General features: G+C 52.8%; 1 protein-coding gene across 13 annotated transcripts; it reads right to left on the reverse strand.

Annotated features, from left to right (window-relative positions):
* Nucleotides 1–5,309: 5,309 nt before the first annotated feature.
* PTPRF (protein tyrosine phosphatase receptor type F) lies at nt 5,310–100,043 on the reverse strand. 13 transcript variants are annotated; one of them, XM_017881903.1, is made up of 38 exons: nt 99,887–99,932; nt 92,753–92,832; nt 90,835–90,978; nt 85,591–85,726; nt 76,790–76,935; nt 76,485–76,626; nt 60,741–60,929; nt 54,543–54,560; nt 51,548–51,658; nt 41,406–41,675; nt 38,931–39,244; nt 36,558–36,825; nt 36,163–36,299; nt 35,491–35,635; nt 29,971–30,276; nt 29,111–29,304; nt 25,909–25,935; nt 24,474–24,591; nt 23,818–24,396; nt 23,009–23,106; nt 22,573–22,826; nt 22,394–22,487; nt 21,555–21,773; nt 21,038–21,192; nt 18,528–18,643; nt 15,244–15,276; nt 14,355–14,452; nt 10,571–10,694; nt 10,227–10,402; nt 9,385–9,504; nt 8,924–9,078; nt 8,557–8,842; nt 8,271–8,449; nt 7,909–8,035; nt 7,550–7,675; nt 7,149–7,303; nt 6,909–7,044; nt 5,310–6,226 (listed from the first exon to the last, which is right to left on the reverse strand). In XM_017881903.1, the coding sequence occupies exons 4-38, from the start codon at nt 85,679–85,681 to the stop codon at nt 6,158–6,160; spliced, it is 5,775 nt and encodes a 1,924-aa protein (XP_017737392.1). In that variant the 5' UTR covers nt 85,682–85,726; nt 90,835–90,978; nt 92,753–92,832; nt 99,887–99,932; the 3' UTR covers nt 5,310–6,157. The 13 variants fall into 13 exon arrangements, with proteins under 13 accessions (XP_017737392.1, XP_017737391.1, XP_017737394.1 ...); XM_017881902.1 differs by lacking the exon at nt 90,835–90,978 and having other exon boundaries at nt 99,887–100,043; XM_017881905.1 differs by lacking the exons at nt 54,543–54,560; nt 90,835–90,978 and having other exon boundaries at nt 99,887–100,043.
* Nucleotides 100,044–140,624: the final 40,581 nt, after the last annotated feature.

Genomic DNA, 140,624 nt, shown 5'->3' on the forward strand with positions numbered 1-140,624 from the left:
TTTTTTTGAGACGGAGTCTCACTCTGTCGCCCAGGCTGGAGTGCAGTGGCCGGATCTCAGCTCACTGCAAGCTCCGCCTCCCAGGTTTACGCCATTCTCTCGCCTCAGCCTCCCGAGTAGCTGGGACTACAGGCGTCCGCCATCTCGCCCGGCTAATTTTTTGTATTTTTTTTAGTAAAGACGGGGTTTCACTGTGTTAGCCAGGATGGTCTCGATCTCCTGACCTCGTGATCCGCCCGTCTCGGCCTCCCAAAGTGCTGGGATTACAGGCTTGAGCCACCGCGCCCGGCCAAATATTTTTTTCTTAATGCATCTGATGATTTCTAGCTTTAGGCAGGTAGCAGTGTGAGAAGAGCCCTGGAGTTAAGCAGAGCTGGGAGTGATACCAACTCCACCAAATTCCAGTTGGGACCCCTGAGTAGAGTGCTTAACTCTTCGGTCCAACCTTCCCCAGCTCAACAAATCGTAACTGTATCCTCCCAGCTGCTCAGGCCAGAACTGTGGGGTCAACCTTGACTCCTCTCTCTCATCGAGTCCATCAGCAAATTCTATCAGGTCTGCCTTAAGATATAACCACAATCTGGTCACTTCTCTCCACCACTGGATTTCTGCAGTCTTCTCAGTGGCCAAGGAGCTGACCCCACTTCCTCTCTAACCTCATCCCCTGCTACCCTCTTGCACCCCCATCCACCAGGCACATTCCCACCCAGGGCCTTTGCTGTAGCTGCTCCCTCCGCCTGGATGCTCATCTTGAAGATACGTATGCAAAACTCCTCACCAGATTCAAATCTTTCCTCAAGTCCCATCTTTTCAATGATGTGTCCTCTGACCACCCTAAATCAATCAATCAAACCTTCCCTCACATGCCCAATCCCTTTTTTTTTTTGACAGTCTTGCTCTGGAGTGCAGTGGTGTGATTTCAGCTCACTGCAGCCTCTGCCTCCTGAGTAGTTGGGATTACAGGCGTGCGCCACCACGTTCAGCTAGTTTTTGTACTTTTTAGTAGAGACAAGGTTTCACCCTGTTGTCCAGGCTGGTCTCGAACACCTGGCCTCAGAGGTGATCCACCCACCTTGGCCTCCCACAGTACTGGGATTACAGGCGTGAGCCACCGTGCCCGGCCCTCGATCCTTCTTATTGTACTCCCCACTAATTAGGCTTACCACGTTTTAACAAACTATAAACACATTGGTTTATTTCTTGTATGTATCATCTGCTTCCTGATACTAGAGGATGAATGCCACAAAGGCAAAGTGTGTTCCATTCACTGATGTATTCCAAGCACTTGGGATAATGACTACCACACAGCAAATGCTCATTAAATATTTGCTGAAGGAGTGGATGAGGCCAAATTTTCTCATCGATAAAATGGGTTTCATACATTGTTGAGAATTACATGAAATACTATATTTCAAATAACTTGCATAGCAGTCACCTAGCCTCATTTAGGACAGTTAAGGATGGCTTCTGAAGAAATATTTTCAGGGGAGGGCTAAACAATGAGGGGTTAGCCAGGCGGAAGTGGGGGAGAACGTTCCAGAAGAACAGCTTGTGGGAAGGTCTGGAGCTGAGAGAGAATGGTGAGGCAGGGCCAGGCACAGTGGCTCACGCCTGTAATCCCAGCACTTTGGGAGGCTGAGGCGGGCGGATCACCTGAGGTCAGGATTTCAAGACCTGCCTGACCAACATGGTGAAACCCCATCTCTACTAAAGATACAAAAATGAGCCAGGCATGGTAGCCCAGGCCTGTAATCCCAGCTACTCTGTAATCCCAGCTACTTGGGAGACTGAGGCAGGAGAATCACTTGAACCTAGGAGGCAGAGGTTGCAATGAGCTGAGATCGCACTACTGCACTCCAGACTGGGTGACAGAGTGAGACTCTTATCTTAAAACAAAACAAAACAAAACCAAAAAAGGTGAGGCAGGCACGACACTTTTAAAGAATTGACTTTGTGACGGCTGGAGGGCAGGGGGCGAGAGGGGTGAAGGAAGATAAGGTCACATAGGCCAGGTTCTGCAGAGCATGGAAAACCATGGGGACTGTGAGGGCCTGCCAGGGTCTCCTCAGGACAGTGACTTGGTCATGTCTGCCCTGCAAGGCAGAATCACTCTGGCTGCTGTGCTGAGAACGGGTTGGCCCAGGCAGTGCTGGGGCAGACTGCCTCATAGGAAGCACAGAGGCAGTCCAGGCGAGAGGGAAAGCAGCCTGGGATTGGGCTGTGGAGATGCAGACAACAGGCGTGGAGGTCAAGCAGGCAGAGTGTGATGATGAGTGGACGTGGGGGTGAGCACACAAGCGATGCCTGCCTGGAATACTGGGTGCGTGGGGTGCCAAGCACTGCAATGGGGTCCCTGGAGGAGGAGCAGGTTTGCAGGGGGTAGCGAGGAGGGAGGGAAGAGGAGGAGAGGGAAGGCTGACACTGGCAATGGAAAGGGCAGGGACTCTGGAGCAGACATCAGCAAACGCGGGTCCCAGCTCTGGCGCTTACCTGCCCTGTGGCATCTGACGAGTGATTCCACATAAGCCTGTTTCCTCATCTGAGTGGAGAGAGGAGGATCATTCTGCCGGCTGCTCCAGAGGACTGGCGAGCAGGCCCATCGTGCCCTCAGCGCAGAGCCTGCCTGGGGCAGTCCTGACTGCTGGTCTTCCTCAAGTGAACACCTGGTATTTATCCCTTACTTGAAAATGTTCAATGGCTTGTTATTTAGCAAAGTTAATCAAATTTTCTACCATCAATAATCATGTAATGATGGTGCCTTTTTTCTGAATAGAAATATGCCAGGCACTGAACTAGGTGCTGGGGATACCCCGAAGAGACTTGGTGCCAGGCTTCAGTCACTCACAGCCCCCAAGGAGATGGCTGCCAATAATAGAACGCGGTGAGGGACTCAATGGAGGTGGCCCAGGGTGTTAAGAACAGAAGCACTGCACCTGCCAGGGATACCTGCATCCCTCTGACAATCACTTCAATCCCCTCAGCTGCACGATCTGGCTCCATCCGGCCCACCTTCCCAGCCACGTCTCTCTACTCCAGTCTTAATGCTCTTCCTGGAGTTTCTCGCAAAGTTGGTCTGTTACAAGCTTCCAAGCCTTTGTACATGTTCCATTGGAAAACCTTTCCCTTCCTTTAAAAACTAACTGCTACTTGGCTTGGCACAGTGGCTCATGCCTGTAACCCAGCACTTTGGGAGACCGAGGTGGGTGGATCACCTGAGGTCAGGGGTTCAAGACCAGCCTGGCCAACATGGTGAACTCCCATCTCTACTAAAAATACAAAAATTACCTGGGCATGGTGGCAGGCCCCTGTAACTCCAGCTACTCAGGAGGGTGAGGCAGGAGAATTGCTTGAACCTGGCAGGCAGAGGCTGCAGTGAGCTGAGATTGTGCCACTGCACTTCAGGCTCACAACAGAGTGAGACTCCATTTCAAAAACAAACAAAAAAACTGCTACTCATTCTACGAAACACCCTGAATGCCACCTCCTCCAGGAAGCCTTCCCTGGGTCAGGTGCTGCCTTGGTGTAGTCGTTGCTGACTTATGCCATTTCTCTTCGCACCTTGTTCTGGGTCTCCTTCATCTGTATCCCTAGAAGTTCCACAATTTGACAACCTGGTAGGACTTGTCTGCTCACCAGTGGAGCAGTTGCACAGCTCAGTGGGCAGAACAGCTGCACAGCTCAGTGGGCGATGCAGCTGCATCCACGGGCCAGGTGGACACACTGTGTTTCTTGTGTCCATTATCCACATTGCAATAATTACAGACCTCACTAACCAATTTCCATACAGTCAGTCTCTACTGCCACAGGGCCATCCCTCTCCTCCAAGGTAATGGGAGAGGAGCAGTCCCAGTGCCCCCACAGTGCAACCCACGGAGTCTTAAAGGGAAAGAGAGGCAAAAGGTATGCTCCCTGGCCTAGGGTGCTCCTCACATGCACTGGTGGCTCCGGCCTGGCTGGCTCTTGGTGGCCTGGTCTTCAGGGTTTATAACCACTCCTTTCTGAAAGTGGGTAGCCATGCCAGGAGCCTACTCTGGCACAAATACTTAGGATACCCTCCCCGTCTCCTCAGGAGCAGGGAATCTCCGGAACCCATCCTAGCTACTGATTTGGCCCAGACTCTCTGGTTCCAGAAACAGCTGAGACAGAGGCCTGGTTTGTAAGAAATCTGATTATTCAAATTTATTACCATCAAGAATTATGCAATGATGCTGTAGTTTTTCTTAACAAATAGAAAACAGACTGTGTACAACAGTGAACTCTACAGCACTAGCATCCACAAGGTAAAAATGAATGTTTCATCATCCAACATTACCAACCCTGGAATGTTGATCTTGACTTAGCCTAGCTAGGTTTGGGGACGTCGGCACCACGTCCCTCAGCTAAAACAGCTATGCACCCTTCCCCGCCCCCACTTACCTATCTAGATAGCTCTGCCCAGAGGAAGAGGCTCTCTCCCTGCCCCTCAGCAAGCTGGGATAATAAGGACTGATTGGAGGACCATTGATAGAAGTCCAGTAGTCTTGCCACATTGGTTTAGGAGGGCATCTTGGAGTGGAAAAGAGCGATACGCGGGGGCTTTGAAAACAGCTGCAAACCAGGGAGGAAAATCATCTGGCCCCTGCTCTTGAGGACAGACATGTGCTACCAGGCTCACTGGCCTGGACCTGAAAGGCCAGCCACGCCCCCCGCTTGGCCCTGAGGTACATGGGGTGTGGCACACACCCTGACCTGTGCTATTCACCTTGGCCACACAGCCAGACCCCACAGCCTACAAACACCACGCCATACTGCAATGCTGGGGACCAAAGCCAGGCTCTGCGGGCCCAGGTCAGCCAGCAGCTCCCTTGGGAACCCCAGGCACATGGAGTTGCTTCCCCTCTTGAGGGTTTGAAGCAGAAGCCAAGGGCTGATTCTCTTTTTTTCTTGGGTTTTTTGTTTTTTTTTTTGTTTTTTTTTTTTGTGGTTTTTTGTTTTTGTTTTAACCTTTGCAAACACGATGGTGATGAGGAATGCCTTGCCAGGCTCTCCCAGACACGTCTGTGGTTCTGGGCTGTGAATGTTAAACACACACTGGGACAGACGACCAGGGATGAGTGTTCCCTATCTTCTCCCCGCCCACCACTGTCGATGTGGCCTAAAAAAAGGCTTTTAAGGGAAAACAAAACTTAAAAAAAAATTGAGTTTCCCTGCATTTAGCTGAAACAGGATCTCGTCTGAAGGGCTGGAGGAGCAGCCGGATCAGCGCCACCTCCCAGCCCACGGCCGAGCCTCCGCTCAGGCTGGCAGCCCCAGCTCTGCATGGGGAAGGNGTGGTTTTTTGTTTTGTTTTAACCTTTGCAAACACGATGGTGATGAGGAATGCCTTGCCAGGCTCTCCCAGACACGTCTGTGGTTCTGGGCTGTGAATGTTAAACACACACTGGGACAGACGACCAGGGATGAGTGTTCCCTATCTTCTCCCCGCCCACCACTGTCGATGTGGCCTAAAAAAAGGCTTTTAAGGGAAAACAAAACTTAAAAAAAAATTGAGTTTCCCTGCATTTAGCTGAAACAGGATCTCGTCTGAAGGGCTGGAGGAGCAGCCGGATCAGCGCCACCTCCCAGCCCACGGCCGAGCCTCCGCTCAGGCTGGCAGCCCCAGCTCTGCATGGGGAAGGCAATGTTCTGTCCTTCAGCAGAAGTCATACAAAATAAGGATCCGAAGTGAACTCAAAATAAACAAAATAAACCCCAACCCCTACAGTGCCCCACTTTGCAGATATGGATTCGCAAAAGGAAAAATCAGAGGGAAGAGGCTAGAATCCCTCAGTCTACCCCACTTAATGTATTAAAAAGGAGGCTTTGCCCCAACCCCACCCCATGAGAAGAAGCATGAGAAACGCAGCAGCGCAACAGAGAGCTTGCAGCGGGCTCCAGGTGGGCCTGGTGGACAGAAGGGCCACAGTGCCTGCCTGCTGGGCCACCCACTTGCCCAGGGATGTTCTAGGCTCTCTGATTGGTGTGGCAACGTTCCTGAAACGCTGTGATCCCCGTGGGCTGCGCTCTGCCAGTGACAGCATCTGCGTAGGAGGGCTGGACGATGGTCGGTATGGCTCAGAGGAGCTGGGTCCCCTCCGGAGCCCCACGGCGGGGGTGGCGGAGGAGAGGGGAGCGGTAGTTACGTTGCATAGTGGTCAAAGCTGCCGAGGTACTCCAGGGCCGCACGGTAGCACAACTGGTACTGGTCCTGCCAGGACAGGGGCTTGGTCAGTGTGGGTCGCGCCAGTGGGCACCCCCACCACACAGCTGACACTCAACACTGCAGCCATGGAGTCAGCCTCTGCTGGCCAAGAACAGGTGCTGGGCCCTGGCAGCTACGTCAGGCAGTGTGCGGGGGAGCCTGAAAGAGCCTCTGAAGGCTCATCTCTCTCCTGTCACTCTCCCAGGCCCCCACATCTACCTGCCTTCCATCTGCCATCCCCATCATGTTTCTCTGCTCCTGACTGGGCACCCCGTAAGGACTGCTATGTGCAACCCTGCCCAGAGCCAGGCACACCACTGGGGCTAGCAGAGAGCTACTGAATGAAAGAACACATCTTACTCATCCCTGAGCCCCCCAGCAGCAAAGGCAATGTTGCAGCATTTTTGTTTTGTTTTCAGCAACAGGGTCTTGCTCTGTCACCCAGGCTGGAGTGCCGTGGCATAACCACAGCTCACTGCAGCCTCGAACTTCTGACCTCAAGTGATCCTCCCACCTTGACCTCCCAAGTAGGTAGGACCATAAGCACACACCACCATGCCTATTGCAGGCCATGTAAAAGGTTGGCAGCATGATCGCACATGCCTGTGTGCACAAACTGCAGCTGAAGCCTAGGGTTCCCAGCAGGGCTGCTGCCAAGGCCCTGGCCCTGCAGGCTGGTCTGCTTTACCTCTGTCTGCACCATGGCAGGACGCTGCGTACGCAGGGTCTTCACGGTCTGAAACATGTCGACCACGCCCTCGTAGCGCATGCGCTCCAGGACAATGCTCAGAGTGATGAACACGCCGGTGCGGCCCACGCCAGCACTGCTCAGAAACACAGGTGGGTCAGAAGTCCTGCTTGCCTCACGCAGCAGGTCTGCCAGGCCTTCAGGCCCACCCGCCCCAGCCCTCCACGGGGCCAGTCCCACCTGCAGTGCACCGTGATAGGCCCATCCTGTCCAAACTGCTCCTTGGTCTTGTGCACCTGCCCGATGAAGTCAATGAAGCCCTCGCCTGTCTTGGGCACACCCTGCTCTGGCCAGTCTGTGAACTGGAACTGCCGGATTGTCCTTGACTGCCCATCCTGGGAAAGGTGGGTGGGGGACATGATTAGGATTTTTGCCTTAGACTGTCCAGCCCTCTGGACCAGACCAGGGTAGTACCATGACACAGGCATGCATCTGTGCCACTGCACCTGAGGCCACTGGGGGAGATGTGCTCACACCCTAATACCCCACCCCCGCCTCAGATTCCTGAAGCTTGAGCTACGGCAGCCACCCGCCCCACATGTGGACAGGCAGCGTTACGGACACTCAGCGTACTCACTCACCCGGGCATCCGTGACCTTGAACTCACGCAGGATATACTGGGGCATGTTGTACTCAGCCATTGGGTCAACAACAAAGTACTGGTAGCGAGCAGAGCGCTCTGCTGGCCAGTACTGGTGGCATTTTTCCTGTGGACAGACGGCCGGGCCTCCGTGATCAGGTGAGAAGGAATGGGGGAGGGGTGCCAGGCTTCACAGGATTCTGGGACAAATGCCTCAGGTGGTAATAACGGGGGCCTGAGGCTATGCTGACGCAGCAGCTGGGGTGTGAAAGGAGACAGTAACATAGGTGGCAGCTCCCCCAAGGGTGGCTGGTGTTCTCCCAGGTATGACAGGGGCCCTGGGGTAAACGGTGGGCTCACCCTTCCCATCTCCCGAAGCTTGGTCAGCATGACGATGATGGTGGAATTGTGCTCCCACAGCATGCGCCAGAAGTCCTCGGTGCTCTCTGCCAAAGGCCCCTGTGTAGCTATGTAGGCCTTCTGCTGTCTGGGGTGGACATAAGACTGGACATGCTGGAGGTGCTGCTGCCCCCAGAGTCTCCCCTTAGGCTGCCTAGCCCCTTGGGGCCTGCTCTGATCACCCCTCCTCCAGGAAGTCCTCATTGTTCTACCCAGCCCTCTCTGGTCTTCTAGGCTGGCCCTACTCTGCTGCCCACCCCCACCAGCCAGGCACAGGCCTAGCCCCCTGTAGGTCATGGTGGGGCAGTGACAAGCACGCTGACCTATAACCATCCAGGAAGCTGGCATTGATGTAGTCAGAGCCCTCCACGCCACGGATGGGCTGCAGACACACACGCGTCAATTCATAGGGCATGATGTTCACCAGCCGGTTCTTGAACTTGTTGCAGGGCAGGTTGGCGCTGATGAAGCGGGACGTGTGGGCCTTGGAGCTGGCCAACAACTATTGAGAGAGAGGGGTTGGTCAGGCCAGGCTTCCTGTGGGGGTGGGGGTCATCCGCATGTCTCAGTCTAGGCCCTGGAGCCAAGCAGGCCCGCCGCGAGCCCCACCTTGAACTCAAGCTCCATGGCGGTCACACTCTCCCCTGGAGGCACTTGGCCCAGCTTCTGGATGTGGGCATAGAGGTTTCGGGCAGGCACCTCTGTGTGGCCGCACGTGGCAGCCTCCAGCAGTGCCTCGTGGATGAACACATACTGGTCCTCCGTCTGTACCATATAGTTCCTCTGTGATCGCATGCAGGTCACATGGCCATAGATGTCCACCGTCTTCTCGTGCTTCATCCGCTCCAGCATGGCATCAATCACGATGAAGCAGCCGGTGCGGCCCACGCCCGCACTGCAGGACACAGGCTCAGTTTGAGGCACAGGTGCCCCCACCTCCCACCCCACCCCTCTGGGTGGCACTGTACCCTCTCACCTGCAGTGCACCACCATGGGCCCTGCGTCTAGGGGGTTGCAGGCCTTGACCCGTCGCAGGAAGGCCAGGATGGGAGTTGGGTACTCAGGAACTCCATGGTCTGGCCAGGCCATGAACTGGAACTGACGCAGCTCACGCTTCTCACTGGAGCCACTCTGGGGGACAAAGTGGGGACATACTGGCAACTAGGAGCCTGCCTGCCAGACTCAGGACAGAATGACCTGACGCTGAGGCCAGACCCGCCACTCCCTGATGGGGCTCAGAAGCCACAGAGAGTAGCCTGAAGGAGCTCTTAGCACTGTTCCTGTAACATGGATCATCACACCACACTCACACACCTGAGCCTCTGACCCTCCAACACCCAGGCTCCGGTTCTCCCCCAACCCAGCACACCACATCCACACCAGGCTACTGTCCTCATCGTGTCTGGGTAAGAGAGAAGCACTGGGGAAGGGCCATACCTTGTGGAGTGCGAAGGTGCGCACAGTATATGTGGCCAGCTCCACTGTGTCCAACAGGGTCACCTGAATAAGGCCATAGGTTTCGGTGCCACGGGCGGGCCAGTACTGATCACATTTTACCTGCAGGGGGATGAGCAGGGCAGGCTGAAGGAAGCCCACAGGCTCAGATGGGCAGAAGCAGGGTGGAGGCTGGTCTACTCCCTGGCTGTAGCCTTTCTGGCTACAAAGGCTCCCTAGCCCTGAGCTCTCAGATCCATTGCCCCCTGTCCTCCACAAGTCACATCAGGTCCTCAAGCTATGTCACCACCCTGCCCTAGCTAGTGGAATAAGGGCCATAATTGAAAATTATTTATTCAAGGCCAGATCGCACCAGGCACATTTTCTGCCAAATTTACCCATAACGTTTATGTGCCATTTTCAAGCTCTGTAAATTTTACGTTCCAGTCAATGCTTTGCAGTCCAAAAACAGATAACAGCAGCTCTTTCCACTAATTAACTTAGGAGATGTGTTAATACCCCAGGAACACTCCAACATCTGGGGAACATGTGAACACCCCGGGAGCGTGCCAGCAACTGGGGAACACATTAACATTCTCAGAAAATGGCAGCATTTGGTGAAACATACTAGCATCTTAAGGAACCCACGAGCATCTGGGGAACAGGCTCTATCCCAGAAACACCCCAGTATCTGCGGAGCATAATACCCCCAGAAACATAATAGCATCTGGGGATCCTTTGAGCGACTTCCTCCACAGAAGAACGCGGCACAGAAGAAGGTGCCCTGTATCACCTTGTGGTTCGGCATTTCCCATCCACCTCCTGGCAGGGCCCTGCAGCCTCACCCGGGACTTCTCCTCCAGCCGTGTCATCATGACCACAGTGGCTGTGCGCTGTTCCCACACCATTCTCCAGAAATCGCCCATGGTCTCGGGCAGGGGGCCCTGTGTGGCGATGTAGGCATTCTGCTTGCGGTAGCCATCGATGTAGTTGGCATTGATGTAGTCACTCCCGGGGACACCTGCGGATAAGAAAGAAGGTGGGAAGGCATTACTGCAGGGTCCCCAGCACAGCCCACCATGCCGCAGTACACCCCTGAGACTCATGAACATCCTCTGTAGAATGACATGTTGCCCTAGCTAGCAAGGGAGGAGAGCAAGGGGACGGGAGGGGCACCCCCTTGACTCACCATCGATAGAGGTAAGGATGACTCGAGAGTGGTCGTAGGCGATGACATTTGCATAGCGGTTCTTGGGCTTGTTCACCTCCAGGTTTGAATTCTCCCAAGTGAACTGCTGTCCAGGGTCGATGGACTGTAGACAGTGGAGAAAGCAGGTGGGGCAGGGTAAGAGCCGAGGTTGACCTGCTTCTCCTGCAGGGGACCCAGCCTTCCCGGTGATGCTCACATCCTGCCTTCACTCCACAGGCCACAGCCAGGCCCTCTATCTCGTGGTGCCAGCCATGGAGCTCACAGGTTGCCACATGACTTATCAGAAAAGTGATGGGCTAGGGACTCCTCTGACCATGGTACCAAATCCCCTTGTCTGGTAGAGTGGTCTGAGCTGGGTTGGGGCAGGGGAAGCCCTGCATTCAGCTAATGAAATGAGCTAGGACAGGTGGTGGCCCCCTCTCAGGCAGTCCCGACACTGCTGAGGACTCTGAATACCCAGAGTCCCTCCCCAAGGCCTACATTCACTAATGAAATGAGCCAGGACAGATGGAAGGGATGGTGACCCCTCTCAGGTAGTCCAGGAACCCTCCCTGCTCCGCTCTCTTCCTTTCTGGCTGCTCCTTCTGTTTCCTCTCTCTCCCCTGCCCTTCCCATGGGCAGGAGGACAGAGCTCCTCCAGGGTTCCTTCCAGGCCCTCTTCTCTTTCTACAACCTTTCCTGGGTGACCTCATTTGCTCACCTGATTCTTACACCATATGCTAGAGCTGCCCATAACCCCTGCAGCAGCACAGAGCTCTCCCCACAGTACCCAGCAGCCTCTTTGACTCCTCCACCAGGAAGTCCTTCAACCTCAGTCCTTTCAAAGCTGAGTTCATCAGCTTCCCCTCCAAACCTGGTGCTGCTGCTGGGACTCCACCTTAGCGAAAGGCACCCTCACCCCTCAGTGCCAGGCCAGAACCTACAAGTCAACCTCAAAATTCCTCCGCGCCCCACCCCGCCTGTCACCAGGTTCTGGTGCTCCCCCACCCCCTCAGCTCTCTCCAACCTGCTGCCACTGCCCTGGGCCAGGCCACCCCAACTGAGGCTCAGCCTCTTCCTGCCTCTTTCCTCTTGCCCCACTCTGACCCACTCAGCCCCACAGCCAGAATAATCCTTCCAAAATGCAGATGTGAATATCAGTTTCCTGCTTAAAGGCCTTCTGTGGCTCTTCATCACCTCAGAGAGCAATAATGATAATAGCGAAGCATTAGTGAGGACCCGTGGTGTGCCTGGCACCGCTGTGAGCACTTTGCATGTATTCCCTCCTCAAATTCTCTTATGAGATAGGTTCCATTATTATCTTCACATTTTCCAGATGGATACGATCTGAAGTTTTCAGCATAGCACGCAATGTCCTCCATATGTTGTTCCCAGCCTCATTACTCTCCACAGGACTGCGTCACTGCTTCCGTGAGACCCTGGAGCACACCCCACCCCGGGGCTGCTCTGGTGCTGTCAGCCCACCTTTTGCACGCCTGTCGGTCCTATTCAACATGAGGTCATGCTGTCAGAGTCACATATTCAATGCTGATTATCTGTCTGCACGTGCCATGCTCCCCATGACTGGGTTCCCTGAGGGCATGTGTCTCCATACCCCCAGCACGGGGACTGGCACATGGAAAATGTGTGATCAATGACTGACTGAACGGAAGACAACACAGCAGGCCTGGCGTGGTGGCTCATGCCTGTAATCCCAGCACTTTGGGAGGCTGAGGCGGGCGGATCACGAGGTCAGGAGATCCAGACCATCCTGGCTAACACGGTGAAACCCCACCTCTACTAAAAATACAAAGAATTAGCCGGGCATGGTGGTGGGCGCCTGTAGTCCCAGCTACTCGGGAGGCTGAGACAGGAGAATGGCGTGAACTCAGGAGGCCGAGATTGCGTCACTACACTCCAGCCTGGGCGACAGAGCCAGACTCCGTCTCAAAAAGAAAAAAAAAAAAGACAACAGAGCTATGGGGTCCTGGCTAAGGGAGAGCCCACAGCAGCCTTGGGGAGCCTGAGAAGGCTTCCTGGAGGAGGAGGGTCTTGTAAGGAAAGCTCTGATCAGAGGAGGGAAGCAGATAGAAGCTGGAAGGGGACCACTGTGAGCAGAGGCCCCATGAGTCCACATGGGGAAGCAGGGCTGCGCTGGAAGGAAGGGCAGGTGTGGGACATGGTACAGATGAGTGTGGGTGGAGGCCATGGGAGGCAGGGAGCCCACCTTACAGGCTCCGAGACCCAAAGCCCAGCCTTGTGTGGAGCAGGGCCCCGGGGGGGGCCCATAGGCAGAGGCTTGCCGTGCCGCAGACATATTCATCCATCTGCCTGCCAAGCCCAGCTTCCTCTTCAGAAACCTGGCCCACAGCCCTTGGAGGGGCAATCTTTGAACCCCAGCCAAGGGTGGACATCAGAAGGGGCACAAACTCACAGGTTAGGCTGAGCCAACCCCCCAACTGCCTATCCACCAACCATCCACTGAGGTCAGTGCCAGGTGCCGAGGAAACAGCCATGGACAAGGCAGAAAGACAAGCACAGGCTGCTTCTTCGAGGAGGTGGAAGAGGGGGAGGTCTCTCTCTCTCTCTCTCTGTTTTTTTTTTTTTTGGTTAGGGGTCTCTTAGTTTTTTATTTTATATTTTTTTGAGAGGGAGTCTCACTCTGTCGCCCAGGCTGGAGTGCAGTGCCATGATCTTGGCTCAATGCAACCTCCGCCTCCTGGGTTCAAACGACTCTCCTGTCTCAGCCTCCCAAGTAGCCAGGACTAAGGCATGCACCACCACACTTGGCTAATCTTTGTATTTATAGTAGAGACAGGGTTTTGCCATGGTGGCCAGGCTGGTCTCAAACTCCCGACCTCAGGTGATCCACCTGCCTCGGCCTCCCAAAGAGGCGTGAGCCACTGCACCTGGCCAGGAGTCTCTTCTTTAAATCGCCCCCTTCTCTAGCAAATCCTCTTCCTAGATGGGCAGCCTGGGGATGCTCAGAGTCACCCCAACACCATCTGTGGGTGGGAAATCCTCAGACTCTTGAAGGCTGAGCCCCCAGCAGGCTCCCAGGAGTTAAGTCCTGGGAGTTAAGAGTCCTAAGTTAAGAGTAAGGTGAATGTGTGGAGGTCTCTGAGCAGGACTTGTGCAGCCTGAGCAGCCAGTCTTGAGGCCCTGACTCCCACTCTGTGAGCTGCGGCATCCTGAGAATACACGTGAGCACATGGATGTGCAGAGCATAGGGCAGCAGGCAAGCCTGGGTTTGAATCCTGGTGCCACTACTCATCAGCTGTTTGACTCGGGCAAGTCACTTCCCCTCTCTGAGCCCCTGCTTCCTCATCTGGAAGATGGGATACTAACAGTCCCCGTTTCAGAAGACTTGAGGGGGACTGAAAGAGATAATGTATGCCAAGTGCCCAGCCCGGTGCTGGTCTGCAGGAGGCTCTTGATAGATGCCAGCTACTGTAGCTGTTGTCACTGATCTATGTCTGTATGCCTGTGGCCTTGTGTCTGCCTGTGAGCACTTGGGCACGTGTCTGAGTGTCCAGACCCTGGCGTCACTCACAGCCTTTTGAAGCCATCTCCTAAGGGTGACTCCAGGAAGGTGCTGGGCCAGGCTATGGCCAGACCCAGCATCTGAGGCTGACCCTTGCCACTGCCGACCCTCCTTCTCTGTGCTCCTGGAAAACCTGGACCCCACCTCCCTCACCTACCACAGCTGGGACCTAGGACAGGACAGGAGTTGGTTTGGGGTAGGCCTGGGCCAGGCACATGGTAGGGGGCAGGAACGTCTTACCTCATACTCCTGGGAGAACTTGAGGCCATCGTTGGCTTTGAGTCGTTCGATGTTGTCCGCCAGGTCGGTGATGGGGATGGGTGGATGGTCTCGCATACCTGGGGGAGGTAGGGCACACACAGGCAGTGTTAGTGAGAGGCTTGAGCAGGGTGGCAGAGAAAGCCCCAACGCATGTATGTGCACATGTGAACAAGTGTGACCATGGAGCACTCGGCACTGGTGGCATGGAGACAGCAGCACATGCGGCGACAGGGATGGCGGAGGGTGGGAGAGGACAGAAGGCAGTGTTGTGCCATGAGCATGTGGAGCCTGTCTTGGTGGCAGGGTGCTGAGTGGGGGCACTAGGGCCTGCCTGGCAGGTCTCTCAAGAGGGAGGAGAGGCTTTCTTCCTCCCAGGAGGGGTGAGATGCCCAGGTCGGTGGCAGCAGACGTGATGGGAGCTGGGCTCCATTGCACCTACTGGCGGCAGTCGCCATGGGAGACTCACGGCCATCGTCATCCCGGGCACCAAGTGTGCAGATGGAGTGGTCACGAAGTACAGACACAATGGCAGAGGAACACAGAGGAACCCAGAGAGAGAAGCAGAGATCAGGAGGGAGGTGGGAGACAGAGGCACGCATAAGGAAGGGTGTCAGGCTGGGACTGGAGGCCAGAGAGGCAGGAACAGAGATGGGGCTAGTGGGAGAGAAAACAGGCCTAGAGGAAGCAAGGTGGGCAGAGGGGAGGGTGGGGAAGGAAAAAGGTCAGGGGGCAGCGGGACTGGGGGAGAAGAGAGGGAAGGGGAGAGAATTCAAGGAAGGACGGAGGTGATGGGGTAAACAAAAGTAAGGAGTAGAAAAAGACACAGAAGCCAAAGTATCCCCCAAACATGGGAACTTTGAAAACTAACTTGAGGTATTCGGGCAACTGGGGACACTGGAACCTGCAGAGAAAAAAACAAAAAAAACATCGGGGCAAGAAAAGAGAGCCCGTTAACTTTTTCTGCTTACAGCACTGTCACACGCAATGGAGGTGCCAAACGGGCTTGTGAGGGGCTGGCGGAGAAGAGGACAGGGTGGAGAGGGGCGGGGCTGCGGACAAGTTCCGTCAAGACTCCTTGCATCTCCCAGTGAATACAGACGGGGCGTCCCACCCCCAGAGGCGAGCACTTCTAAGCCCTGGCGGCCTCGGCAGTCTCGGGGGGCTCTATGACTAAATGCTTAAGTCCAAACAAGCCCTGCCCCTTTTGGTACCAAAATTTGGCCTTGGTGATTTTCAGACGAGTTCCATGTTGGAAAAAAGAGTCCTCCTTCTCAGATCCCACACCCTCTCCTCTCCCACTGCGCCCTGTCCATTGCCTCCTTCCCAGGTATCTTCCCAGCGTCTTTGAAAGGGGTTTCTCACTTTCTCATCCCCCGCCTGCCATGCTGCTCCCGAAACACTTCTGCCCACAGGACGTGGCCACCACCCTCTCTTCAAGGCCCCATCTGCCAAAGCCAATGCCAGCGGTCCTCCCACTGGGTGTCCTCCCACTGGGTGTTCCCACTACCCTATCTCACTAAGTCCTCTTGTCCCTTGCACAACTTCTCCCACCCTGGCATCAGGGACACTGTGCTCCTGCTCTCCTCTCGCTGTGTCTGCTCCTTCTCAATCTCTCTAGCTGCTCTCCATCCATCTTTCCTTAATACTGCACCATCTTCCCTACCCTGGGTTCCTTTTTGGTCCAGGTCTCCTTCTGGCCCTCACCCTGGGAGAGCCCATTTATTCTCAGGCTTTGACTACCACATGCTCCTTGGCCCCTCCCACAGGGCTTCAGCCCTGATGTCAGCTCAGAAGTCCTCAGACCCACAGACCTGCTGGCCCAGGACACCCCTAAGCCCTGCTGACTCAGCCAGCGACTGCAGAGCCACCCTCACCTCTCCCCACGTGGACTCTGCTGCTCAGACTCTGCTGCTCTCACCTCCTTCACGTCTCCCAAGTCTGTCCCCTCTGTTCCCACTGCCACCTTTCACTTTGTTGGTGGCCTTTTAAATGGTCTCCCTGCCTCAGTTTCTCCTCTCTAATCCAGTCACCTCAAGGAGCCAGAGTGACATTTCTAAAGCATGGTTCTGACCATCTGGCTCCCCTGCTGAAAACCTTTAATACCTCCCTGGCATCCTCAAGAGGAAGTCTAAGCCCCTTAGCCGGACATTCAAGGTCCTTTTGACTAGACCTCTGCCTAGTCCTCCAGTCTTCTCTTGGCTCAGTATTCCCCCAGCCGCTATGCTGCAGAAACCCTCAGGTGCTCATAATTTGATGCACATGCAATCCGCCCAAGCTTCTGCACATGCTTCCACTGGGGAGCTCTCTCCCACCCTTCTTTTCTAGACCAATGCCCACATGGCTCAGCATCCCATTCCCGAAGAGGCTTCTCTGCACTCCAGGTCCCAGCATCCTGGTGCTTGATTCTTCAGAGATCTAATCATGTTAGCTTGCAACAGCCTGCTAGGTCTGCCTGGCACACTCTCCAGATGTGCTCACAAAACTCAGTCACCATGTTATGAGGAAGCCCAGGTCACCTGAAGAGGCCTCATATGGGTGTCCCAGCTGACAGCCACAGCAAGGCTCAGAGCTGGCTCATCAACCACCCGTCACACGGATGAAAGAGGCTTTAGAATCCAGGGGTTGGCAAACTTGTATCCGCAACAGGCCAGAGCGTAAACAGTTTAGGCTTTGTGGACATCTAGTATCCGTTGCATCTATTTAATTGTGCCTTTATAGCGTGAAAGCAACCATAGATAGGTATTATATAAATAAATGGGTGTGGCTGTTACAGTAAAATTTTGTTTGTTTGCTATTTTTGAGACTGGGTTTTGCTCTTGTCGTCCAGCTGGAGTGCGACGGTGCGATCTTGGCTCACGCAACCTCCACCTCCTGGGTTCAAGCGATTCTCCTGCCTCAGCCTCCCGAGTAGCTGGGATGACAGGCACCACCACGCCCGGCTAATTTTTGTATTTTTAGTAGAGATGGGGTTTCACTAGCTGGACTCGAACTCCTGATGTCAGGTGATCCACCTGGCTCAGCCTCCCAAAGTGCTGGGATTACAGGCATGAGCCACCGCGCCCGGCCAGTAAAAATTTATTTACAAAAACAGGTGGTGGGCTGTACGTGGCCATGGGCCATAGTCTGCCAACCCCTGCTTTAAATGACTCTAGCTCCCAGCCTTCAAGTCTTCCGGCTGAGGGCCCAGACTTTCTGGAATAAAGACAAGCTGTTCCTGCTGTGCCCCTGTCTGAATTCCTGCCTCACAAAAACCATGACAGATAATACATAATTATTGTTGTTTTAAGCCACTAAGTTTTGGGGTAATTTGATATGCAGTAATAACCAACTCATACATACACAAACCCTGTGTGTATGCATTAGTTCACTCATTCCTTCATTTGTCTGTGGGTTCATTTCACAGGCATTCAACAAGAACCCATCGTGTGCTGAATACAAGGGATGGGGGATGACAAGACACAGTTCCTGGCACCACAGAGCTCAGAAACTGTCACTGAGGCAATCCCACCTCACTGTGAGAGGCGTCAAAAGGAAGAAGGAGGGAAGTTCCTGGAGCCAAGGAGAGACACCTAACCCTGTGGGGGTGTGGGAAGGAGGAGAGGTCTGAGCTGCATCTGCTGGGTGTTGGGAGGAGTGACACTTCAGGTAGAAGGAAGAGCTGGACAGCCCCGTGAGAGTGGCTAGGAGAAGGGGCAGGTATGTGGTATGGTAAACCTGGGGTCGGCCTCCAGGAAGGCTCAGGTGCATGCACTTCATCTCCTCACGAGTGTCTGGTGAGGCATCTCCCACTGCTAACACGTCCCTCTTTCATGTGGAGGGGCCAGAGTGCCGGCCAGACACTGGCCACCCTGCGGCAGAGATGTGGGCTCTGGGAGGTCCTTAGCCCATATTCAGAGGCCTTGACTGAAGACGAGGCAGGGGCTAAGTGGCTTTTGCACCTGGGGGGGTCCCGGCCTGGGGCACCTGTCCAGCTGCAGGATATGGGGGTTCCTCAGTCATTCCAACCAAAATGGATGAGCACAGGGAGAAGGGCAGAAAGGAAGAAAAGGAGCAGGAACAAGTGCATGTGGCCCAGGAACTTCAGTGGAGACCCTGAGACCTGCAGAACGGAGCCACTGGGCTAGGGACACACAGGCCATGGGAGTGCCCTACCTGGGGTCTGGTAGTTGAGCCTCCGCATCTCCACAGGGTCGGAGGAGTGGGCCAGCAAGGAGTCCTTCAGTCCGATCGACTGCTCATCCTTAGAGGACGGGGAGTGGGTCCTTTTCCTAGAGAGACAGAAGGGAGGCTGGTGAGAACCTGACATCCAGGCTGAGACAGTGACACATGGCATGGCTGGCTGCCAAGGAGCCCCCTGCCACCATGTCCACGGCTCTGTCCTCCTACTGCCCCACCTCTTCCCAGGATCTCTGAGTGTGCAGGAGCCAGGGCCAGAGCAGCCTTGACATGAGAGAACACAGGGCAGGGAAGGGGTAGGGACAGCACGAGTGTGGCATGAGCAGAGGGGCAGTGCAGGAGGGAGGAAGGGGTCGCAGGGGAGGGCAGCTCCTTTGGATAGAAGGTAGGTCACTGCAGGACAGTGGCTGCTATCCCCAAGGCTACCCAGCTGAGTAGCAGGAACCACCAGGAATAAACATGCAAATGACACATAAAATACACAAACAGCACATGGGACAGGGCCCCAGCTTTCCGGCCCTCAGAGTATCAGGGTAAATGCCCAGGGCAGCAGGGGAGGGACGGGGAAGGCGTCACCCTAGCTGGGCAGAGTCCTCTCTTACTGGCCTCAGTTTTCCCATCTGCAAGGACAGGTCAGAGACAGACCATGGGGTTCAGCTGCCAACAAATAGCCAGAGGCTACTTGTGGTCTGCAGACGCGTGTGCTTGGGGAAGAAGAATTTGAGTGCGTGTGCTCGGGTGTGTACCAGGACACGCCTCTCCGCACAGTGAGTGCTCTTTGCACATAGGCGAGACTGTCTCCTGCAGCACTTTGGCAACTTCTCAGAGAACGGGGAGCCGGGTGACAGTTCTGAAGAGCTCTGTATGCTCAAGGAAAGCAATGAAGTCTGTACTATGCGTGTGCCCCAAAGAAGGAGCAACCTCTGCAGAGTTGAACTGGCAAGAGTGAGACAGAACCTGCCTCCTCACACCAATGAGGACTCAGTCCTGAACCGGGGAGCCTGCTGAGCTGACTGGACAGTTTGCTGCTTAAAGCCATAGGCCAGGGGACTTCCGGTCAAAGCGTCATCCCTCCCTGCTGGCCCAAGATGTGCACAAGGATTAGAAGTAGAGGGCGAGTTGTGTGAAGAGAGAAGGAACAACTCCTACCTTTCTTGTTTACTAGGTCCCGAAAGACAAGCAAGGACAGAAGAAAGCAATGGTCACAGTTTCCACCAAGCACTCAGCCCTCTAATGACATGGGGACCCTGCAGGCCCCTTATATGGCACACATGACATTCACAGGGAGGGGGTCCACCTCTCTGGACAGACCCAAAATGCAGGTGGAAGTGGGAAGGATTAGTGCGTTTGTGGGACACTCCTCAGGGACCCGCCCACAGGTCCATCCACCCTGGGAGGAAGGAGTGGGCTCTTTAGGACAGAGCAGTGGGTCCAGGGTAGGGGCACAGGATATAGGCACTCCTCCATGGTGCAGAGATGTGCTCAGACACACAGAGTAGCGTTATCTTCATGTGCCAGGTGCTCACTGACATGCCTGTGGGCTCAGCCCAGTGCTGGGGGCTGAAGGCTTGGCACACAGGACCAGCTGCATTTGCAGTGGAGCATCACAGGGGACAGATGTGGGGCTGTGCAAGGAAGGGGTAGGGGCCAGGCAAGGTCTTGCAGGCAGCAGAGCATGGACTTGAGTCCTGAACGATGAGGTTGCTGCTGCCAGGTGGGCAGGGGGAGGGAGATCCGCAGAGGGCACACTCTGTGTGGGCCTGAGCACTGAATGAGTTCAGTGTCAGTGTCAGGAGTGTGGCGGGGTCAGATTAGCCAGGTGTTTGGCTGTCAGGCTAAAGAGGCTGGGCTTTATGTGGGGAGCCACCAAAAGGTTTCAAACTGAGAGTGACAAAGTTAAATCTCTGGAAATCCCTTTCAGGCTGGAAGGTGCACGGATAGGAAGGGAGACTCCTAGGGCAGGTGGCTGCCACTTCGGATAGAACTGAGTGGGAAAGATACACTGAGGCTGAGGCCGCTGCGGATGGCACGGGCACAGCAAGCCATCAGTCATGTCTGTTAATGAGCATCCATGATTGACCTCTCTAGGCCTAAGCGGGAGAGCGGGGCTGGGGAATCATCCAGGAATGGTGGCAGAAGGAAAGGACTCGAGGTAGGAGCTCAGGAGACGGCAGTGTCTCAAAACTGAAGAGGAGACGGACGCACTGTTATCCACAGAAACACAGACAGACAGACATGCCAGGGATGCACATGGGACAACCCTCTGAGGCTTTAGGTCATCACGCCCAGGCTGACACAGAAGCTGCCTCACCTGACAGATGCAGGCAGGCACACATACTGCTCCTGCCCTTCCTGCCTTCCTGCTGAGCCTGAGGCCCAGGGTCCAGGATGCAAGGCTGCACATTCTCCACAGGCACAACACGCAGAGAGGGCCTGAAAGGCGAGGGGCAGGTGGCCGTTCCCGGAGCCCTGAGGGCAGTGCTTACCTTTTGAACAGGAGGATGGCGATGACAATGAGGATGATGAGGATGACTGCCAGCACGGGACCCGTCACCCACAGCATCTCCGGCTCCTCCTGCTGCTGGGCTGGTGTCACCTGGACCACGATCTCATCCGAGTAGGGGCTGGATGCATAGCGCTTCTGTGGCCCGGTGGAGAACAGCAGGCAGTGAGCTCAGCGTGAGACCCCCCCAACCCTCTGCCTATCAATCCTGGAGAAAGGGCTCTGGGTCTGGGTTACACTGGGCCTGGTCTCCCAGACCCTACAAGGTGGACCTGGCAGGACTGGGTCCCTGGAGCCATATCAGGTCTGGCCTCTGGGTCCCAGGGCCACGTCCCAGGATCCCTGGGACAGGTCTTGGGTCTTTAGTGCTGCCCCAGGCCAGGGATCTTGAAGCCCACAGACTGATAAAGACCTGGGGTCTTGTGGTGTTTGAGACTGGCCTAGTCTCAGGCCAGGCCAGGGGGATCAGGGTGCTGAGAGCCAAGCCAGCTCAGGCAGACCTGGTCCATGGGTTCCTTCAAGGAGGCAAGCACAAAGCATTGGTAGCTCAGGTCCGGAGACAGGGGCCGGTTGTAGAAGCCCCAGTAGTTCTTCTTGTCCCCCAAGGTGAAGGTCTTGGGGAGCACATCCAGTTGAGCAGCCACATATGGCTTCAGACGCTCTGCCTGCCGCCGCCGCCGCCGCTGCTCCTCTCCGCCCTGCTCGATGGCTTCCAGAAGCTGGCAGAGCAGAGCACGGGGGTCACGCGGGGCCTTGGAGCATGCCGGCCGGCCCAGGGGCTGTGGCCTGGGATGTCAGCTCTCTGGGCTGAGATGAAGGCTCACCTACCGTGTAAGAGTCCATACCTGCCCAACGCACTGCCCCTACAGAGTAAGAGATACCACGAAGCCACTCCTCCCCACCAGCCCATGAGAAGAAGCCCTGTGGGTAAGTTGCTCCACCCTAACCAGGCTATTTCCACACTGGCTGAGAAAGGACTAAAGGATTTCAAAATTTCAGGGACTCCTGGCTCTCGGGCTCACTGAGCCCTCCATGGCTTCTAGATCAGTGAGGCTCTGCAGTGTCTACAGGGCTTGCCATTCTCTAGACCTGCACAGGCATCTCCACGACGTCCCACCCCAGGGATTCTTCATAAGCCCTCTGGGAGTTCTGTGAATATTCCCAGTTTCCTCAAAGTCCCTCTCTCCAGAGAGGGGCAGGCTGCCAGCCAGAGCAGCCAGGAGAGAGATTTCCATGTGGGGAGTGAATCTGAGAGTCACTGGGACAGTGCTCAGGGCAGGAAGGCCACAGTCGACCACTGCAATGGGGCTGTCAGTGTCCCCATCCCCTCCCCAGGTACCTCGTCCAGCTCCAGTTCCTCGGGTGTGCTCCACCTTGGCGCCAGCATGCTCCCGCCCACACGGTCAATGGGTACCACCACGATATAGAACCACCTGGGTGGGCAGGGCAGGTATCATGACTGTCACTGCCGGTCACCTCCAGCCCTGCCCTGCCTCCCCCAACACCTCGTGTGCATACCTGACAAGTGAGGGGTCCTGCACATGGGGCATGGAGAGGGCAAAACGGCCGTCCTCTATGTAGGCAGAGGCGGGCAGCGGCTTGTGTGGCAGGAGGTCGGGGGCCGTGCGGATTGACACCAGGTGCTGCAGCCCCCCTGCGCTGCTGCCACGGTTCATCAGCACAAACGAGTACTCCGTGTTGGGCTGCAGGTCTGCGATCAGCTTTCGCATCGAGTGCCCGTCCACCTCCACACTCTGCCCGTTGTACAGAATCTGTGGGGGATGGGAAGGGCAATGCCTGTGGGTGAGGTTCCCTACCACGGGCTGCAAGGCACAGTGCACAGATACAAAACCAGTCCTGCTCCACAGCCGGACGCACATGGGTTAGGACTGGAAAGACAGTGCCCAGCGGCCTGTGTGTGTGCCAGGCTCTGCTGGCTGTGGCCCTTACTCACCTTAAAGGGCACAGCTGACTTATAGGAGTCGGGGACCTCCCAGCTGAGCAGCACAGATGTCTTCATTGCAGCCGCCACCCGGAAGTTCTTGGCAAACACTGCAGAGGCATAAAGAGAGAGTCAGCTCCACTGGGTATGAGGAGGGGTGAATGGGCTGGAAGGGTGGAAGGCGAATGGCCAGGATGAGATACTGGCTGGGGAACGGGGGGTTGAAGGATGGCTGCAGAGTACCAAGCGCCCCACTCCCAGCCAGCTTCAAACGGCACAGTTGAACTCCCAGCCCAAGCTCTTCCACAGTGAGCACCAAACAGGGTGGGGGATGCCACGGCAACCAGGGTCAGGATTTCCAGAAACACGAGTGTAAAAACTTGAGCTGATGGACACCAGGCCAGAGTGATCAGAGGTCAGTGGGTTTCGGTCATGAGGCCATGTGGCCACACACCAGAGCGTGGTGGAGCATGTTCACTAGAGGTCAGGGGTTCATGGCCCCAAGAGATTAGTGTCACACAACAAAGGTCAGGAGGCTGCACACCCAAGAACAGTGGCACAGTCAAAAGAGATCAGTGGGTCAAGGTCATGAGAGATCAGAAGGTCACACAGCAGAGGTCAGTAGGTCAAAGACAGCAGAGATCAGGCATCAACAATGTGGTGCCCATTCACTAGAGGTTAGTGGTCACGGTCATGAGAGATTGGAGGTCACACACCAGAGGCTGGTGGATCACAGTCGCCAGAGGTCAGTGGCTCAAGGAGAGCAGAGACCCCCAGATGCAGCCATGCTTGGGAAGGGCTGCCATGTCCACAGCACACACCTTGCTCCACTGGCATGGTCCGGGACTGGATGCTGGGGCTGAGTGGGCCAGAGCCTTTGCTGGTCCATGCGCGGACCTTGATGTCGTAAGTGGTGTCTGGCTTGAGGCCAGAAAGGGTAAAGTGGGTGTCTGTCGTGATGTTCTGCAGCTCCTGCTGGCTGTTGATGTCTCGGAACACCACAGTGTAGCTGGTGATGCGTCCATTCCTCTCTGCCAGCACTGGCGGGTCCCAGGCCAGTTCTGTGGTAGATGTGGTCAGTCCTGTCACACGCAGGTTTTGGGGAAAGCCGCTGGGTAGGTCCTCGGGGGTCCTGATCTCCTTCTGGAACTCCTCACCCAGGCCAGCCCGGTTCCTGGCAGCAAGCCGGAAGATGTAGGTGGTCCCCTTGTGCAGGCCGGTGACTGTGAAGTGCTGGTCATCCTTGCCGAAATCGATAGTGTTGGGCCGCGCCTCGTCAGCCCGGCAGTACTGCAGCCGGTAGCCCAGCAGCTCGCCAGGCAGCTCCTTGGGTGGGTGCCACTGGAGCAGCGCAGTGTTCATGGCCGTGGTGCTGACCATCACAGTGGGCCGGCCTGGGACTGAAGGACCACAGGCTGGGCTCTGGCGCTGCCCTCCCGCTGCCCCACCCTCAGGTCTGTCCTGACCCTTCACTCACCTGCACCCGTTGTAGTAACAATTTTAGGCTTGCTGCGGGCACCATCCCCCTTGGTGGTATAGGCAGCGACAGTAATGGAGTAGGTGGTCTCTGGGGTCAGGCCGCTGATAGTGGTTTCCTGAGGGAGGAGGAGGGGTCCGTTCCCATCACAAGAATGCAGGGAGAGGCCAGACCTTGTCAGGGACCTCAGGACCCTAGCCTGAGGGAAGCCCCTGGGCACACAAGGCCAGGGGTTGTGGAAGGTGGGGCTGTACAATGGTGGCTTCTGCTGGAGGGGAAGCAGGTAGGTAGGATGCAGGCCTGGGAGGACCCCGCCCATCCCAGAAGCTGCCCGCCTGGGGCAGACAGCTCATCATTGCTTTCAGACAAGAACAAAGGGCCAGACTGTTTCCCTCACTCCATTGTGCTGTGAACGTAGACTGAGGATGTAAACAGGGCATAGGCTCGCACACACCCAGCGCCTTGCATGGCTCCTGACACCCACACACACACAGCCTACAGCTCCTGTGTAAGCAGGCGTAAGGTTGCGTGTGGACACCAGTGCATGCATGCACACACACAGCAAGGTGGTGGGGTGGGTTAAGGTGCTATCCTATAGGACCCAGTCAGGACTCTGCTGCCGCCATATAGGCCACTAACTCTGAGAATGTCTATACCCTGCAATGTCTCTTGAGAAAGGCGGGGGAGGGGCCAGGAGAATAAGAACACCTCCACACCTGGGGAACTGGTTTCCACGTTTGTTCCCAGTGATGCCTGAGATAGCAGCCAGGGCAATGTCCTCCCACCTTGGCAGACCCTGCCCATATACCCATCTGCAGCAAAGGCATCATCTCTGGACATGCGGAGAAACACCATGGGAGGTCAAGCCACACCACACAGAGAGAAGAGTGGGAAGCAGGGCAGGGACCAACGTGCAGTGGGAACAGTGCCGTCACCAACCCTGGTATCCCTCCAGCTCTAGCCTTGAGTGGGGCCCCTGCAGCTGCCACCACCCCCTCATGGGCCCCGCCTGCCCCAGCTGGAGGGTCTCCCAGGGCTGGGGCTCCAGAATGCACCAATGCCAGAACCCGACTCTCCAGACCGCCCTCCCAGCCTGGGCCCTAAAGCAGGTGATTTTTCACTCAGGGATCAATAAGGCCTAATGATCAGAATCGGATTTAACTCCATCCCTGTCTGGCCCGAGCAGGGGCCGGGCCCTGGTCGATCATGAACACTGGCCTCAAATTGCTGCTCGACAGGCAAGAAGTAAGGATTAGAGGAAATGCCAATCGCTGCTCAGCTCAGTGCTCGTGTCTAAACGCCAATTTTCTCCGGATGTGGCTGGAGCCCCATGGATCTTGGCAGCGCAGGCTGGCAGGAAAGGAGGGAGAGGGGGAGTGTCCCACGAGCCCAGCTTGACCCATGTCTTGTCCGCGTTCGCACACCTGTTACTTACATAGTCCTCGGACTCCTCCGGCCGCCACTGACCGCGGGAGAGGGAGAGAAAGGGAGACAGGATGGTGAAGGACTCTGACCTGGAGGGGGCCTTGGTCTGGAAGGGACCTGGCCCAGGGAGGACAGAGGGAGGGCTTTTGGGCCTCGAAGTACCCATGGGGGTAGAACCCCAGGACAACTCCCGGTTCAAAGATTTGAATACCTGCCTCACTGAGCACCAACTGTGTGCGCCAGGGCGGGACTGAGGAGGGTAGGGAGACTGCGAGGGCAGGCAGCCTGCAGGGAGAGGACCTGCTGACAGAGGGGCCTAAGAACACAAAGCAGTTACAGATGCTTTGACAATTTTGGGCTTGCTGGGAGGGAGAGGCTGCCAGACAAGGAGGGTGGGTTCAACAGCTCAGGCCGAGGGGAAGGAAGACACTGAAGGGTGAATGGGGTGCCCGTATGCCCTGGTTTGCCTCGGACAGTCCTGGCCTGTGCTTGTTGCCATGGAATGACTACTCAGTGTCTCGTTCCACCCCTCAAGGCATCCCAGATGTAATCATACATTATACAATCACCCCAGGCATGAGAAGCATCCCACAACAGTAAGAGCTGGGGGTGAACAGGGCACATGGCTAGGGTGAGCCCAAAGGCAAGCCAGTCAGCAAGACTATGAAGGCTGCAAGTGACAAGCTCAGAGCCTGGGCTGTAGCCCACAGGCACGGGAAGCCACCTATACCTGTTCCTTCCTCAGAGTGTCTGAGAATCAAGGTAGGAAGGAATGTTTCAAGGCTGGCAGTGTTGTGGGCCTTTGGTGCACGTAGATATTCTAGATGGACAGGTGGAGGGACTGTGAGGTCTCCATTCCGAGGCCCCATGAAACATCACAGGGAGATGGTCCAGGACGTCTCCAAGCCAGAGGGTTGGGTCCTCCAGCCCAAGCACCCCCACAGTGCCGGTCTGGCCTCTGTCCACTGGCCTCCATGCTAGGTGGCCTAAGTTCCTCCTGTCCTGGGACACTCTGTTGGAAAGTCCTTGCAAGAAGCATGGAACAGAATATGAGAGGAGGCTCTGGACAGGTCCCTAGTGCATGGCCACTTTATAGGGTGTGGCTGGGCCCACTTCCATTCCAATCTCCTTGCCTGGGGGGAGACCTGGGCTGTCCCAACCAAGCCTTGGTGTGGAGGTTCTCACATGGACGCTGTCCTGCGCTGCAGGCAGACCAAGAAAGAAGGGAAAGGCAGAGGATGAAATCAAGCAGAGATGAAGGGAAGGAGTCAGAGGAAAGGCAGGGGGAGGAGGGAAGGAAGGAGAAGAGAGAACAGAATGAGCAAGACAAAAAACAGAGACTCCAAGAAGGAGAGAGAAATGAAGGCCATGAGAGGGGAAAAAGGGAGGCAGGGAGATGCTATCAGACATAAAGGGAGACGGGTCTGGCTCCACACTTCCGGGGTGGGGGTGGGAACACGCACCACATAGTTCTTTCAGGCCTGATGGGGCCCCTGAGCTGAGCAGATGGTGCTGTTGGGTGTAGGACAGAATGTGGTGCCCTTGACAGAAGCGCAGGGACAACTGGGCCCTGTGGCCAGGCTCGGGACCAGGCCCCATCTGCTCTCCCACTGGTGAGGAACAGAATGACCCAGTCCCGAGAGGGCTACAGGGGCAGGCCTCCATCTTCAGGGTCCTCCGGGAGCCCAGACTTGGGTTACCTCCCACTATGGGATGTCTGAGGCTTTTAGCCTCAGCGTCCCTGAGCCTCTGGCCCAGTTCCCTTCTGAACCTCTTGGGACCAGAAGAGGGTACTTGAAGTGGCTTCTCTGGAACCCCACTGGCCCCTCACAGAGGAGGGGGGAAACCCATTCCTGGGATGTTTCTGGGTAGGTGTGTTCACTGAGGCTCCACAAGGAGCCCTCAGCCTGCCCCAGGAATGCAGGTGGGTGCACATGCCTGCCTCCTCTACCCCGGATGCCTTAGCACTGGGCAGGCTAAGAGGGGGAAGAGAGCACCCTTTGGGCAGAAAGAATTTTGCTTCAGAAGGCTGAACCCTGCTGGAGGGGTGAGCCTCCAATCTGTCTGTGTGGGTGACACCCCTCTGCACAGCGTGTACAGCATCGAGTGATACATGCACCCCTGCTCTCCGCCCAGGCAGGGGTAAGAGGCTGGACAGGGATGGGTGTGTGGGTCCCTCCCAGGCCCTGCTCCTGGACGGGGAGACCTCAAGAGCACCACACCAGGTGCTGTCACTCTCCAGCAGGGTCTTTTGGGAGGGGGCTCATGATAGCAACTGCAGCCCTTTCCTAGGGTTCCACAGACATGGCTTCTTATCCAAGTGTAGCCACCTACTTGCTGAATAATTCCATACCACTCTCATAACCTCCCAGCATTCCAAGTTCTTCATCTGAATAGCAACCAGTGTTCAGAATACCCAGGGCCTGTGGTAGGGAAAGGAAGGCCCCAGGGAGCTCACCCCAAGCTCAAGAGCAGGACCATCCTCCCAGGAAGACAGACGTGCACAGAGGAAGGTGTGAGGCTGGCCAACAGGCCTAGCCCTTGAGGGTGAACATCAGGGGCTGAACCATTCCCTGTGGGGCCAGGAGCAGGGCAACACTGTGCTTGGCTACTCACAGAGCTCGGTAGCAGCCACAGACCCGTAGCTGCCAGTGGGGTAAGACAGCCCCGGAGCACTCTCTTTACCCTTTTTGTGGGAGGAGTGGATGCCAGTCCAGCACTGTCTAGGGAGAAGGCATATCTCAAAATCCTGGCCTGGTGGGGCAGGGTGGCTCACACCTGTAATCTCAGCACTTTGGGAGACTGAGGCAGACGGATCACCTGAGGTCAGGAGTTCGAGACCAGCCTGGCCAACATGGTGAAACCCTGTCTCTACTAAAAGCACAAAAATTAGCCGGGCGTGGTGGCAGGCACCTGTAATCCTAGCTATTCAGGAGGCTGAGGCAGGAGAATTGCTTGAACCCGGGAGGCACTCCAGAGGTGACAAGAGTGAAGCTCCATCACACACACATACACACACACACACACACGCACCAAAAAACCCCCAGCCTAATCCCTGATGCTGCAAAGCATCTCGGGTCTCACAACCAACAAAAGGCAGTCATAGCACTGCTGAGGGCGAGCAGGGGAAGAGGGTATCTGGGCCCCAAATGGGAGCTTGTGCATGCTGGTCTGTGCTCACTCTGCCACCCCACCACCACCCAATGCTGCACCTGGGCCTCGGCTAGCATGACGTCTTGGATGATGGGGAGTCCACGGGGCTCGCCATTCTCCAGCCGCACGTAGGTGACCTGGTAGCCACGGATCTGGCCATGCTGCTTGCTGGGGACAGGCAGCTTCCAGTAGACATGCACAGCAGTAGAGTTCAGTGGCTCCACCTCCACCTTCCGCGGAGGCCCGCTGGGCACTGGGGGTCAGGTAGAGAAGGAAGTCAGGCCTGGAGGTATCGACCCTGGCACAGGTGGGCACAGCAAACTCGAGGGTCCTGCCTCAGCACCCCACTCCCCCAGGAAAGGCCCTAATATAGTTTCCTTAGATCATCTGTCCCTGGTGAGGCACAAGGAAGGCTCCCTCTGCTTGCTGCGGGTAAGAGCCCAGGACTGGCCCTGACCACCCCTCTGGCCCAGGCCTGTCACTTGGTGGGTAGGGTCAACATGGGGGAACAGGTAGAGGTGGGACACCAGGTCTTTGACCACCCCCAGTCAGCACAACCTGTCCTGACTCTTCCCAGGCCTCAAATCATGCCAATGTCCAGCCAACGTGGAGTCTTGCTGATTCTACTTTGAGTATCTTTTGCACCAATCTTCCCAATCTTGACCTTTCAAATCTTAGACAGGGCTGCATCTCCCATCTTAGCCTGTGAAGACTTCAGCTCCTTTGGAGACAGCCCCAAAGGCTGGGATTTGGGCCTAAGTTATCCCATAAGTGACATCCCCCCACTCTGGGCCACTAAGCCTGAACGAGAAAGATGAATTGACCTGGGTCTGTGATAGGGAAAGGAAAGCCCTGGGGTGCTTGGCGGGTGGTGTCTGAGGCAGAACTCCTCCCCTCCCGCCCCAGTGGCACTGCCTACCGTCCTCATCGGTGCGCACCAGCACCGGGCTGCTCTCGGGGCCGGGGCCCACATCTGTGTGTGCCCGCACCCACACCCGATACTCCGTCCACTTCTCCAGGCCCACCAGGTCCCAGCTGGAGTGCTCGCGGCTGATGCCATCCACCACATGCCGCCTGCGGTCCTCGCCGTCCACCGCCTCGTAGGCCACGGAGTACTGGGTGATAACGCCGTTGCGGCTGTCGGCAGGTGGCGGGACCCAACTTACCCGGACCGTGGTGGAGCCCGTGCTCACACACATCACCTTCTGGGGAGGGGCGGAGGGGGCTGGGGAAGACAAATGGGGGGGGAAGCAAGCAGATGGAGGGTGGGGATCACAGGCACAATGACTGAGTCACAGTGGACTGGAGACTCACCCGGGCAGGCTACCCCTCAGGTGCTGAAATGACCATCCCAGGGTCCCTCTAGGCAGGCTGCTGCCACTCTCGCCAAGGACGCCTGACTCCCTCTGACCTGCCTCCCTCTCTCCCACACGCACGGTGATACACACACAGTATCACACACACTGACTCTCACACAGCCTCACATACACACAGTCTCTGTGCCTCTCCACAGTGTCCCTCACAGTCTCAGTGCTTCACACACGCCTCTCACACAGTCACACACAGGGTGTCTCATGCATATACTTGGTGTCTCAGTGTCTCACACACACAATGTCTTGGAGTATCAGTGTGTGTCACACAGACTCACACATACACAGAGTATCACACACCCTTAGCACCTTGGTGTCTCACACACGGCATCTGCCACACAGTCTCTCACACAATGTCTTCTAGTTCCGACGCAGCTTCGAGTTCTCTCACACGAGGTCTCTCCCACACATATGCCGCCTTACACAAAACATACACGATATCAGATACACACAAGCACGTGGCCATCCCACCACCACCCACACACACAGTCACATATGGAGAACTGCTTCATGCCCACTGTGCCGCACAGTTCTGCTCTTCTGAGGAAGAGTGGCCCCAGTGGCCCTTTTGGCATAAGGCAGCCTTCACCTGTGCCTGCCTGGAAATGGTCTCTTAGCCAGTGCCACAGGGAATCTCCAACTGGAGACTGGACATGAAGGCCAATGCCCCCTGGGGTTTGGAGAAAAAGTACCCAACAGAGGTGCCCTCACTCAACAGCTTCCTTGGGAATTAGGAGGCAGACATGTGTCTCCTTGTGTCCAGTGATGCGTCCAGACTCCACGCCCACCGAGGACTCTGCTGAAATGCACAGGTTTCCTCTTCAAGTTCTGTCACCACCCCCTGCCATGAGGACTTCAGCAGCCCCCTGACCCACTGGCCCCAGAGCCCCTCATCTCCAGACTTTCTCCTCCCCTACACAGCTGTGGTTATGCCCTGGAGGCTGCTAGTACTGGGGATGGCCCTCCCTCCAGAATCATGGGCTCTAACATCCTCTCGCAGACCCTACCCCTTGTCCTTGCTCAGTCACTCCAGGTCCTGGGCACTGCGCCTGCTCGCCAGCTCCTCGGGATGCCTGTCCGTCAACCTTGTCCTTCCCACTCTCCATGTTCAGCTTCCACAGTCCACCACCTACCACACTCTCACTAATATCGCAAAGTCCCTCACCTCCTGATCTTTCCATGCTCCTTCCTGGCCTGTGCCAAGCGCTAGATGAATCCAACTCTCCCCCGCCTTCTCTACAGCAGCACTGGGGCAGGATGGCATCCTATGCACATGTCCCCAGAGGCCTCATCCTCCAGGACCTTTTATGTTACCTATTTCTGCTTCCTGCCTGGCTCGCTCTGGCACCTCACACGAAACACAGTCACCCTCCTCCACGCTCCGCAGACCTCCAGCTCCCTTTTCCTGCACATGACTATGTCTCCCACTCCGCAGAGAAGACTGGACTTTCGCAGCAGCTCTCTCCATCTCTTGCTACAACCCCCGACTCTACTTGCATCTGCAGTGATTCTCTCCTTTCCACCCATGAGAATGGAGAGTTGAGCCACCCTGTCCAAGGCTAAGCTCTCCCACCACCAATGCTGTGCCCCTTCTCTCCACCTCCCGAGGCTCCACCAGTTATCCTCTTATCCATGGCTTCTTTTTTTCCTATTGACTGTTTCCAATAGCATTTAAATATGCTTGAGATTTTCCCATCTTAAAAGAAAAATCCCAGGCCGGGTGCGGTGGCTCACACCTGTAATCCCAGCACTTTGGGAGGCCAAGGCAGATGGATCACCTGAGGTCAGAAGTTCATATTCCTAGGCCGGTCAACATGGTGAAACCCCGTCTCTACTAAAAATACAAAAATTAGCTGGGCATGGTACAATCTCAGCTACTTGGGAGGCTGAGGCAGGAGAATCACCTGAATCCGGGAGGTGGACGGAGGTTGCAATGAGCCAAGATCGTGCCATTGCACTCCAGCCTGGGAGACAGAGTGACACTTTGTACTTTGTCTCATAAAAGAAAGAAAGAAAAGGAAGGGAAGGGAAGGGAAGGGAAGGGAAGGGAAGGACAAGGACAAGGACAAGGACAAGGACAAGGACAAGGACAAGGACAAGGACAGGAAAAGAAAGAAGAAAAGAAAGAAAAGAAAGAAAAGAAAGAAAAGAAAGAAAAGAAAGAAAAGAAAGAAAGATCCCACCCTCAGCCCCACAGCCCTCTCTAGCCATAATGGTCCCCTCGTTCAGAGCTACACTTTCTGGCAACGTCTGGGCTTGCTGCCTCCACATCCTCAGCACCCACACAGGCCTCATGAAACACGCACCAGCTTTTGTCCTACCATGCACCAAACTTCGTCTCCAGGGCCACTCTTCTATGTTGCTCGGTCCAACAGGTACTCCTGACCACTCAGCAGCATCTCGTCTACTTCTTGAAACTTTCTCTCCTTCCAAGCTCCAAGTCGCTCCCCTCCCCTGATTTCCTCTCATCTGCAGTCTTTCTTCTCAGGGTCCTTCGGCTCCGGCCCAGCCCTGGATTCCCACAGCATGCCAAACTCTGCCATGTGGATGGCACACGGCATCTTGAACTTGGGTGTCTGAGACCAGCTGCAGTCTTCACACCTGCCTCTGCCCCATTTCCCATCCCGCGCCAGCACCACCCGCCTCCCAGGTTAACACACCAGAAACAAGATTCACCTCCATTTCCCTCCCCTCTGGGCCCCTATTCATAACCCATCACCAAGTCTGATCAGCCAGCATGCCTGACAGTTCTCAGATCCACCACCATCATCTCACCTGGGCCACCATCTTTTCCCCGGACCGCTTCAAAGCCTCCTAACTGGTCTCTGCCTCCTCGCAGGCTGCCCTGTCCATTCTCACAGAGCAGTCAGAGTCAGCCCTCCTGCCTACCCTGTATCCCCAAGGCCCTGCCATAGCTCCGGCAGCTACTGCAACCACACTGGCCTGCTGCTTACCCAGTGACCATAACCACGAGCCTTGCAGCTGGAGGGCCTTCAGGCCTGCAGACTCTCCCCAAGGCCTGTGTGCTCCCTGCTCCTGTTCATTTACTAGTTGGCTCCCACTCTTCCTTCAGGCCTTGGGGAAGTGTCACTTCCCCAAGGCAACCCTTTTTGACCCCTCAGGTCAAAGGAGGTCTCATCATCTCTCCAACCTGCCTCTTCCATCCTACCTTTTTTTTTTTTGAGATGGATTTTCACTCTTGCTGCCCAGGCTGGAGTGCAATGGTGCAATCTCGGCTCACCACAACCTCCCCCTCCCAGCTCAAGCAATTCTCCTGCCTCAGCCTCCTGAGTAGCTGGGATTACAGTCATGTGGCACCACGCCCAGCTAATTTTGTATTTTTTAGTAGAGACGGAGCCTCTCTGTGTTGGTCAGGCTGGTATCGAACTCCCGACCTCAGATGATCTGCCCTCCTCGGACTTCCAAAGTGCCAGGATTACAGACGTGAGCCACCACGCCCGGCTCTTCCATCCTACTTTACACAAATGTCATTAAAAGCTCATTTGGAGGTCAGGTGCGGTGGCTCATGCCTATAATGCTGGTACTTTGGGAGCACTTTGCGGAGGCCGAGGTGGGTGGATCACCTGAGGTCAGGAGTTAGAGACCAGCCTGGCCAACATGGTGAAATTGTCTTTACTAAAAATACAAAAATTAGCCAGGCGTGGTAGTGGTCGCCTGCAATCCCACCTACTCGGGAGGCTATGGCAGGAGAATCATTTTACCCCAGCAGGCAGAGGTTACAGTGAGCCAAGATGGTGCCATTGTTCTCCAGCCTGGGTGACAAGAGCAAAACTCCATCTCAAAAAATAAAATAAAAAAGCTCATCTGGGTAATTACAGGTGCAATGTCTGTCTGCCCTGCTGGAATGCGGGATCCCCATGGGCAGACACCATGTGTCTGGTTATGCTGCCAGCCCTGTACTGTGCATGGGGCCTGGCCCCCAGCTGGAGCACAGCAGGTGCTTCTGGAATGAATCCACAAACACAAGGTCACACACAGCCTCTTGACATCACTGGTACATGCACATGGTCCCACTTCATAAGGACCACTTCAGACACCACCATGCTTATGGTCATCACATGGCCACATCAGATGTGGTCACCATCTCAATTCCACAATGCTACCCAGTCACAGTCACATTCGTGACACCCTATCACAGAGAGTCTCACACAGCAGCTGACTGTGGCTGTGTGACCACACATAGGCCACCCAGCAGCAACCACAGAGTCACACACATACTCAGTCTACTCTGTGGGGACTACCGAGACCCACAAACACGGTCACAGGGTCAGGCCACAGAGTTACCCACAAAGACAAGGGTCATGCCCAAGATCCACCGACACACATACACAGGTGCTGCACAGCCAGCTGGTCAGGTATGGTCACACTCACATTCATGGGCAGTGCCACTCCCACAGCTGCAGCATCAGAGTCTCACACACGCTGAATATAGTAACACACAATACCAGAGTCATCACACAGACAGCCTTGCAGACAGTCCCCTGCAAGGCCACATGGTTACAATTCAATGCCCACGTGGGCAGGCTGGGTCACATGGCCGCATTTTCAGACCTGTCCCCGAGTGCAGTCAGCTGAAGGTGATCACATGACGCCCAGGTAACTTTTATCGGGGGTATGAGGAAGGGAATGTGGGTGATGGGGAGATGAGACACGGGGCCATGGGGAGGAGAAACAGCCACCAAAGCAGGTCTGGGACGCAGCAGACCCACCGAGGACGGCCCATCAGCTAATGTGACCAGCACAGAGTGGGGATGGAGATGAGGCACAGACACAAAACTTACCTGGGCAGCATGTGGGGCATGGGCGGGAGGAGGGGCAGGAGGCTGGGTAGGGAGCAGGGAGGGCAGCAGCCGCCTGGACTGGACAGATTGGGAGGCACTTACCTGGCCCTCTCCCGAGGCCCAAAATCAGAGCCCAGGCCAGAGTCCGTTTGGCTAGCAGACCTGACCACCCCACCCGCCTGGTTGAGGGGGAAGGATGTGTGTGTGTGTGTGTGTGTGTGTCCCCCAACCCAGGTGAAACAGGCAGTGGACTCGGGAGACACTTACTGGACTGTGCTGTGCGGGCCTCAATGGTGGGGGTGAAGACGCCCACCCCCATATCTGAGCGCGCAGCCAGCTGGAAGCGGTAGAGTGTGTCGGGCTTCAGGTCCTCTAGTGTGTAGGAGGAGGTTGGGTCGAAGGTCACCTTGTGCTGGAAGAGCAGGGAGCACTCACTGACAGCTCTGAGCTCAAAGGTCACTCAGAGGTTGTTCCCAACATGGGCTGCAATGTGACACCTCTGGACCCACCATGGCTCCAGGACTGGCTCCACACCATAAGGCCACATGGACCACACAAGCAACTCAGGGCTTAGCCCATGCCACAGGAGCCTCACAGACCACATGGGCCACGGGAGCCACCTGGAACACATGGCTTCTGGGGAACCTTTAGGGTTCTGCCAGTCATGTGAGCCACAGAGCCTAGCAAATTCAAGGCAGACCCTGGGGTCTGCCTTGACTCTCGGCCCCCAGCAAAGAGTCATACAGCCTGTATGACTCCAGAATCATACAGGCTGTGCAGGCCACATGGCACGCATGCGCCACCAAGCCTCCAGCAGAAACCTTACAGGCTGTGCCCACACAAGCCACAGAATCCAGAAAACACCCTCCTGGGGTTAAACCCATTGCAGATCCTCAGGGACCAGGAGACCCCCTCAGCACTTCTCTGCCCGCTGCACACCTGTTGGTCTTCGTCCTCTGCCACCCAGTACACCAGCTCATACATGATGATTCGCTCCTGAGGGGGCAGCAGCCACGAGAGCTGGATCCTGGTGTCCGACTCCACCTCGGCCTGGAAGTCCGCGGGCTGGGCAGGCACTGCAACACCCCACACCACGCAGGTCAGCCTCACCTGCGTGAGGTCAGGAGCGCCCAGGGAAGAGGGGGCCGAGGAACGCAGACCCTAATCTCACACCCTTATCCTACATCCCAACTGACCATACATCTATGGAATATGGCACCTTGATCCTCCCAACAGCCCCCAACCTCACAGCCGAGGGAAGGGGAGAGGTGCCGCCACAACCTCAGCCTCCCCTTCTCTGCTGTCGGCTGCCCAGCCAGCGTGCCCCCACCTACCTCCCTGCTGCGTCTTGACCTGGATGGTGGGGCTGGGAGGGCCGTCGCCCACAGCGGTGAAGGCAAGCACGCGCAAGCTGTAGGTGATGCCAGGCAGCAGGCTGCCCACGGTGGTGAGGAGCCCCGCGTCGGTGTTGTGCTTGTGCCAGGCACTCGGGGGGCGGCGGGAGTCCGGAGTATAGTAGACGCGGTATCCTCGCACCAGGCCGTTGGGCTCCTCAGGAGGCTCCCACTGCACCAGCATTGTGCTGGCACTCAGCATGCGTGCCTGCACGCGGCNGTTACCCACAAAGACAAGGGTCATGCCCAAGATCCACCGACACACATACACAGGTGCTGCACAGCCAGCTGGTCAGGTATGGTCACACTCACATTCATGGGCAGTGCCACTCCCACAGCTGCAGCATCAGAGTCTCACACACGCTGAATATAGTAACACACAATACCAGAGTCATCACACAGACAGCCTTGCAGACAGTCCCCTGCAAGGCCACATGGTTACAATTCAATGCCCACGTGGGCAGGCTGGGTCACATGGCCGCATTTTCAGACCTGTCCCCGAGTGCAGTCAGCTGAAGGTGATCACATGACGCCCAGGTAACTTTTATCGGGGTATGAGGAAGGGAATGTGGGTGATGGGGAGATGAGACACGGGGCCATGGGGAGGAGAAACAGCCACCAAAGCAGGTCTGGGACGCAGCAGACCCACCGAGGACGGCCCATCAGCTAATGTGACCAGCACAGAGTGGGGATGGAGATGAGGCACAGACACAAAACTTACCTGGGCAGCATGTGGGGCATGGGCGGGAGGAGGGGCAGGAGGCTGGGTAGGGAGCAGGGAGGGCAGCAGCCGCCTGGACTGGACAGATTGGGAGGCACTTACCTGGCCCTCTCCCGAGGCCCAAAATCAGAGCCCAGGCCAGAGTCCGTTTGGCTAGCAGACCTGACCACCCCACCCGCCTGGTTGAGGGGAAGGATGTGTGTGTGTGTGTGTGTGTGTGTCCCCAACCCAGGTGAAACAGGCAGTGGACTCGGGAGACACTTACTGGACTGTGCTGTGCGGGCCTCAATGGTGGGGTGAAGACGCCCACCCCATATCTGAGCGCGCAGCCAGCTGGAAGCGGTAGAGTGTGTCGGGCTTCAGGTCCTCTAGTGTGTAGGAGGAGGTTGGGTCGAAGGTCACCTTGTGCTGGAAGAGCAGGGAGCACTCACTGACAGCTCTGAGCTCAAAGGTCACTCAGAGGTTGTTCCCAACATGGGCTGCAATGTGACACCTCTGGACCCACCATGGCTCCAGGACTGGCTCCACACCATAAGGCCACATGGACCACACAAGCAACTCAGGGCTTAGCCCATGCCACAGGAGCCTCACAGACCACATGGGCCACGGGAGCCACCTGGAACACATGGCTTCTGGGGAACCTTTAGGGTTCTGCCAGTCATGTGAGCCACAGAGCCTAGCAAATTCAAGGCAGACCCTGGGGTCTGCCTTGACTCTCGGCCCCAGCAAAGAGTCATACAGCCTGTATGACTCCAGAATCATACAGGCTGTGCAGGCCACATGGCACGCATGCGCCACCAAGCCTCCAGCAGAAACCTTACAGGCTGTGCCCACACAAGCCACAGAATCCAGAAAACACCCTCCTGGGGTTAAACCCATTGCAGATCCTCAGGGACCAGGAGACCCCTCAGCACTTCTCTGCCCGCTGCACACCTGTTGGTCTTCGTCCTCTGCCACCCAGTACACCAGCTCATACATGATGATTCGCTCCTGAGGGGCAGCAGCCACGAGAGCTGGATCCTGGTGTCCGACTCCACCTCGGCCTGGAAGTCCGCGGGCTGGGCAGGCACTGCAACACCCCACACCACGCAGGTCAGCCTCACCTGCGTGAGGTCAGGAGCGCCCAGGGAAGAGGGGCCGAGGAACGCAGACCCTAATCTCACACCCTTATCCTACATCCCAACTGACCATACATCTATGGAATATGGCACCTTGATCCTCCCAACAGCCCCAACCTCACAGCCGAGGGAAGGGGAGAGGTGCCGCCACAACCTCAGCCTCCCCTTCTCTGCTGTCGGCTGCCCAGCCAGCGTGCCCCACCTACCTCCCTGCTGCGTCTTGACCTGGATGGTGGGGCTGGGAGGGCCGTCGCCCACAGCGGTGAAGGCAAGCACGCGCAAGCTGTAGGTGATGCCAGGCAGCAGGCTGCCCACGGTGGTGAGGAGCCCCGCGTCGGTGTTGTGCTTGTGCCAGGCACTCGGGGGGCGGCGGGAGTCCGGAGTATAGTAGACGCGGTATCCTCGCACCAGGCCGTTGGGCTCCTCAGGAGGCTCCCACTGCACCAGCATTGTGCTGGCACTCAGCATGCGTGCCTGCACGCGGCGCGGTGGGCTGGAGGGCGCCTGTTCTCCCGTGCGTGCCCGCACTGCCTCGCTGGGCGGCCCTCGCCCGATGCTGTTCACCGCCAGCACGCGGAAGGCATATTCCGAGAAAGGACTGAGGCCGCCAATGCTGTAGCGGGTGGTGGCCACACCATCCACCTCCTGAAAGGGGCCCTCCGTGCCCGCTGCGCGGTACTGGATGCCATAGTAGGATATAGGCTCTGAGTTCCCAGAGTCCCAGGTGAGGGTGACACTGGTGGCAGTTGTCTCCGTCACCACAAGATCAATCGGAGGCTTCGGCAGAGCTGGAGACAAAGTGGAAGGCTCAAAGCTGCCCAAGGTCAAGATCCTTAGGAACCAACCCTATACTTGGGGATTATCCAGGATACCTGGTGGGGCCACCTGAGTGTGGCTGATACCTACAGCCTACCTTGAAAAATGTCCAGAAAAGCTTATGGTGACCTCTGAAGGCACACATGGCGGATGGTGGCCAGGTGGCCCCCGGGCCTTGGGTCATCTAGTATGTACACATATCAACTGTGGGACTCACTGGACCCTCCCATCAGTACACAAGACTCATCTAACAAACAGACCTGGAGGTAAGGTGACCCTTGCAGTCCCATATAGATGAAAGGCACCCAGACTGGGTAGCAGCTACCTGCCTCTGCAGGTCACCTGAGCTCACGTGGTGGAGAGTACATGTAATAGGCAGGGGAAGGGGAGATATTTCCTTAGGGATTGGCCCAGAATTTTAGAAAGAGTGATGGGGCTGCCGGCCCCACAGACCTTGTGGCTTGGGTCAAATTGAAGTGGGAAGGCCCTGAGTCCACAATCATTCAATAAATAATTAACAAGCACCCACTCAATGCCAGACACTGTGCTGGGGCTACAATGCCACACAGTCACATCCCTGCTCTCATGGAGTTTACACCTCAGTACGAGAGAGAATCAATTCACGAGTCGATCGTACTCATTATTCTGGCAGGTGCAAGGACAGCAAGAATCAGGGCGCTGAGGTGGAGTAAGATCCAGGGAATCTCCTTGGATAGGGTGATGAGGGAAGGAAAGCATCATCGAGCTGAGGCCTGGAGGGGTACATGGAGCCAGTGACAGAAGGGACCGGACAAGGAGCATGGCAGACGGAAAGCAGTGTGTGTCTGGGCAGCTGGCTTGTGACAGGGTGGGAAGCCAGCGGCCCTGGGAGACCACAGTGAGGATCCTGATCTGTATCCTAAACCAACGGGAAGCCACTGGAAGGTGTTTCTCCCTTTCCCAAAAGGAAGTGACTTGATCCTGAATTACATTTTTTTAAAGATCACTCAAGTTGCAAAATAGATAATGGATCAGAGGCTGTTGAGAATTGAAGCAAGGGAGACCAGGAAGGAATCTTTTTTTTTTTTTCTTTTTTTTTTTTTTTTTTTTTTGAGACGGAGTCTCGCTCTGTCGCCCAGGCTGGAGTGCAGTGGCGCAATCTCGGCTCACTGCAAGCTCCGCCTCCCGGGTTCACGCCATTCTCCTGCCTCAGCCTCCTGAGTAGCTGGGACTACAGGCGCCCGCCACCGCGCCCGGCTAATTTTTTGTATTTTTAGTAGAGAGGAATCTTTTCTTTTTTCATAGGGTCTCACTGTCACTCAGGCTGGAGTGCAGTGGTGTGATCATGGCTCACTGAATCACTGCAGCCTCATCATCCCAGGCTCAAGCGATCCTCCTGTCTCAGCCTCCCAAGTAGCTGGGCCACAGGTGTGTGCCACCATGCACAACTTTGCATTTTTTTTTTGTAGAGATGGGGTCTCACTATGTTAACTGGGCTGGTCTCAAACTCCTGAGCTCAAGCAATCCTTCCAACTTGGCCTTCCAAAGCACTAGGATTACAGGAATGGGCCACCGTGCCCGGCCAGAATCTGTTACATATATATAACATATGTGTAATACGTGTGCCTGTCCCCAGGACAGAGAGAACCCACTTCCCCTATTATTTTACCACATCCTTCTTGCTGGGAAGCTATTACACCTGAAGGTCTGGTACTATATAGTGGTTAGGAGGGAGAGTTATGGATTCAGACCACACTGGGTTTAAGTTCCTGCTCTGTCATTTATTTTTGTGTGACCCTGGGCAAGTGATATACCCTCTCTGTACCTCGGTTCCCTTATCTGAAAAATGGAAATAATAAGAGCACCTATCTCCCAGGATAAAACAGAAAAAAACAAAAGAAACTGTGCTTGCTAGCATGCTCTCTGCCACCGAGAAACTCAATATGCCTTAACTATTATCATTAAGTCGGCTAAAAATGGAAATCCCTCCCTCCCTCCCTCTAAGGGCTGGAGGACCCCAGGGCAGGGACACCCAGGAAAGGGTAAGAATCCCTCAGCCATGCCTGTGCCCATGGCAGTCAGCTCACATTCGCCCGCCACCAGGACCTCCCGGATGACAGGGAGGGTACTGGTCACAGCACCTGCCACACTCACCTTTCACTGTGACCTGGGCTGTGGCCTCGATCATGCCCAGTGAGGAGATAGCCACACAGGTGTAGTTGGCGGAGCGCACGACATTGCTGAGCTCCAGGACGTTGCGGCCGACTGGCATCTCATCCTCCTTGGTGAGCTCCTCGACCCCCATCATCCACTTCACGTAGGGCATGGGCGCACCCACTGCCACACATGTCAGGTTCACGCTGCCGCCTGGCATCACCTCCTGGCTGCTGGGTGGGATGGAGAAACGAGGAGCCACGCGGCGCACTGCAGGAGGAGGGAGAGAGGCACTCACAGGCCGGGCAGAACACACGGCTGCATGGAAGGGCAGGGGCCCCTCATCCAGGTAGCCCCTCTAGTTAGAGCCAAACCCACGCTCAGAGGGGTGGCACCACCGGACCCCAGCTCACCATCCACTCCCACCCCACCCACTGCCAGCCTAGAAGTGGCCCCCACACTCAGGGGCTGTCTGGAACACAATGTCTTACTCAATGAGAGATCTTGCAACCAATCTCCCATTTTATAGCCTAGGAAGCTGAGGCCTGTCAGGAAGCTCCTGTCTGCCCAGGGTCACACAGGGACTCAGTACAAGGTCCAGGCCTGGTCAGGACCACAACCCGGGTTGTCCTCCAGGGCCCATCTCTGCCTGCTCCTGGCTGGGGCACCAGGGAGAGAAAGCAGGCCCTAGGGTGGAGGGTCCTCTGAGCACGGCTGGGCGGGGCAGAAGGTCAGTCCAGAGGGCCACAGCCACCTGCTGTGGAGTCACTGCCTCCACCTCCAGGCCATAGCCTGAGGGGAAGAAATAAGGTTAAGTGGTGGCGCCGCCTGCCAAGGTCTCAGCCATGCTCAGGGCACAATCTGGGAACCCAAGCAAAGGGGCTGCCCTCAGGAGGGCTGGGCAGGGGTCAGGGCAGGCAGGGACGTGGTCCGCGGGCAGGATGGGCATGACGATGGCAGTAACATGATGAGGGCGCCAAACAGACGGCTTCCTGCGCCAACAAACAAGGGTCTCAAGGGGAGGGTGGCTGTGCCTGGCCACGACCTCCAGCCTTGGACTCTCCTGGCTGGAAGCTGTTCTGAGCTTCTCAGTCCAGGGTATAGCCTAGAACCACCCCCCTGAAGTTGTAAGCTTGGCAGAGACACAGGAGCATGCAGAGGGAAAGAAGGTGACGAAACCCAGCCGTGGGCAGGCATGCCTGGCATGCAGATGGGCCATGCAGCTGGTGAGCAGAGGCCAAGGTGTGCCCTACACGGGCACTCTCACACGCAGGGCCAGAGGCAGCAGGCAGCAGGCTAGTCAGTACCCAAGAGCACTGCTGAGAGCACTGGTCTCTGAGGAACCTCACTGGGGATCCCAGGCATGCAAAGACCCCACAGCACCACATCAGGAGCACCTCCACTATAAGCACCAGACAATGCTGCTCGTGTAGCCCCAAATCACAGACCAGAGCTAGAAGCAACTGCAGAGACCACCCGGTCCAACATCTGACCTCACTACACAGGGGTCAAAACTGAGACTCAGAAATTAGACATTCAGCAAGTCACCAGGTCCTGTCAACGGGGTGGCCTAATACATCTTTCGAATCCATGTATTTCTCTCCAGACGCAGAAGCAACTGCCACCACCAAAGTCCAAGCACCATCATCCTTCCCTGGGTTGCTGAAATGGGTTCTGCGTTGGTCCTCCTGCCTTGTTGTTCCCCGCTCCAATTCCTGCTCACCGGCTCTCCAGAAACAGCTGGCACAAATCTGATGCCACTCCCTGTTTAACAAGCTCCTGCATGGCTCCCAGTGACACCTCTGCCTAGCCTACAAGACCCTACCTAACTTAGCACTTGCTTCAACCCCTTCCACAACCTGCCTTACTTCGGTGCTCCAGACAGAATCCAAACCCTGGCAGTCCCAGAGGAGGCCAGGCCTGACAGGTGCTGGTGGGCTGGATCTGTGTCCCCAGGTTCACCTAGGGGATGAGAGTGTCTTGTAGACATTCAGCATTCTGCCTTCTCCTCAAATCAATCAGCACTCCCATTGTCTTTAGGGAAACCACTTCTACCCCCATTCTTGGTACATGGGGCGTGTGACCCAGATCTGACTATGTAGAAACAGCCTTTGGACTTCTGCAGAAACTATTAGAAAAGCGACCTTCTCTCTCTACTGAGGTAGCTAAGCTTAGAGCAGTTGGGGATGGCTTCTCCCAACACACAGGAAAAGCCGTTTGAGAACAAAGATGTCGACAGAGGAGAGGAGAGCCAGAAACAGACAGACAAATGCCTGGCCAACCTGTTTAAGTACCTGGATCTAGCCCTGCCCAACACCAAATCTACCACATTTTTCAGGTTTGTAACACAAGAGTTCCTTGTTTTGCTTACACTGGTATAAGTGGGTTTCTGTCATCTGTTCTAGTGCCAAGAGTCTCTACCTAAACGATGACAGCATGTCACACAGTTCTTGTGGCAGAACAGGTGGATCCCGGGGCATGGCTGGCAAGTGTCTCATGGCAACAAAGGACTCTCTGAGCATGCTCTCTAAATGGTCCAAGGTGAGAGCAGGAGGCTTAGCCAGGACTACCACCCAGCCTGGTGGTGTGTGCCCTCCCTCTGCTCTGGAGATGGGCCTCAGGGATGGGCACAGGCAGGCAGGTCTGTTTGCAGATCAAGTCCAGGCCTGCCATGGAAGCAGGGTGGGGGCAGCACAGAGGAGCAGCCTTAATGAACCAAATCTCTCCTGTCCTCTCGGCCAGTGGGTGCCCCGTCTCCTCCTCTTCATGGGAAGGGAAGCTATGCTTAAGCACCTACTAGGTGCAGGTTTCCACGCTGTAGATGCTATCACCTGCCAATTACAGTCAAGGGAACTGACTTAAAACCAAGCCGCATGACCAAGTTTATATACATAGTAGAAGTAGGTCTGTGTGATGAAAAACTGTCACCCTTCCGAGCCCTGGCTGACAGGCCTGAAAAAAAAAAAAAAACCCAGAAGGCTCTGGGGAGAAGCATCAGAATTAACAGACGCTGGCAGGAGAGGACGCTGCTCCAGCGGGCATAAGGATGGGTTTAGAAAGCCTGTGCTGGGGAGAAGTGATGACTGCAGGCTTGACCCCGGCCAGTGGTGGAATCACGGGGCCTAATCAGGTCGCTGGATACCAGGGCAAAGAGCCCCAGCAGAAGGAAGTAGGTCCTTGGCCAATAAACCCTGGGCACCAATCTAGAAACCTGACTGGACTTTACCCCCAAATAGTCCCTGGAGGACAGGGTCTTCAGGCCAAAAGGCAGACCTCATGGACCAACCCTGGAGGTCAGGCCAATGCCCTGAGCCACACCTTCTAAAGCCTCCAACTCCTGCCGCTGTCAGGAAATTGAGGCGCTTCAGGAACACAAAAGAGTTATGTTTATTTTTTCCCTCCTAGATGCAGGTGGCAGGGAGAACTCTAGGGGCTAAGGATAAGCATGAGAGGTCAGTAGTGGCCTTTAGGGTCATCTGCAACACCAAGCAAGGGCCTCAGGGCCAGAAGCTCCTGGGCGCACCACCTTCACTCTCACAAGGACACTGGGCTTCAGCCACGCAGACAATTCACTGCGACTGAGACACTTTCCATGTGAGGGAGGTCAGGGTATGTCTACAGAGGAAGGGTGGGGGAAACAGGCAAGGGAGAACCTCCTTGTATCCCAAGTGCCAACAGGGACCTGCATCCGAGACCTGCCCAGACAGCCACTCCCACGCCAACAGGCTGGAGTGGCTGGCATCTCATGCAGCAGCCCCTACCATCTTCCTTCCACTGCTGCAGGCACAAGGCCTCCAAAAAGGAGCAGGCCTCACCCTGGACAGTCTATTGACAGAAGCAACAGCAGGGAAGGAAAAGCTTGAGCTGGGAAAAATGCACTTCGGGTCTAATCTTGGGCTCCAACAATGCTGGTCTATTACCGTTCCCTGTGCATCCGTAGTGCTGACATTTTATAGACAATTTCCAAAACAGGGCCCTGCCATTTCTGGATTATATTTCAGCTGTAACTTTTAAGTCTAATTATTTGCGCTGACAACCCCCTATAATAGGGCGGTGCGGCGCCCAGAGGCATCAGCATTCAGTGGAGTGACAGCCTAATCGCAGGGGGAGGCAGCCCCGCAATCTGCATTCACTCAGAGAAATTTCTCTGATGAAAATAACGCAACATTAAGGAGGGGATGAGGGGCAGGCTCCACTGTATCAAGATAAAATAACTCTTTAATAAATAACCTTGTGGCTGCCGCAGAGCAGTAATTAAATGCCGGCAAACCCGGCATACAGTTTTAAGTAAAGCTGGAAAAATGTAAGATGCAATTATCAGCACCAAACAAATTACCAGCCCGGCAAATCCCCCTGGAATATTTAGAAACTCATTTCTGCCTTTCCGCTAAATATTTGTGCATGTGCTTATTTTTGGCGGGACCATAGGGTGGGGTAGGGGTGGGATGGGGAAAGGGAGGGGATGAGGTACCAGGAGGGTAGAGGAAGGGGCATGGAAGGAGCCACTGTGGGCTGGGCTGTCTCTGCTGATGACTGTTTTCTGAATGCCCTGGGAGATCTGCCCGGTCAGCAAAATGGTGTAACAGAAATGCCCCAGCACTCAGGAGCGCATATGGATGGATGCTCGGAGCTGACATCTGAGCCAAGGCTGTAGCCCTCCTCTCGACTGGCTCCCTCACCCTCACAGAGGAAACTCGAGCCACGGAGGATGTGGCAGAGGGAACCGGGATGGCCTGGGTCTCTTCCCTGAGGCTCAGCCTGTCCTACATTTCTGTCCTGAACCCCCAAAACCCAGTGGACAGGTGAGTCTCCTCTGACCACACAGACCAAGTGATACATGAAGGACCACTAGCCCCGGCTGCCAACCCCAGCACCATGGGTGGGGGTCTGGCTCCGGGGCGGTGGGGGGGAGCTGAAAACCAAGCCCCAAACAGGCCTGCTCGGGAATGGGCTCAAGGACAGTCTCCAGGAAACCCTTCCAAACTTGTGGCTGACTCAGGGCCACTTCCAGGCTCCCATATGGATCTTGCTAAGCTGCAGTTGACCGTTCAGTCACTCCAGGTAGAAGCAACTTGAGTCCGAATGCAAAGCACCAGGCTAAGGAATGTCAGTTAGCTGGCTGGTGGGCTAAATAAATTCCACCCTCAGACACACACGGGAGCTAGCTGGGAAGCTTGGGCAGAGGGGCCTGGGGCAGGTAGGAGGTTCTTAATTTGGATCTGGCTGGAGAAGGAAAAGACAACCTTATGGGAGACTTCCTCAGTGTGCCAAGATGACGCTACTCACCTTGTGCCATGGACACCAAGCTCCCTGAGGCAGACCAGGGCTGGTTGCCCCATTGAGCCCTGGTGGGGGACCTGAGGGCCTCGAGGACAGGGTACACACTGCAGGACTTTTGCCCTGTGCTACAGGATATTGGGAGGACAGCCTATTCTAGCCTCTTGCCTTACTGTCCCAGTGGTTTGTGCCGAGCCTGGGTCTCTAGGCGAGGAGGGGTTTGGGCCGAGCCTGGCTCTCTAGGCGAGGAGGGCTTTGGGCCGAGCCTGGCTCTCTGGGCGAGGAGGGCGGTGAAAGGTCCTACAGGTGCACATAAAGCGCTACAGCTCTTACACCTCTCTCTGACCACAGCCCCCCATAACCATTCCTGAGCACCACCTGGATCAGATAGCTGGCCTGGCCTGGGTGCAAAGGTGGGGTGCAGTTTCATGCCATGCAGCATGCCCATCCCACCACCCTTGCAGGAGAACCAGGCTAAGGGGACATGCAGACACGTGGTGCACCAGGGACCCAAGCAGCAGGAACATGCAGGTCAGGGGGCTGCCCACCCACCCCTGGTCCTGCCTGCCCGCCGGCCCAAACAAGAGACTGGCAGGCAGGCACGGCGCAGTGAGCCTGAGGGAGCTGACCGAGCCCGCTGGGCCCTACTGACAGGCGCGTCCCATTGACGGGCGAACTGTAGATGGATAAGAAGTGAAAAGGACCAACCTTCTCGCTGATCTGAGAGATGAGAGTTTGGGTTGATGGCAGAGTGCGATGAAGATGAGGAGGGAATAAAAAAAAGACAAGGAGAAACACAGAGAGAGTAAAAACAGGCCAACCTTCATCTGCCCACACAGCACGGAGACGAGACGAGACTCCTGTGCCCCCTCGCACACACACATGCACACAGGTGCACACGAACCACATCGCTCACAAAAGACTCAGGACTCATGGAGGACATGGTGGACAGAGCTGACGCCCGCCAGCAGGCGCCAGACAGGCCAAGGGTGGGGCCGGGGCAGGTGGAAATGGGGCACAGGCAGGCCCCCATGCCTCACACGCACCCCACAGCTCAGACAGACCCTGTGGACTGGGCTCTGGGGTCAAGGCCCTCCCAGCCCACAAACTTGCCAAGGTACACGAGCCACCAGAAATCACCCCCACACACACCACCAGTGTGAGGAGCACGTCTGGGCACCTGTGGGGAGAAAGGCACTGTCCCTGTTTTAGACAGCTGTGGCCCTGCAGCCAGGTCCCTGGACAGAAGGGGGAAGGCTGGTAGTCCTGGCACAGGTAGGCCAGGCTCTGAGGAGGGCAGGGCTCCACCCTGGCCCCAGCAGCTGTACACCCAGGGAGCTGTAGATGGAAGGAGAGAATGAGTCACTCAGGGAGAGTCAGGTGGTGACGGAGAAAGGCGCTGGCCCACCCAGCATGCCTGGGCCTGCTAGACTGTGGGTGGAGCTGTGGACAACTGTGAACAAAGTCAGATGTAACTGGATGACACATCCCTCCATGGTGCTATCCGGACAGCCGTAGAGGCTACTGACTAGCAAGTGATTCCTCTGTGCCTGGCAATGTGCCGGGTGCTTCACATGTATTGTCCACTAAATGTAGCAGCTGCGTGGCCTCAGAGAGACACTGGGAGCCCTGAGAACTTGGGGGACAGAAGGGAGATGTGAGGGAGATACCGAAGCCAAGTCTGATGAGGAGACGAAGACTTGCGGCCAGTGGACACAGAAGAGAGACAATGGCAGTAGGAAGCCGTCAGTAATTTCCTCCAGGTGACATGTGGCAACGTATGTTTTGACTGAGGGGTGCTACTGGCATCTAGTGAGCAAGAAATGCTGCTAAACACCCTCCAATGCACAGGATGGCCCCTCACAACTAAGAATCATCCAGACCAAAATGTCAACAGTGCTGTGGCTGAGAAACTCAGGGCTAGAGCCCACATCAACCCGACTGAGGCTCAGGAGCCTGCTATGGGAGGAAACCTCGAAGCCTCTCTGCTGGGAGATGGACAGGGTGCAGGCCAGCAAGCAGGCCAGCACTGGGGGTTCCTCCATAGCCATCCACCCACAAGCAGGGCTCAGGAGGCAGAGCTGGTGGTCAGCCTGGTACAGGCTGTCCCCAGGCCCTGAGGCTGAAGGGCCCAGGGCCCCTAGTACTGCTGAGGGCAGAAGGCAGGGGTTTTGCCAGGCATGAGATGAGGAGGGGTGGGGGCACCAGAAGCCAGGGACCCAGGGAGCAGGGCCTTTCAGGTGTGCGGAAGTCCTGTTGTTAGGACAGGAGGGCCTATCCTGGGCCTATGGGGCAGGTTGCTCTTGGCAAAGCAGAGTGGCTATAGATTCAGTTAGGGTCTAGATGAGGCAGGTCCTGGGGACAGAGCTTAGAACTGGTCCTGAGACATCAGGGCCCACAGGAACGTTGTATGTGTGTGTGAGAGAGACAACAGAAGTCAGGCTTGGCTGTTTTAGAGTCCCTGGCAAGTGGGGCTGGAACTAAAGGAAACCCCGTATTTCCTACAAAAGGCAAGTGGGGATGGAGCCAGAAGGGTAGATTCAGGAAGAGCTGGTAGGGGCAGAGGATGGGCCATGGCAGGAGCCAGTCAGGGCCCTGCCTGAGTCTACCAAGTGTAAACAGGGAGCTCCACAGACAGGGATGCCCCAAGGGACTGCACATAAAAGCTCCCCGGGCAGTGACTGAGCTGCCAGCTACAGCAGCTAAGCTCAGTCGATCTCCAAAGAGACCCATTGCTCTGCCTCCAGGGCTGGGGCCAGTGTAACAGTGACTTCAGAGAATGCTGCCTAGCCAAGAGGAAAATGTGGGCGGGCGGGAGGGGGCGTCCATCCACCTCTGGGCCTTCTGCTGCCTCAGCATTGCTTCCTGTAGCTGTGGCCTAGGAAATGTGCCCATAGCCCAAGCCCTTGCAGCTGGCTTAGGTTTACAGTGGCTCTACTGGGCCTCTCTTCTCCCTGATGCAGACAAAAGGCTTTCTTGCTGAGGCCTGGAACTGCCACTCTCTCGACCCTAGTCTTGGGAACAGAGCTCTAGACAGCACAGCATTTGGGATAGTCAGGGTGGGAGGAGGCAGACCTTTGAGAAGGGTCATTCCAGCTGCTCCTCTGCTACAGCGGACTCACCAGCCCCCCATGCCTGCCAGACACTCTGCCTGGGGCAGGGTGGGGCGAAGGCTGGGCCGCTTACAACTCTACTCCTCTAGGCCATTTGGGAAGTTTTTGGGCTCCTGTCCCTGAAAACAGATGAGCTGACCTGAGGCCTGAGCCTTGACGAGCAAGACCCCTGACAGTAAGCTAGGGGACCTCCCATCCCATGCCCCCAACTCCCATGAAGCACTTTTAATAGTCTCTGAGGCACAAGTTGCCCACCACGAATAGCTCCTCTGTAGCTCAACTGGCTACCAAATGGGTTGGCAGCCTGTGGCCTCTCCAGAACCACCCTCTCCCATGACAGACAGCAATCCCTTGATAAGTGTATTTTGGTTGACCGCCTAATTCTCTCTGCTCTGAGTAAGCAAGTCTGACCACATGGCCCCAAAGAGTGGGAGAGGCCACTGCCATCACCCGCTGAGTCCACTGGGTGGAGAGTCGACGACATCCCTCAGGAGGCTGCGCTAAGCACTTGGCATGATGGAATCATCACTGCAAGGAGCCACGTCCAGTTTCCTTCACAGATCCCCCGGGTGGAGACAGTTTAACACTTTTTTTTTTTTTTTTTGAGATGGAGTCTCCCTCTATCGCCAAGCTGGAATGCAGTGGTGCAATCTCGGCTCACTGCAACCTCTGGTTCAAGTGATTTTCCTGCCTCAGCCTCCCGAGTAGCTGGGATTACAGGCACCCGCCACCACGCCCAGCTGATTTTTGTATTTTTAGTAGAGACGGGGTTTCACCACGTTGGCCAGGATGGTCTCGATCTTCTGACCTCGTAATCCACCTGCCTCAGCCTCCCAAAGTGCTGGGATTACAGGCGTGAGCCACCATACCTGGCTGACAGTTTAACTTTTAATGACATCCATCTGTGCAGGAGGGCTAGGTGAGGGGACAGTGTGAGGGTAGAAGGGGCTCTCAGGGCCCCTCCTGGGCACATGTATACCAGACCTAGTGTGTTCTCAGGAAAGAGTAAGGTGGCCAGCTTTAGTCACCCTTAGGCTGTGAACACAGCAGAGATTGGAAACCCCAAAACAGTCCCCAGGCTCCTCTCTGCTGGGAACTTGGACTTCCAGAAAGCACACTGTCCACTCGCTTCCAGCAATGAACACCTGGAACACAGCAGGTACTCATCCGAGGCAACATAACCATAGGGGCTCACAGCTGAACACAACGGTTCTTCCAGGAAGGCCCCAAGCAGACCTGGCCAGAGGACAGGCTCACCTGGCCTGGTCCATTTCTGAGGCCTGGCTACCCCAAAGCCCAGAGCCACAGTGGTTCTGGAGCCCACCGCGCTGCGGCAGGCAGGAGGATGTACTGAAGGAAAGCCAGGCCAGGTATGCATGCATTTACACACAGAGAAGTATGCCTGTGTGTGCACACACACATGCACATACACCAAGCAGTGTGCTTGGTGGCTCCAAACTCCCATGAGGCTCTGGGCCCATGCGGCAGGACCTACAAGAGATACAAATGCTCCCAAGAGTGGCTGCTTCCCCGCGGGCCTGCAGGGAAGGAAGGCAAAGTAGTGGCAGATGCCGGGAGCTTGCCCAGTGGGAGCTGCTGCTGCTGCTATCACTGCTGCAGAAAGAAGCAGGAAGAAGAGAACGGGCCCATGGCAGTCCCTTGTGTGTCTGCACCAAGGGCTCTGGGCAGAGAGCCTGGCAGGTGCAGCACAGTTCCGTGGTGACAGGGGCCAGGTACTGCCTGCGTCCTTACCTCGTACATACAGGTTCGCAGGGGCTGAGTAACGTGTGCCTGCCGAGTTGGTCGCCACACACTCGTACTTGCCTTGGTCGGATTCCTCACTGCTCTCTATCTGCAAGGCACCTGTGGGGACACGAAGCAAGAGGTCAGGTATGGCCCATGTTGAGTGTGGCCTGGAACACGGTGAGAGGTCTCGACAGCGCCTGTGGCTGATGTTGACCAGATGTCGAAGCTCATCCAGGCCACACCCTGGCACCCCTGCTGCTTCCAGGAAGCTCTGCCTGATGAGCCCAGTGGCCTCCTGGCTAGAACCAAGGGTTGTGTTTTGGAGCACAATCTCATGCTCCCCACAATCCAGCAAGACCCGTCTTTGCTCTGTCAGGGACTGTACCCCAGCCCCCAGCTCCACTCAGTTTCCATCACACTCTTGACAGTACTGAAGCCTGTTTCCCAATCAACATCCCCGTTAGTGTTCCCGGCCCTGCAGCCCCGCTAGGCCAGTCAGAGCCAGGTGTGGGAGCAGCCTGCAGAATGGCAGGCCTGGGATTCACAAGCACACTATGCCCTCATTGGGCTGGAGCTTGAGAATTTGCCGCCCACCAGGAAAGAATGGGCTTGCCCTGGGGGCCTGATGCCCAGCAGCCTCTGCTCCCAGCACCATCTTCCCCTCCTATTCCACCCCCTCCCCACCAGCCCCACCCATTCCGGCTCCTCTCCTCAGCCTGGTCCTGCTAAAGTGCTTCGACCCACCACGGCTCCTGCATAATTCAGGAGGCTAATGGAGGTTGGAGCTCCCACTCGGGCCAGTGCCCTGAGGGGCTGCTCTGGCCGCAGACGGACAGACAGGAGCCAGGGTTGGGGTGGGTAGCAAAAGGACCCTCAGAAAAGGTGGAGGAATCTTGGGCTTGAGGCCAGTTCTGACAGGTCCCGGCGGGGAAGGCCAAGGCAGAGCGGCAGGGTGGGGGCGGATCCACTCGACTTGGCCATCCCCTGGCCCCATCAATAAACACTTGAAAAAACTGCTTGTGAAAGCACACTGGGCAAGCTGTCTGTGACAGAAACACCCCCGGGCACAGGCAGCACACCCCTCCCTGGAACAATCCAACAGACAATTACACCCACACAGGATGGTCCAACAGTTAAGAACCCCCACAGGACACAGTCTGACAAAACCACCTCCTGCACAGAACAGCCAGCCTGACCCGACAGCCCCCACCTTCCCAGGGCCCAGGTTGATGGACAATCACACCCACACAGGACACGGACAGAAGCTGCCGGGCCCCCCTTGCCTGGACTGGACAGGAGCCAGAGGAAGAGTTCCAAGTCATGCTCTCACGGCTGGGGCCCAAAGGGGGACCACCCTGGGTATGACCTATAGCCCCCTCACTGCCTGATGTCCCTCTTCCACCATCTAACCCAGGGCAGCAGGAGGGGCTGGGAACCCCCATGGGGCTGGGAGCTAGAGGTGAAGGAAGAGGGGAGGCCACCAATGCAGGACGCAGGACCAGCCTGCCTCTGTGGTGCTGGCCTCAGCCCTCCCCACCAGGTGCCAGGGAGCACCAGGGCCCAGTGCACATGCCAAATACCATCTCCTTCAAGAGCAGCCCTGAAGGGCACCCAACAGGTCATGCTGATGGGATGGATGGACACTGTTACAGAAAACGTTCATTTAAGCAGGTGCGGTTCAGGCCTGAGGGGTCGAGGCTGCCCTAAGGTCACCTCAGTGAGGCAGGGGGTGTGGGTGGGGTGGGGGAGACCTGGTGGCTGGTACCACAGGCTTAAAGCAGAAAGTGTTGCCTGGGTGGAACTTCTGACCCAGAAAACAGGAGGTTCCTCTGCAACAAGAACCTAAGAGTGGTCAGGGGGCCTAACAGAGACCGGGTGCCTATTTGCATACAGAATCCCCCAAATCTGGAACCAACACCAGGACCCAGCAGCAGGGACAGCAAAGAGTCAGCACAGGCTGAGCAGATGGGCAGGGGGATTGGGGGGCTACCAGGTGAAGCAAGAGCCAGCCTCAGGGTGATGGGCAAGATACCACCCAGGAAGGCAGCTGCTCTTCCCTGAGACCATCCTGGTCTTGAGCTCTGAAGGTCTAGATGTGCCCACAGACACTGAGAGAACTGGGGAGAAAATGATGTGAATAGACAAGCCACCATTTTACAGGTGTCTGCTCTGCGCCTGACACTACACATCCTCCTCTCCTCTAATTCTCATGACCCTGTGCGGCAGGTGGCCATGCCCCAATTTGAAGAGGAAACACACTTCTGAGAGATGAACTGAGTTTCTGAAGATCACATAGGTGGTAAGTCAGACTTGAACCCGGATCTTCCTGAGTCCAGAATCTGTGCTTTTAACTCTTAGGCTGCAGGGCCCTGCTGCATGGAGGCAGCCCAGTGGGGACTCCGAGCTGACAGGCCAGGTGATGGAGTTATGCACGAGCCTGTTTACCTCCCTGTTGTCATCCCAGCACCTACACGGAAGTCTTAAGTGAACATTCCTCCTAATCCTTGCCAGGCTGAAGGGATGATCCTCATTCTACTACAGTACAGAGCCAGGATACTAAAGGGAAAGTCAAGTAATAATTGAGGTCACCCCAAAAGAGGAGACTGTCAAGAGAAAAGGCAAGGCTTGGTCATGCTCCTCAACCTTACAGAAAGCTTTTCTGCCTAGGGAAGCCTAGGGATAGGCTAAGTTTCACAGCAGGAGCTGATGGGGTCCCTTCTGTGGGGATGGCCCGGAAGACCTGGGCAGCAGGGCTTGCCGTCCAGGACAGGGCTCGGCGAGTATCTTCACAATTCAGACTTGCAATGGATGAGTCCACAGGAGGGAATGACTGAGAGTGGATGTGTGTGGTGGCCGGTGGTGTTGGGGGTGCTGGAGCTGGAGATGAGGAGGCTGAAGAGGTTGGGATGGGGATGGGGAGGTGACACACTGGACGGGATGGAGTGGAGGTGACGGCAGTGGCAAGGCGTGGTGTGGCGAGAGGCACGGACAGCATTCTTACCTCTGATTGGTGAACCACCTGGCGAGGTAATTTGAATGCAAATAAGATCAGAGAGAAGCATTAGTACAAAAGGAAGGAAAGCCACACAAAGCCAAATCAGGTAAAATAAAACACAAGAAAAGACCTTAAATACATGGAGAAATTGAGGCCTGAGTTAGGCCGACGCGGACGATGTGTGGGCAAGCACCAGGCAGAGCCAGGTTGAGTGTGGGTGAAGCTGTGTCCCAGGTCACTGGCTCTGCTCTGGGGACGAGGAGGGGGCTCAGTGGGGCTGGGGGTGACGAGAATCAGGGAGGTGAGTCAGGACTCCTGCAGACCACACTGGCTGGGGCCAATGGAGGGGGAAGGTGAAGAAAAGAGGTAGCAACCCCACCCCACAGGGCCACCCAAATCCCACCGGTGGGTAAGATTCCAAAACAAAGCACTTACCAGAACAAAGCCTGGTGTTAAGGCAGACAGGACAGAGGCTAAAGGGAGGGCTTGCCATGGGCTACTAGCACACTGGGGCTCCCACAACATGCAGCCCAGCCCAGCGGAAAGGGCGGCAGGACTCAGCAAACTCACAGCCCAGAGGCAGAGTCCTTAGAAAGCCCACTCAACCCCACTAAAAACTGGGGGACTACTGAACTTCCCCCCTTTGGCCTGGCTGGCGAGAGGCAGAGATCAGTGCCCAACCTTTGCCTGTCTGGCACCTCATAACCCTGAGGGTTGGTAACCCTGAGGGCCAGGTGCTCACCCTCTATATCCAGGCCTATTAGGAAATCTGAGCAGGTTTCATCCCCAACAGGTACCTTCTCTGAGGCTCAAGCCCCCTGTGCAACCACTGCCTCCCCCAGAGGAGTGAGGAGCCCATAGATGGGCCCAGGTCCAGCTGTATCTACCCTGCCCTGCTGCTCGCTTCCTGCCCACATCTGGGGATTGGGAAGTGTGCAGAAAAACCAACACCAATCCCTCTTTCAGGGGACTTGACAACAGCACCTAGAGGAATTCTTCATCTATAAGTTCAAATGAGAAAACAGAGGCCGAGAGACATTCAGGGAACTACCCAAAGCCCAAGGTCACACCAGCTTCTAAGTCAAGCAGAAGGACTTGACAAGGTCCATCTAGCTCATAGCCTGCCCTCAGGATGAGGCTGCCAGTCCTGCAGATGCAGAAGCAGGGGAGAGGGCAAAGGCTGGGACCTGGGAGTGAGGGTTATGTGGGAAGAACCCACACAGTGATTCTCTCTCTCCAAGAGACCCTTTTGGGAGGTCCACAAGGTCAAAACTGTTTTCATAATACTAAGAAATTATTTGCTTTATGCACTTTCTCTCATGAACATAGAGCTTTTCAGAGGCTAATGACATGTGCCATCACAATTGACCTAACGCAGAAGTGCCTATGAAATCCAGAGGCTACATGACATGTGCCATCACAATTGACCTAATGCAGAGGTGGTTACAAAATCCAGCTGCCTTCTACTAAGCCCCAAATCAAGAGATTCGTAATAAGGGGTAAAACAATGTTGTCCCTCTTGGTAAATTTTTTTGTTTTAAAAAATATAATTATTTTCCTTAAAATGTTATTTATGCTAATATATCATGGGTTTTTATTTTTTTTAATGGATTAATAAATATTTTAAAATAATCTCAATCTTAATACCTAATAAGGTAAACATCAATAGAAATAACCCACACAACAGCTGGGCACGGAGGCTCACCCCTGTAATCCCAGCACTTTGGGAGGCCGAGGTGGGCGGATTACCTGAGGTCGGGAGTTCAAGACCAGCCTGACCAACGTGGAGAAACCCCGTCTCTACTAAAAATACAAAATTACCCAGTTGTGGTGAGTCATGCCTGTAGTCCCAGCTACTCAGGAGGCTGAGGCAGGAGAATCGCTTGAACCTGGGAGGCAGAGGTTGCAGGCAGTCGAGATCGCACCACTGCCTGGGCAACAAGAGCACAACTCCATCTCAAAAAAAAAAAAAAAGAAAAAAAAAGAACCCACACAAACAAGAGCTCTTTGAGGTTCTCTGATATTTACAAGCAGAGGTCCTGAGACCAAAAAGTTGACAATGCTGATCTCCTGTCATCCAAGTCAGGGCTTGGTCGGGGGTGGGAGCAGTGGATGTGGTCCAGGACTGGCACCCCTCACTCCTGGCCTCAGCTCTTCCAGAACCTAACCTGTTCTGAAAGAACCTAACAGTACTTTCCCCACCAAACAGAGAATCTGCCTTTTCCATTTCACAAGATGGGTGTGAGGGACTGAAGGGGCCCAGGAGTCAGCATCCCTAGGGGTGTACTCGTGCCCGAGAAGTGCCAGGGAACTCTGGGCCAAAGGGAAATTGTGAGTATGCACTGGCAGTGTGCCCTCCTGGCAGGCCCCGCAGATGGTGAGGCAGAGTGGGGTGGGGACAGGTTCTTCTAGCCAGAGCTAGGGCCAGGCAGCAGCGTGAGGGGCTGCAAGCCCTCTGTGTCCCACCCGTGAGCCTCCTCCTGCAGCCAGAGGCTGCATCACTTCTTAAGACCCTCAGGTTTTGCCTCAGAGTGCTGGGGGTGGGGAAGAGACTGCTCTCTGGATGAGCACATGGACTCAGTGAGTTAGGCTGTCCTCTATGACACAGGATGGCAGCTCATATGTTCAGTCCACAGCAGGAGTGTGGGAATCTCCTCAAGCCCTGTCCAGGCTCGGCACAGCCTGCAGGCCAACAGCTCCTCTCAGGACCCAGCAGAGGCTCTAAGACCCTGCTCACAACTCCATTTCCACTCTATAAGCTTGCTCCTGTTCCTCCTGGGCCTACCCCAGTCTCAAGTTCCAATTCTCCAGGAGGCGGTTTTGGCAGCATGTCACATCACTACAGAGAAAAGGCCTGCTGAGCAGAGCTCACATCTGGGCAGTGCACACCGTCAGCTACCTCCTGTCCAGCTCCCGCTTCGGGGAGAGGGGGTCATGCCCTGGTTAGATGTGCTGTGGCTCAGGTCGCAGGTGGTGGAAGACTTCTGGGTACTGGTCAGTGAGGGCCTGGGGTCTGGAGAATCTGGGAATGTGCAGCTCTGAAGCCCCAGCAGGGTCCAGTTGCTCCTCAGGGCCCCAGGTTTGCTATTGTGATAATAAGTCCTGGGGTGATCTCACAAGGGAGCTCCTAGGACGAGTCTTGATGCGTGACCCCAAGTGACTCCCTTAAATCAGCTGTGAAGTGGGCATGGTAATCACAGTCTGTCCTACTTCACAGGGCTGCAAGAGAATCAGCTGCAACAAAAGCGGGGAAAGCTCTGTTGTAAACTGTCGGTGATGCATAAACCGTGAAGGTCCCTGTAAACAGCTGAGTGCTCACGGGCCTGAGTCCACTCCATGAAGGCTCGTCCCTGAAAAAGGTGCATGGAATAGCCTCAGCACCCTTCTAAATGGTAGTGGGATAAGGCCAGCAACAACTGAGGCCAACGATCCCAGGCCAGGTCAGGCAGGGAGGGGAGACAGCCCAGGTATTACTGCAACGGTGGGATGGTAGAGGCCCCTTAGGTGCCATCTGGCTCCATCCCAGGAGCTGGACCCTAGGCCCATGACCCTGAGGTCACAACTTCCAGGTGGCAGAAAAAGAAACAAGGAAGTCTTCCTTGGACCTGGAAAGCAGGAGGAGGAGTGAACATTAGAGCAGATATTAGCCTACAGGGACAAGTGCCAAAGGTCAAGTTCATGAAATCATTCACTTGACAAGGGCTCAGAGAAGACCTGTCCTACAGCTGAGCTCAGCAAGACTGATCAGACCCAGGTCCTCCCTGCAAGGCCTAGCTGAGCAGAACTGGAGCCAGATGGTGACAATGTAACGCAAGGTGAGGCCTGAGGAAGCAGCCAGAGGCTGGGCAGGGTGGAGGCTTTCAAGTGGAGCAGCCGGAAGGTGGACAGAGGGCCGGACGTGGGCAAGGACCAAGGACAGGTCAGCACAGCTCAGTGTTAGGACGGTCGAGGGCATAGAAAGTAGAAAGAGCTCCATGAAGCCCTCACCAGAGGCCAGCCCACCAACTCAAGCTTTGACTGCTATTGACTCACTCACTGCTTACTGTAACTCCTTTTCAAACATGAGAAAACTAACACACGAAAAAGTTAAACAACCAACGCCAGAGAGCTGGTAAGTGGTGTAGCCAGGACCTGATGAGACACGGGCAGGCGAAGACTGAGAAGGGCCCTCCAAGCCTTGTTCGGGAGCGTCACTTGACCAGGTAGGCAAGGAGACACCACTGAGGTGGTGAGAGCACAGGAAGGATATGAGCAGCAAACCTGACCTGCAGGACGATGGATTCTCGGGAGGGCCAGGAGGCAGAGAAAGCAGCGTCTGGTGCCTAGGATAGGACTGATGCAGTAGGAGGGGAGAAGGGGGCCAATTTGAGAGCCACAAGGGTGATACATTTGAGAGCTCTCAAAACAAACCAACTTGAGACTCATGCTCCTTAGGTTGGGGGGTGCCACTTACAGAAAGAGGGTATGGCTGTCTGGCAGGAAGGTCATACTCATCACTGGTCATCACTGGTCAGGGAGACCAGAAGGCAGGTTGATTTTTGGATCCAGAGCTCAGGTAAGAGGTTTGGGCTGGAAAGACTGAAGCTAGAGTTGCAGGTGAGGAGATGGCAGTTGGAGCTTTAGGAGGGGTGAGCTCTTCCAGGGCAAGGCTGTGTCCATGGGGCAAGGGCAGGGCTCCCAGGCTCCTTGGTGGAAGGGAAGATGCTGCTGCAGGGAAGGGGTGCTAGGAAGAGGGAAGTCGCAAGAGATAGAGTCCTGGAAGGCTAGGGAAAATGGGAGTGTGGTTGGGAAGGAGGGAGGAATGTTAGCTGCTGCCGAGAGGACAAGGAGGATGGGGTCTGAGTGGCATCCAGTGGAGTGACAGGCAAGGAAGGGGTGGCCCAGGGCCGGGCACCCCAAGCACTATATAAATGCTAGCTGAACCAACGTGTGAGAGCCTTCCCAGAGCTGCTGCCAGACAAGTCCATGTGGTTCCATGGAGGGGCCCAGGCCTGCAGGGAGGAGTGTCTGGTTGCTTGGGGAGCCTGCCTGGGGGAACTGTGAGAAAACGCAGAGGAGCCGAACTGTGCTGGCCGCTGTGCTGCGCTGGGCAGCGGCCACAAACACTGCCGGCCGTTTGCTGCCTTGATTATGGCTGTTTTAATTAACTGCGCTACAGCTGCCTCCATCTTGTTGAGTTTTAATTAAATTAAATGAGCTAACACTTCGTGGGCTGTCTCAGGCGGCCGTGGCTGGGGCCAGAATCTTGCCCTGCTGGGAAGCTTGTCTCTCCCTCCTCCTGCAGGTCACCAAGGGGCTGTGAGCCTGGTGGGAATTGATGGGGAGGGGCTGGTATCCCAGGGAGTGGGAGGGCACCTCTGAAGCCTGCAGGCCCCTAAAAGGGGCAAGAGTCATGTCCTCCTTTTCAGCATTGACATCACAGCTGACAGGCAGCAGGGGCTCTGGCCGGCACTGGCCATCCTGCCCGAGGCCCACCATCCCATGGCTAGCAGGAGAGCTTCTGAAGCAAAGACTATTGGTCCAGGCTGTGCTGGCAGCAGATGCAGAATGCAGCCAAGCTGATTCTGAGACTCTTTTCCCGCCTGCTCTGTTCCCACAAAAACTGAATCAATTATCCTGGCGGGAGCCTCACAGGCAGATCGATCAATGGGGCGACACCTCCTTCCTGCACGATGGCATCCTTGCTCCCAGGGCTCCGAGCTGGCTCAACAAAGACATCCAGAGGAGACAGGTGGCTCTGGTAGTCGAGGGACAACAGCAAGTCCCCTTAGTTCCAGGCCCCTAAGGTCCAGCCTTTTGAGGCCTGATGAATCAGGCACCTTTGGCCTCTTTTCCCAGCTAAGCCCTGCCATCTGAGGAAGCAAAGAGAAGCATCATCCAGGCCCTGTCTCAGGCCAGGGAGGAGGGTGAACATCCATAGAGCACCCGTGAAAAGTCCACTACATTGGCACGTCACATGTGCTGCGAGGGGCAGAACTGGCCCAAAGTCTGGAGTCTGACAATCCCAAGAAGGTAAAGGCACAGCCAACCATGAGCTCTCTTCCCTGGGCCAGGCACACTTGCAGTAAGACCCAGCCCTCCCCACTAGGTCCCCTCCGCTCAGCCCTGGAGGCGCCCAGGCCCAAGGGGGTAGGCTGTGCTGGGATCTGGCAAGAGGCCTGTTCTGAGGTCTGAATGGTCACTTGACCCCTGCCCTCTGCTCACCTGAACGCAGCTGCTTGATGCGGCCGTTGCTCGTGGTGGGGTCTACAGGAAGGAAGTCCTTGAACCAAGAAATCTCAGGGTCTGGATTTCCGCCTGCGGCGCATAGCATGGTGGCTGTTCGTGCCTTCTCCACCACCTTCAGCTGGGGCCCCATGTCGATGGAAGGGAACCCAGGGGGCAGCTGTTCCTCTGCAGACGAAGAGCAATGCGTGTATTAGGGCTGGCTCTGCCTGCCCCCTATAACCCCTCTGGGGTAACTTCCCCAACTCCAGGTTGGCCAGGGCCCTCAAGACTCTCCTCCCCCATCCTTGACTTCTAAGCAAGAAGTGTACCCCAATTTGAGGAAACAGGGCCCCAAGTCTCTTTGGCAGGGCAGAGGCTGCAGTGGGGCCCACCCCTGCCCCTGTCAGGGAGTTTCCAGGTCTGAGAGGCAATGCCTCAGACTGAAGGCGTCAGCACTTATCTCTCCAGGCCCTGAGAAGAACAAGAATCGATGCTCTGCTGGTCACAGCAGAAAGCATTGTATGGATGCTGGGCTGCAGGGGGTGGGGGCTAGTGGGGAGCTCATGCAGCATCCAACAGCCACAGCTCAGCCTGAAGGCCTCTGTGCTATCCAGCCCCCTCTCCCCTGTCCACACACACAGTGTTCCCTCCATCTGGCCTTCAGCTCTATCACATGGCAGGGCCCCAGGTCACTGCCTGGTCTCTAGCCCTGACCCTGGGCACCCAGCCCTACCAATGATCCCCTTCTAACTCTGATCCTGACCTTGACCTATTCTCTACTACAGCCTTGACCTTGAGCTTTCTCTCTCACTCAGTCCTGACCCTGGGAGTCACAGTCAGGGCTGCGGACCATGCCCGAGCATGTGGAGGCACAGGAGATAAAAAAGCTCTAAAGACACCAAAAGTTGGTGGGGATGGGGAAACCTCCCTCCTGGCTGCCTTCTCCCAGCTTGCTAGAGGTTGACGGTACACAGAGGAGTCACTGGCATGGAGTAAGAGGAACAGATGTCAGCAGCAAACCCACTCCCACTGCACACGGGCTCCCATATCAGCCCTGAGGGGCTGTAGGGCAAGGCTATCCACTCTCCAGCCCTTGGAAGCACAAGTCCAGGACAGGCTCAGGACTAGTATAGACCAAATGGGACTCCCACCTTCACCACAAACTAGCTTTAGGGCCTGGTATGTTAGTTATTCTGTGTCTGCTTTCATCTGTACACGGGGTTCAAGTGCCCACCTCGTAAGGCCATTGTGAGGTCTGTATCTGATTGTGCATGCAAGGTGTTGCAGAGCATCTGATACGGAATTCACTTCTAATGAATATTAGCTGGTGTAACTAGTAAGGGCTGAGCCACTGGGGCAGACAGGTACTGAGACTAGAGTCAGAAGCTCCTAGGCTGGTGAGAGGCCCTTTCCACTAGGACCAAACCACCAAGCGTTTTCAAGGCCTCAGCAGAGCGTCTCTCCCATTGTGGATGCCAGGCACACCCAATGTGGGGCAAGGGGAATGTGTGTCCTTTGTCTGTCTCCTGGGGAAGAGGGGGAGGTGGGCTCATGGTGGGGGAGACCAGCACCACTCTGTACCTCCCTTCTACAAGCCCAGCACAAGATGGGTATGTGGGAACATGTGCCAAGGGAAGTCAGGCTTCTATGCCAGAGTAAAGGCACATGGCACCCTCAGACGTGAAGGTAAAGGCTGGCAGAAACCAGCTCGCCCTGGAGCCTCTTGGAGACCCGGGGGGAGCAATTGGGAGGGGGGTAGAAGAGGGAGTTGGAGGACCCCCAACAGGCAGAAGCAAGATACCTATATATCTGCTGCCAGACCCCAGGGGACGCCTCCCAAGGCTCCAGTTGCCAGGGGCATCCCAAAGTGACTGTGGCCCATGAGGAGCAGAGGTCTCAGGCTAGGGAGCAGCAGGATTCCCAGGACGGCCTTGCCACCCCACCCTTTCCTGGGACCTGGCTGCACGTTTCCCCACCTGCAGCCCTAGAAGTTCTGGATATAAACCCAGTGTCTCCTTGGCTGTAATGATCCCACAGCGCCCTTTCAGCTTTGATTTTTAAAAGTAAAATGTTCAGTAGTGGCAAGAGAAGGGAAGGAGGACAGAAATGAAGAGGACTGAGATGCCCCAGGCAGGAGATCAACCTCCTTTGGCCCAGCTGCTGCTTGCTTCCATAGGAAGGCCTGAGGGGGACCAGAGGTGCAGGGTTCACCTCCCCAATACCTGGGGACACTCACGGTGCCATCCTAGGTGCCCTCCAGAGCACCAGTCTAGTTCTTCCAAGACCTCATTCCTACCTGCTCAGTTCATGGGGAGGACATGGCCACAGCCTGCCAGAGTCAGGGCCCAGGAGTCAGGTGGCCTTCATCTCCACCCGCAGACAGGGAAGGGAAGGGAAGTACAAATGTGTGCAGCCTCGTGTCTTGCAATCTACTCTGAATTCTTTACACGGGGAAGGTCTTTGGGATTTATGCCAAATTAAGGACAATTAATTTTCCTCCCTCAATTATCACGCCCTCAGTGGCTCTGTCCTTGGCTCAGATCATCCCTCAGGCACTGCCCAGAGCCTAAAACCAGAATGTGTGGAGAGCTGTCCATAAAACAGCAGGACTCAAAAGCCAGTCCCCTGTGCCAACTAGGTTTCCAGGCAGCATGCAGAAAGCTGCCACTCTGCCACCTGGGAAGGGAAGTGGGTCTTACAGGAGGGCTCCAGCCCCTCAGGAGCAACTCACTGCTGCCTCTTCCTTCTCTCCCATCCAGGCGCATCTGAACATTCAATTCACCCAAGTACAGCAGCCCCTTCCTGATGCCCACCATGCGCCTGGCCCGGCTGAGCCACTGGGCATCCTGGTGTAAACTGACCTACCAGCCCTACTGGCACAGTTACCACCTTCCCTCACAGGCACCCGCAGGAGCTGGGTCTACTGCAGCCTCAACACTCAGGTTGAGGACCTGGGCAACTCCTCAGCTGATGTCACATGATCACTCTAAACCCATCAACAACTGGGAACACTGAGACCCAGGTATGAGGGACAGTAAGATCTATGGAGCATTTACTAGGTTCCAGGTACTACGTTAAAATGCTTTACAAAATGACTTAAATCTTTACCAAACCCTTATGAGGTATATAGGCAACCAGGGGCTTAGAGAGATCTAGACATCTAAACACCTGCCCAAGGTCACATAGCTAAATCGGAGGTGGGGCTGGGAGGAGACCGGGTGGTAGGCCCCCAGCTCCAGCACTCTAGGCATGAACACCCTGAGAGTGAGGGGCCTGGCAGCCCTCCCCCACACCACGCCTCGGCTCGGCTCCACTGCAGAGTCCCGCACAGCGCCACAGCGCCGCGGCGTTTGTGTTTACCGCAAAGCGAACCCCAGGGTCCCCCACGTGTGGACACTTGCAGGCACGCACCCACGTTCCAACCCCGGGATGCACCAGTCACGCCGAGTCCCTCAAATCGCATCCTGTTGGCGCGGAGGGGAGGAAGGGCCCCTCCCCGCTCCAGACCAGCCGGTAGCCATGGCGACGGCGGAGCGGCGGGTGCCTCGGCTGAAGGGCTGCGTGTGCCCGAGTCCGTGCAGGCGCGCTCGTCCGCTGTCCGCCCCGGCACCGCCCTTCCCGCCCCCGCCTGGGTGGAGCCTCTGCCCCCCTTCCCAGGCCCCGGCTCCCCAGCTCCAGGGAATCCACCCACTAGGCTTTCCTGCTTCACCGACGCGGCCCTTCCCTCTACCCGCAACCGGGTACCCGGCACAGTGCGGGGAGGAGCCATCTGCCTCCGCAGCCTCAGCGCCGGGGGCGTCCGCACTACGCATCTCAGGCCATCGCCTGATAAGAGGGTCCCCTGGATGGAAGGAGAAGCCCATGGGGACTTTAGGGGCCTGCAGAGGTACGCAGGAGCCCGTCTCCCCACACCATTTGCAGATTATACCTGCATGCATAGGCAGCATGCACACACATTCCCTAGGGTCTCCCCGGCTCGCGCAGATCTGTGTGCAAGGTGGGGAGTGTGCACGTGTGTGTGAATGCCTCCTGCACCTAACAGAGCTGGCCTTTAGCCACTGCAGCAATGAGACCTGTCCCCTTCTGTGAAGAGGTTTGGTTGCCCCATGGGCAGAAGACGATGACAAACCCTTGCGGGGGGAGGGTCGGGGGTCGATGGTGGGAATCTAAGGTTCAGAAGTGGGTGAGAGCTTGGCTAACCTCCCACAGCAGTGTTGGAGCTGATCGGTTTGACTCCACAGCTCACTTGCTATCTTGGTGGCTTCCTGGAGGAGGGAGATTCAAGAACAGGAAACACATGAGCATGGGAGGCAGAAAGCTTTCCAGGGAGGAGGGGAAAACTGCCTTTGTAAAGGCTGTTGGCGGGGAGGGTGGTGAGATGACAGTACCAAAGCGAGTCTAGTGGGAGCTGGGGCATGTGTTGGGGTCCTGACAGATGAGCCTAAGATGGGGGTGGAGGCTGCTGAGGCCCCCTACAAAGTACACACAGGTCTCTTTGTCCAGCTCAGCCTTGGACGCCTGAGGGGGAGTCTCTGGGCCAGAGGGAGGGGCTGCACCAGGGAAGCTGACAGATGGAGACGCCTTGCAGGGTCCCGGGGCAGGCAGCACCGTCTGTCAGTATGACCTTCTCACCCGTGTTTACCCAGCTTCGTGGCGTCTCCGTGCAAACGCAGGCACACACCCCCACACACAGACACAGGCTCCCTGGGGTGGTACCGTCTGTGAGCCTGACCGCCTCCCCTAAGCTTGAGTGTTGGGCCTGGACTCACCCTGCCTCTCAACACACAGACACCGTAGAAACATGCACAGCCAGGAACCCACAGAAATATAAATGGAGAAACAGACAGGTGTAAAAATAGAAACCTACATGTGCATGTGGAGGGGCACCTGCAGTGACAAGCACCTGTGGAAACAGACACATGCAAGCAGATCCAGAGGCGGTGCACACAGAGACACGCAAACACACATGTGGAGACATGCAGAGCCAAACGCACCTATGCCAAGACACATGCGCCTGGAGACACATGCAGGGATGAGACACATGAAGGAACCTCATAGGTGGGAAGAGTGCTGGCTCCCCCTGCCCTCCAGCTTCTTCACAGAAGCCAAGGCCACCTCCAGCAGCTCCATCCTCAGCAGGGCCAGGGCCAGATGCCCCGCAAAAGTCGAAGGCTGCCAGATCTGCATGCTCCCACACTCTCCCAGAGAGCCCAGCCCCACCCCCCAGGCTTCCAGGCAGTAAGGGGGGCCTGGGGAGCCTTGGGCCCATCTCCCTTCGCAGCTTTGAGTCTCGATTTTCAGCTGTTTTTCCAAGAGCAAACTCCCACCTCTTCCAGCACTCGGATTTCATCAAACTTGGCATCTTAAAAGCCTGTTTTGTTTTTCAATCTGAGCTGTTTGGGGCCTGTTGGCAGGCGCGGCCTCCCCCTCCCAGTCCTATCCCCCCTTCCTCGGGTTTCCCTGGCACCCCACATCACCCTACTTAACCGGGTTGAGGCCTCCCCACCACATGAACCCAGGGGCCATCCCCTGCGCATACACCCAACCCACACTGCAGCTCCAGACTCTGGTCCACACTGGACTCTCCTTCAGTGGCTCCCCAACCTCAGTCCTACTCCAGGGAGACTCTTGTCATCCATTCACTCCCTAGGTTCAGGCCCTACTTCCAATCACTCTAGACTGATAGCCTCCCTTTCACTTCTCAGCCTTGTGGACCAGCTGCACCCTGCTGTCTCCCGACACCAAGGCCAACAATGGCTCCACCGAACTAACTGCTAAGGACACATGCTGGGCCTCTCAGCAGCACCGGCCCTGCTGACCACTCCTCCTTCACACACTTTTTTCTCTTGATCTTCTTGGCCTCACACAGTCCTGGTTTCCCTCCAGTCTCTCAGGAACCTCCTCCGAACACGAAGATTCAGTTCCTGGGGCTCCTTCTGTCCTGGCTCTGGCTCCCTGAGATTTGCTATTTCTCAGCCAGCAAGATTCCAATTCCGTGTCCCCTGGAGTGCCAGGCAAATGTGTATGAGGCCTCTTTGACACCTCCCCTGGATGCCTGCGCATACCTGGCTCAACAGATTTCTAACTGGACTCACCAACTTGCCTCCTCAAACCTGGTCCTCCTCCAGTACATGAATCTTAGAAATGGCACCCCCACCTACCCAGCCCCAGAGCCAGGAACGTGGAGCCTTGCACCTCCCCAATCCTACAGGTAGCCAGGCAGGCCTCTACTCTTTTTAATCTTCTTTTTTTTTTTTTTTTTTTTTTTTTGAGATGGAGTCTTGCTTGGTCGCATAGGCTGGAGTGTAGTGGTGCCATCTCATCTCACTGCAACCTCTGCCTCCCAGGTTCAAGCAATTCTTATGCCTCAGCCTCCAGAGTAGCTGGGATTACAGGCTCCCGCCACCACACCAAGCTAATTTTTACAGTTTTAGTAGAGACGGGGTTTCACCATGTTGGCCAGGCTGGTCTTGGAACTCCTGACCTCAAGTGATCTGCCCACCTTGGCCATCCAAAGTGCTGAGATTATAGGCATGAGCCACTGTGCCCAGCCTCTTTCTAACCTTCTAGTGATCTATTCCCCTATCTTCCCCTACCCATACCCAGATTTGCACCAATGCCATCTCTCACCTGGACTGCAACAACCTGTCATTGGTTTCCTTCCAGCCCCAACTATGCACCCACACAGACCTTTCTGAAGCTTAAGTTTAATCATGTCATTCCTCTGATTAAAATTTGGCCAGGAGCGGTGCCTCATGCTTGTAATCCCAGCACTCTGGGAGGCCAAAACGGGCGAATCACTTGAGGTCAGGAGTTCAAGACCAGCCTGGCCAACATGTTTCGTGAAACCCCATCTCTACTAAGAATACAAAAAATTAGCCGGGCGTGGTGGCGCATGCCTGTAATCCCAAGCTATTTGAGAGGCTGAGACATGAGAATCACTTGAACCCAGGAGGCGGAGGTTGCAGTGAGCCGCGATCACGCCACTGCACTCCAGCCTGGGTGACAGAGCGAGACTCCATCTCAAAAAAAAAAGTCCTCTCAGGGCCAGGTGCGGTGGCTCACGCCTATAATCTCAGCACTTTGGGAGGCTGAGGTGGGTGGATCACAAGGTCAGGAGATCGAGACCATCCTGGCTAACACGGTGAAACCCCATCTCTACTAAAAATAATAAAAAATCAGCCAGGTGTGGTGGCGCATGCCGGTAGTTCCAGGTGCTCGGAAGGCTGAGGCAGAAGAATCGTCTGAACCCGGGAGGCAGAGGTTGCAGTGAGCTGAGATTGTGCCACTGCACTCCAGAGTCTGGGCGACAGAGTGAGACACCATCTTAAAAAAAAAAAAAAAAAAAAAAGTCCTCTCTCCCCAGCAAGCAAACCAGTGGGAGGGAGCACCTTACCAAGGATGGAGAACGTGCACGCACAGGGCATTTGGGCATTTGAACCTCCATCTTGGTGAGCCTGTTCCCAGAGCCACTGGCTCCACTGTGGTCATGAGGCTAGGGAACACGCACAGTAGGCCTTGCAAGTACCCATGACTATAGGGACAGGGGGTCAGGCTGGGCACAGGGGAAGTGCCCAGTGTCCACGGCTAACAGAAGAGGCAGGGGTACCACCTCCTAAACAGGAGCACCCATTCAGAAGGGAGTCCACTTGGGCACTTGAAGGCAGATCACAGTTAATAAAAACAGGAGAGTCCAGGTACCAAGAAACCCAGGGTCTGACCTTTAAGGCCCTCCCGGCAGTGCCTACTTACTTAATACCTCTCCCATCCCCATGCCTGGGGTCTAGAACCTCCAGGAAATGGTTGTAGAACCTCATGTCTGCGTGGATCTGAAATCTACTATGGTCATGGGGGTGGAAGGACAGGTCACAGAGGACCACAGCAGCTGGACCAGGGGTATATAGGTCATGCCTCAGTTGCTAAGGGAGGGGTAGAAGCTGGCTTGGGTTCCAGGTTCTGGGGCCATTTCTACATCCTCTGTGCTGGCAATCAGGTAGGTGACAGGCCCAGCTTCTGCCAAAGCAGACTGTTACCCCAGACACACATGTAGACAATAGAAAGGGATCACATCTTGCCACTTGGGAAGCCATCTTGTGCCTGCAATAGCCCTTTACCCAAACTCCCCAGCCATCAAAGTCAGGCCTGGGCCAAGTCATTCCACCATGGGTGGGAGGAATATACAGGTTTGGAGCAGGGCAGGAGGTGCAGCAGGGAGAGAGACTCCTTGAGGAAACACACATGCACCCATCTTGCAAATGTAAGCTCCCTCGCCAGCTCTGCTCCAGTTCCAGCCCAGCCCAGGATACCTCAGGACAGGGTCAAACGTCTGTCATTGGCCCTCTGTCTCCAGAGCTGTTTCCCAAAGGACTGGGCTGGGGAGTGGTCAGGGGGTATTTTAAGAGGTCCTTCATCATCCTCCGAGCCCCAAAGCCAGCCAGGTTAGAGCTCCTGCAGAACCCAGAGGTCCAAGCTCAGTACAGCACTGATTTGCCTCCACCCTGGTCACTACTTCATGTGCCTGACAGCCCTTCCCCAGAGCCTGCTCCAAGGTTGGCAACACCAGGCACTCCATCCAGATACCTGGATTCCCTGGCCCGCATGGCATATGTGGTATGGTCCTGGCCGGTGGGCACACTGAGGCCAGGTGGGAACAGACAGAAGGGATTATGGGCTTGGTGGGGTAGGAGAGGGAGAGGAAGTGTCCCAAGACCTCCTGCAGGCAGGCCTGGGCAGGATCCCTATCTGGTGCACCCCACCTCCTCGCCTGGCTACAGAGGAGATGCTGAGGGACCACCGCAGGTGCTGAGAACAGCTCAGCCAGACCATTCTGGCCACATCCAACTCTGTCCAGCTTCCTGGCTGACCAACAGGTCCAAACAGGGATCCTGCAGGGTCCCAGAGACAACGAGCCCAGACACAGCATCTCTGACCTCCTGCCAGTGCCAGACTGACCCCACCACACTTCAGTTCAGGCTGCCTGCTGCCCACTCCTGCTGCTGCCCACACAGCTTGTAAGGCACACACCACCTGCTGTTCACTCCCACCCCCCACGCTGCCCGAGGCACACCTATACACACAGCCTGCTGCATGTCACCTGCTATCCACATGGCACACACACTGCCTGCTGCACACCACCTGCTGTACACACCACACACATGCACATTGTCTGACATCCACACATACACTATGTGCTGCATGTACAGGCACACAGTCTGCTGTACACCACCTGCTGTACACACCACAGACATGCACAAGCATTGACATCCACACACATACACTATGTGCTGCATGTACAAGCACACAGTCTGCTGCACACCACCTGCTGTACACACCACCTGCTGTACACACCACACACGTGGCCTGCTGCACAAATATACTGCCTGTTGCGCATGTACACACACACACAGCCTGCTGCACACACATACACTGCCTGATGTATACACACATAGCCTGCTGCACACCACCTGCTGTACACACCACACAGCCTGCTGCATGCACACACACGCACTGCCCACTGCATACCACCTATTGTACACACACGCACACACACACACTGCCTGCTGCACATCACCTGATGTACATGCCATGCACACTGCTTGCTGTACACTCCCGCAAACTACCCACTGCACGCACACACACACACACACACAGCCTGCTACACACCACTTGCTGGACACACACACATAAATATACCGCCTGCTGCACACCACCTGCTGCACACCCCACAAACTACTCGCTGCACATAAACACGCACACACACACCACACACTGCCTGATAAAGACACTGCCTGCTGCACACCACCTGCTGTACACACACACACAGAGCCTGATACATACACACAGCCTGCTGCACACCACCTGCTGTGCACCAAACTACTCGCTGCATGCTGCACATAAACACACACCACATACTGCCTGATACATACACACACACTGCCTGCTGCACACCACCTGCTATACACACACACAGAGCGTGATACACACAGCCTGCTGCACACCACCTGCTGTACACACACACAGAGCGTGATACACACAGCCTGCTGCACACCACCTGCTGTACACACACACACTGCCTGCTGCACACCACCTGCTGTACACACACACACAGTGTGATACACACAGCCTGCTGCACACCACCTGCTGTATACCCACACACTGCCTGCTGCACAAACACAGCCTACTGCACAACACCTGTTGCACACCCTTGCTGCACATAAACACGCATACACTGCCTGATATAAACACAGGTAGCCTGCCGCACAGCACACTGCACGCATATACTGCCTGATACACACAAACACACACACTGCCTACTGCCTCCACCGCCTGATGCATATCCCTTGTATACACATAGCCCATAAGGTACTCACTACCTGCTTACATACCACACCCACGCACTGCCTGATGCACACAAGCACTGTGTGCTGCACACACTGCCCATAAGGCATGCAGTACCTCCTGCACACACTGCCCCTTCCCCACTGCCTGAAGCTCACATGTGCACCGACTACTGCACACCCCGTTCTGTGCACACAGCTTGCAAGGCAGCACCCCTGCTGTATACACTGCACCACACACTTCACACACACACTGCCTTAATCATGGAACACAGGGCACACACACCACACAAAGAGTGCAAGTTATCTGCCCTATCAATGAACCCAAGACAAACAATGCTACCTGTACTCAGACCCCAAGACAAACTAGCTACCTTGGAGCTAGGCCCCCCCCAGGACAAGTCCAAAACAGCTCATCTCTCCTCCACAGTCTCTTTCTTCTCCCCGCCTCCTTGTCCCTCCCAGAACCTACCCAAAGTCATCAGTGCCCTCCCCACACCACTAAATGTCTGGCGGCCTCCTGGGCTTTCCCAGCCAGTCCTTCCAGGCCTGAAACCCGTGGCCCCAGGTGAATCCATGACTTACAGACTGAGCTCCAAGACCTTCATTGCCCCCCATCCTCCTGGGGGGAAAGGCCAGGAATCCAGGCCTGCCTCCCTCCCCTCCCCCAGGGCTCCCCCTCCCTGGTGAGGGAAAATGTCAGATTCCCTGTCTCAGTGGCGGCAGCGGGCGGGCGGGTTGGAGGGGGAGTGATTCAGCCGCCGCCTCAAGAGTGCGGAGCGAGAAGAGCTTTTCCTGCCATTACCCGGCGAGGGAGAGGCTGGCGCGCTAATGGCTTCAATTACCACTCAGACAGGAACGCTGGGCGGCAGGCCCCACGCTCATCACAGCCAGGACGGGCTCACCCCGGCCAGCTTGTGCCGGGCACCCCCACCTCATATGCAGCCCTGGCAGGGGTGTCGAGGGGAGGCCACACTGGGAATGACAATCCTGCTCAGAAGCGGGGTGCAAAGGGCACGGCTATGGGGGATAAGTGGGGGGCACTCCCACAGGCTGTGGTGGGAGTGGCCCTGGAGCCAGAGCAGTTGGGCCTGGTGTGACATGAGGCAAAGGCAGAGGCCACAGAATAGACTGTAGGCCTGGACTCCTTTTTGGGGGCACATTGATCTTCACCTGAGCCATTTCACTCCAGACAGCCCTCAGCCACTCTCCAAGGAGCCCAGCTCACAGGCGGAGCTGTATGCAACTCAGGAAGGGGGCTGGACTCTTACTTCTCAGATCCGAACCAGCTCCATCCCCTCCCCAGCCCTCCTTGGACCCTGTGGTGGCTTCCCACGAATGGCCCTGGCTCCTGCCGGCCCCACCCCAGAGTTCCAGTCTAGCCATCCTTTCACTCAGTTCCTGCAGGCACCCAGCTTGGGGAGGGGTAGGGTGAGGCGGGGCGGGGGGCGGGTATTCACTCTCTGGCTCTCCCCCAGCACGCCTTTCTGTCAAGCCCAATGCTGGTCAAGGTTACACAGACCAACAGGATAAGTCAGCATTTTGTCTTCCTGGTGCTGTGTTTCAGAAGCAGGAGGGGCTCACTCAGGCCCACAGCTCCACACCCTTCCCTGGAACATGGACAGGGTCTGGGTACTTGCACCACCCTCTCCCCAGCCTCATCAGACACGTCTCACACCCCAGAAGCACAAACACATACTGCCCGCCCCGGTAAAGAAACCAAACAGAGACACCTCTTGCCAGTCCCTTTTTTTTTTTTTTGAGATAGCGTCTCCCGTCGCCCAGGCTGGAGAGCAGTGGTGCAATCTCAGCTCACTGCAACCTCCTCCTCCTGGGTTCAAGCAATTCTCCTGCCTCAGCCTCCCAAGTAGCTGGACTACAGATGTGCACCACCACGCCCAGTTAATTTTGTATTTTTTGGTAGAGATGGGGTTTTGCCATGTTGGCCAGGCTGGTCTCGAACTCCTGACCTCAAGTGATGTGCAGGCCTCTGCCTCCCAAAGTGCTGGGATTACAGGCGTGAGCCACCGCACCCAGCCCCTGCTGTCAGTCTGAATCAGTTCTCCTCACCCCAGGCCTGAAAGACCACCTCCATCCTCCTCAACCCTTTAAAAGATAAGGTTGCCCAGGGCAGTGACAGAGGTAAGAGGGCTCCTGACACAGGACCTGGGGCTTAGGCGCTTTTGAAGGACTTCTCTTTCAACACTAACAAGGAGGCCCTGTTCCCCAATCTGAGAGCCTGAAAAGAAGCCCTCTGGGGCATCTGGTCCTTCAGGTGCCTACCAAATGCCAGGGCAGGGCAGATGGCTCCCTGCTAGGACAGATGCCAACAGGAAGACAGGGCAGCGTTGAAATACTTGCCCCAGGTCACAAGTGGGAAAACTGAGGTCAGCAGTGGCAGGGAGGAGCCTGAGAACACTCAGCAATCAGTGATGCTGGCCCAGGACCTGTTCTCTGAGTTCCTATTGCACAGGTAAGTCCCCCCATGGGAGTAGGCAGTGGGGCTGCACCACCCGGATGATGCCAGGCAGCACGGAGGCCAACCACCTTCAGCTCACATGGTGAGGCCTCAAGATGTACAGCTTCCAGCCCCACAGCAACCACCACCACACTCCTGGGAAGTGTTTCATACAGAGCATTCAATCTTCCAAACCAGCTTGGGTGGTAGGCATTATATTCATTTACAGATGGAGCAAATGAGGCTCAGAGGCATAGTTACTAACCCAAAGACACATGGGAAGTGAGTGGTACAGAATCTTAACCACTGTCCTCCATGGATCCTCTAAGCTTGTAGAGCCCATGGACTCACACGAGACACAGATGCAAAAGAGTAACTGGCACTGGGCGTGGTAGCTCCTGTAAGCCCAACACTTTGGGAGGCCGTGGTGGGTGGATCACGAGGTCAGGAGTTCGAGACCAGCCTGGCCAACATGGTGAAACCCCATCTCTACAAAAAATACAAACATTAGCTGGGCGTGGTGGATCTGTAGTCCCAGCTACTGGAGAGGCTGAGGCAGGAGAATCACTTGAACCCAGGAGGCAGAGGTTGTAGTGAGCTGAGATCGCCACTGCACTCCAGTCTGGCAACAGAGACTCCATCTCAAAAAACAAACAAACAAACAAAAAACCAAAAATCAAACAACAACAACAACAAGAAGAGTAACCGAATGAGATGTGGGTGTGAACAGATAAAGCCACGGCCAATGTGAAAAGATGTTCAGCTGTTCTTGTAATCAAAGATATGCAAATTAAATTGAGATGCCACTTTTTGCCTATTAACTTGGCAAAAAATTTTTTGATGATCATTCCCAACACTGGGGAAGATGTGCAGGAAAGAGGCACTCTTCTGCCCTGCTTGGCAGGAGTAGGAACTGACACAATCTTCTGGAAATATGGAAAGGCTTAAAAATGCATGTGCCCTTTGACTCAGCAATTCCACTTCCATGAATCTAGAATAAGGAAATAATCAGGAAGGTGAACACATCCATCTGCAACGATGTGTATGGCACCTTATTTATAGAAACAAAAAACTGAGAATGACATATGTGTCCAACAATAAGGGAATGACTAAATAAAGTAGGGTACTTCCATGTGACAGCTTACCCATAGCCATTAAGGATAATGATACAGGCTGGACACGGTGGCTCACACCTGTAATCCCAGCTCTTTGGGAGGCCAAGGTGGGCGGATCACGAGGTCAGGAGTTCAAGACCAGCCTGACCAATATGGTGAAACCTCATCTCTACTAAAAACACAAAAATTAGCCGGGCATGGTGGTGTGCGCCTGTAGTCCCAGCTACTTGGGAGGCTGAGTCAGAAGAATCGCTTGAACCCAGGAGGCGGAGGTTGCAGTGAGCCAAGATGGCACCAATGCACTCCAGAGCGAGACTCTGCCTCAAAAAAAAAAAAAAAAAGGATTAATGATACAGAAGAATATTTAATGGCAAAAAAGATGTTAGTCATATATATATATATTTTTAAGCAGTCTACAAATCATCAGACAGTATGTGGTCCCATTTCTGTTCACACACACATATATGTATATATATGCACAGAAAATAGGCCATGAGCAAATAACCAAATGTTATTAGTAGAGGTAGAAGGAGACATTTTAATTTATCCCTCTGTGCTGTTCTATACTTTTCAATTCTTCAAAAAGGAACAGGTATCGACACCACATTTAAAAAAAAGAAAGCAACAATTGGCCAGGTGCAGTGGCTCACACCTATAATCCCAGCACTTTGGGAGGCTGAGGCAGGCGGATCGCCTGAGGTCACGAGTTGAAGACCAGCCTGACCAACATTCGAAACCCCATCTCTACTAATACTACAAAATTAGCCGGGCATGGTGGTGCATGCCTGTAATCCCAGCTACTTGGGAGCTGAGGCAGGAGAATCACTTGAACCCAGTAGGCAGAGGTTGCAGTGAGCTGAGATCGCACCATTGCACTCCAGCCTGGGCAACAAGAGTGAGACTACTTCTCAAAAAAAAAAAAAAAGAAAAAAGAACAGAAAAAGAAAAAAAAGAAAGCAACAATCGATGCTATATTTTGAAAATACAAATTCAGACCGATGAATCCGTTGTGGCTGGGGTCTGATCATGTCACCCCCGCCTTGTTTGTGGCTTCCTATGTCCGTAGGAGAGTGTTCATTTCTCAGCCAGAGCCTGTGTAATCTGCCCTCCAAACCTCTCCAGACTCATGCTGAATTGCTTTCCCCTTTTCCCTGTGCTCTCTAGCTCCCCCTCTGCCCTCCAGAAAATCCAAATTGAACTACTCAGAGCTCTCTGAAAGCTCCATTCTCTCTTGCTTCTGGGCCTGGGCACCTGCCTAGCGCCAACCGCCACCCCCAACTCCCACCTGTCCTCAAGACTTGGCTTAGACACAGCTCCCTCCTCCTCGATGCTCAGAGGACTTCAAGGTGATCCAGGGAATGCTTGTGAATGAATGGAGAAGCCACCAAGTGAGAGAAGACACTAAAATCCACAGACACAGCCCCAACCCTCAGCTCACAAGGGCAACAAGAAACACACCTGACACCTACGGCCAGGCTCCACATGGAAATCAGGTTCACTGCCACAGCTACAGCCATAACCACGTAACCCAAGGGATACACAGCTGCAGCTCCACACCTCGAGTCAGACCCCAGACCCTACCCAAGCAACGACCCAGCTCAGCAGTAGAATACAAAGGCATCATGCCCTACATGGCTGGCCTCAGCATAAGCCACACAATCCAGGTCAGATCCAATGACTATCACTGTCCACCACTGACTTTCACCAACCCCAAGGTGGCCAGTCCTCCTTTCTGCCAAATGCACATAGGCCCAGGGTAGGATCAGGGCTGGCTGGCTCTTCCCACACCTCAGCCCGGCAGCCCACTGTGCCACGTCTCCCTAGCACGTACCTTCGAGCACTGAGAGCTTGGCACTAGTGTTGATCTCACCCAGGCTGTTAGTAGCTGTACACTCATAGATGGCTTCATCTCGCTGCACCCGCAATGGCTGGATCCGAAGCACTGACCCTGCCCCATCATCAAACTCAATGACCTGTCAAGGGGACAGACATGGGGTCACAGCCTACTCAGGACACAGGAGCCTGCTCAGGGTCAGTTGTCCTCCCACCTCCAAAAGGTCCATGGGGAAGGAGACTCAAAGGAGAGAGTGTGGGCAGACCCTCAGCCCTGCCTACCCCTTCCCACCACAGACGCACCTCGAAGCGCTGGGAGCTGACTTTCTTCCCCTTCTTCATCCATGTGATGCGTGGCTTGGGTTCTCCTGTGGCTTGGCACACGAAGGAGGCTACCCCTCCTGACAGCCCAGTCTGGTCCTCAGGGACTTTAATGAAGACAGGTTTGCCTGGAAGAGATGGAGACACCAAGTCACCATGGCACAGTCACTACAGGAATGGCCAGTGAGGCAGGTGGCAGTCATGGGAGCAGAGAGAAAGACCTACAAAGAAAACACGGACACCTCACCTTTATGCAGCACTTAGTATGTGCCAGACATTGTTCAGAGAGCTTAACATTTGTTAACTCTGTTAAGCATATGAGGTGGGTGCTATAACTGTTATTATCTGTTTCTAGAGGCCCAGAGAGGTTAAGGGATTTGTCCAATATGACACAGCTGGTAAGTGGTAGAGCTAAGATCGGAATCCAGCTGTTCGGAGTCTGGAGTTCACACTACTACTGCACCCTTCTGTTGCCCTCCCCACATCAATTCCAAGCTCCAGGAAAAAGGCGTGCTGGAGAGCTTCTGGGAAGAGCTCCAGCTCTCCCCGAGAGCTGTCCCTCCCCCTGCTCTCCATCTCAGTGATGGCACCACCATCCACCCCGGGTCTCCAGCCAGGAACCGTGACTTCTCCTTCTCTCCCAGCCCCCACATACCAGCAGCAGTCCCCAAGGCCTAGACAGTCCAGTTCCTAAGTCTCTCTGGATGTCTTCCCAGGTGAATGCTTTCCTGTAAATCTGCCTCTCCCATCCCTCCCCCACTGACTTGGTTACTGCCTTCTGACAGTCTCCTCAAGGTGTCCACAGGGAGGCAGAGGGAGGAAAAGAAAGGTGGGGGCTCGGCAAGGCGCGGTGGCTCACGCCTGTAATCCCAGCACTTTGGGAGGCTGAGGTGGGCGGATCACGAGGTCAGGAGATCGAGACCATCCTGGCAAACACGGTGAAACCCCGTCTCTACTGAAAACACGAAAAAATTAGCCAGGCGTGGTGGCGGGCGCCTGTAGTCCCAGCTTCTAGGGAGGCTGAGGCAGGAGAATGGTGTTAACCCGGGAGGCGGCAGAGCTTACAGTAAGCAGAGATCGCGCCACTGCACTCCAGCCTGGGTGACAGCGTGAGACTCAAAAAAAAAAAAAAAAAAAAAAAAAGAAAGGTGGGGCCTCAGACATGGCACTGCCACACCCTCATCACCTTAGTACACATACCAGGGCCAACCCGCAGCCCCTATCCCTAAGAATTCCACCACCTAGGGTCATGAACCCAGAGAAGCCCAACCCATTTGCTACAATCTTGTAGCAATAATTTGTTAATCTTGACAGCTGATCCGTTTCCTATTAATCAGGCCAATGAACAGCTCCAAAAAGGGCCAGTGCCATGAGAAATGACCTTTCAGACCACCTGTTTGGTCCCCAGGAGCCCAGGCCCAGCCTGGTACCTGGCACAGAAATGTGTGCAATGATCACAATCCTTTGCCAAGACCCACTCTGCACCAGGTTCTTTATCTTTAGTCCTTCATTGCTATTATCCCCAGTTTACAGGCTCAGAGGAGTCAAGTCACTTGTCCAAGGTCACATGCCAATGAAGGGCACATCTGGGACCTGAATTCAGGCATGTTTGACTGTAAAACACCTGGTACAAAACAGCTCACGCAAGACTGTCAGGGACCTTGACAAGAACAGTCAGTGGAGTGGTGGGTGGGGGGCCAAAGCCAGACCAAAGCCAGCCAAAGAATGACTGGGAGGTGATGAGGGAGAGAGGGAAGTACAGGTGACTATACAGCCGGCAGCTGTAAAGGATGAGGGGGGAAGGGAGGTTTGTGAATTTTTGTTTTTCTTTTTTTCTTGAAGACAGATATGAAAGGCAATGTTTAAATACTGATGGGAGCCAGCAGAGAGGGAGGTGTTGATCCAGCAGAGGAGGGTCAGCAGATGGGGCAGAGTCTCCAAGGAGGAGAGGGTCTATGGGAGCGAGGTAGGGAGTAGCAGCTGCAGGTACCAGCAGGGAAGGAACTTCTGAGAACTCCAGGGGCCAGGGGCTCTGGGGGTTTTATGTAATTATTATGCAAGTCACTCACCATCTCTGAGCCTCTGTTTTCCCGTCTCCAAAACAGTGACACGGGATTTTGTCATAGATGGAATGTCTGTAAACCGCTTTACGTGGTGGGCCTTCCATGAGTGAGGCCATCATTTGTATCAACATTATCAGTCTCACAGCAATCCCATAAGGTAGGAAGTATTATTATCCCCATTTAAGAGGTGGGGAAATAGAGGCTCAGAGGGTGAAATGACTGGCAAGTCAGAGGGATGCAGGCGTGGAGCTAGGGTTTGATCCAGCCTTCTCACTCCTAAGCTCACCTATGGCCTTCCCTGGAGGGAGACCTTGGGACTGACTATGTTCTTAGAGTGCCTAGGGCAGTTTTGGGCAGCCAGCTCAGGGAGGCTGTAGCAGCCAGAAAGACAAGGAGACACCACAGAAAGTCCAGAACCCCCCAGCGTGGCTTGCCCTTCCCCTGAATGCCATGTGAATGAGGCTCCAGGCTCTCCCAACTGCAGCTGTCTGCAAAGTTGGCCCCTGTTGCTCCTTCCAGACAGGCCCTTTCAGACATGACTCTCCTGCTCAGGCTCCACTGGGGGTGTCTCCTGTCCCCCAACCCCCATACCACGCACTCTTCCCCCACACTTGAAGCCCTCCACAGAGCAGCTCAGGGTTCTCCATTTGCGCTGCCACACCCTAGTCCAGATACCACCTTCCCTTGACTGGCACCCCACTGGCCTAACACGCGGGAGCCCCTGCCTCCAGGTTTGCCCCATGCCTCCCGTCTGTTCTCTACTTAGTGTCCACAGTGAGCTGACACACTCCCTCGACACCCAGCCCCATCAAAACCCTCCAAAGGCCCCCGAATCACTCTCAAAACAAAACACCTATTATGGCAGACAAAGCCGCCGGGTCCGACAGAGCTGCTCTCCCCAGAGTCCCAGCTTTGACTCCTCTAAAGAAGCAATGTCATGTTCCCTGCAGCCACAGGGCCTTTGCATAAGCTGCTGCTTCTGCCAACCTCCACCATACCCTCTAACTTCCATTCATCCTTCTGCTCTCCATTTGAATATCACTGCCTTCTCCAGTCCCCCTGCCCCCAACCCATGTGCTCAGTTCCTGGTTTGAAACTCGAGGGTAACTCCCTTGCCTCCCACAGCACTGCTCCTAGCTTACTACCTACCTGCTGAGCTTATAACTTTCACTCACGGTTTATTATGCACACGTGTGAGGCTATTACTTTTCCACATTTTTGGTGTTTGATTAATGGCTGCTACCCCTCCTAGAGCATAACCCTGGGCAGGGCAGAGAGCATGCCTGTTTGGTTTCCTGTCCCAGTGTCTGACCCAGTTCCTGGCACCCAGGAGTGGAGAATGAAAGAAGGACCGAACTGAGAAACTGAGGAGGATGAGGACTGCGGCCCCTGCTGCACCAGGGGAGAGAAACCTGGGGAAAAAGTGCCCCTCCAGCTCCTGCCGGGACCTGCAGCGGCAGAAACCGGGGGCTGGAACCTGCTGAACCGGAATGGCCGGGCGAGTGGGCCTGGGGGCGGGGCGGGGCGGGGCCTCAGCTCCAAACAAAGAGGCAGAGAGGAGACGCCGGGGAGGAGAGCCAGGTGTGGGTCACCGGCGGCCTGGAAGGAGGAGGGCCCGAGAGCCCTGGGAGGCTGGGCTGTGCCCAAGGCCTGGGGCTATCGAGGAGGCAGAACAACTCCCCTCCCTTTGAGGCTGGAGAGGAGCCTGCACCCTGCCCGCCCACCCAACAGACTCGGCCAGGCTGGCCCAGTGCAGCCCGGGGGACCAGACAGGCAGGCCCCGCCCCTCAACCAGGCCTCGCCCTCCGCTTCCCTCCAATCCACCTCCACCCGCAGGACACAGCACCGGAGACAAGGCGTTGCCCCTTTCGTTCAGCAGAGAATGTTCGGGGAGCTCAGATCTAACCACACTTCTCCTCAGCTACCAACAGGCCTGACGTTCCTCTCTCCACTCCCCTCTGAAATGTGGTCCTCCTAAGCTCTCAGGCTCACCTTTCTTTAGTCTTTTTTTTTTTTTTGAAGGGGGGGTCTCACTTTGTCACCCAGGTTGGAGTGCAGTGGCACAATCAGCTCACTGTAACCTCCGCCTCCATCTCCTGGGCTCAAGCGATGCCCCCACCTCAGCCTCCCGAGTAGCTGGGACCACAGGTGCACACCACCATGCCTGGCTAATTTTTTGTATTTTTGGTACAGACAGGGTTTCACCATGTTGCCCAGGCTGGTCTCAAACTCCTGAGCTCTGGCAATCCACCTGCCTTGGTCTCCCAAAGTGTTGGGATTACCGGCGTGAGCCACCACACTCGGCTTCTTTACTTTTTCAACACATATTTTTTGATCACCTACTATAGTATAGGCCCCGCACTGTGCAGAGCACACAGCTTGGACCCACCACCCAGGCTACCCTGACAGGCCAGGTCCTCGGGCTCCTCCCTGCCTTTGAGCGTGCCCAGCCCAGCCCCTCTCTCATGTCCCACCTGACCAAGCTGCTGTAGGAGCCTGCTGTGTCCCATGGCCTCAGGGGCCCGGGGCTTCCCATCCCAGCACTGACCAGATCCCACAGTGTCAGGTCCCCAGGCAGGCAGCAAACCAAGCTACTCTGACTACTCTGCCCAGTGCCTGACCCACAGCTGGTGTTCAGGGAGATCTGAACACAACTTCTGAGACTGCGTCAACAGGGTGCCACCAGAACACACCAGGAGGGCCTTTCTGCCAGTTACCCACTGCCACCTGGCCTGACGCCCCACGAGAGCATGCCCCCTCCCCGACACACACAGTGGTCGCGGGCCGCACAGCCCTTTCAGCTCAGGTCCCGGGATATGCACGGCAACGTTCTCGGGCCACCAAACCCATGCAGGGTGGGAGGAAGTGGCCTAAGAAAGGAGTAAGTGGAAGTGGCTGGAGAAGGGAGGCTGCAACCACCTCCCAGGGAGGTTGTAGGGGTCCAGCCCCAGGGACAGTCAAACTGGGCCACCATCAAGGCTCTTCTATAGAAACTGACTGCTATATTGTGCCTTTCCCATGGAGTACACATACACATGTACACAAAGGGAACACGGAGGCAGGGCTGTGAGGGCCAGCAAGGGCAGGGCAGGGAGCTTCTGGAGAGGCAGATCTTCCTGGCTCTGAGCAGCTTAGGCGGGGACTCAGTGAGCTCCTCTGACTGCTCCTGGAGCCCACTCAGAGACAAGCCTGGTTCCCAGGGACACAGCAAGAGCCCCAGGTCATGGCCTCAGATAAGGGGAATACATACTAGGTTCCAGGCGCCTCGTCCACGTGACCTCAGTTAACCTTTCCAGGTAGGAGTGATCATCCGCATTGTGCAATAGGAAAACAGGCCGAGAGAGAGAAAGCAACGGAACCTGTGGGAAGTCCCACAGGGAGCAGAGTCTAGCTAGGCCACCCATAGAACAAGGGGGAGAGCATGACAACAGACCCTGTGTGCTGCACAGGCTCTGGGGAGGAGGGAAATGACACAACAGACACACTCCCAGCTCCTCAGCCTCTGCCCACCTCTGTCTACCCACCCACCACCCACCCCTCCACCCAGCACGCATCCTGCTCTGGGCTCCTAGGATTCTGGGTAAATGGGCCATAACCAGGGTCTCACTCCCACCTGGCCCTGGGACCCCACCTCTGTCCCATGCTGTCAGGTTCTCACTGTGGCTCTCCCATGAGTTCCACAGAGAAGCCCAGCCACATTCCTGCTTCTTCCCCCCAACCCCACCTCATTATGCAATACGCCCCCATTAGCAAATGTCCATTCACCCTTCAGGGCTCCCCTCTTCCAGGAAGCCTCCCAACTCCCTTCCCAAGATGCTTCCACCATGGCCTGTGTCAGTGCCACCCACCCAGCACACCCTGTGGTCACTGCTCACAAGCCTGTGCCTCCACACTACAGGTCCTGCCTGAAGGCAGGCACGTGACACGCACTTGAGATCAGCAAAAAACTCTGCCCTGGCTCAGGACACCTCTGGTCCCACAACCTCCCCTCCTGAGAAGCCACGAAGCATGGCTGGGGAAGCTGCGCTGTGGCAGATCCTACCCCAATGTGTGCCCAAATCTCCACTGGAGCTGCATGTGTGGCACTGACGCTGGGGCCTCTGGGCTAACTCTTGGCAGCTGCTTCTCCACCCGCTTCCCTCCACTCCCCTCAGAGGCCAGGGCCCCCATTCATTTGTCTCGTTAAGAGGCCTATTGAAACACATTTGTCCGCTCCGCGCTTCACTGCCCCAGCCATCAATTCTCTGGGGGGCCTACCCTACCTTCTGCAGTGGCCCTGTCCATGTATGGCCACTTGCCCCTGGCTAGTAGTTGCCCAAACTCAGCCCGAGACTGGCCTCAGTGCAGGGAGAGATCCATAAGTGTGTGCAGTGTAAGACAGGCCCGGAGGACAGACCCTGGCTCCTGGGGCTCAGTCACCATGACCCCGAGCCCAGGCTCCTGCCCCATGGCTCTCTGCCTGGGAGAAGGCCTGAGTCCCCCGAACTCCCTACCTGGATAAGGCAGGATTTCAGCTTCTTCAGCTGCTTTCTACCTTCAAGACCTGGTCTTTGGGCTTTGGTTCCTAAGGAACCAGCATGGAGGTTCTTGACTTTGCTTTAAAAACTGTTCCGCCTTGCCCCTACCAATTCCTACTGGGAATTGGTGAGCCACTAAAAGAAGTCAGCATGGTGGGTGAGTGGGGTGGGTGGGGGGACAGCAAGGGACGAGGTGGATAGAAGCTTGATAATGCAGGGCCTAGAGAAGGGTTACAACCCTGGGGGCCTGGGGGCAGGACAGACTGAAGGATTCTAAACTGAAGAGGGACATGATGATGTTTTCACCTTGTGACATGACTCTACCTTTGGAATGCAGAATGGATTAGGAAGGAAAAGACTGGAGGCAGGGAAATCGTCAGGAGGCTGCTGCGTGCAAAAGCCCAAGAGCCGAGGGTGGCTTGGATGAAGGCAGGAGAGAGAGAAGTGGATGCATTCCAAAGATATTCAGAAGGTAGAAGCAACGGAGCTTGGTGATGGATTAGATGTGGGATATCACGGAGGGAGGAGGCTGGGAGGAGGCCCAGGTTCTGACTTGGGTGACCAGGTGGGTGGTAATGCCTTTCACGGGAGAGAACGCGGGAAGACAGCAGCCTAGGGGATGAGAGTGAGGGGTACGGGTTGGAGTGCGTTGGGTCTGAGGCAGTAGGAGGGCAGCTCTTCTCCCAGAATGTATTATCTGTTGAAGCCCAGCTGGGCCATCCTTCCCCTGCCCTAGAGCTCCTGTCTGAAGGCCCTCAGAGTGCCTGGGGTTGGGTCAGCGGGGAGGGCAAGGGCAGTACTTCAGTGTCCAAGAGCTGCTGACCACACCTGGACAAGCCTTCACTTTCCTGCCAACCACGGGGGTCACACCTGATAGGGCTTTCTACTCCAACCTGCCCCTGCAGGTTCCAAGCAAGCCTGGAGATACCCTGCCCCACTTCCCCATGTGATTCCCCACCTGTCTTGTTCCTTGCTCTCACCTCCCCAGCCCTCTCTTTGGTACCTGGTGCTCCCATGACCCTTTGCCCAGCCTGTCCAGAGCCCCTTGGGAATGCCTGCCCCTTCTCCTTTCCCTTCTAGCTCCACCCAGGACCCAGCACCTAAGGACAAAGGGCGGGACCATGCCAGTCCCACCCCACTCCAGAATCAGTTTCTGAATAATTAATGAGCCATTAGAAGAAAGAGCCCTGGTGGGGCAAGGGGAGAGATCTGTGCCCAGAGATATGGAGGCAGAGGCGGGTGGAGGAGCCCTATGGCCTGGTGACGTGTGGGCTGACCCCAGGGTTGGCCCTGGATCACCCCTGGGCTCTGGACAGGCTGGGAACGGCCCCTTCCCCCAGGGACCTTGGCTCTGACCTCGCCCCTCCCCCTCAGCTTGCAGATTGGCTAAATCTGCCCTGTGCCCCGCCTCCCACCAGTAACCAAGCAGTGGTAACCATGGTGACGGGGCGGGCTGCGGCCAGTCTCATAGTGCCAGGCAGGGGGAAGGGCAGCAGGAAAGGGACCAAAGTTCGGAGTTGGATCTGGATGGGGACAATTCCACCCCCTTCTAACACAAACACACACAGAGGGGCGTTGCTCAGCTTCCTGCCGGCCAAACACAATCCTTCCCCCATTTCCAGGGCTGAGGAGCTGGGGTGGGGGGGATGCTCCTTTGCCTAGAAGGTCCCCATGAAAGGAGAAGGAGGGGCTCAGATCTGCATATTTGGATCCTGAGGGTCCAGTGTAGGGGAAGAGCTATGGGTGGCTCCTGCTTTTGACCCTCCTTGGGCCTATAGACACACCCGGCATCCTGGGCAAGCATCCATACACATGCCCCGCGTGCCACCCCCCGATTCCCATGCCGACCCCTGGCTGTAGCTCACACTGTGCCTTCAGCACAGATCTGCAACAGTGGACACAGCACACGCACGGGCACACCACACAGTGACCACATGAATCCAGGACAGGTCTCACCCTAGCCCCGTAAGACAGGGTCACGATTCGACTGCCCCACTCTGGTGCCTAAAGATGCTCCTAAGTACCCAGACATTCCTTAGAAAGAGGCTCTCCAAGCAGTGGGGGCTCTCTAGGACAGAAGGTCTAAAGAGTTTCTGGCCATCCTGTCTCTCCTAGTAGCTGGTCTGTCCCCATCCCAGAGTTCTGCTGGGAAGGATGCCACCTTTCAACCTGGGAGATCTGCACCTTGAGGGTTCAGACTTACTGTCACCATGGGCGCCTGCCACCAAACCAAGCATCACCAGTGCAGGCACAAGGGGCACCATCGTCCTCCCTGGGGCTGGCTCGGGGGCCATCCAGGGCTCTAGCTCCACAGCCAGCCACAGCCCAGGACAATCAACCTGTAATGGAGAGAAGGGCAGAGCTAGTTAGCTGGTATTTACTGGTATCCCTAATGGCCACCCCTGCCGCTTCCTGACCCCCACTGACCGACTGACCATCCAGAGCCTAGTTCAACAGACCCCCCCGCCACTTGGGCTGTGCAATGACCACCTAGACCTCTGACCCCAGTGACCACCCAAGTTCCTCACTGGTTCCCCAGCACCCATAAGGACAGCCCAATAGTCACAGTGGAGGGAGAAAGAGTGCAGGAGGCCTTCAGGCCATTCTCTAAACCTGAGTAGGGGGTACAGGGAGTGGGTGACATCAGAGAATGTACAGTTTGTTCCATTCCAGACCTTGAGCTTCTAACTCACCCCCATAAGAGGACAGAGAAACAGGGTTAGAGAGACGCTTAGGTGGGACAGAAGACAGAGAGACAAGACAGAGACAAGGAGCAGTGAAGGGCTAAGCAGACTGAGTCTGGAGTCTCCCTGGGATAATTCTGTTGCCCCTCCTCTCCCCAGCAGGGAGGGAGAAGGTGGGAGGCCAGACTCCACAAGCACGCTGAGCACAGGCCCCAGAACACAGGCTTGTTAGCAGATGAGCTCCAGGTATCAGAGGCTTCCAGCCAAAGCCACAAGCCATCAGTGCTCGCCAGGACGTGCTCTTGACAAGCTGCTGCTGCCCTGCCTGGCCACCTTCGTCCTATCCAATTCCCATGGTACCTTCCCACTTCACAGAGAAACCACAGGGAGGCCTTAGTGGCCAGGAATGGGGGTGCTAGACCCTAGAATTCAAACCCCACATCTCTTCTGCCCTTGCCCCAGAAGCCCAGAGCCGAACAAGTGTAGGGAGGATGGGGTGTGAGCCTCAGGGGCCGATGTTTGAGACAGGAAGCTATGCACAAAAAGACTGAGTAGCCTCTGGGACTGGCTGAATGCCTCTAGGCCTTTACTCCCAAGCCTCCTGGCCTGGAGTGCCCCCAGGCACACCTGGGTGAAGCCTCTAGTGTGGCCGCACTGTACATGGGAGATACGCTGCTATCGCTCCCTGGCCCCACTGGTGAGCTCCCCAGGGTCTCTCTCCCATACCCCTCACGGGGGGCACCAGGGGATGTGTGGAAGTGCCCACAAGCTCTGATCACACCATGCTCTGGGCAGACGGATGAGACGTGGTCAATCCCTCATGAATGCTGTGAAGACACAACAGAGCAGAGTGCATGACGGAGGACACGCCTTGGGGCCCCGCAGTGATACCCATGGACTTCGGTCAGGGAGTTTTGATCAGACCCAGGTCCCCGCTGACCCACAATGGTAAAAGAATTTTCAAGGTGACAGGCAGGTGAACAGGAAGGGGCAGGGCTCAAAGGTGCTCCGGTCCTTTCTGAAATTTGAACCCTTGTCTCAACTGAGATAATCAAAGGTCATGAGGTCAGGGAGCAGCAGTTGAGCAAGGGTGTTGGACAAAGCAGGTGGGGCTGCAAAGTGGAATGGGGCCAAACACAAAGGAAAACGGGTGGGAGTTGTCCCCTGTCCCAGGATCTCACCAAAAATCTGAGACAGGAGCTGAACAACAAAGTAAGAACACTGAAGGGGCATGATGGGTGTCCATTTACACCAAGCTGGGGGGGGATCTGCTCCATGATCCCAGAGCTCAGGCGGCTGAGACCACAATGACGCCTGCAAGGCCACGCTGGGATGGGGGTCACACATCACTAAGGCCCTGCCTGAGCTTGCGCTATGGTGCCACATGCAGCCAACAATGGAGCACCTTCCCAGCGGCCATCAGGTGGTGGACTATGAGTGGCTCTTCCTCCCTGGGCCTGTGGACACATCTGGTATCCTATGCCAGGCCAGGTCATCATGGGGGTATGGGCCTCTGATGGACCATCCTGGAGCCCCTGATTGAGATACAGGAGTTTATAACTCAATAGTTGTGTTGCAACAAAGGACAGGGTACAGCGGCCTTGTACCGGCATCACGGGTATAACACTATAATAGTCACAGATGTTTACTCCCAGGAACAAGCATTCCAAGCATGTAACTAACCCCTGCCAGGCAGGCTTCATAGGGACATAGTCCCCCAGCACGAGCATATCTCCCTGCTCTGAAAATAAAATGCACAGTATAGTCATCACAGGATACAGTTCCCCAGTACAATGAGCAGAGGCTTAATCCCCTGTAGCCGCCTTGGTGCGGTAATCATAGCAGTGTAACTCCCAGGTGCAGACATTATGGAGGTGTAACCATGTGGTCTAGATATCACGTGGGTGGACCCAGAGGGTACAGTGCAGCTGCCTGATAAGGACATTACAGGGGTGCAACTCCCCATACATCATCACAGAGATGTAACGTGCTGTTACAGACATCACGGTGGGGGCAGAGCTCCCAGGAGAGCCATCGTGGGGGTAAACTCCCAGAATAGACACCCATGTGGTACCAGCTTGGATGAGAGTCTGGCCATGGGTGTTAAGAGAACTTGGGCCTCAGGTAACCCTACCCCCAACCTGGGGCCTCCAGGAACCCCGTGTCTCTGGGTTGGGGTGCTCAGGACACTTGGTTCAAATCCAGAAAGTAGAAGAGAGAGCTTCTTCCAGTGGTCCATGATGGACACAAGGACACAGATGCCCAGGGAGATGGGGAAACACAAGGGACACACACAAACACATTCTCAGGCAACTACTCTGGCAACCACACAGCTGTACGAGCCAGGGCCTCTCCCTCACCAGCTCCTGGTGAGAGCAAACTGCCTCCCGCCCCAGACTCCGGGCACAGAGCCTGCCCTGGTGTCAGGCGGTTCAGGCCACTCCCAGCTCCAGGGCCTCCCTCATCAGAGCAGAGCAGCCCTGGATCCCCAGGCCTGGCCTAAAGTCTAGACCTTGGCCCTACACCAGCCCCCAGAGTCCCAGGGTCACCTGCGGGGAGAAGGTGGGAGAGGAACGGGGGCAGGGCTGCTGCTAGCCTGAATGCGGTTGCAAGGCTGAGCACCTTGTGAATCCATGCAACGGGCTTCACAGCAGAGCACCCACTTCACCAGCATGGCTGGGTGAGCCTGGGCTTTCAACAACCGAGATAAAAACAAGGCCGGGGCACTTGGGCACTCAAGCTCGTCTCTGAATTGCACTGTGGACCATCCGTTCTGCCAAGCTGACATACTTGGGCAGGAACACAATTACATACGGTATGATATTATAGAATATAATTGGACACAATTTTTCCACATTCAGAATGGTTTTAATATATCCTTTTTCTTTGCTACGTCAGTGTAAAGCTGCCAACTGCCCTTTCTTGGGAAGAACTGTCCTTTATTCTCAAATTTTATCCTTGGTGTTAAAATGTTCTTTCCTGTATGAAATGATGGGGATAGCAGATAACAGTTGTTTTTTTATAATGCCTTTACTTGGCAAAATAAAAAATTGCCAACCCCATGTCTGGCTCGAGTACTTTTGGAAATTGTATTGGTTCGTGAAACCAAAGAGCCTGGGAATCACTGCTTTGAGGGAAAAGGAAGAAGCAGGCACTAGAGCAAGCCACAGCGTTCGCATATGAACGTCACAGAAGGTTCATGTTACAAAACACAGAAGCCATGCCACCTCCATGCAGCCCACCCTAAGCACCCGGCCAGCCTCTGTGGGGGCCCAAGGGACCATGTGACACCAATGATGGGGGGTTCCCTGGCTGAAGAACAGCTGGGATCGTTCCTCAGTCGTCACAAATATGCAATCACAGATTGATTTGTTTCCTTGGACAAGCATTATTATTCACAAATATTAATTAGTCTCCAGATACCACCTGTTTCTGCAGCCTCCCCAACCTTACCTCCCCAGGCCAGGACCCTGGGGCCCAGAAATGGACATGAGCAGGAGGGGTATCCAGGGCCCCACAGAGCAGACGGCCAAGAGGAAAAGCCAGCACTTGGGCAACGGGAAGGAAAGCGCCTGTCGGCAGGGCGAGCTCTGAGCTGTTCATCTTCTAACCAGCGGGCAGCTAACCGAGCCCTTTTGTCATGTTCTGGGCAGTTCACCGCGTGGCACTGCAGCAGCGGCCGCGGAGGCGGAAACAGGCCTTGTTAGACTTGGGAAGGGGAAACCAACATGTTTCCAACTCTCACCAAAGCAACCACTGGATTATGACAGGAATAAATCACAGTCTCAGCCAGGACCCCTGACCTAGGGAAGGAGGGGCCTGTGGGGAAGAGGGCGAGGCCGCCTTCCCTCCTCCAGCCAGTTGGCTGAAATCTGTGAGCAGAGCCAGGAACAGCCCTCCCTCCCACAGCTGGTATTGGGGCTCCCACCAGCTGGACTGAGTCCCACCCTGTTGCAGCTCTTAGTTTCTCCATCTCACTGAGGAGTGGAGGGGGGGATTAGGAGGAGTGTCACAGACTCGGAGGTGGCAAAGGGTCAGCAGGAGACTAGCTCTGGGGGCAAGCGACCAAAGGGGACCAGGAGAGGTATCTTCCTGCAGCTGTAATCCCTAAGCCTCCAGGCCCCTTCCTCTGGGGCTGGGGTCCCTCTTGGATTACTGTTCCCCAACTTTGCTGCCTCCAAGCCTCTGTACTTGCTGTTCTGTCTACTGGAAAAAAATGACCTTCTCCTGCCCCAGCACTCCTCACCCCTCAGAACTCTGCTCAAGTGGCCCATCACTGTCCATCTTCCCCACTGACCCGCCCCAGTTTTCCAGCTTTGTACAGTATAGTGAAAGCAGCAAGAGGCTGTAGACCAGAGGTTCTCAATTTAGGATAATTTTGCCCCCATGGGACATTACACAACGACTGGAGACATTTTTGATTGTCGAGACTGGGGAAAGCGGGGAGACGCTACTGGCATCTGGTGGGAAGAAATCAGGGATGCTGCTAGACACCCTATAATAACAAGCCCCACCCCCACAATAAGGGGTTATCTGATCCAAAATATCAACAGTGCTGAGGCTGAGAAACCCCAACACAGACAACAAGATCCTTTGCCAATTGAGTCTAGAGCCTGACCTGGCCCCTGCCCCAGAACCCAATCCCCTGGGCACCCTGGGCCTTGTACCCAAGGCAGCTCCAACCTGGCTTAATTCCTGTACTAGCCGGCTCCTGGCCTTGGGACCTCAGAGTACCTTCCCCTGTACCCCCGTATCAGCCCTACCCAGCTTCCAGAAGTCAGGAACTATAGCACACCCCATCTTCACCCCATCAGACATCAGCTAGTGGCCTCCCCAGAGGACAGAGGGCTCCACCTTCAGGTACCTCTTCTGGCAAGACTGAACTTCAAGGTAGGTCAGACCATCATCTGAGGATGGAGAGGCGAAGAGACACATGATGTCCCTATACCCACCCTCCCCATCTGACCTTTCCAGCCTGTGACATAGTCCCTCTTGCACCCTCTACATAACCCCAGTGCCCGTCTCACCAAGCATAGGGCCTGAACTCCAGCAGACACCCAAGACACACACATTTCCTTCCCCCACCCTGGCCAGACCCATCTCTTCCACAGCCTTGTTAGTTCAGCCACCCATCCAGATGTTCAGTGGGCAGGGTAATGAACAAGACAGTCAGAGGCTCTGCCTTCAAGGAGCTTACCGAGAATGAACAGACCCACCGAGTTCTTGGCTCAGGATGGCCCAACCAGAACTCATCTGCCCCAATCCCACTCCTCCTCCAGGGTGTGCAGTCTTGGGGACAGCTCCACTATCTGCTCAGTCACCAAGCCCACAAACCCTCCTTAACTGCTCCCTTGTCCTCATCCCACACATCTAACCCATCAATAAGTTTGAATCTGCCCTGCCTTCATCCTCACTACCACTGTGTTAGTAAGACCTCATCACTTCCTGCCTCTTCGGTGGGCTTCCTGCCTTCAATCACTCCCCTCCAACCTGGCCTGCACACAGACCAATGCCACCTTTCAGCACATAAAAATGCAAATCTGCACTTTTGTTTGCCACTTTATTCCAGAGCAGGCACTCAGACAGTGTTCCATGAATGAATCAACGGATGGGCAATGGACAGATGAATGCATGGATATTGCTTCTCTGCTTAAGAACCTTCAATGCTGCTGTATTGCCCTCAGGAAAAAGTCTAAATAACGTCTTTAGCCTGACATCCAAGGCCCATGATGCTGACTCTAAACCAACTCGCCAACTTCATTCCCTACAACTCCAGCCCACCCATTCTGTGCTTCTAACAGAGAGGAGGGGCCGGGCGCGGTGGCTCAAGCCTGTAATCCCAGCACTTTGGGAGGCCGAGACGGGTGGATCACGAGGTCTGGAGATCGAGACCATCCTGGCTAACACAGTGAAACCCCGTCTCTACTAAAAAATACAAAAAACTAGCCGGGAGTGGTGGCGGGCGCCTGTAGTCCCAGCTACTCGGGAGGCTGAGGCAGGAGAATGGCGTAAACCCGGGAGGCGGAGCTTGCAGTGAGCTGAGATCCAGCCACTGCACTCCAGCCCGGGGACAGAGCGAGACTCCGTCTCAAAAAAAAAAAAAAAAAAAAAAAAAAAAAAAAAAAAAAAAAAGAAAAAGAGAGGAGGACAAGGGGACCTCAAAGATGCAGAGGACATGCCCAGATCCTGCAGGCACCATATTCTCTCTACCACAACCTACAGTCGATGGTAACAGTCTTTTCTACAGAAACGTGGTGAATGGAGAAGCAGAAGATAGATCCTGGTCTAAGTCCCAGGACATCACCAGAAGCCTATTTCACACCTACAGTAGCTGACGAGCTGTATGTCATTCCCCATCCACCTCTATCATCCACTCCAGCCAGAAACTCAGGCACCATCCGTGACATCTCCCCTCCCTCATGCTCCGCATTCAATCCTTCACCATGTCCTGTCTACTCCACCTTCCTAAATAGCACTCACATCCCTTCTCTCCACTTCTGTCACTGCCTCCCTGGTCCATGCCTCCACATCTCTCACCAGCACTCACTGGATCATGTCATGCCCCCTGCTGACACCCCCTATATAGTTCCACTGACCCTGCACCAAAGTCTAAGCTGCTCAGCCTGGCTCACAGGACCCCTATGCACTCCTGCTCCTGGCCACTTCTTGGGGCACACTCACCAGGTCTTTGCTTCTTCACCCCAGTCACTCTTGCTGGATACTCAGCACCAAGGGCAGGGCACCAGGGCCTCCGCTCCTTTCTGGACAGAAAGGAAAGCATATGAAAAAACATCAAGAATTTCATCACAGCAGCATATGTATTGACACAGAAAGACATTAAAAATTTGCTGTTTATGCAGAAAAAAAAAGCAGGTTATGGAAATGTTCATGTAGAACCATCCCCATCTGGTAAAAATGCCCATCTTTTCCCTTCACTCCCTCGTTCATCCATTTTGATACTCCCTGAGCACCTACTATGTGCTAGACCTCCTTCCAGGCACTAGCCATATAGTTGTGAGCCACACAGACCAAGTCCCTGACCTCAGCAATAGACTCTGTGGCCCAGCTCCTCAGCATGACCCCAGAGCCAAGCAAAGTCGGCCACCTCTGCAGCCCTACCTGCCCATGCTCTCCTCCTGCCAGAATGGGGACTTCCTCTTCTGATCCTCAAATGTGCCAAATTTCTTCCTGTCTCCCAACCTTGCCGGTGCTGAATGCCACTGCCTGGCACAGGCTACCTGTGCTCCTCTTGCCAATTTACCCTCGGATCTCAGATCCAGTGGCACTTTCTCAGGGAAGCCTTCCACGATGTCCCAGACTACCTGCCTGGACCTTGGCTTGGAGCTGTGACCACAAACATGACTCTACATATTTTTACAATGATTGAGTCACTATCATAAGCTTGATAGGAACATGGACTGTGGCTGCCCAGCTCATCTCCATATTCCCAGCGCCGGGCTGACAGCCGGCACGTAGTAGGTGCTCGGTCAACATACACTGAATGAGTGGATGAACGCATGGATGAGTTCAAAGAAAACAGTCCAGCCTGGAAGAACACACTCCAACATACATGCCAGTCTTCAAAGAAGCTTCAGAAGCAATATTTATTTTTGACTTTCTGCTTCTCTATAATTTTTAAAATGAAGGTGTGCCCCTGGATGCCTCCTCCGCTGGCACACATGCAGCGACAGAGCCCAGCCCCTTCCTTCTAGAGCCATTATTGAGCCCCCACCAGCGTGGGTGCCATCCTGAGTGGGGGTGGGGGTCAGACACATCCACACCACCTCACAGAAGCTCAGCTGTTTGGCCTACTCGATGCAAGCTGCACCTTGTAGCAGGCTTCTCACCTCATGCCCTCACATGCACAGTGATCCTCGCCCCACTCCACTCTGCCACCTTGGCTCCTCCTATAACGGATACAAAGAAACCACAGTGAGAGGGTGGTGCATGGGAATGTCCTCACTGGCCCAAGACTGACCCTCGTCGTGAAATCAAGGACACACCTCTGCACCTAGAAATTACCCTCAAGTTGCACTAACCACCTCTGCCAATATGGGGGTGCTCTCATCGACTGAAGGCCATCCCAACTGACCCAAGACGGCCCTCGCCAGCTCACCGACCCAGCCTCCACTGCCCCACCTACGTGCACCAGAACCCGCAGCCCTCTCTGCATGCTTCCCTCCCAGCTCCCCAAGTCGAGTTTCTCGTTTCCAGCAGCTGCTGCTCCCAGCATATAGGCTGCCCGGCGGGTCTGGCCAGACAAACCAGCTTCCAGGCCCCAAACTTAAAGGCCCATTTGTCTAGAGATGCCCGCAGGGCCTCACAGTATTCAAGTGAGGTTTTTGGCTACGCCATTGTGCAGAGACCCTGGGCAGAGGGGCAGAGTCCAAGGCAGGGAACTGGGTAATGGGAAAGGCCTCCCCCAAGCTGGCCAGGCACTGCTGCCACACCCAGGGCCACAGCAGGGTCTCGTGCTTGGAATCTGAGATAGGCCCTACATGGAGCAGAAGCCACACCTGGAAAGAGGAGTGTACCCAAAGCGGCCAGGGACCGTTTTAGAAGACTAAACATTTGCAAAGACCCAGAGGCACACAGAACAGCATGAGGGCAGGATCCTAGAAAAGCCAGACAGTAATTTTGAACCACATCAGTCTGGGATCAAACTGGTCTCAAAACAACCTATCAGGCAACCAAATAAAGACTCAGATTCACCAACTGCAACTCCCAGAACTACTCTACACTCACATTGGGACAGAGCCCAGAACAATCAGGACAACCAGATACACCCCTAGAACAGAGCTGGCACTGACACCTGGAAAGTTGACTAGAAAGCTACTCAGAAAGGTCCTGAATGGTTCAGGACCCAAGTTAGAAACCACACTGCTGGCCAGTCACAGTGGCTAACCGCTGTAATCCCAGCACTTTGGGAGGCCAAGGCAGGTGGATCACTTGAGCCAGGAGTTCAAGAGCAGCCTGGACAACATGGCAAAACCCCGTCTCCACAAAAAATACAAAAATTAGCCAGGTGGGACTACACTTGTAGTCCCAGATACTCAGGAGGCTAAGGTAGGAGGATTGCTTGAGTCCAGGAGGTGGAGGCTGCAGTGAGCCATGACTGTACCACTATACTCCAGCCTGGGCAACAGAGTGAGATTCTGTTTCAAAAAAAAAAAAAAAAAAAAAAAGAAATCACACTGCTTTGCACCCAGAAAGGCCTCAGAAGGGGTGAAGTCCATAGTCATGTCCAATATCAAGAAAGCAAGCCCTTGGGGTTAACCCAGGTCTGGCCCCAGCAGGGTTCCCCATCATCTGCCAGGCCTGAAACCTGGCCCGGCAGTGGGTCAGCAGCAAGTAGATACCTAGGGGAATACAGGCACAGCTGCCCTCTGGAGCAACCCCCAGAATGCCCCTGTGGCTGCACCGGGAACAGTCCCCAGAAACAGCAGCTAAAATACTGCTAAGGAGCTAAAACCGGAGTTCTCGGACCTAGAAGTCATGGTCCCACAGAGACGTGGTGCATCTGGACCACAGAGGCAGATGCTGGTGAAAAGAGCCTCAGTAGAAGCCCAGGGCCCAGGGAGGGTGGAAGGAAATGGAGAACTCAGTACCCCAAGGCTGCCCCTTCTCAAAATTCCCTTCCACCTACCCTAAACCTGGAGTCTCTTCTGCAGGCCTCACCTCTAGTCTTCTCAAGCCCACCACCTGAAGGTCAAACACCTGAGCAACATTCACAATCCCATCAATAACAATGGGGGCTGGGCACCCCCTTTGTTGAGGACCTCGACCTGCTAATCTCAGCCCAGAATTGCAGCAACCTTAGACAGACAGGTATCCTAACCTTAGCAGTCTATCTTCTTATTAAAGGCAACCTCATGTGACCCCTGATGGGAGAGTGCGTTTACACCACCCCTGTTGAGGATGATTACAGTAACTGCAAACACAGACAACAGTACTCACTAGATGCCAAGCCCTGTGCTATGCACACTTCATACATACATCTTTAATCCTCATAATAACCCTTATAAGGCATGGGTTTTTATTATAATCATTTGACAAATGAGAAAATGGATTCAGAGAGGTTAAGCCACCTGCTTAAAGTCACGCTGCTAGTAAACAGAGTCCAACCCTAGCAGTATAAAACTCGAGCTCTTCCCCACTGTCGGAGGTTACTTTCTCTGATAGGCACAGCTCCACGCTCTCACAAGCTCTTGCTTCTCTTTGTCCGGGACACATTTCTCTCCCATACCCTCACACCAAAGCCCCTCCTTGATGCGCCTCCCGCACTGAGCCTCAACTGCCCTAAATACCTCAAGGGCCACATGTCCAACTAAGAGCTTATTCTCTGCCCCTCCTCACCAAGTCCCTAACTCAGTGAAGCTTCAGGGCCTTCAGTGAAGGCCCGCTCTACCACTCCCAGGAACCTGGACTCCTTCCTCTTCCTCTCCTTCACTCCCACATGCAATAATCACTCTGTCCTGACAAGTGTGCCTTCAAGATGGCTCCATGCTACCACCTATCAAAGCCAGCATCTTCTCTTACCTTACTTACCTACACCTCTTGCCCCACTGGGCACCCTGTCTCCATCCTTTTCCCATAGCCACAGAGCATTTTCTGGAAACATAAACCTGACCACCGCACACTCCACCCTCCCTATCCAAGCTTTAAGCTTGGTGTTTTCTCTCTGGGTTCTCAGAGTAAAATGACAGGTACTTAACAGGGCATTCAATGCCCTCTGTGATCTGCCACATCTCTGAATACTTCACAAGTGACAACACCTCCCAGTCTTTATTCATACTATTTTTTATCTGCCTCAAGTCCTTTCTCTCTTCTTCAAACTCCTATTCATCCCTTCAAACCCAGTTCAGATCACTCCTTCTTGGTCTCCTCTGGGACTCATCTCACCCTGACCTCTGAACTCTCCCCTGTCTCTTGATGAACTCTTCCAATGTTCTAACTCAACTCAGAACTGCAGCTGCTTTAGTTGAGCAGATGCCTGAACCTTAGGCGTGGGCCGCCTCTTCTACATAGCTGTTACTCCCAAAGGAAGCAAGGCAGCCGGGGCTAAAAGTGCCTACCCCGGGGTCTGGCACATAGTCAGCAATTAATAACAGGTAACTGAATTGCTTTTGCATTCTCATGGTGCAACCTGCTCCCACAGGGACCACGAGCTTCTCAAAGGCAGGGCCCTGGCTGCAAGCTTGGACCAAGCACACAGCAGTGTCAGTCACATGGGAAGTGACTGCCACTGCTGATGATGCACTGCCACACAGTTCCCTTGGATTCTTACAACAGCCTTGGGACCAAGTCCGGGTTGGATTAGCTGCCCCATTTTACAGGGAGTGAAACTGAGACTCAGGGAGAAAGGGGCCTCTTTGAGGCCTGAAGCTGGAAAGTGGAGGAGCCGTGGTATGTATCACAACCTCTATTGCAGGAGGTCTGGGTCCCCTCCTCCCCGCCCCCAGTGAGGACCCTTAAAGCTAGACTCCCATAGTTCGGGCTGATGGAAAAAAGGGTGGACTGTGCCCAAACTGCCAGGGCTGGTATTTTGCTGCATATCAATACGATTACCTACAAAAGATGTGTTGCTAGTTTACGTCTGCTGCAGTCTATAACTCTGCCCCATCAAATTTCTTCACCAGCACCCAACCACCCCCTCCTCTCTTGGCAGCCCTGTACACCAAGCCAACCTGCACAGGGCACACAAAGCTGGATAAAGAGGAGGTATCAGTAGTTGCAAGAGGAAGGAAGAAACGGAGGAAGGAAGGAATTATGCTAAAACAATTTTCTTGTTGAAAGAGGGAAAAGGAAGAGCAGTTGGAAAAAGAAACTAAAAAAACAAAACAAAACACTATACAGACACTTCAAATGATGAGGGAGACAGAGCAAGTAAAATGTGCAAGAAAGTGCATATACAAAAATGCACAAGGATGACTGTGCATGTGCACAGGTGTGCTGCGAGTGTGCAGGCACAGATTGCTTGAGACCTGGCTGGCATGTGGGTCCAGGTTTGTGAGTGGGGTCAAGAAAGCAGCTGAACAAGGAGTGTGTGGGGGGGTGGAGGGGGGTGAGCTGAGTGTGGAAATGAAGGCAAGAGGGTATGAGAGAGAGTGGCCTGTGCCTGGGGCTGAGAATGTAGGGGGTTGTACTTGGGGAGTTACACCTGCTTCTTCTTGAAGCCCTAGGCTCATTCATATAATCAGTAAAAAACAGGGATTTTCATGCTCCCTGAAGCAAGAGTTAATAAGGCGCTAAGCACAGAAATTTCCTTAGATAGCCTGTCAGAACTCTCTTCTGGATCCCTCAGATCCCCGAAGCCTCCCAAAGGATCCCCCATCAGATCTTCCCTTCTCAGCAGATCTCTCCCCATGAGCACCCGCCTGGAACCACCACCCCACATCCTTTTCTACGCCTCTCACCCCAGTGCTGGTTCTCAGGCCAGATCTGGCACCAGGTCGTTCTGGATCCCTGCCCTTGTTCCTTCAGAAGTGGAGCCTTCCTCATCCTAATCCAGCCTCCCGGCCCTGCTCTGTGGCCCCTCAGGGAGATCCAGACAACCCGCAGGCTGGGGCAGCCTCCCTCTCCCATTTCACAGCTCAGGCAGGTAGCGCTCCCCACCCCCAACCTGCTCCAACTCAGGGGCCCTGCACTGGGGGACAGGGGGGTTTGAAATGAGGAGAAAGTCTAGCCCCTCCCCCTCCGGGGTGGAAGAACCAGAGGGGCAGCATTCCAGGGAAATGGGGGGACGCCTAGCACAGAGGGTGCAGAGACACCAAGAGATGGGTGAGAGACAAGAGGCAGAGAGAGACTTAGGAAGGGAGACAGAACCCAGGGAGAGGAAACAGAAGAGACCCAAGGGGAGAGAACAGAGAGACTCAGGAACAGGGAACAAGATGACCCAGGGAGACAGAACGGAGAGACCTGGGGAGAAAGAACAGAGTGACCTGGGGAAGAAGAATGCAGACAGCCGGAGAGACCCTGGGATTGCAGGGGCACTGACACGGGGAGGCAAAGACGCCAAGGAAAACAGAAAGCAGCCGAGACAGAGACGTGGGCACGACGATGGGGAGCCGGCACGGCACGGCACGGGACGGGACGCGGGGCGGCCACTGAGTGAACTTTCGGAGCGGGTCCGAGTGGCCACGTCCTCATGGGACAGGTCGCTCCAGGGCCTCCAGGGCGTTGCACCCGGTTGGGGGCGGGTACAACCCGTTCGGCCCCTCCCCACCCAGTGCTCGCGAACGAAGGGGGTGGGGGCCTCCAAACTCGCGCCCGGCGCAGCCCGGGACCGCACGTGCGCCGGGGCCGCGAGCGAGACCCGGGCGCGCCGGCTGCGGATCCCCCGTCGGCTGGGAGGGGCGCCCTGTGCGGCGGTCGGGGCGCCTGGCCCCCGGAGCCGGCGCTGAGGGTCTGAGGGGCCGCCCCGGAGCGCGTCCCGCTAGAAGGGGGGACGAGCGGGGACTGATGAGGGGGAGCAAGAGCGCAAACGGGAAACTTTTGCGCTGGGCGGGGGAAGGGGGGGGCGGAGCTGCGGCTAAGGTGCGGCGGAGAGGAGAGGGAGGCAGCGAGGGCGGCGGGGAGCGAGCTAGCCGGCGCGCTGGGGGCGCGTCTGCCGCGGTGAGGGGAGGAGCCGCCAGGCTGGGGCGTGGGGGGCTTCGCCGAGCTGCGGGGCGCGGGCAGGTGGGGGGCGCCGCCTCAGCGTCGCCATCGCCCCCCGGCGACCGCCCCCAGCTCCGCCGGGGTGGACTAGCGGGGAGGCAAGGAGAACGGGGAAGGGACGGGCGGCGGAGGGGTGCGGGGGGCCCGGGGGTCACTCACCGCCTATCCAGGGGCCGTCGGTCCGCGAGTGTCCCCCCCGCAAGCCGCTGGGGGCCGCTGCTCCCACTCCGTCTGCCGCCGCCGCTGCCACCTGGTTCCGCTCCTGCATCCGACCACCGCCGAGTGGAGCCGGAGCCGGAGCGGAGCTGGAGCGCCGCTCTGCCGCCGCCACCGCTCCGCCGCTCCCGCGCCAGCTCCAGCCGCGCGCTGCCCTCTCGCTCGCGACCGCGCCCCTGCCCCTGCCGTGCGCGCCCGCGGCCCGCCGCCGCTCCCGCCTCGTGCCTCTCTGCTCGTAGAAAGCCGCGGAGCCGCGGAGGCCAGAGAGGCCACAACTCAACGGCCAACGTAGAAACCGACCGGGACTCAATATTGATCCCGAACCCCAATAATGAACATGGAACAGACCAAAACGTCTCTAAATCCAGACCCTTCTAGGTGGCTCCATCCTGCATGAACCTAATACCACTCTTAGGACCCCATTTCGTTCCCCATACAGATCTGAACCCTGATAACTGATCCCACACTCTTGCGCGCCCAACCATATTGGAGTCCAAAGCCGCTTAATCTGCCCAACTTAGCACAGTAGGAATTTGTTCTGACCTATGTACTGATCCCAAATACAATTCTAAATTAAACCTCTTTATACTTCTACCCTGGCCCTAACCTTCGATAGTGGACGCTGGCACAACTCTGGCCTTAAATGGCCCTGTGCTAATGCTAAGCCCCCTCCCGTAATTGAACCCTAAAGGTCAAAAGCTACTTGCTATGACCGCAATTCTCTCTCTTCTGAACCCAAGCCTTACATAAAACTCCGTACTGCTCTCCCATTCCCAGATCCAACACCAATGACTCATGAATTGATGGTCTCAATTCCAGAGTTGGTTGAGGTCACCAGAAAAGAGGAGCCCAAACCCAGATACTGACCTGAAACCCCACGCCAACCTTGAGACCATTTAGGACCCTAAACCAACCGCGCAGCTTTAATAATAATCTTGGAAACCCAAGATGCAGACTGGCTTTGCGAAAACCTCCACACAAAGCCCCTTCACTCCTCATGCTTCAACCTCCACTTCTCCTGACCCTTAGTGTCAACCCCAAACAGGAGGCTGGCTAATACCCCAATATTGATACATTCCAACTGTGAACGTTACTTGGCCTCGAATTAAGACGCGATAATGCCCTCCAAGTCAAATTTAGATCTCGCAGTGATTGAGTTTCTGACTTCTCATATCGAAACTCATGATGATACCTAGGAAAGCTGTCTGGTGAAGGACCAATAACGTTACCTGAAGATTTATTCCAAGACCTACTGTCAGAGGGATTTGATGGCTTCAACCCGAAGAGCCGCCTGCCTCCAGACGGCGCCCACCGCCGCCCATGCATCCATGGCTGCCAAGCACTCAGAGAGTCGCGAAGCAGCGCACGCAGCTCTTTCCTATCTCCGTCCCCGCCCCCACCCCGCCCACGCCCTCCCCCCATTCTCTGCCACTGCTTGCTAGGCTTCACCATGAAGGATGGGGAACCTACCCCACTGCCCTGGGTCAGGTAACTGAGCAGAGGAAGAGATGACATTTCTCCTCTGTGGGGTTTCTTCTGCGGGGTGTTTCTGGTATAACACCTGAGTTTGGAGTCAGGTGAGAAATAAAATTTGGACATTGTTGAGGTGCCTGGATTCAGGGATCACGTGGTAATGTGCAGGGCAAGGTTGCTGTGATGTTCAGGGATCTGGGCTGAGGGATCAGGTTCTGGTAACCACCTGATTCACTGCCTGTTTTTGTCCTGAACTTGAATTCACAAACAGTGCGTGTGCGCCCCCTGGTGTGTGAGGAGGGGATGGGACTGGCTCTGGTGATTCTGGACAGTTCGGTTTGGATGACAAACGGATCAAAAATGAATATTTCCAGTGTGTGGTTTTTCACAATTGGTAATTTTGGTGCACCATAGGGGAAGTATTGCAAATTTTATGCATCTTTAAGCATTTTTGCCTTTTTTTCCAGAACTTTGAGGATTTAGAGTTTCCCTGTCGGCCCCCAAATTTTAAAAGTATACTTTTCAGCCAATTATGCCTGCCCATTGCTGAGTTATTAAAACAGTTCTTTTCCTTGGCTTCATTGGCCCACCCTCTCCTCACTGGCTCCTCTCTCCGATTCCTTTACCACCTCCTCTTCTGCTCTTCTGGGACTCTGTCCTAGGCCTCCTCTTTTCTCTTGCTCTGCCCCTTTTCCCTGGACCATCTTGACCACTACCAACCATATGCTGATGACTTCTAAGTCTCTATCTCCAGTCTGGGCCGCTCCTGTGAGCTCCAGATCCATATAACTAAGAGCCTCCTCTGTCCTGCCCACCCCAGATCTGCTTACCTTCAATACTCCCCATCTCAGGCAGTGTCATCTTCAGTCACTTGGTCACTGACATGCAGAGACCTTCCCTCCTGCATCACTGTCCAATCAGTCATCAGTCCTGCAAATTTTGAAAAATAGAGATTAGAGACCATATGGCTTCACGAGGGACACACGCAGAGAGTTTCTGGCTTTTGGGTTTCAGTCCACACACACACAAAGCCAAACTGGTCCTAACTTCTCTTGCATGCAGTTATAATATAACGCCCCTTAAGACTTGTTCTACTGGCCAGGCACAGTGGCTAACCCCTATAATCCCAGCACTTTGTGGGGCTGAGGCAGGCAGATCACCTGAGGTCAGGGGTTTGAGATCAGCCTGGCCAACATGGTGAAACCCCATCCCTACTAAAAAAAAAAAAAAAAAAAAAAAGACTTGCTCTACCTTTAGTGTGTTTTGGCACCTTAAAGCCAACTGTATCTGTTTGGAACCATTGTTTCCTCCAGGAAGTCATCCTGGCTGTCACCACTGTTTGCATCTGTGTCTGTCTCCCCGATCTATGGACAGCAGGTTCCTTGCAGGCAGGAGAAATTAGTCTGCCTTGTCCCCTGTCATATCCCAGTGGCCAGCACAGGGTCCTGACACACAATAGATACATATTTGTTAAAGGAATGAAGATTGACTTTCCTATCCGTGCTCAAGGAACCATCAGACATAAATGACTAAGTGAGGAAACAGCTCCGTGACCAAGTCTTAGCGCTCATCCAGCCCCAGTCTTCTGTAGCCCTGGCATGCACTAGAAGAGGGGCTCGTGGTGTTCGCTAGCCTGTGTGCCTGCTAGCCTGGGCCTTGGTAGTCCTGAAGCTCTGGCAGTGCTGTTCCCTCTGCCCCGCATTGCCAGGGCTACTGAGCACAGTACTGGAAGGCAGGTGAGCTGGGACCCCTGGTTTCCTGTGGTTGAATAGCAGATGTGCTCACTGTTCTACCAACCAGGCTCTTGCTCCAAACCCCACAGGGACACAGGGGTCTCAGAATCCTAACCCATTGGCATCTGCCCTCTCATTCACCCACATGTGGCAAAGTGTTTGCTGAGGCAGGGCAAGAGAATGCCTGTAAGCAGCCTGCCCAGATCTCTGCATGTACATGATCTGGAACTAGATACAAACCCAAGGTAATGAAACTAGAGCCTAGGTGCCGAAGCCACATGGATGAGAAGATCAGGTGGCCGGGCCTGGGAGAGCGTGATAGCTGCTGAAGGAGAAGAGCCAAGGCTCTGTCCAGTTTGCCAAACTGTGAGCACGGGGTCCATGTGGGGCTACCCTGCTGCCCTGCTCCCGGGCCTTGGGGGGAGGGATGTCCTTGTGCTCATCTGTGAAGGCCGAGTAGCACCACGTGGTCGTTGTGTGTCTGCTGTGTTCCAGCCCCAGGGTGCAGGGTGAGGAGAGAGCCAGATGTCAGCTCCCACTCACTGCTCACCCTTTGTCCAGGTCCTGGGCCCACTGGACACTCTCTGCAAACTCATGACGTAAATATACCTCTTAGTCATCCCTTAGTTGGTCTAAACCAAATTAAATTCAGCTTGAGACTCTACCCACCAGATCAGCAAGATTTCCCTATCACTCATGGCTGCCCTTCACCTCCCTCTGATCATCCATGAACTCCAGGGGTTTGCACAGTCCCAGAGATGGTCAGTCCATGCTCCACAGCCTTGCAGAGAAAGGTGGAAGGAATTTGCAGGCTGCTGCTGCTGTTGCAGACATCAGTGGTCACTGTCACAGGGCTTCCGCTATTTTTTGCCCATCTTCAGGGCCTTACTTGTCTGACCTGGTCCTTGGGAAGATAACCCTCTACTCCCTCCATCCCAGCTCTTTCAAGAGGACCTCTCCCACAGGTCCCCACAGTTGCAGCCCTTAGTCCTCGGCATTTCGAATCACATGCAGCCACTTTCTTGTGGGGGCAGGTCAGGGGGGGATAGAGAATGCCTGTCCCCCTGCCCCTCTCCTCCATGCCAAAGCATCAATTCCGCAAGACACAGTGGTGTTCTCCCTCTTAGCTCAGGCACGAGAACTACAAAATGCCTGTTTACTTTCTCAGGTATGAGGTGGGAGAAAAAAGGCCCAGGACTTAGAACACAAAAGCCTGATTAATGCTTTTTTAATTAAAAAAAACAATTTTTTTTTGTAGGGACAAAATCTCATCATGTTGCCCAGGCTGATCTCGAACTCCTGGGCTCAGGAGATCCTCCAGCCTCGGCCTCCCGAAGCACTGGGATTACAGCAGGCATGAGCTACAGTGCCTGGCCCTGGCTAATGCCTTTCATTTCTTCCAGCTGAGTCACTATGGGCAGGGAGAAAAGATACAGGAGTTAATTTCTCAATGAACACTCTGCTCATGTTTCCTGGAGAAAACAGAAGCTACCACTGGAGGACTCCCCCATCTCCCACTACCAAATCCTCAAACCCACACAACTCTCCTCCTTCCGCTGTGTCTCCCCTATGCTCAGGGTGTGCCGGCGCCTCCAGGCTTTGCTCTCTATTCCCCGTCCACTGCACCCTCTTCACTACAGCATATTCCCATCTGCCCATGCGCATGTCTCTCCCATCCTAAAAAAAATTCCCTCCCTTGGCCCCACACGCCTCTCCAGAGTGGGAGAGACTCGAGTGCCTCTCTGTTCTCCTTCCCCACAAACCCAAGAGCCATTTCTATAAGACGCCTCTATTCCTCCATCTCCTGCTCGCTCCCCAGCCCACCACAACCCTGCTTTCTAGCTTTCACTGATGTTGCTCTTTTTTTTTTTTTTTTTTTTTTTGAGACTGAGTCTTGCTCTGTCGCCCAGGCTGGAGTGCAGTGGCGCCATCTCAGCTCACTGCAACCTCCGCCTCCTGGGTTCAAGAGATTCTCCTTCCTCACCCTCCCACCCTTACAGGTGCCTGCCACCACGCCCAGCTAATTTTTGTCTTTTTAGTAGAGACGAGGTTTCACCATGTTGGCCAGGAGTTGATCTCGAACTCCTGACCTCAAGTGATCTGCCTGCCCCGACCTCCCAACGTGCTGGGATTATAGGCGTGAGCCACCATGCCTGGCCTGATGTTGCTCTTGACATAATGACTCTTCCCCTCCATTTTGCCAAAGCTAATGGCTGGGCCTCTGTTTCCAGCTTAGTGGACTCCTCAGTGGCCTTTGCTACTTCCTGCCATCAGCCTGGGTTCCTTCAGTGCCAGTGCAGACAGACAGCTCCTGGACCTCCCGTCACAGTGGCCGACCCCTGAAGGCTGCCCAGCCCACTCTTTCTAAGCATCCCACGCTGGGTCCTGTCCTCTTCCAAAACTGCTCCTCTCCTGCTCCCACTTGCTCCCTCTACCTCGCGATCACGGCTCCGTCTCATCGGATCTCTCTGCTGTTGACCTCGTGTTCTCCTAGAGAGCTCTCCTCAGCTCTCTCCTTTTCACTTTTCTCCTGGTCCAACTTAGATGCCAAGGTCCAACATTTTAATAACACTCTTGTCAATACCCCAAGCCTCTTCGCCTCTCTGCCTTTTTATCACATTTGTCTGGCAAAAAGCCAGCTCCAAGTGAGCCCTCCTGTCTGCCATCACAGGGCGGTGCTCAAGCAACAGCATGACTCCACAGGTCAGACAGATGTTCCCTTAAAGCGGGGCCACTGACTGCATAGGGGCCCTCCACGTGGTTCTTCAGTCAGCTTGGAACCCCACTGTCCGTAATGGTTATTTCCAGCCCTCCCCGTTCTCTTTACACCTTCAGCCAGCCCGTTTTGCCCTTGCTGTCAGATGGGACCTTGCCACCTCTTTATAGAGAGGATTAAAGCCATCACAGAATTTCCCCGGCTCTCGACGAGCACATTCACACACCTCCCCACATCTGCCCTCTCTCCTGCTGCCTTAAAGGAAGCACTCTCTTCCTCTCTCAGGCCAGTGTCTCTGCCAATCCTAGATTCCCTACCCTCTCCTGCTTCTCAGGCCCCTCATCTATCCATTGTCCCCTCCTTCCCTGAGCACCAACCCCAACCTTCAACTGGAGCCATCCATAAACCTACTCCCTGCATGCTTACTTTCTCCTGCCTTTCTCTATCCACTTTATTTATTTTATTTTTTGTAGAGGTGGGGTCTCGCTATATTGCCCAGGCTGGTCTCAAACTCCAGGCTTCTAATAATGCTTTCACCTTGGCCTCCCAAAGTGCTGGGATTACACATGTGAACCACAGCACATGGCCTTTTCTTTCTTTTAAAATTTCAAAAAGCTTTTGGAGTACAAGTGGTTTTTAATTATATGGACGAATTATACAGTGGTGAATTCTGAGATTTTGGTGCATCAGTCATCTGAGTATTGAACATTGTACCCAATATGTATCCCTCACCACCCCCATCCTCCCTGTTCTGAGCCTCTAAAGTCCACTATACCACTCTGTATGCCTTTGCATACTCACAGCTTAGCTCCTGCTTGTAAGTGAGGATGTATAGTATTTGGTTTTCCATTCCTGAGTTCCCGGCCTCTCCTCCCTCCCTCCCTCCCTTCCTTCCTTCCTTTGTCTCACTTTGTCACCCAGGCTGGAGTTCAGTGGTGCGATCTCGGCTCACTGCAACCTCCACCTCCCAAGTTCAGGTGATTCTTGTGCCTCAGCCTCCCGACTAGCTGGGACCACAAGTGCATGCCACCATGCCTGGCTAATTTTTTTTGCATTTTCTTTTTGTAGTAGATTTAGGGGATTCGCCATGTTGGCCAGGCTGGCCTTGAACTCCTGGCCTCAAGTGATCTGCCCACCTTGGCCTTCCAAAGTGCTGAGATTATAGGCGTGAGCCACCACGCCTGGCCCCAGCCTCTTCTTTCAGAAGAGTGTTCTGTTTGCCATTATGGCATTCCTACTCACTTCATCCAACATTTGGTCAAATCTGGCTTTTACTATCTCTGCCCCCAACATCTTCCCTGAAACACAGTGTTTGTGCTATGATCTCCATGTCTTAAAATTTGAAGGCCATTTTTTTTCCAGTATTCATTTTCTTAGACCTCTTAATTACTGCATTCTTCAAACCCTATCTTCTTTGGCTCCCTTGACACCATACTCTCCTGGTTTACCTCTTAACTCCTTGGTCTTCTTCTCAGTTTCCTTTGCGGAGTCCTCCTCCTCCACTCAATCCATTAAGTGCTCCTGTCTCCCAAGGCCCATGCCTTGGCCTTTCCCCTTCTTACTGTGGACTCTGCCCTGGTGATCTCATCCATGCCTACAGCATTGAGTACTGTCCATCTGCCGATGATTCACACCTTTATGACTCTTACCCAGGGAACCTCTTGTGTAAGCCCTTGATGGAGAGGAGCCCACCTAGCTGCCTAGTCAACATCTCCACCTGTGTCCCGAAGGCACCTCAGCCCCAGCATGCCCAAGACCTCCCTCCCGATCTTTACTCTCTGACTCCTTTCTCGAGTTCTCCGTCTGAGTCAGTTGCCCCACTGTCCATCTATAGGCAAGCCAGAATCCTAGGACCCATCACCAAATCCTGTTCATTTTACCTGCAGATCACCTGTCTAATCTGCACCTTTCTCTTCAACTCCGCTGATGCCTCACTGGTCCAAGCCACCATTAACTCTTATCTGGACCTCTGCAGCACCTCCTCACTGATCTCACTACATCTGCTCTGCCCCCCCCCCCCATCTTATCTCTGTGCTGCAGCCGCAAATGGGGTTATGTCACTCCCCCATGAAAACCTTCGAATGGCTTCCATGGGGCTGGATTAGGAGCCAACTCCTCCACATGGATGAAACGCCCTCCCTTTGCCTACCTCCCCGCCTCATCCAGCACAACATTCCCAGCTCAGTCCTCTGCAGCGGCACCAGCTTCCTTTCAATTCCTCAAACATACTGCATCTTCCCCTTCCCTCTCCCCATGCTTTCTAGAAGACTTTTCACCCCACCTCCTTCACATGGTAACTCATTCTTCATTTTTGGCTCAAGCATCACTGCCTTGGGGCAGCCTTTCCCTGACCCTTAGTCTGAATAAGTACAGGGCCCTGTTGCTGTCTGCCAGAGCATTCCTTTACACTTCTCATTACACATTTAGTGGATTGATGCCTGTCATCCATGTCATTCACTCAATAGCTATATGTTAAATCCATATAAGGTGTCTAGAGTAATGTCTGGCACCCAGTAACTACCCAATAAATGTTAGCTATTGTTATCCTCAATATCTGGAGACCAAGGAAAGCCAGAAGAGCCCACAAAGGAGAACAAAGGGACGGTCACTAGGAAGGAAAGAAGAAAAGCAGGGGAAAGTTACTCTTTCACTCATCTCCTCTATTAGGTTCACCCTTCAGATGCCGTTCCTCCTGTGGCACCTGGAGCTCTTCTCCCAGATATTTGCGTGGCTGGCTCCTTCTCATTTTTCATGTCTGTCTTAGGTCAGGTTCCCTAGGGGAAGACCCTGAGATGAAGTGATTTATTAAGGAAGGGTTCCCGGGGGAAACTGGCAAAGCAGAAGGGGAAGCAGAACAGAGAAGGGTGAGAAACCAAGCAAGCGGGGGATTTCAGGCCATGTTCTTGGAAGGGTAGCTTCAGCCTGACCTCAGGGGTCCCGGAGTGGAAATTTATGCCTCAGTATTGTCCCCACCCCCGCCAAGGGCATTGGAGTCTTCATACCTCCTACCCTCCTTAGTCATCTGTTGAGGGTTACAGTGGGGCTGAGAATGGTGGGTGATGAGTACACCCTCTTCAGGGCCTTTCTAGCTTGCATGCAGACACAGTGTCTCCAGGAAGTCGAGGACAGTCCTCCATAAAAGAGCTGGTGCTAGCTGCTGGAAGGCAAGGCACGCTGAAGGTGGGGCTCTGTCTGCCTCTCACCCCTCACCAAAAATGGTGGAAGGGGATCTGAGGGGTCTGTCGTGTCTCCGCTGAAATGTCACTGTCTCAGAGAAGCCTTTGCTGACCACCCTATCTAAGATAGTTTTCTATCACTGCAACAGCACTCTCTTTATTTCCTTCATAGAATTTAGAAGCATCTGTAGTTTGATTTCATTTTTGTTTAACAACTGTTTCTGCTGCTAGACTCTAAGGTCTAGCAGGGCAGGAATCTCCGTTACTTGACTCTCACCAGATCTTTAGCACTAGGGCAATGCTTGGCATACAGGAGGTGCTCAATCCATCTTTTTTGAATGAATGCATTAGTGAATTAGGCACATGCACTGAGCGCTTAGTTGGGTGAGAGGCAGGTAACTCTAGACGTATGTATAGGAGGCTAGCTGCACCACGCTGGCCAGAATGTGACCCGCACAGTTGTGCTTGTGAAAGGGGCCATAGAGGGTCAACTCCCCTCTGAGGCAGCAGACATTACCCCAAGGCTGTGTATCTCTCTGGGTCCCCAGCCCTTTGTGCAAAGTGGGATGGAGCCCATGGGGATCCAGGCATGTGGGCAGTGGGATTCAGAAGTATAGGGGAGCTTCTGGCAAGGGGCTTGAAGCTGCATAGGTGCATGTCATGGACACCTCCCTACACACGTGCCACCAACACCACCCAATGCCTCAGGCTAAACTGGCCTCAGTGAGGGTAGACTAGGCTGCAAGAGGGCGGCCTTACATTTGGGAAAATATGGCCCTGGCTCTGAATAAGACCCGTGGCACTTATTAGCTGTGTGGTCTTGGACTTCTCTAAGTCTCAGTTTCCTCTTTTGTAAAAAGGGGATAATACTTACTTTGCAGCATTACAGGAAGGACATGAAATTGTGTTTGTAAGGAGCTTCATCAGAGCCTGGCACATTGTAGGTTCTTGAAAATAGAAGCTATTTGATGATTGTTAGAATTAGCATAATCGAGCCTCTAATAGCACCAGTTTGGAGAACTATTTAAAAGCTAATCCCATCAGGCTCCATACCCTGGTAATCCCTGACTGTCTGAATGAGAGCCCGTTTCAACATCCATCCACCTTCTTCTGCAGTCGCCCTCCCCCATCCAGCTCCCCACTGCTCCTTCCTCAACCTCTTAAACTCTCAGCCCCTTCAGACTTCCTCCCTGCAATTCCCGCCTAACTGAGGACACAGCAGCTGCCTCCAGGGGAGGCCACCATTCCACAACCACAGAGTAGTGAGGCAGAGCAGCGTCTTCCTCACTCTCAAAAGCCACTCCCACATCATTATTCCTTCAGCCTCATGGAAAAATCCCTGCTCATTTAAGGCTCATGCCATCTGGCTCTTGCAATTCATTTATTCAACTAAGATTTATTGAGTGCTTTTTCCTCTTTCTATTTCCGTACTTTACCTTCTTGCAGAAAAGATTTCAGTGACTTATAAAAAAAACATGGAATAAAAGATTCCTGGCACATAGTAGGGCTCTCTATCTAGCTGTGAGTAGATGAATACACTTTGAAATGTCACATAGATGTTCACCTCTCCCCAGTGCCCCTTCAGAGGTGGGTTTCATCAAACATAAATAGTGAAGTAGAAGACTCAGTCTTATGCCTCTCTTGAATTGTTCACTTGGGAGCTGGCTCACCATTTCAAATGCTCTTCTAAGCTCCACAGGGAATCACATCCCATAATGCTGGTCACCACCTGGAGCTTGCAATATCCTACCTCAAGAAAATAAATATTTGCTGTTGTTATTATCCATAAGAAACTCTATAAGCAAACCATTTTAAGGACATGTGGTGCATTTTAAGGGCTGCCACGTGTTGCAATTTGTCTCTGCTGGGAAGGATTTCCATGGGTCCCAATGAAGAGGTGGGGGATGAGGCAGGTTCTCTGCCCCTTCACCACAGCCCCTTTTTATTCTCTTTAAGACCATTGCCCAACACTGGGCTGCCATATTTACTTGCTTTAATGAAGGGCAGTGCAACTTGAAAGAGGAATTACAACGCAGGAAGAGAATGTGATAGCTGGGTAATAACGAGGATTTTCCCAGAGACCAAAGAGAAAAGTACCTAAGAATCAAGTGCTATCTTCTCTCTCCTGTCCTCCATTAGACAGCCTCTCTCCAAACTGCATTCTTCATCAACTCTTCCCACACCCACCAGCTCAGGTTTTTTCACTTTCAGAAAATCCCTTCCTTCCCCACCAGACTCGTGGCTTCCTTCCTTTCCCTGTGCAATTCTCCCAGTCAGGATAACTCCTTTGGAGTCATGTCTGCAGGCTTCATCCAGTTGCATCAGCAATGCTCCAGTTGGAACCTCCTTCAAGATCATTCTTGTGGAGAAGGGTGTTGGCATTTGACAGCCCATCCTTCAAGATGGGTGAGGACCATCTAATAGGATTTTCTTTTCAATATCCAATATTTCCATTGGCTTCTTTACATATTGAACCTACTAAATAAAATGCATTTGTATCCGTAGCCCGAACAGACATTACTTCTTAGGTCTAGTACATTCTAAAGCCACATTGAGAAAGGAAATAATTCCTTAATTGCCTCATAATTAGCAGTGTGTCTTCTCTATTCCCTGGGAATCAGTAAATCCGATTATTGTGGCAAGGGTAGATGTCTGTTCCTTTCTTTATCCCCTTTGGGGTTTGTTTGAATAAGAATATGGTCATAGTTCCTTTAATGATTTCTCAATAATTTTCACAAGAGGAGCTTTGATGGTTTGATTTTAGGGAGCCTCAATTACATCCTTGCCAAGGGCTGATATCAATTTGGGGAAAGGGAAAGGGGAGGACCTATACTCCCAGTTAAATAAAATTAAAGATAAATATATAAAGAAACAGAAAAAAATGACAACAAGAACAGGAATCAAGACAGTGTGACACTGGCATGGGATAGACATCAAATCAATGGAACAGAAATGAGAGTCCAGAAATAAACCCTTGCACTTATGGTCAATTGATTTTCCACAAAAGTGCCAAGGAAATTCAATGGGGAAAGGATGGTCTTTTCAACAAATGGCTCTGACACAATTGAATATCCACATGCAAAAAATATGAATTTAGACTGTTGTCTCATGCCATGTGTAAAAATTAACTGGAAATGGGTCATAGACCTAAATGTAAGAGATAAAACCCTACAACTCTTAGAAGAAAACATAGTAATAATTCTTCATGACTTTGGGTTAGGCAAAGAGTTCTTAAATGCAATACCAAAAAGCACAAATAATTTAAAAAATGAAAAGTTGGACTTTATAAAGATTAAAAACTTCTCACAGAGCACCATTAGGAAAATGGAAAGACAAACCACAGACTGGGAGAAAATATTTGTGAATCATATATCTAATAAAAAAATTTGTACCCAGAACATATAAAGAACTCTTAACAACTAACTAATAAGAAGGCAAATAACTCAATTAAAAATTGCATGGGATGACCGGGCACGGTGGCTCACGCCTGTAATCCCAGCACTTTGGGAAGCTGAAGCAGGCTCATCACCTGAGGTCAGGAGTTCAAGACCAGCCTGGCCAATGTGACAAAACCCCGTCTCTACTAAAAATACAACAACAACAACAAAATTAGCCAGGTGTGGTGGCATGCACCTGTAATCCCAGCTACTTGGGAGGCTGAAGCAGGAAAATCCTTTGAACCTGGGAGGTGGAGGTTGCAGTGAGCCAAGACCACGCCAATGCACTTCAGCCTGGGCAACAAGAAGGAAACTCCGTCTCAAAAAAAAAAAAAAAAAAAAAAAAAAAAAAAAATTGTGGGAGGCTGAGGCTGACATAGGTGAATTGCTTGAGCCTAGGAGGTGCAGATTGCAGTGAGTCAAGATTGCGCCATTGCAGCCATAGAAAAGGATGAGTTCGTGTCCTTTGTAGGGACATGGATGCAGCTGGAAACCATCATTCTCAGCAAACTATCGCAAGAACAGAAAACCAAACACCGCATGTTCTCACTCATAGGTGCGAATTGAACAATGAGATCACTTGGACACAGGAAGGGGAACATCACACACCAGGACCTATTATGGGGAGGGGGAAAGGGGGAAGGGATGGCATTGGGAGTTATACCTGATGTAAATGACGAGTTGATGGGTGCTGACGAGTTGATGGGTACAGCACACCAACATGGCACAAGTATACATATGTAACAAACCTGCACGTTGTGCACATGTACCCTAAAAGATTGCGCCATTGCACCCCAGCCTGCGCAACAGAGCAAGACCTTTTCTCGAATAAATAAATAAATAATAAAATAAAAACAAATAAAAATTAAAACTAAAATTAAAAAAAATTGCAGATGAACGCAGTGGCTCATGCCTATAATCCCAGCACTTTGGGATGCCGAGGTGAGTGGATCACTTGAGGTCAGGAGTTTGAGACCAGCCTGGCCAACATGGTGAAACCCCATCTCTACTAAAAATACAAAAATTAGCCAGACGTGGTGGTGAGTACTTGTAATCTCAGCTACATGGGAAGCTGAGGCAGGAGAGTCGCTTGAACCCAGGAAACAGAGGTTGCAGTGAGCCAAGATTATGCCACTACACTCCAGCCTGGGCAACAGAGTGAGACTCTGTCTCAAAAAATAAAATAAGGCTTAAAAACTGAAGAGACATTTCACCAAATATCATGTATAAATGGCCAATAAGCACTTGAAAAGATGCTCAACCTCATTAGTCATTAGAGAAATACAAATTAAAACCCCAGCAAGACACCACTTCACACCCACTGGAAAGGCTATAATAGAAAAGATAGGCAATAACAAGTGTTGATGAGGATGTGGAGAAACTGGAACCCTCGTACATTGCTTACGGGAATGTATAATGGTGCCGTACTTTGGAGACAGTTTGTCAGATTCTTCACATAAATTTACCATGTGACCCAGTAATTTCACTCCTAGGTATCTATCTGCCCAAGAGAAATGAAAACATATGTCCACAGACGGATTTATGTGAGAATGCTCATAGTAGCATTATTCGTAATAGCCAAACAGTAGAAACAACCCAAATTTTTATCAACTGTGAATGGATAAACAAAATGGAGTATGTCCATACGGTAGAATACTATTCGGCAATAAAAAGGAATGCAATATGGATAGATGCTACAGATGAACCTCAAAAACATTATGCTCAGTGAAAGAAACTAGACCCAAAAGATCATATATTGTATGATTCCATTTGTAGAAAATGTCCAGGCAAAGAAAATCTATGGAGACAGAAAGTCGATGAGTGATTGACCGTGGGAAAAGGAACTGACTGGAAATGAGTGCAAGGATTCTTTGGGGGATGATAAAAATGTTTTTAAACTAAATGATGGTGATAGTTGCACAATTCTGTAAATTTACTAAAAATTATTGAACTGGTCAGGCGGGGTGGCTCATACCTGTAATCCCAGCATTTTGGGAGGCCAAGGAGAGTGGGTCATGAGGTCAGAAGTTCGAGACCAGCCTGGCCAACATGGTGAAACCCCATTTCTACTAAAAATACAAAAAAAATTGCTGGATGTGGTGGTACGTGCCTGTAGTCCCAGCTACTCCAGAGGCTGAGGCAAGAGAATTGCTTAAACCTGGGGGTGGCGGTGGAGGTTGCAGTGAGCTGAGGTTGTGCCACCACACTCCAGCCTGTGTGACAGAGCAAGACTCTGTCATGGAAAATAAATACATAAATAAAAATTATTGAACTATACACTTTTTAAAAAGACAACAGGGTAGAAAAAAGAAACAGAACCGAGAGTAATATTAAGATCTGAAGGTATTCATAGTAGAGATGGACTCTAAATATGACTGAGCTTCCTGACAGTCAAAGGAAAAAGGGAAACAGGCTTGATTATGTGATTCCTAGGTATCCTTAAGATTAAGAACTAAACTAAACTAAACTAGGTATTAAGGAACAGCTTTGTTTTTTCAGTTCCTTAGACTTAAGAAAAATTTCTTCTAGCGAGAGGATAATACATGAACTAGTGAACATCCTGATACTAGCCTACAGTGAATTTATTTTATTTATTTATTTATTTATTTATCTATTTGAGACAGAATCTTGCTCTGTCACCCACGAGTGCATTGGCGTGATCCTGGCTCACTGCAACTTCCGCCTCCTGGGTTCAAACAATTCTCCTGCCTCAACCTCCCGAGTAGCTGGGATTACAAATGCCCATCACCACACCTGGCTGATTTTTTGTATTTTTAGCGGAGATGGGGTTTCACTATGTTGGTCAGGTTGGTCTCGATCTCCTAGCCTCAGGTGATCCGGCCTCCTTGGCCTCCCAAAGTGCTGGGATTACAGGCGCAAGCCACCGCGCCCAGCCTACGGTGACTTTAAATATTTTTTGACAGTTTCATATACTGTCTCTTATTGTCATTGGAGGAATGAAGCTAGAGTTGTGCTATCCAATATGGTAGACACTAGTGACATGTGGCTATTTAAACTAAAATTAAATAAAATTGGAAATTTGGTTCCTCAGTCACCCTAGTCAGTTCCAAGTTCTCAATGCTTACATGGGCTAGTGGCTTCCATACTGGACAGTGCCTATATAGAACATTTCCCTCAATGCAGAAAGTTCTGTTGGACCTGCTGGTTTGGAGGGCAGTTTAGTAAAAACACATAAAAGTTGGGAGTTGAAAATGGTGGTGAAGGGGTGATGCGGTCTCAACTTTGGCCAGGGCAGAGCTTTTAACTCTACTTTCATAACCTCACACATTGAAACAGGGACAGAAAGACGGGTTGGGGAGAGGAGTAGAAATTTTATTTTTAAAAATAGGACAAGGCTTAACATAGTTAATATTTGAGCTTTTGAACATGGCATGGTGGGATAAACTGAGGTCCATCAGGGCACACTTGCGGAACAATGTTTTGGTTAGTTGAGCTGTTTAGTTAATGACTGCGCTTTTGTTTTGCAGAGTACCCTTTGGCTAGCTTCTCATTTGCTGAATGGTATATTCGGGCTGGCAGGATTTTTATATACAAAACAGAAGAGGGCCAGAGCCAGCCTGGCAGGAAGAGGCTGTGGAGTGGACAGTGGGTGGGAGAAGGGGAATGAGAAGGGGAAAAATGTGGTTAATGACCTTGGGAGAGATGCTAAAGGGGTATGGATTTGGAAGGAGATTCTCCAGGGATTCTGCTGTGCATAGGGTCACGTAACCTTCTCCTCCAGCTCTTCAAGAAATGTTCAGTCACTTGGGAGTTGGCTTTGTACTGAGGGGCATTTCATGATATGTAGGGACTGACTTCAAGTCTGGTCTTGGGTGTCAGACGCAATGGCTCAAGAGGACCCAGTCATGTGTGGGTTAAAAGCTGGGCCTTGTCTGGGATTTTCTCCCCATCGAGTGATACCCAGCTGCATCATGGTTAAATTGTTCTTTTCAAACTCCAGAGTATAACTTCACTAGGACTGCCAAGCTTGCAGATTTATGGCACAAAGAAATGAAGATTGATCAGCCTGAGAGGGGATGGAATTTGGAATACCAACTTCAAATCAGGGGGAAACCGTGGCAATCACCCTGAGATAGAAATGACAACTATGGTGGTGCAAGTTCCTCTCTGTGCCCACATCTGCCTTCCTGAAGCATGACATGTACGATGACCAGGGTGACAAAAGGGACATATGGTCACCTGACTTGTCACCAGACAACAGCTCTTTCCGCATCATGACACAGGCCATATGCCAAGAGGGGATGGATCTTGGCAGTGTGAAAAATCTGTCTGTCTTGTCAATATTCCACCAACCAGTGGTGCCCATCTCCACCCCAGCCTTCCTCATCTGGAGAGAAACTGAAGGAATGAACAGCTGATAGCTGTTCATTGAGGTAGAGGCAGACTACTGCAGGAGGTGAGGCAAGAGATTAGAGGAGACAACCAGTCCAGAGAAAGTGCTAGAGGGTTGGAAGAGGCTTTCCTCCTTCTGGCCTTGAGCAGGTGGCCATTTGGGGTGCAGCGAACGCCCGCATGAAAAGGCCCTTGCTTACTAAGGTGCTGTTTGGGTTCAGCCATTTCTGAAAACATTTCTCTGGCTACTCTCCTCATGTGTTGAAAGAAACACTCAAGTCAGATGTCAACAATGATTTCATACATTTTCCTTTGATTTTTTTGTTTGAGACAGGGTCTTGCTCTATTGCCCAGGCTGGAATGCAGTGGTGCAAACACAGCTTACTGCAGCCTCCACCTCCCAGGCTCAGTTGATCCTCCCACCTCAGCCTCCCGAGTAGCTGGGACTACAGGCATGTGCCACCACACTTGGCTAATTTTTGTTTTGTTTTGTACAGAAGCAGTCTCACTATATTGCCCAGGCTGATCTCAAACTCCCGAGCTCAAGTGATCTTCCCGCCTTGGCCTTCCAAAGTGCTGGGATTACCACTGCATCCAGGATTTTGTACATTTTTCTATGCTTCAAGTGTGCATTTTTTGACTGATATAGTTGTTTATGAGAAATTTTTTCCTTCCTTGCGTGCTTAGATTGTATCTTGGAGTGAAATCATCCAGAAGTGTGGAGTAAGGCCAGTGTCAGCTGTGACCAGATTCCAACACATCTGTGAAGTGAGCCAGCGTGGTGGCATCCGAGGAATGGTGAGCAACACACCCAGGAACAAAGGGCGTCTGGCATGAGAGGGAACAAGAAGCCACCCATGGGGGAGGCTGCAGTTTCTCCAGGCACTAGCACTGCCAGGGGATGTGGTTATTGAGAACTGATGGTTCAACCGGACAGCCACAGACAACCTCTAGGAGAGGCAGCTGGGAAGACAGCTGTGGGGACACATGTGATCTGACCAGGTCTGAGGCAGCAGCCGCAAATTGTTGTCACTAACGAACCATATGGTGATCCACTGCCACTTTCCAAGGCCTGTCTTTCTTTGGCTACAGCCAAATTGGAGAATTAGCTGGTATGTGGTAGCAATCACCAATTCTGTACATTTCAAGCTGTTTGTGGTTTCACTAACATCTCTAATTATCCCAGGGATGTAGTATAGCTTTTATTTTGTTTGGCTAGGGAAGGAGAAGGCAGGAGATCACACTAGGTCCTTCCTCTGGAAAAAAAAGAAAGCCCTTAATCCATGTAGATTGGGGATCTGGTGCGGGAATGCAGGCTGCCGGTGCTGTAGATTTCAACGACACCTTCGGAAACCAGGAGAATGACAGCAAGATACGGATGGGGCCTTGCTGGGCCTTCCGTGGGGTGGACTCAGGTCAACAGCTCCGTTTACCCTGACCCCGTACATTCCCACTCTGACCACGGCATCACGGTAGCATTCTGGAGTTCTAGAAATCGGTGTTAGCTCAGAGATGGCATCCAGGTATCTTGAAAATGTCAGGGGCAGCCTCAGGCCCTGAAAGAGGCTAGAATATTAGGAACAGTAGGGATCAGCTAGTCCATGCTCTCACCTTACCCTGCTGACCCACGTAGCCCTTGCCTCCCTCACCACTCCCCCTCAGAAGGTGTATTACTCAAGATTCTTTCTGTTGCACCTGAACAAGAAAGGACAATATATTGGTTGAGATAACTCAAAAGCCCAGGGTGTGGAAGAAAAAGTTTAAATTGTGCATTGTGCTTTTAATATGAGTCTGTTATAACCAGTATTTGTTTTTCTTGTATAACTTATGCAAGGGGGAAAAAAAACTTTACAAATACTTTTTTTCCCAACACCAAGAAAGTATACCAGCCTTGTACTGCTGGTTGGTTTAAATAAAACAAGAGTACTGAAGTCATACTCAGCTCAGGTGAAATATTACAGGGTTGCTGGAAAGTTCAATTCCTTATAACAAACTTACAAGGAGTAAATACAATTTTCTACAATAAACAAGCGTCATAGTCTCAGGGTTAAGGGTTATAAAACAATAAACCATTGCAGTTAGAGTAGAAAGTCAGAGGAGAGCTTCACGCATACAAACTACTCAATATCATGATGACAAGGTATAAAATAAGAATAAATGTAATTTGAAATAAGATCTTAACTCCATATGGTTAATAGTCTCTCTCTTTCTCTCTCTCTCTCTCTCTGTGTGTGTGTGTGTGTATTTGTCTCCCTTTCTCTGTACTTTGTACCTTTCCCCTTACTCCTAATTTTTGCCACACAAAAAATTATGTCCAGTCCAGTGTTTTGCATTCTCAAACGCACTGTGTCAACAACTATTCATTCTCTGAAGATTCCTTATTTATTGGGATTGAAACCTCTGGTTTCAATTACAATGTTAAACAAAGATGAAATAATAGACTGGAGCTTATAATATTTTATTTTCTCAAAGCCTAGATTAGATACTCAGAAATGGCTGGGTTCAGGGACTCAAATAACAGTTATCACGTTTCTCTCTGTTTCTGTGCCTCCTTCCCTCTCCATCTCTCATCTTGGTTTATTCTCTGGTTCACATTGCTTGTTGCCCTCATTCTCTTCTATTGCAGAATTATTCCTTCACATGGACAGTGAAAATGGCTAAGGCAGCTCCATCTTCCACTCTCAGAGAATACAGGAGCATTTTCTTGATAGTTCTGACAGAAAACTCCCAGGGAAGAGTCTGATTGGCCCAGCTTGGTCATGTGCCCATCCCTGAACTAATCACTATGGCTATAGATTGGAAATGGAGTAGTCTGATTTGCAGGCTCATGTCACACACCCACCTTTGGGTCTTGAGGATGAGGACTGAGTGGGGATCAGTGCCCCCTAAGCCACATGGAATGAGGAAGGGGTGGTTCCCTAAAGGAAAGAATGCCGGCAGACAGTCTTGATCTAGGACAAACAGATGGAAGGTGGTGTTATATCAGGTTGATGGGGATAATAAAATTGTGATGTTGCTCATCAATGGCCATTTGGCAGTAAGGTCCAATACTCCATGAACAGACCAGGTTTTTTTTTTTTTTTTTTTTTGAGACAGGATCTTGCTCTGTTACTCAGGCTGAAATACTGAAATACAGTGGCTTGATCATGGCTCACTGTAGCCTAGACCTCCCAGCTTCAAGTGATCCTTCTGCCCTAGTCTCCTGAGTAGCTGAGACTACAGGTGGATGCCACCATGCCCAGCTAAGTTTTAAAAATTTTTTGTAGAGATGAGTTCTCAGTATGTTGCCCAGGCTGGTCTTAAACTCCTGGGCTCAAGTGATCCTCCTGCCTTGGCCTCCCAAAGTGCTGGGATTATAAGTGTTGGCCACTGCCGCAGGCCCAGACCAGCATTTTTAATGCTGATATGGATTATCAGAATACATCTAAGGAATGTGAATTTGGAGCACCCTTCAGGTGTGGGCTGTCGCACCCTTCACTTCCCAGCACTGAACTGGGTATGGGGAGGCAGGCTGGGTCCCGCTCCAGTGGCCTGTAATTCCAACGTTGTTTTCATGTGCTCTGAAGGTTTAGCTGCTATGTTACAAAGGTCATGTCCTCGGGTCACTGAGACCATCTTTAATGAGGGAGCGTAGACCATTTGGAATGGCAAAGGGGTCTGGAAAAGAGGCTTGGCTGACAGCCTAGGGCAATGCTCAGAAGCTGTACTTAGAGCCTTGAATTATATAACCCAAATCTAGCTCCCTGCCCCAGATGAATGTAGGGGACTGGCAAAGAGCTTTGCTAGGAAAACGTCTAGCTGTGGTCGACAGCGAAAGGGAAGAAGTAGGTCTCTTGGCAGGAAGGGTACAAAGCTTCTCTTACGGCCTGAACGCCATTCTCTAGGAATGACAGAAATTGCCCTAATTATTAGGTATTGTACAGGATTCCTTGTGCCTCATACACGGTCTGTGGAAGCAGTTGGTACTGCTTCAATGCAAAGGCTACCCTGCGGCGCTGAGTCCACGCACGATGATTTTAGGCCTTGGGGAGGGAACAGATGCTAGGGTTAATTAGGGCATGATTCCTCTGGCCCAGGATGGCAGAGGATGTCCAGATAAAATGTGACACCTGCGCCCCAGTGCAGTTCATAGAAAACACTGCCCACCAACCCGCCCGTCTGGAGATGACTTAGCGTGGGATGCTCTTTGAAAATGGCACACCTTGATTGCTGTCTTCTGAAACTGGACAGTCGAGTCTGGAGGGCGTACTTCCTCCCGTGCCCAGCTACCCCAGCAAGGATCAAGCAGCATCCTCGGTGGCAGGAGGGTGGTGGGAGAAGTTCTTTTCAGTTTTTGGGTCTTCTGTTTTGAGATCTTCTCACCAAAAAATGGTGAGATTTTAAGAATTATTTTACCCGCAGAACTTCAATTGGCAAGACTGGAATCGCTCCCCAAGGGGACTCCCCAGCCCAAGGGACTGAACAGAACATTATTAAATGTGCTTGGCACGCTCTATGCAAATCGGATAGGGCTGTAGGGCTGGTGTGAAGATGTCCTTATCCACACGCTGCCCCCGGAACGGTGCTGCTGACTGAGCAGTCTATCTTGATAGTCGGGCTGCAGCCATGATCACTTGTTGATTTTGTTTTGGGCTTCACAACAAGGAGACAGGGACAGTCTCATTCAGGATGCCACCAAGCTGAAGGATAAACTCCAAGTGGCTTATGGCTTGTCACTGCACAGAAAACAAGATCAGAGCCTGTAGAGCAGACATCTGTTGTTTTGGCCTGCTCCAAAGCCATTTATCCTTCTCCCCAGTCTTTACTTGGGGAGTCACACCTCAGCCACTCTCAGTCCTTGCAGTTTAGGGGGAAGGGCAAGGACATTAATGACAGCCTTTAGGCAATGAGAGATAAAGGCAGATTCCTGATGATATTGTTCAAGCCAGGGGTTGGCAAACTTTTTCTATAGAGAGCCAGTGGTAAATCTGTTCAGCTTTGTGGGCCATGTGGTCTCGGCTGCAACTACTCAGCTCTGTGGTTGTAGGGTACAAGCAGCCATAGACAATATGTAAACAAATAAGCATGGCTGCGTTCCAATAAAAAGTTATTTACAAAACAGGTGGCAGGCTAGATTTGGCTCACAGGCTGTCATTTACCAACTCTTTGTTTAAGCACCTGGATCCAGCTGAGCCTGAAGCTAACTGACTCTGTGATTTTTCAATGAATGAACCAGCAAATCCCCCTTTTTTTCCCCTATAGTAATTTGCGCTGCTGTTCTGTTATTGCAACTGAAAGATTTCTTTCATTTTATCCAGGTGTAGAGCCAGGTTTGCAGACTGGAGATTGAGTTTCAAAATGGGTTTGGTGGCCCCAGATAGGCAGGAGATAACTTAGCAATCGAGAAAATTCCATATCTGAGAGGGGATGGGGCAGGACTCCTGACAGTTTCTAACATGCAACCAGAGGCCAGGACTGTTAAGGCGGTATGTCCAAACAGCCAGCCACCCAAAGGAGACCTGGAGGAGTGGGAATCCACCTGTCTGAGGGCACTGACTATACCTCCCATGACAAGCTAAACAGGAAATGCCCCAGAGAAGCCAGCCTTCTTTTTTGATGAGGAGTGAGTAGGAGTTGGATGGTGAGGAGGAGGATGGGGAGACAAAGCTGACCGGTGACCCTTTGAAACGAAAACCCAGTGACACCTTGACCCCAGGTTGGGGTGAGACACCCATACATCTGTGGGGATGTGGGAAGCCTTCTCCACCACACTTTCTTTTTTTGAGATGGAGTCTTGCTCTGTCACCCCAGCTGGGGTGCATTGGGGTGATCTCGGCTCACTATAACTTCTATTGCCTGGGTTCAAGCGATTCTTGTGCCTCAGAGTCCTGAGTAGCTGGGACCATAGGCATGTGCCACCACATCCAGCTATTTTTTGTGTTTTTAGTAGAGACGGGGTTTCTGCCATGTTATCCAGGCTTGTCTCAAACTCCTGACCTCAAGTGATCCACCTGCCTCGGCCTCCCAAAGTCTCTCCACCACATTTAATCTGGAGACGGCAAAATATAATGAAGAGGAAAAGAGGAGCAACAAAGGACCGGTGATTCCCTCCTAGCCTGAGTGGCAGGTGGAGAGCTTGGTGCTGAAGCAGAGGGGCATGTTTCAGCTCCCCTGGGGGCTCAGAGAAATCCACTCATCATTCGGGTGAGGGCTTAGAGGATGGTTTTGCCTAGGACAAACATTCCCACTTGTCTAGAGGCTGTCTGCTCTGTGGGGCAGGTGGTATGGCCGAGGCCCTTGCTGCCCTTCATGTGGAAGGGATTTCCACACCCCTTTGTGAGGATATAGGAAACTCCAACCTCAACAGATTTCCCATTTCTTAAGGGGTTGAATCCTTTTCTGGAGAGGAGAGGAGCTGGGAGCAGAGACCCTTGGACTGGATCGGGTTCCAGGCCTGCCTCACCTGTTGGTAAGCAGATGCCAGGGGACAGACCCTGCAGCAAGCAAGGCGCTCTGCTCCCAGGATAGGAAGAGGCTGAGAGTGGAGGCTGGAACATGCTAGGGGAGCATGAGAGGTTTGCAGGCCTGGAACAGAAAGAGTTTGCATTGAGAAATGATTACAGAGAGACTCTGTAGCCAATGTCATCTGCATTTTGCCCCTATACCCCCGGGTCACTTTTGCACACCAGCAACCTGAGTGCTTTCACCTATAACAGCCTGTACTCTATCTTTGCCAGAGGCTGAGCTCAGGCTCCTGGAACCCATTTTAAGTGAATGCAAGGAGGGTGCAAGTACCTGGGAATTTATGTGGGACAAGGGCAGCCTTTACCAGGGATTAAGGGGTTCAGGCTTAAACCTTGCAGCTCCACTGCTCCCTGGATAGGATGCCAACTGACATGTGCCCTGCACCAGCCTCAAAGTCCTGTGAAGGGATTGGGCCAAAGTCACCCTCTGTGGGACACTGCTCAATAGCCCACCGTTACTCAACCCCCTTCCTTTCTTGGTCCCCACGCCTCACTCTCCTACTGGCTCTTCCTGGGAACTCTTCTTAAATCACCTGCATGCGAATCTTCCTTCCGGGGTTTGCTTCTGAAGAGGGAACCCACATCGAACTCCCAGCTGCTAAAGCTATTGTCCCTGTGGCTCTGTGAGCTGAGGGCTCTGACCCCTGATGGTGGACAGCTAGGAGGCCAGGTCTTGAGTTAGTAACCCCAGGTTACCAGATGTGGGAAGGCGCTCCACACATGTGCATGAGTTCCAGAGGTGTTCGGAATGAATTTGACAAGGGGCACTGCACAGCTTTGAGAATCTGGAATGTCTGAAGCCAGCTGGAGTGGAACCAATTTAGCCAGGGTTTCCTAACAATGTTAGACCCTCCAGAATCTAGAGGGTCACCTGCATTCCAGCCCTTAGTGAGCGGGCAGAGAGGAAGGCAACCCAAATCAGAGTTGGGATCAGAGGGGAGATGAATGTGGGGAGCTTAAGGTGAGCAGGTCCCAATCTCAATAGACAAGGCCCTGCTCTGAGGGGCCGTTTGTCAGCCCCTGGCCCTGGCGGGACACCGCTCCTGGTATGTCTCCGAGGGGGCAAGTTTAATCCGTTGGGATTGCAGGGCCAGGGTCATACAGCCTCAGGGACAGCACAGAACAGCCCAGGACTTTGTGGCACCCTCCACCCTCTCATGCCCTGGAAACATGTATGGCTGATGGCAGTGAAAGCCATCTGTGGCAGACGATGATGTGGAGAAAGAGCTTGGCAAAGACTACTTTCCCCTGGGAGGGATGGGTCGGGGTGCCGTCGTGGGTGGGAGGAGCTGCCCCAGGCAGAAGGTTGGGCAGGCTGGCTCTGTTCCAGGTGAATCCCAGGTCTTGTGGACGTCCCTCCACAGAGTCAGACAGGCTCCAGGACATCACCTGGAACCTGTCCAGGGTGCTGGTGGTAATCACAGGGTTCCCCCGCGGGCCAGGCTGGGGCTGGCAAGAATATCCATAAGCAAAGTTTCAGAGTTGAAGGCAATGGATACGGGGAGGTGGGGAGGGGACGAGGGTGCTGTGGGGCTGGGCTGGAGCTGGAAATAACACACCCACTTCTCTTTGCTGAAGACCACAAGTATTTCTAGCAGGAGAGGGTGGGGAGATGAACCAAGGCCTCCTAGGGGGCCTCTGGCTAAGGATGCCCAGGTTTTAGACGCTAACTTTGAGAGGGTGTCAGGGAGGAGGCTAGAGCACATAGAGAGAGAAGGCAAGGAAGAAAGGTCGGAGAGCAAGGAGAGGAGTGTGCAGCTGCTGTGGATGGGGAACTTGGGGGAACAAGCTTGTGGGGAGCACGATGACTCCTGAGTCGTCTCACAAAACCTTCAGTAAAAAGTCCACATTATCCATCACTGCCTTTGGAGTTGGAATTCTGTTTATTTGGGATGCAGTAACATGCGGGGACTGTCCTCAAGGCTGTCAGGAGGAGCAGGCCCAGCTCGGCGCAGTCCACTCACACAGGCGACATGATAAGCCGGAGAGACATAGAGAAGGTTCAAGTGGGGACATGAGAGAGGACCCTGTGCTTGGAATCCAGATGAAGATCTCTTTTTCTGCTCCTCTATTTTCCAGAACAAACATGATTCCATGCAGTCCGAAGAGGGCGGTTAAGACAGAAGAATGGCTTCGGGATTCAGAGAAGGCGTCCAGCTCTTCTCTAGCTCGGATGGGGAGTGCGGGCTGTGTTCATTCGGAGACCACCTCCAGCCAGACTGCCTGCCCTGGCCTGGAGAATATTTCAGGGGACCTGTGTCTGGGGAAAAGGGGATTGGGGAGCCCCCAGTGCCTGTCTTGAATTGGGTCCTAGGCCCATGAAGTGTGAGTCCTTCACAGCTATAAAGGATTCAGGAAAAAATGGAAGGACTCTGGGAGATCCTGAGAAAAGCAGTGGCCTTGAGCAAGTGATAATGCCACTGCTGAGTGGAGGAGGGGCCCTCTCCAAGCCTGGCCAGTCTGTCACTGCCAGGACTCTCCGTCTCCAGGGCTGGCCGACTGGGGAGCAGAAATGTCTCGGTGTGATGCTTGTGAGAGTAACAGGTGGAGGAATCGGAAGCATAGTGCTCTTGGGACCCCAGCTGTATCAAAGGCTGACACGCCTGGTGAAAGGCAGATCCTATGTCTTTGCTATGGGTCTGTTATTAAGAAAAATAAGATTGGGCCGGGCCTGGTGGCTCATGCCGGTAATCTCAGCACTAGGCCAAGGCGGGTGGATCTTTTGAACTCAAGAGTTCGAGACCAGCCTGGCCAACATGGAGAAACCCCGTCTCTACTGAAAAATACAAAAAAAAAAATTTACAATACAAAAAAAAAAAAAAAAAAGTAGCTTCACATTATGGCACACTATTAGGGAGGCTGAGGCAGGAGAATTGCTTGAACCCAGGAGGCAGAGGTTGCAGTGAGCTGAGATTGCACCACTGCACTCCAGCCTGGGTGACAGAGGAAGACTCCATTTCAAAAAAAAAAAAGAAAGAAAAAAAAAGTAAGATTGTTCTGAATAACAACAAAAAAAATTCCTTCCTGTTGCTGACATCTGCCTAACTTCTAGGCTTATTGTTCTCAAGTCTATCACACCCAATTCATATTTATAACAAATGTTTTGCACCAACCAAATAACATTCTCTTTACCATCTTGAAATAAATACGTAAGTAGGCTGGGCGTGGTGGCTCATGCCTGTAGTCCCAGCACTTTGGGAGGCTGAGGCAGGCGAATCATTTGAGGTCAGGAGTTCGAGGCCAGCCTGACCAACATGATGAAACTCCATCTCTATTAAAATACAAAAATTAGCTGGGTATGGTGGCGGGCGCTTATAGTCCTAGCTACTCAGAAGGCTGAGACAGAAGAATTGCTTGAACCTAGGAGGTAGAGGTTGCAGTGAGCCGAGATCATGCCCCTGCACTCCAGCCTAGGCAACAGAGCAAGACTTCTTCTCAAAAAAAAAAAAAAAAAAGTAAAAGAAACAAATGCATAAATAATATTACCTACTATGTATATAGTTTCAAACATCTAACATGTTCAAATGTCAAAATATCCAAATAAGGGCCCCACAGTAACATAAAGGTGACATAAAGGGAACGTGATACAGGATTAGATCTCAATTATGACAGCACTGTAGACATCATGCAGGGGCCACAGGCTTATATGTGGATGTACAGTCACTGAACATCACAGGCAATCACAGGCATAAATGCAGTCTGAGACACTGTGATGTGTTGGCACGAAAATACCTCAAGGGGCTTTGCTCCCAGTGGTTTTCCTAAGTGCTAAGCAACTATTGGAAAAGTTCTAAGCAAAACAAAGGTCACTCTTCCCTTGATCTACATTGTAGTTACCGCGTTCCTGGAGAAGGGATCCATGAGGGAGTGAAGTGGCTCGGGGTACCGGCAGGACTGGGAGGTATGGGGAGCAGTAAATCCAGGTTCAAAGCCTTCAAAAGATGAGAAACCATGTGTAGACAATCCCCCAGCATGCACTTAGAAAATTGTGGGGGACACTTTTTGGTGGTCACAATGATTAAAGGGGTGTGTGCCATTGGTATTTAGTGGTCAGGGACCAGGGACGCTGGATGCTCTGGGAGCCTGGGATGATCCTGCACAGTGGAAAATGGCTCCATATCCTGCCTGACTCGGGAATATCACGCTGGACTTCCATGCAAGTGCGTAAACCTGCTTATAATGATCTGAATCTAGACCCTAACTCTGCGTTATATGAAAACAGTGTGTGGTGTCCTCAGAACCGTGTGGCCCTAGGACTTGGAGCCTCTAAACTGATGCGGCAGATGCTGAGGGCACTGCACATGCATGAAGGGGTGCTCTAGTCTGTGGCCTGGCCCTTGAACACAGCCAGGGAAGTGGGCATCTGGGCAGCCCCTCTCCAGATGAAACGCTAGCTTCTCAACACCTGAAATCAGAGGGTTATCGGGGGTGGGGTGGTTCTACTAACCTGCTTTTCAGGCTTAGAGGGGCAAAATGACTTGATAGAGTCTGTGTAGCTCTTCTCCGGTGGATCATGACGATGGTGCCCATGATGCAGAGCTTCCCAAAGTATGAGGACGCCACCTGAGGCCCCTGTCCTCAAAATGTAGCTTTGTGTAGAGCAGGTACAAGGTGACTTGGACTCCTCCATTTCTCATCCTCAGCACAAAGCCAGCACCTTCAGGAAACTGTTACTAACAAAAAGACAGACGGGGCAGGCTGAGAGGGAGGCAGATGTGAAAAGCACTGGCTGCAGAAAGTAAGGAAGGCAAGAAGCCCATTATGCAAAAAATGAGGGAGCTACTGCATTTGTCCAGGTGGTACACTTCTTTCTTCTTGTTGGTAATACCTGTAATACCTGTTATACCTACTGAACTCTTGAGACTTCCTGGGGCAAAGGTCAACTGTGCTGCGCTGCCTACCTGACTTTCCCAGACCCTTAGGGAGAGGTGGACCACCCAGACCTGGCCAATCAGAATGGTTTTTTCTTTTGGACAGAGCAAAAACACCAGGGGATGTAAGCCAGACCAGTCCCCAGGTGTCTGGGCCCTGTGTATATACAGATGCTGAGAGAAACAAGTGCTTTTCTTTTCTTTCTTTTTTTTTTTTTCCTGGTGTTGCTAAGCTGAGGATATGTGAATTTGGAACTGTCAGTACCCATCTCCCCTGGCAACATGGAGGAAATCCATCTATAGCTGGAGAAAATAAGATCAGCACACGCAGGGGAGCAGAGGGAGCCCTGCTGGCACTGAGCAAGACTCCAGACCCAGCTGTGCCAGATGCTAGAGCTGCCCACAGCCTTCCCAGCTAGTGAGCTGATACATCCACCCCTTGTTCTTTTTTTTTTTCTTTGCTGTAGCTAGTTTGAGACGGATTGCAACGTGAAAAAGTCCTGACTTCCACAAATAGCATTAATTCACCCATCACACGTCTATTATATACCAGGCATGATCTTATATCCTAGAGTTATAAGACTCAACAAGTGGATTTGATCCCTGCCCTCATAGAGCTTACTGTTTTGTGGGGGAGACAGCACAAAAACAATTCCACGATCAATTAGTTTAAGTAATAAGGCTGAGAAATGCTATGAAGGAGCATCCGTGATATTAAGCTCCATGAGGGCAGCAACCTTAGTCTCTTTCATTCACGGCAGTATCTTTGATGTCTAGAATGGTGCCTGGCACATAGTAGGCACTCAATAAATACTTATGTGGAAAAAGGAATGAAAGACAAAGTTTAGGGAGCTGTAACAGAACATCAAGAGGAGTAGAGGTGGAGGAGTTAGGGAGAGTTTTCCTGAGGAAGCAACATTTCAGCTGACATCTAAACAACGCTGAGGGGTTGGCCAGACCATGAAGGCAGAAGGAACAGAAAGTGAAGAGAAGGCAGGAGGGCACAGGTGTCGTGAAGGAGAAAGAGGAGGCCAGTGCAGCTACATTACAGGCAGCAGGGAGGAGTGTCATGGCTAGTGAGGCCACTAAGGTTGGGAACACTCACCAGAGGCTGCCATGGCCGCGCTAAGGAGTTTGGGTCATATTATGAGAGCTGTAGACAGCCAACATTCGCAGTAGTAAGTGAAGCCGTCAGGGGCTTTGCCCTCAAAAGTAATGAATGGAAGTGGAGAAAATTCGTGTCTTTTCAATCTTGGGAGATGACAAAAGAAATAGAACATTCTATATAGCAAAAAGCAGAAAATAAAGTATTCCTAGGTAATAGAGATGCAATGTGAAAAAAGATTAAAAAAGAACCTGGTACTGGCCGGGCGCGGTGGCTCACGCCTGTAATCCCTGCACTTTGGGAGGCCAAGGCAAGTGGATCACTTGAGGTCAGGAGTTTGAGACCAGCCTGGCCAACATGGCGAAATCCTGTCTCTACTAAAAATACAAAAATTAGCCGGGCTTGGTGGCGGACCCCTGTAATCCAGCTATTCAGGAGGCTGAGAGAGGAGATCTCTTGAACCCGAGAGGCAGAGGTTGCAGTGAGCTGAGATCACGCCATTGCACTCCAGCCTGGGCAACAGAGCAAGATTCCATCTCCAAGAAAAACAAAACAAACAAACAAACAAAAAACTGGTACTAGGATCTCAAATGATTTCAATAAAACAAGGGACATGATTTCAATAAAACAAGGTTGTTCAATAAAACAAACCTGGGAAATTGGGTTCAAGTGTATTAATGATGTTTTCTTGTTTAAGGGAGGTTATGAATTGATTTGTTTCCTGACATTGACAGAAAAGGGAGAAGTGGGCTGAAGGAAATCAGAGAGATCCATCTGAAGGCTGTTGTGTTCCTCTAGTGGGAGCTGATGGAGAGGAGGGCATGGCCAAGAGATATTAGTGATCATGACAACCAAACAAACAGATATAATAGTCACATACCCAAGAGGAAGTGATTTCCTGAGCTGAAAATGATTGGGTAAACCAATCAATAAGTTCCAGAGAAAATTTATACAGAATTATATACCAGGACCTAGCCTTACTGAAAAAAGTCTTTTCAGCTGGGGGTGTGGTGGCTCACCCCTATAATCCCAGCACTTTGGGAGGCTGAGGCAAGCAGATCACTTGAGTCTAGGAGTTCAAGACTAGCCTGGGCAACATGGTAAAACCCCATCTCTACAAAAAAATACAAAAATTTTGTGTTTTTTTGGGGTGGGGTGGCACATGCCTGTAGTCCCAGCTACTTGGTGACTGCGGTGGGAGGATCGCCTGAGCCCAGGAGTTCGAGTCTAAAGTGAACTATAATCATGCCACTGTACTGCAGCCTGGGTAAGAGAATGAGACCCTGTCTCTAAAAGAAAAGAATTTTCCAAGATGAAGGAATATTAAATGAATCTGTCCAGGTGCGGCGGCTCATGCGCGGGCTCAAGCCTGCAATCTCAAGCACTTTTGGATGGCGCGAGGCAGGTGTACTCACGAGGTCAGGAGTTCAAGACCAAGCCTGGCCAAACATAGTGAAACCCCGTCTCTACTAAAAATAACAAAAAAAAAAAAAAAAAAAAAAAATAGCCAGACATGGGGTGGCGCCTGGTAGTGCCCAGGTACTTGGGAGGCTAAAAGCAAGGAGAATCAGCTTGAACCCGGAGGCGAGTTGTGTAGGCTGAGATTCATGCCACCAACTCCCAGGCCTGGGGGCCCATAGAAGCAAGACTGACCGTCTCAAAAAAAAAAAAAAAAAAAAAAAAAAAAAGAAATGAATTCCTACATGAAACTTGTTTAGCAAAGCAGGAAATTTAGGCTGGGCCTTAGGTTTTTTTTTTTTTTTCTTTTTTTTTTTGAGGCAGAGTCTCACTCTGTCGGCGGGGCTGGAGTGCAGAGGCAGAATCTCAGCTCACTGCAAGCTCAGCCTCCCGGGCTCACGCCATTCTCATGCCTCAGCCTCCCAAGTAGCTGGGACTACAGGCGCCCACCACCTCGCCCGGCCAGTTTTTTTGTATTTTTTAGTAGAGACGGGGTTTCACAGTGCTAGCCAGGATGGTCTCGATCTCCTGACCTCGTGATCCGCCCGTCTTGGCCTCCCAAAGTGCTGGGATTACAGGCTTGAGCCACCGCGCCCAGCCTGGCCTTAGGTTTTGCCTTGTCGTTTCTACACACCAGAAGATAGGCAGCAATGGTTATAGTTTTGAGTACAAAAGATGGTCATGAAAATTTTGTACCCAACAAGTTGTCATTGTTGTGTGAAAACAACAGAAATATCATCCAGATTTATGAAGAATGATGTAGAAACGTGTTCTCCCTAAGTAAACAACTTGAAGACAAACTTCAGCTACTCGAGAGAGAAATTAAAATTAAATCTTGGAAACAGGAACATTGTAATATAGAAGAGTGGTTGCAAGCATTAAAACCAACTAAGTAAATCATAAGAATTGAACAAAAAATCTATTCTTAAAAAATATGCACATAATTATAATGCTAGCTGGATTTATAAACCCACAGTAAATTTTAAAAGACTGGGAAATGAGTGAGAAGTGGGCAAGGCGGGTAAAGGTACATTAAAACCTTCATTTGACATCAAGTAAGGGAGTTAGGAGATATTGATTGTTTTTACCTTTCATCATCAGAGAAATTTCATGAATATAAAAGTCGATCAGTAGTAAAATTAAAAACAGGATTACTATCTTTTAAATCACGGGAGATGACAAAAGAAAATAATATACCTTCTATATAGCAAAAAGCAAAAAATAAAGTATCCCTAAGTAATAGAGGCACAATGTGAAAAAAGATTTTAAAACCCAATCTAGTACTAAGGTCTCAAATTATTTTAATAAAACAAGGGAAATGAGGCCTGGGAAATTAGGTTCAAGTGTATTAATGATTTTATTTTGTTTAGTGGGGGTTATGAATTGATTGGATTTCTGACATTGACAGAAAAATTTGTTTCAGTATTTAACAAAATATGCAAGAGCAATAGAAACAGAAAATAGAACTTATAGACCACGAAAGGAACAAAGAAATGCTACCAAACCTCAACAGGCAGGCAACGAAAAAAGAAACCAGAAAGCATTGTCAATGGAAGAAAATATAGAATAGCAGCCAGGTGCAGTGGCTCAAGCCTGTAATCCCAGCATTTTGGGAGGCCGAGGCACGTGGATCACTTGAAGTCAGAAGTTCAAGACCAGCCCAGCCAACATGGCGAAACCCTGTCTCTACCAAAAATACAAAAAATTAGCCAGGCGTGGTCAGACGCGGTGGCTCATGCCTGTAATCCCAGCACTTTGGGAGGCCAAGGTGGGCAGATCACGAGGTCAGGAGATCAAGACCATCCTGGCTAACACGATGAAATCCTGTCTCCACTAAAATTATACAAAATTAGCCGGGCGTGGTGGCGGGTGCCTGTAGTCCCAGTTACACAGGAGGCTGAGGCAGGAAAATGGCGTGAACTTGGGAGGCGGAGTTTGCGGTGAGCCAAGCTCGCACCATTGTACTCTAGGACAGAGCGAGACTCCATCTGAAAAAAAAAGAAAAATTGCCGGTCGTGGTGGCAGGTGCCTGTGATCCCAGCTACTCAGGAGGCTGAGGCAGGAGAATCACTTGAACCCAGGTGGTGGAGGTTGCAGTGAGCCAAGATAGCACCATTGCATTCTCTAGCCTGGGCAATAAGAGAGAAACTGCCTCAAAATAAAATAAAATAAAATAAAAAAAATTTAAAAGTGTATATATATACATAACAAAAATAGTAGGCATAAGTCCAAATACATCAGTAATCACAATAAACCATTATTGCAAATGATACGATTGTCTCCCTAAGCAAAAAAGATAATCAATTGTAAAACTATTAAAATCAAGAAAAATGTTCAGGAAGAATGCCAGAAATAAGACTGATGTACTAAAAATCAATAGCTTTTCTATTAATCTGTAGTAATCATTTACAACAACTTCAAAATACCTAGGAATAGACTTAAAGCAACATGTGCAAGATAAGGAAATGACAAACAATCCAATAGAAAGCAAAGGTTATGAATAGTCAGTTTACAGAAAAAGAAAAACAGCCAATAAATGTAAAAAAAGTTCCACCTCACTAGCAACCAGAGATATGGAAATTGAAACAATACTAATATCAAAGGTGAAAAATGATTTTTAATATTTAGTGATGGTGATGGAGGGGGGAACAGACATTCCTATGGGAATAAAAATTGGTAAAGCATTTTTGTAGGGCAATTTGGGAATGTTTTAAATTTAAATGCTTATGTCTTTTGACCCAATATTCTGCTTTCAAGAATCTAGTCTCAAGAAATATTTTCCACTCATGCCAAGGTATTCATTGCAGAATTATTTATAATAATAAAAAAGGAGGAAAAGAAATATTCAAAAGTAGAGGAACGACCAATTAAATTACAGTACATCCATATGTAAGACAGTGCCAAGGGGCTGCCCCTCTTCTCTGCTTATATAGATTGAATGTTTCACCTTGAAACAGGTCTCTTCCTTTCAGGGTAAGATAACTTTAGTGGTATCTGTTATTTATGGCAGTGTACATTAGATAGGGACTCCTTGCCCTAAGAGAATGGTGAAATGGAGCCTTTTATGGCTTCATAAAAGCAGGATTCTTACATATGTCTTCAATATGTAGACTTGGTTTTTGAGGAGAAGGTGAACAGGTTTGCAAAGAAGTCCAAGGCCTTCCGGGAAGGAGTGGATGGTCATTTCAGCCCCTCTTCTCTGATATTTGAGAATGGGGAGAGACCTGGTCAGGGGAAGCCTGATCCTGAAGTAGATCTGCTGGCAGGAGAACACACCATGGTTTCCAGTGGGGAAATCACCATGAAGGGAGAATCTGGACTCAAAGCAAGTATCCAAGAAATCACAGGGAAAGCTGTTTTGAGAATCTATAGCTAAGTTGCAGCACCACTAAGAAAGACTCAGGCTAGCAAGGAAGCACAGAGAAGAGACACATTCATCGGACTGTGGGGGCCAGGGCTCAACAGAACACCCTGTGGTGCCAGCTGAAGTGAAAGAGGATCCAGCTAACCCACTTTCACGGAATGATATGTAGAGACAGGAAACTACAGTGTTCTCTAAGGCGCGGTACCACTTGGGCCTCTACAGCAATCTGACCTTATCTCTTACTGCACCTGCTAACTCCACATCACACACACTGGTCTTGACTGTTCCCCTAAACACACTGGCAGGCACCTGCCAAGTCCTCCCTCCTGCTGTTCCCAGTACCTGGAGAGTTGTTTTCTCATACCACCTCACTTCTTCTGAGCCACTCAAACGTCACCTTCCTTGTTCACTCTTTAAATAATTTGCAAACACCTTCTCTTCCCAGATGGTTAGCAATCCTATTGCCTTTCCCACTTAATTTTTCTCCACAGCACGTAACACCTTATTTGTTTTGTTAATTGTTTATTTCTGATTCACCTCCTCCCACCCTAGATAGACTATAACCTCCATGAAGGCAAGTTTGGTTCACTGATTTATCTCCAGGACTTAGAACAGTGCCGGATACATAGCAAATGCTTTATGAATACCTAATGAAAGAATAAATATGTACTCACAGAAAATCGCTAAAAAACATACTAAGTGAAAACAAGGTAGATTACTAAATAATACACATAAAATCATATCATTTATGTAAAAGCCATGTATGTGTTTGTGTGTGTTTGTAAGGATGCATGCCAAATTATCATGGAGAGGGGAGTGGGGTGGGAATAATTAAAGTGATTAATTTTTTAATTACTTAAAAATTAAATTTTCTTTCGTATATTTCTGTATCATTTGGCAATTTTTAAATATATGAGTATTTATTACTTGTACAATAAAATAGGTAATGAATACCTAATAACATAGTACAAGGGTAACAGTTCTGGAACAAGGTCTTAACTTTTGGTATTGGCAGAGTGGCTTATATCAGACTAGTCCTCTTTAAGATAACAATGATAAACTCTGATCTAAATATTTTTTTAAATGGTATGAAGCTGCTGGAGAATGACAAAAAAAAAAAAACAGGCAGAAACTTGATGGGATTTAATTCTTAAAAGAAAGGAACCATGCTGGGTGAGAGCCACATTTCTATAGCTTTCTTTGGAGAGCACCTCCCAGTTCTTGTGGAACATGGGGACACAGAACAACTAGAAGTTGTGGCCTGAGGAGTCAGAGGACAGAGTTGGAGATTGCTGGAGTGGCAGGAAATTGAGGAGGTAAAACCGGACAGGACGGAGCTACAAAAGCAGAGCACCGAATCTATGTGCACATTTTTCTCAAATCTGCGGCTGACACCTAAACTACATGAGTGGAGATTCCAAAGAGATTAGGGGAAAATAACAGCTGGAAGCCTGAAATTGTTGAGCAGAGATGTCAGTACCTGTGCACTTCAGGGGAAACAGTGTTTGGAGTTTGAGTCTCATTATGTTAGGCGAGCTTGGTAAACACCTCGGGCCTTCCATTGACATCCCAGGGGGACCATGTCCAGGTCCAAGAGATTCTCCTTATAAATGAGGACAAAACTAAATAAATGCATTCTAAAAAGTGTGAAAACCAAGCCTCCACTAGATCTGAGTGATATGGCAGTAATCTACCTGTCTGCTAGAACAAAACTCAACTCTGTTTGAAGGCAGGTAATAGAATACAGAATCTCCCCAATGTTTTACCTGCAACATCCTGTACGCAATAATATATTACCAGACATGTGGAGAAACAGGAAAACATGACTCTTAGTTAAGAAAAAAATAAGATAATAGAAACAAATTATCAGATAATCCAATGTTGGAATTAGCAGGCAAGATAAGTGATAAATGTGTTAAAGATCCCATAGGAAAAGTTAAAAATAATGTGTTAAGAGATGGGGGGAATTTCAATAGAGATATAAAAATGGTTTAAAAAAAAAAACAACAACTGCAACTCTGTGATTATACCACAACTCTAAATGTGAACTGAATTGTACACTGTAACCAGTGAACTGTGTAGTATATAAATTATGTTTAAATAAAGCTATTATATTGAAAAGAAAAAAAGCCTGGCCTGGTACAGTGGCTCATGTCTGTAATCCCAGCCCAAGAGTTTGAGACCATCCTGGGAAACATAGTTAGACCTCATTTCTACAAAAAAATAAAAAATTAGCCACGTGTGGTGGCACATGCCTATAGTTCCAGCTATTCAAGAGCCTGAGGTGAGAGGATCACTTGAGCCCAGGGGGTTGAAGCTGCAGAGAGCTATGATTACACCACTGCACTCCAGCTTGGGCAACAGAGTGAGACCCTCATCTCAAAAACAAAACAAAACACCCTAATGAAAATTATTGTACTAAAAACATACTAACTAAACTAAAAACACTCATTGGTGTTACAGGCCGAGAAAATGGGGGTGATGACCAACTCAGTGTACCACTGGAGACTATATAAGCAAATGGAAAACTGTTTTCACGAAAGCAGGATGTTGGAGAACTGACAACTGTGTCTGCCGCCAGAAGGGATACTGAGGGTTTTCCCACCCCCCAGCACAGTGTTCCTTGTGATTATCTATAGGAAATCTGAAGCCTGTTGTACAAAAAAAGAAATTATGTGTACCTGTGATAAATCAAGCAACTGAGCAACCATTACCTCTCCCTCCCTGCTCTTTCCACCTCATAAATATGAGGGGCTGTGGAAGCTCAGGGCTGCATTTGCTCACTAGAAGCAAGGAGCCCCCTGACCCCTTCTTTTAAAATAGATCCTCTTGTATTTATCTTTATTTCTGCATTCATCTCCCTTCATTTACTCATATAGAAACCATCAGCAACACGTTGGCACTGGGCATGGTGGTGCACACTTGTAGTCCCAGCTACCCAGGAGGCTGAGGTAGAAGGACTGTTTGAGCCCAGGAGTTCAAGTCCAGACTGGGCAACATAGTGAGAAGCAAGACCCTGTCTCAATAAATAAATAAATAAATAAATACTCATTGGACAGGATTAAAAGATTGGGAAAATGGCCTCCAAAGACCCTCCAAAACTTTACCCCTTCAGGCCCCATAAGCAGCAATAGCAACGATAACAACAACAAAAACTGGCAAAAATAGGTAGAATCAACTTTTTCAAAGTTCTGAAAATTAACCAAAGGCTTGCAGCTACTTGGGGACAGTGTACTTAGAAGAAACAAAAGTTGAATCTCAGTAAGAACAGCAAACTTTGTGCCATTTTAACTTACCCTAGTCTCATTCCCCACTCATCAGCTTGGCAGTAGCCTTGAAAAATAACAGCTTGCATTCCCTCTTAGGAAGTCCTCTTGGCAGCCACTAGAGGAGGCAAATAGAGGTGGAACCCTTCCAAAGACCTGTGCTTAAGGAAATTGTCATTATCTGGCCTATCTGGTAGTTCCTTGGAAGACCCCAGTTACAAGGATGACTTGAAGCTAGCCCATTGTGAATAGCCTTCCTCCTGGGTAGGAAGAAATGTTTGTTGGAAACAATTAAAGACAAATGTTTTAACTTCATGGCTGCCTGAAGCAATGAATAACAGTTGGGACACACACACACACATACACACACACGGAACTTCCTTTCCACTCCCCACAAACTCAGACTAACTAAACGGCTTAAAAGGAAAAGCTGGGAAATTAGATGTCCAAAGGAGCCTCGAAGAACTCTGCCATATTCCTGGAAATTTGCAAGCTGACACACATGTGTAGGGCTGTGTGTGTGCTTAGGATAGAATGAGAAAGCTCTAAGCTCTCACTTGTGGCTGAGTTTGGTTTTCTGTGCAAGTAGGAAGTGAAGGCTAAGGCGCAGTTGGACACTACCTGGCTGAGTGTTAAAGGTATGTCCTAGGCTGGGTGAGGTGGCTCACCGTTTTGGAGGGTCTTCTGGAGGCCATTTTCCCAATTTTTTAATCCTGTCCAATGAGTATTTATTTATTGAGACAGGGTCTTGCTTCTCACTATGTTGCCCAGTCTGGACTTGAACTCCTAGGCTCAAACAGTCCTCCTGCCTCAGCCTCCTAGGCTGGGTGAGGTGGCTCACGCCTGTAATCCCACCACTTTGGGAGGCTAAGGTGGGTGGATCATGAGGTCAGGAGTTTGAGACCAGTCTGGCCAACATAATGAAACCCTGTCTGCACCAAAAATACAAAAATTAGCTGGGCATGGTGGTGGGTGCCATAATCCCAGCTGCTTGGGAGGCTGAGGCAGGAGAATCACTGGAACATGGGAAGTGGAGGCTGCAGTGAGCCGAGATCACATGTCCCTGCCCTCTAGCCTGGGTGACAGAGCGAGACTCTGTCTCAAAAAAAAAAAAAGTGTGTCCCAACACACACACACACACATACACACACAGCGCCCCTCAGTAAAGACTGGGATAACTTTTTTGCTTCTAGTTAATAAAAGAAATCACTGGCCAATCATTAACTGACCACTAAGATGGCTGACTAGAGACTTCATTGGCCACATACAATAAAGAATGTAGACTTTACAGAATTAATCCAGAGAAGTCACTGAATAAACAAACAGCTGTAACAACAACAACAACACAGGAGAGGGGGGAAGAGTCTGACTTTCAGGTTACCACATTATAGCATTTAAAAAGTCCAATTTCGGCTGGGCGCGGTGGCTCAAGCCTGTAATCCCAGCACTTTGGGAGGCCGAGACGGGCAGATCACGAGGTCAGGAGATCGAGGCCATCCTGGCTAACACGGTGAAACCCCGTCTCTACTAAAAAATACAAAAAAAACTAGCCGGGCGAGGTGGCGGTGCCTGTAGTCCCAGCTACTCGGGAGGCTGAGGCAGGAGAATGGCGTAAACCCAGGAGGCGGAGCTTGCAGTGAGCTGAGATCCGGCCACTGCACTCCAGCCTGGGCGGCAAAGCGAGACTCCGTCTCAAAAAAAAAAAAAAAAAAAAAAAAACAAATTTAACCAAACATTGTGAAACAAAATTGTATTCACAAGAAAAAAGGAATACATAGAAATTGCCTCTGAAGAAAGCCACATGTTGGACTTACTAGGCAAAGACTTTAAATCAACTATTTAAATATATTCAAAACACTGAAAAAAATCTATGTCTGAATACTACATACTACAGGAAAGTATGAGAATATATCTGTATCTGTAATGTGTCACCAGGTATAAAATATCAATAGAGAGATATAAATTATTATTATTATTATTATTATTATTTTGAGCTGGGGTCTTACTCTGTCACCCAGGTTGGAGTGCAGTGGCACAATCTCAGTTCACTGTAATCTCTGCTTCCCAGACTCAAGCAATTCTCCCACCTTAGCCTCCAAAGTAGCTGGGACCACAGGCACACGCCACATCTGGCTAATATTTTGTATTTTTGGCAGAGATAGGGTTTTGTCATGTTGTCCAGGCTGGTCTCAAACTTCTGAGCTCAGGGCATCCACCCACCTTGGCCATCCAAAGTGCTGGGATTACAGGCATGAGCCACCATGCCTGGCTGAGAATTTTTTTTTTTTTTTTTAATGGAAACTCTGGAGTTGAAAAATACCATAACTAGAATAAAATATTCACTAGAGGGGCTAAATAACAACTTTGATCTTACGGAAGAAATAGTGATTTTGGAGATAGCTTCAAATTACAAATGCAAAAATTGGCAATTAGAAAAAAGATCAGCAAAGAAAAAGAGGAATTAAACAACACTATAGACATCTATAGAACACTCCACCCAACAATAGCAGAATGCACATTTTTCTTAGGTGCATATGGACTATTCCTGAGGATAGATCATCTATTAGGCCATAAAACAAGTGTTAATAAACTTACAAAGATTGAATTTATACAGTATATGTTCTTCAACCATAACAAAATGAAATTAGAATTCAAAAACAAAAAGAATATGGAAATTCATAAATATGTGAAAATTAAACAGCACACTCCTAAATAATCAATTAGTCAAACAAGAAATCACCAGGGAACCGGGCAGAGTGGTGTGTGCCTCTAATCCCAGCTACTTGGGAGGCCAAAGAAAGAGGATCACTTGAGGGCAGGAGTTCAAGACCAGCATGGGCAACATAGAAAGAGCCTATCTCAAAAAATAGAAATCACAAGGGAAATTAAAAATTTCTTTGAACAGAATGGAAAAAAAAATCACAACATGACAAAACTTATAAAATCCAGGAAAAGGTCAGGTGCAGTGGCTCACGCCTGTAATCCCAGCATTTTGGGAGGCCAAGGCGGGCAGATCATGAGGTCAGGAGATCGAGACCATTCTGGCTAACATGGTGAAATCCTGTCTCTACTAAAAACACAAAAAATTAACCTGGGCCTGTAGTCCCAGCTACTCAGAAGGCTGAGGCAGAAGAATGGCATGAACCCCAGAGGCGGAGCTTGCAGGGAGCCAAGATCATGCCACTGCACTCCAGCCTGGGCAACAGAGCGAGATTCCATCTCAAAA

Source organism: Rhinopithecus bieti, unplaced genomic scaffold (assembly GCF_001698545.2).
Source record: "Rhinopithecus bieti isolate Rb0 unplaced genomic scaffold, ASM169854v2 scaffold_12155, whole genome shotgun sequence".
Taxonomy (NCBI): Eukaryota; Metazoa; Chordata; class Mammalia; order Primates; family Cercopithecidae; genus Rhinopithecus; species Rhinopithecus bieti.

Excerpts from the sequence above, each read along its gene's own strand:
- PTPRF (XM_017881902.1), bottom strand. The coding sequence starts at position 85,681 with ATGGCCCCCGAGCCAGCCCCAGGGAGGACGATGGTGCCCCTTGTGCCT. Across the intron at positions 76,936-85,590 it reads GGCAGGCGCCCATGGTGACA|GCAAACCTGTCTTCATTAAA; the intron begins GTAAGTCTGAAC and ends CATCTCTTCCAG. Across the intron at positions 76,627-76,789 it reads TCAGCTCCCAGCGCTTCGAG|GTCATTGAGTTTGATGATGG; the intron begins GTGCGTCTGTGG and ends TCCCCTTGACAG.